Source organism: Peromyscus leucopus, chromosome 6, assembly GCF_004664715.2.
Source record: "Peromyscus leucopus breed LL Stock chromosome 6, UCI_PerLeu_2.1, whole genome shotgun sequence".
In the NCBI taxonomy this organism is placed as follows: domain Eukaryota; kingdom Metazoa; phylum Chordata; class Mammalia; order Rodentia; family Cricetidae; genus Peromyscus; species Peromyscus leucopus.
This window is the reverse complement of record NC_051068.1, coordinates 93655686-93799864: the sequence shown is the minus strand read 5'-3', so window position 1 is coordinate 93799864 and position 144179 is coordinate 93655686.

Here is a 144179-nt window from a genome sequence, read left to right as displayed (position 1 = left end):
AGTAAATACTTAAAAAAAAAAAAAACTTCAAAGAGGGAAAAAATCCATCCTACAGAGAGTTCACTTTCCAACATGGAGTACAATTCTGTACATAGAGTACATTTTCCACCATGGAGTACAAATCCCTGCATGAAGTACAGTTCTACCTTGTACTCATTGTTTGCCATTCTTTATATCTTGGCTGTATTCACTGAGCTATATCACTCTTGGATTTCTAAACCAAGGCCCCCACATGCACAGAATACCTGCTAAACTATAGGCATTCTTCTTCAGATAGTTTCATGTCTTTGGTTCCCACTTACTTTGTTACTCTTGAAGATAAATCTTGGTGTTTAATTCCATCTTTGTTCTTACTTCACACCTTCATTTCCCAGTGTGACCTCCTTAGGCCCGTCTCCAGTCAGTAATATTTATGCTGGCCACATCTCTAAAAATAACCTGGAATCAACAGTCTTCCAGCTTATCCCAAGCTACATCGGATAATTGACTGTAAGAGCAAAAACTATGCCACTCCTGTCATTCCTCATGGCCTTAAGAAGAAAAACTCAGTGATGCCCATGGGGGAAGATGTGCTAGAAAATGACACAAATCTCCAAATTGGATTCTGTATGGAAAGGCTGATGAAAAGTATCTCTATCTCTTTGATGTATGGTATAGAACAATAACCAATATAAGAAATCCCAGTAGGTAGGTGGATATTCTGAGAGAAGTGTCTGTATAATGAGATTTCAGAACCTTAAAAGAACAGACAGATGGAAACATCTACTGTCTAGAACAGCAAACTCTATGGGTTCTGTTCAGAGCCATTGTGCAAACTGCCTGAGGGCAGTTAGGGAGTCTGAAGTGGGAAAGCCAGAAGCAACCTGACCAATTGTGAAGCAGGATGGATAGAGTTGTTTGAGGGAGGAACAACTGACCAATTGTGAAGCAGGATGGATAGAGTTGTTTGAGGGAGGAACAACTGACCAATTGTGAAGCAGCAGGGAGAACAACTGACCAATTGTGGGAGTTGTTTTGGTTGGACAACTGACGTGATGGATAGAGTTGTTTGAGGGAGGAACAGCCCTTGTTCAGATTTGTCTGTCACCACCCACCCAGTGTGACTTACGTATGGACCCTGAATATGATGGCTTAAACTTTACACTGATACTTTCATGGGGAAGAATTACAGATTCTTTTTTGTAGAAAATGTAGTGGAATTGGAAGACACTAGATGGGGACACAAGTGAGTTACAATATTTCTAAATTTATAAACCAGCTCATAAAGCCCCCATAGAAAATATGGCTCAGTGAGAGAAGATTTATCAAGGGCATTTAAGAATGTAATATATCCTGTTGGGACAGATCAGAGCATCTTTGGAGTCCTAGAGCTAGGAAATTAAAATATACTTAGTCATTTATTGAAGCTCGTCTGGCATAGGGGACACGAACTGCCCAAGGACAAATGATGTGCCTGTGTTTGGTGTCCAAGAAAAGCTATGAAATTATTACTATTAAGATAGTCTTTCCCCCACCACACAGAAAAAGTATAAAACATTTTGAATGTGGCATGGTCAAGATGTTAATAGAATGGAAAATTTCTTGATACATATCACTTACCAAAGTTAAATCAAGATCAGACAAACAATTGAAATAGACCAATAACTCCTAAGGAAATAGAAGCAATCATCAAAAATCTCCCAACCAAAAAAAAAAAAAAAAAAAAAAAAAAAGCCCAAGGCCAGATGGTTGTAATGCAGAATTACAGACTTTCAAAGAAGAGCTAATACCAACATTCTTCAAATTATTCCACAAAATAGAAACAGAAGGAACATTGCCAAACTCTTTCTATGAGGACACAGTCACCCTGATACCCAAACCACACAAATAGTAAAAAAGAAAAAATTACCAATTTCACTCATGAACATGGATCCAAAAATACTCAATAAAATACTGGCAAATGGAATCCAAGAACATATCAAAAAGATCATCCACCATGAACAAGTAAACTTTGTCTCAGAGATGCAGGGATGGTTCAACATATGAAAATCTGTCAATGTTGTCCACCATATAACCAAACTGAAAGAAAAAACTACAGGACCATTTCATTAGATGCTGAAAAAGCCTTTGACAAGATACAACACCCCCTTCATGATAAAAATCATAGAAAGATTGGAGAGAACTGGCCATCTCTTGTGACCAGGTTGGTGCCTGGTTTAGTTGTCGTCAGAGAGGCTTCATCCAGGAACTGATGAAAACAGATGCAGACCCACAGCCAAACAATGGGTGGGGAATCCTGCAGAAAAGGAAGAAAAAGGATTACAGGAGCCAGAGGGGTCAAGGACACAACAAGGAAACTCACAGAATCAACTAACTTGGGCTCACTAGGGCTCACAGAGATTGAACTGACAACCAGGGAGCTTGCATGGAACTGACCTAGGCACTCTGCATTTATGTTACAGTTGTGTAGTTTGGTCTTCTTGTGGGACTCCTAACAGCAGGAGGAGGGGCTGACTCCCAACTCTTTTACTGGCTTTTGGGTCCCTACTCTTCATACTGGGTCACCTTGCCGAGCCTTGACACATGGGGAGGTGCTTAGTTTTACTGCAACTTGATATGCCTTGTTTTGTTGATATCATGGGAGATCTTCCCTTTCCTAAACAGAAACGGAGGAGGAAGAGTGGATTAGGGGATAGGAACAGACAGGGTATAGGGGGAGGGACTGGGAGGAGAAGAGGGAGGGGATACTATGGCCAGATGTAAAATAAATAAATTTATTAGAGAGAGAGAGAGAGAGAGAGAAGGAGAGAGAGAGAGAGAGAGAGAGAGAGAGAGAATGTCAATAGCTGGCCATGTTCTATGTGGTAGGTAGTTTTAGTTTAAATGACTAAATCCATTGCCTAATCTGATACTTTGTGGATGATGTTTGCAGGTTGTGCACACAATTTTGATAACATCAGGTGAATATTTTCAACACTGTAGTAAATAAAACAAATTTTAAATGATTGTTTTCAATTGTATTGTGTGTTGTTATATAACTATCCTAAAACTAGTTAAAATAATAATTTTGGTCTTCCTTTGTAGGTACAACACATGATCTATTTTTGTTCTTTGAGACAGAAGGGGACAGAGAGGAACAGAACAAAAGGGAAAGATCTAGTGATGTTTCTTGGCTGAATCCATGTGAAGGCATAGAAATAGAATGACCTCTCCCACACAGATGTGACATAGTTCTGAGTAAAACTGTAGAATTGCAGCATGCAGAATTTCTAAGTAAAATATATACACTTACAGCACAATAGAAGTCACTAAGTTTCATAGGCTTCTGTTTTCTAAAAGAAATTTTCTTAGTAAATGTGAGCAGCTGTTGCCATTAGTTAGGAGAGTTTTTGTGTAGAGCACATGTCATGGTTGGCAATATCTACCAGCACAGGAAAGACAGTTTGAACAATTTCAGGATAATCCACAGTGCCAATGCCACTGACTGCCCTTTGACGAGTAATAAACTGGTCTTGCTTCCTTTAAAATATTTTTCCTTAAATCGTGCACACACAATTTACAACAATTGGAAGCAGTGTTAGACAGTGGAGCCAGTGTTGAGTAGACAACATACAAAATATAATTTCTAATCGAGCAGATAAAAAAGGCACAAAATTTTATATTTATCTTTATACTCTCACTTTTTCTTCCAATATACTCTATAGAGAAACATCTTAACATAACATTTAACTTTGGGTGGGAGAAATAGCTAAGCCCTTGCTGCTCTGCACAAAGGACTTAGATTTGGTTCCCAACACCCATGTGGAATGGCTCATAACCGACCGTAATTTCATTCCTAGTGGACCCATCACCGTCCTCCAGCACTGGGACAGCTGCGGCAGGCACACCAACATGCTCATCAGTAAAATCCATATATTCCCACACATAAGAAAAAGCAAATCGTCAAAAATACATTTGTTTTGAATTTGTCTAATATATACTTGAAAAGATAAAGTACTGATTATCTGTTATTGTGGGACTGACCTCTAGAGTCCTGATCTTCCCATTCTTTCATTGCACCACTGACATGTGCAAAAGGCACTTCCCAGAATGCCTTGCTGAATTTTCAGCACCCCTCCTGTCAGTGGAGATACCAAGGACTTAACAACTTGTGAAATATTCTTTTAAAGTTCTTAAAGAATCACTTTCCACATTGCTGAATTGCAAACATCCCCGTTCACACCACACCACTAAAGCTTCCATTCACACAATAGTGATTCACTTCATAGGTTATCTCTTGGGTTAGTACTTTATAAACAAGCTTTGCTTTTGCTATAATGTTTTAGATTATTTTCATATACTTGATCATTTACTTAGTTTATTTCATCTTCAATTTTTGGACTCTCTAAATTGAGACTGTAAGTACACACGTATTATCTTAATTAAAGTTTCTATTGTTATACTAAAACATCATGACCAAAATCACCTGGGAGAGGAAAAGACTTATTTCATCTTCAACTATCAGGTCACACTCCATCACTGACAGGGCAGGAACTCAATGCGGGATTATGAAGACAGGAACACAGAGGCCATAGCTTACTGGCTTGTTCCTCTTGGTTTACTCAGCCTGCTTTCTTATGTAACCCAGGAGTACCAGACAAGGTTTGGCACCACCTACAGTGGGTTAGACCCTCCAACACCAATCACTAATCAAGAAAATGTCCTGCAGAGTTGCCTAATGGTCAATCCTATGGAGGCATTTTCTCAAGAATCCTTCTTCCAAAATGACCATAGCTTGTGTCAACCTGTCATAAAATTAACTGATACAAACAACCTTTGCTCCTAATTAACTAGTACTTTATACTTGCATAGTAGATATCTATCTTTTACAAATAGTGAGCCAATACTGATTCACTGCTATTAAAATGCATATTCATAGTGTTCCCATATCTATAGATTTTTTTTTTTTTTTGCCTCAATGCCCTCTTTGTTTTCAGGATCCAATCTAAGATATTGCTCTACGTTCAACCGTTTCTGTGCCTAGGTCCTTCCCAGCTGTCAATGTCTCGGCCTTGCTTTGTTTGGGGTAACTTACCCCACATCACCACACTGGATTTGTTTGATGGTTTTCTCAGGATTAGACTGGAGTCAAGGAGTTTTCAGAGGCTGACCCCAGAAGTAAGATGCCATTCTCACTGAAGCTAATCATGGTTGTATGCTATCTACATTGCCTCTTACTCACTTTGACCATCAGGCTGAGGCAGTACTTGGCTTTCTCGACTTAGAGCTAATCCTTTCTGACTTTGTCTCCTCTGGAAGGAAGGATATTTAGTCACCAGGCTTTCTGAGCAACGAGTCATGTTCCATCTTCTTGAGAAGGGTATCTGTACTAATTATTTTGAATTGTCCTGAGTGAGAGATTTGCTTTTTCTATCCATTTATTTACATTTTGTTTATTCATATCAGAAAAGGCCTACAGACTTTTATTATACTGTCTATGCTATAAACCAATACTGCTGCACTGTTCTTAGCTCGCGTTATTTTGGAGGTTAGGAGTTCTTTGAGTTCGTCTTCACCTTGGCATTTCCTTTAATCATGAGTTTTGAGGGCTTCAAGGAGAGGGACTGTGTAGGCCTCTATCTGTGCCTGTGTATGTGGAGGTCAAGATTGATAATGCCTTCTTCAGTCACTTCTGTTCTGCCTCCCTCCCCTTAACATAGGGTTTCTCAATGAGCCTGGACCTCACTGATTACTGAGACTCATTGGCCAGCAAGCCTCAGGCTGTCTCTACTGCCCTGATGTTGAGATTATAGGTGTATATTGTAACATCTAACTTTTTATGTGGGTGCTAAAAATCCAAGCTCAGGTCCTCTTGCTTTCAAGGCCATCACTTCATCCACAGAGCTATCTCTCAAGTCCCTATAAAACTTCTTTGATTAATCTTTCTATACTTTCTAGCAAAATGCTACAAAGTCATCTGTATATTTTTTTGGTCTAATCTCATTAGTCTTTTCACCCAAAAGCCTCAGCCCCTTCCATTGAAAAATATTAAAAACTATCAGAGACCTAAGTGTACCTGTTGATACTAAATTATTCTAGGACAAAATCAAGGAAGTTTTGCCTGTATATTAAAACTGTAAATGTGCACATATGGATTTATAGATAGTTCTGTATGTGACCATCTGTATCTTCTTGAATGGTACATGGCTTATTTCTGTTGTCATCAGAGCAGCATCTTAACTCTTGTTTATATGTAGATGTTCATTAAAACATTGAGCAAAGTGGTTCCCATCACGTATGATCCACTTGGTGAATTGTGCACTTGTAGTACATATGTACAGTAGAATTAAGAAGTGCCAGCTCGTACCGATGTTCAGAGAGAGCCTTATGAACTGAATGCAGTGCTTGTGATTGTCTTATGCTTTCAACTTCATGGATTCTTTTCTTCCTCAGAGTTGTGTATGTCAGTCATCTATTTTCTTCCCCTCCCTTCAGTGAGATTGTTTCATATGTGTGTAATACAATTAGATTGTCTTAACACACTCTGCATTTCATCCTGGGATCCTCACATCTTATAAATATATTTCTTATGTTCTATATTATAATATTCACACTCTGTGCTGTAAAATACCATGGGTTTTGACAAATGCATGGTGTCACGTATTTATTATTAAAGAATACTACAGAATCATTTTTGCTGTCCTAGAAATTCCCACCTCCTCATGAAATCACACACAAGTGCTGGTCTTTTTTACTGCCATAGTGGTTTTGACTTGTCTGAAATGTATTGAAATCAAAGTGAAACAGCATGTCCAATAACTGACTTGCCTCACTCACAATATGAACTTGTGATTCATTCTTGCTGTTTGTGATTTGGAAAGCCTTTTTATTGATAAGTAATATAAAATTATGTATACATTATAGTAATACATAGTACATAATAATAATAAATCACAGTTTAAGCACATATTTACTCCATTAAAAATGTCTTTATTGTTTCCATTTTTGAGAAGTTGTGAAAGAAGTTACCATAAACTTCTATATAGACAAGATTATTTTAAATTAACTGAGCTGTACATTTGACTATGATTGTAAGATTATGTGGTTAGATAATACCTTGTTAACAGATATAAACTGACTTCCAAAACTGCTGTATCTTTGTTTCTATTCCTCTGAGGTCTGAATAAGTTTGTTATTGTTCATCTTCATAATTAACTTGTATTGTTAGCTGTGTGTTTCAGTTTCACTGTGGTCTGAAAACATATCTTGCCACTTACATTGTTTTAAATATATATAAGTGTTTATGATTCAGAATATTATCCACCTTCCTCAATGTGAACTAGAGAAGAACATATTCTTCCACTGTTAGAAGGACTGTTCCATACACATCAATGACACCAAACTGATCAATAGTATTTTTCAGGTCAAATCCACCATGACTGATGTTCCATCATGCTTGAACCATCAATTACATGTAGAGATTTGTTGTTTTCAACTATATTAGTATCTCTGGATATTTCTCTTCTCAATTTGATCATTTTTTGCCTCTGTGTTTTGAACCTGATGTTAGGTATGTGCAGTTAGAATCATCTTGTTTTCTCTAAAGATCGATCATTTTATCAGTATGTAATGTACCTCTCTATCCCTGAGAACTTGGAAAAAAAATCCCTCCTTTGTTTACAGTTAACATTTTGACAACAGTTCTTATTTAATTACTATTCCTATGGTTTGGCTTTTCTCACCCCTTTACAATGCTTTCATGTTACCTGTGACTTTGTGTTAAAGTAGATTTATAATAGACATTACATAGCTTTGAATGAGATACAGTTGAGGTCATTTTCATATACTCAGAAAATATACATCATTAACTGATGCATTTACACAATCCACATTTAAAATGATTATTAATACCACTGGATCAATAGATATTCATATTTGCAATTATGACTGTGTTTTTCATTACTGTTTGTCATCATCTTTAATTTATTGGCTTTAATTGAACATTTTATAGGATTTCACTTTATTTCCTATCATAAAATACCAGCTGAAACTTCTTCTTTAAAAGCTTAGAAGTTTATCTAGAGACTAAAACATGCAGTCTTACTTTTATTGGAATCTCATCGACACTAAAAATTTATTAGTGGTGTACATGGGTTATGATATGTGTATGTTCTGTGAAATAATACCACAGTGCTTGTGATCTCATAACGTTGTTCCTTTTACAGTATAGTGAGACTGTTTAAGACACTGACTCTCTGGGGAAATTTTAAATTTCATGATGTTGTAACTTTATCCGCTGTAAGGGTTTCCTTCAAAAGTTCATGTTTGGTTTCCAGCTGGTGGAAAGGTTCTAGATATTTTCAGCAGAGGCCTTCTTAAAGGAAGCAGGTCAGTGGGAGTGAGTACTTGAGGACTCTATGTCTTTGGATCTTCTTTGTTCTCTTTCTTCCTCCATTTCCCATCTACCATCATCTGCTACCATGATGGTCTGCCTAACAGTGGCCCCAGAATCAGCAGAGATTAGGTATTGAAGCTTCTGACACATGAACTAAGGACATCCTTCCTTCCCTCCTTCCATCCCTTATGTTCATGTCACTTGTCATAGCTGGTAAAATGTCCGAGCAGCACAGTTCACTATGACATTTAATAAATCTCCAGAAACTGTCAATTGGGATTTTTCTGTTTTCATCTAGCATTTTTAAGACAGTTTAATCCATTTCTTTTGACATTTGTATACAATACAAAAATAATGGTAGAAATTGATTAATCATGATATGACTATTTAGTTTCCTAACATTATTTTTGGGAGAAACAGTTCTTTGTATACTGAACATACTTGGTAATTTTGCCAAAAGTCAATTTGACCATACATAAGTGAATTTATTTCTGAAATATTTTATTTTGTTACTTTTTTGTATTTTTCTTATTTTTACTTATTTGTTTTGTGGTGTTAGGACTAGAACTCTGAGTTTTGTGCATAATTATCAACTACTCTACCACTGTGCTACATAACTGCTGTGGGATGGTCTTTCTCTATGCTGTGAATATGTGTTGCTACCATTGGTTAATAAAGAAGCTGCTATGGCCTATAGCAAGACAGGTTATAGCCAGGTGGGAAATCCAAGCAAAGATATAGGCAGAAGGAAGGCAGAGTCAGGGGAGATGTTGCAACCCACCTGCAAGGGCAAAATGTAACAGAATACAGGTAAAGCCATTAGACACATAGAGATACATATGTGATTAATAGAAATAGGTTAATTTAAGATATAGTAGCTAGCTAGCAATAAGCCGAGCCATAGATCAAACAGTTTGTAATTAATATTAAGCCTCTGAGTGATTATTATAAAAGCAGCTGCAGGACTGTGGTACCGGAGTGGGACAGAGAAAAGTGTCTGGCTATACATAACTATCATTTTTTGTTGTTGTTCTTCTCTCATACATTACATCCTGATTGCAGTTTTATCTTCTTCTCTTCTCCTGCTCCCAGTTTCCCCCACCTCTCTTCTTCCCCAGATCCATTCCTCCTCCATTTCCCTTCAGAAAAGAGTAGGCATACAAGATATATCACCAAACATGGCATATCAAGTTATAACAAGACTGGGCACAAACCCTCATATCAAGGCTGGATGAGGCAACCCAGTAAGTGCAAAGGGTTCCAGGAGTAAGCAAAAGAGTCAGAGACCCCATACTCCCCGTTAGTTCTCCTACAAGAAGAGCCAGCTACATATATGCAGAGGACCTAGTACAGACTCATACAGGCTCTGTAATGGTCACTTTAGTCTCTGTGATTATCTTTCTAGGTCTAGTTAGATGCTACTCATTTCTATCTCAGTTTTTTCAATTTCTAACACTTTCATCATTTTTCTCAGAAGTTCTCATTTTTCTTTGCTTTCTTCCCCTACCCCAATATTTATTCTGTTCTTAGAGCCTTGACTGTATTATTTGTAATTTTTTTTTGAATTTCTGTTTGATAATTCTAACAGCTATGTCATATTTAGTGTGGATATATACTTTATTTATACAGGCTCTGTTTTACTTTAAATCTTAGCAGGTTGGGTAGTTTTGACTAAAATTTTGATTTTCCATGGCCTTTCTTTCCAAGTGTAATCACCACATAGGTTTCTTGGAAATATTTTCCTCTGCAGACGACGGGAAATCCAATCACAAGTTTATTCAGTGTTGTCTGCTCATATGTTACCACCACATTAATGGTCTCTAACATGATAGCAGACTCTAGAGATGGAGCTACAAGACAGACTCTCTGAAAAGCACTGGATAAATGTAGATGTAATCAATCGTCTTATTAAAATAAGAAACACAGAGCCAATGTAAAAGAGAAAGCCGAGAGGTCAGAGCTCAGAGCTAAAATCTTACCTCCTGCAGTGCTCCTAGCTTCCCCGAGAGAGAGCTTCTTCCTGTTTGTCTGTCTTTAAGTAGTCTTTCTGTTCTGCCTTCTCATTGGTTGTAAACCCAACCACATGACTGCCTCGTCACTGCCTGTAAGTACCGCCCTCCAGGTCTTAAAGGCGTATGTCTCCAATACCGGCTGTATCCCTGAACACAAAGAAATCTACCTAGCTCTTCTAACCACCATGCTCTTGCTATGGCTCTAATAGCTCTGACCCCAGGGCAACTTTATTTATTAACATAAAATAAAAATCACATTTCAGTACAAATAAAATATCACCATAGATAAAGACTACAACCCACAGGGAAGACAAAGGCAAGGCCAACAGGATCAGCATAAAATGCCACATTAAAGACCTGTTTGTCTCAGTTCCTATCACTATGCATATTGATTCAAAATTTCAAAAATAAAACCTAGACACATAAGGATGTAACTCAGTGGTAGAGGAAGGAAGGAGGGAGGGGAGGAAGGAAGGAAGGAAAAAAAGGAAAGAAAGAGAGAGGGGGAGAGAGAGAAAAGAAAAGAAAAAGAAAGGAAAGGAAAGAAAAGGAAAGGAAAGGAAAGGAAAGGAAAGGAAAGGAAAGAAAAGGAAAGGAAAGGAAAGAAATAAGAGAAACAGTGTTCACAAGCAAACCACATATAGGACTCTAATTTCACCTGTCACTCCAGATTGCAAGGCCATGATTTTCCTGTAACCTCAGCTTTTTGGTGGGTCCAGGAACAGTAGTTAATTTTCAGTGTGGCCAACTTATTACTTGAAGGATTGGAATAATGATTTCCAAGCTCTTTTCATGCCAAGGCTAGCTCCACAAGTCTGCACAGGGTAATATTTTGAAAGGCATTACTCAAAAAGAAACAATATAATGAATCCTTGAATATCCTATTCACCATTGACAGTATTATCATTGACTATACGTGGTCTATTATTAACAGAAAATACATATCAGGAAACTCTCTTTCCAGTGCTCTGCACTGCCTTCTTTTCCAGAAGTCATGGTTATTCCTACCTAAATGAAAATAATTACACAAAAAGATTTGATTCAACAGAATTTGTTCAGCAGGATTAAACCATGTTAATTACAAAAACAAGCTTTGACATGCAAGCACTCTGTGTTAAGGAAAGGCCTTGGGGCACCTGTCAAGCCCTTTTTCCTCTTGCTTAGTTTTTAAATAAATTACATTTACCCTCACAGCACTGGCCAAAGATTAGGATTTTTTTTTTTTTTAATGAAATGGAAGTTTATATTTTTTTAAAGGGTCAATTCTGGCCAAATGGAACCATACACTTCTCTGGAATAGATTTCAAATAAAGAGACATTTGATAGGACAAAGAAGTCCTTACTACCATATGAGTACTGGGCCAAAAGCCTGTTGTGACATATGGCAGTGTGTTTTCTTCAGAAATACAATTCTCCTGAGACCCAGCTCTTTGATACTAACCGCAGCAATAATTAGAGATGATGCAGTTGCGGTTCTTGAGTGCTCGCTGTATTCAGCGCGAATAAGCAACCAAGGTGTCTTCCTTCTCCCACCCAGGTTTTGTGACCTGACAAGTTCGTGTCTTCAACAAACTTTACAAATACTAATCGCAACACTTGCCAAACGCATTTCCAGGCATGAAAGAGGGAAACCACATGTTTTTAATTTTTCTCCAAGAGAAAACCTTTCTTTTTTTAAAATTTTACTTAAATAAGATTTTTTTTTATTTATTTTACATACAGACCGAAGTTTCCCCTCCCTCCTCCCCTCCCCTCCACCTTCCCATCTACCATCCTCCTGATCCACTCTTCCTCCGTGAAAACCTTTCTTTAATTACAGCTATTTAGCCTGGCATGTAAGGAAACAAAAGTTAAAAACAAACAAACAAACACCTTGAGTCTGTCAAATTAAGTCTTCAAGTCGACCTCTAAATAGACCGGCCAGCAAGAGACTAGCAGGATTCTTTGAAGTCATGCTTCCGTGGATTCCACCACAGGCGTAAGCAGAAGGCTGATACTAGATCACTGTGTCACTTTCTTCCATACCAGAAATGTTAACAGTTTGGTTGGGTTCTGTTAAAGGAAATCGATTTAAACAAATACATTTTAAATTAGCAAAAATATTGCAGTTTGGTTTCTGTTGTGATGGTAAAACATTGACCAAAACTAATATGGGATAAAAAGGGTTCATTTCCGCTTACAGGTCACGTTCATCATTGAGGAAAGCCAAGGTAGGAAGTCAGCACAGGTGCTGGAAGCAGAAACCATGGATGAATGTGACTTCCTGGGTGGCTTCTGACCCCACATGCAGCAACAGTTCTTTGTTGTTAATTAAATCTATTTATTTTACATCCTCACTGCAGTTTCCCCTCCCTCCTGTCCTCCCATTCCCTCCCCCCACTTTCCCTCTGCCCATGTCCTCCCAGCCTCCATCCACTCCTTCTGTTTCTGTTCAGAAAAGGGCAGGCCTCCCATGGGTATCAACAAAGCATGACATGTCAAGTTTGGCAACATTTCTTATACAGCCCTGGCACACTTGCCTAAGTATAGCACTGCCCATAATGGGATGGGATGGGTTTTCCTACATTAACTAGAAATTAAGAAAATGCCCCAACAGAGATACCCACAGGTCAATCTTATGGAGGTTATTCCTCAGTTAAGATTCCCTCTTTTAAAGAATATAAAGCCAACCAAGATACACACACACACACACACACACTCAGGCTGATGTGTGCATGTGTGTAGATATACACATATGCCTCAATGATGGGATTAAACCTGTACAAAGATTGACTTTATAATACTCCATACTACTGATTCTAACAGTTTTGACTCAACTTGCCTGAAAGCAATCATTACAGTGACCTTTTCAAACAAAATAATGTTTGGCTTTTGTGCAATCTGACTGACAAAATCACTGGGATGTCCCCTGCTATCATTTCGGTGAAATCTCCTAGTCCAACTGAAACAGATAACCTGAGCAAATCTCATAGGAACAAGACTAGGAATGGAGAAAAAGAGGGTTCTTCTAGGTTGCCCTGGTGGGAAAGCTGAACACGGGGGTGGGGGGGGGGGAGAGCCACAACATGTTTAATCAGGTTAAAAAATTAATCTGGGTAAACATTAGAAGCAGGACTCATCCAGAGGCCAACAAAGAGTGGCAAGCAACTTTAAAAGTTTTCAAGGTGTGTCTTTCCACGGTGACTCCATTGTCCATGTTGGAAGCTTGCATTTTTGCCTGTGTTCAGCTGTCACCAGCCATTTAGATCCACTGTCAAATGAAGTTTGCAGAAGGTGAAGTGAACCATCGGATCGGTGCTGAGCTGGGCGTATACTCCAGTAGATTATTGATCATGTGCAATCACAGAGAAGGGAAGCCGGTATCAGTTTGATTCAGGGGATGATTTCATAATGGATGGTTTTTCCCTAAATATGCACTTTCATAATTTGGGGGAGTTTCTCTCTTTCCAAGCCCACTAGATGTCCCCATGGTTTATAGGATAAAGTCCATTCTGCTTATTGTGCACCTTGTGGTCTGTGAACCATAAGTTTTTCCATAGTTCTCTGTTCTCCAAACAGTTAAACTATCTGAAATTCCTTTAACCCCCATATTCCCTACATCTATTTTGCTACTTGACAAGATTTCTTTCTCTCCATAAATAGCCAGTAAATGGAAGATAGCAAGTGTTCCTCTGTATTCTTTCAGACATCTGTCCCTATCTCTGTCCCAGAATCCACAGCACTGTAGAATAATTGTCTATGCACGTGTCAAGTTTTCATCAGAGATATGTTTCTTGAGGCTAGGAACAAGCGGGGTCTCCCAGGGATGTCCATGGGACTGTGTTACCCAAAGAGAAAGTCAGCAGGGAAACTGCAAGAAGTCGTGACCATAGGGTTTATCTCTTTTCAAAGAAAGCCTACTGTATTCTCCTAACATGACTTCCTAATGAACACGTGACTGGTGCAGTCACTCCCAAGGTCAGAGACCAGAGAGGGCACTTATGAGGTCCTCATATACAGAGCTCAGTTTCCCAACATACCTGTGAATGACTTCTAAAGAAGGAACACTTGAGTGTCAAAGAAGGAAGACCATTCCACTCCTGAGTATTTTTCACAATACTGCTTCTGTCTGTTCATTGTTTAAGAGGAACTCACAATTGTCCTCTTAATCTGACTTTTTACCATTTTGGAGTTAGGACTCATGGAATAGACATTTTAAAAAGCAAAGTTAATATAATCTCAGATAATGAATCATTAAATACTTGTAATCTAACAGAAGTTATTTAAAATGTTTGTTTCTTTTTTCTTGCATTCTTTTATAAATCTTTAAATAGAATCAAATTATGAAGCAAATGGAAGGGAGGTTTCCAAACCGTTCCAAGTCCTGTAGCAGGCAGAGCTCCTGTTCCCTCCAAGGTCATGCCAAAAGACTGGCACCAGAACTCCTGAAAGCTGGAGGTTCAAGCCTGGGGCTTGATGGTTTCCCTATAAAGCTATGGTCAAGTGTTGGAGATGCTGAGATATGAAGAGCTCTGCTTACTTCCCAGCATGCACTTGCAGAAGATGGACTAAAGTGACTCTAGGTTCCAAGTGATGCTGCTGTCTGATGAATTTTACTGACCTATTTTCTGCTTCCATATTTGAGGGGCATCTAATGACAGGTGACCTAATGAACCTGCTGCCTCGTGTCATCAGCCCTCACAGCCCTCTTGATCCCAGCTTTCGTTTATTTTTCTCACCTCTGGTCCTTTCCGTCAGAATCAGTATGAACCCAGAAAAAACTGCTGGTGTAATTCAGGAAGTCAAAACACAGCTACAGCAGTGCTGAATACCACCTGAGATTACAAACATGGAAAGCTATTCTACCTTAGGTCTCACACTGTAGCCCAGGATAGCCTTGAACTAGTAGAAAGCCTCCTACATCACCATACCAAGTGCTTACAGCTGTATTATTTGAATATTCCTATTAGAACCCTTCTTCTTATTCAGTTAAAGAATTCCTATTTCTTCTTGTTGTCTATGTGCATGTTTGTGTGTGGTATGTTTGTACGGACAGGAGCGAACATATCTGTGGAGGGCTTCAGCTGATGTCAGCTGATGATATTCTTCTTCGGTCATTCTCCATCTCCATACCCCGCATTGGTCGGGATAGCGTGATTCCATTCAGTCCAGAACTCACTGGTACAGTCAGTCTATCTAACCTCCCTGCTTTGGTGATCCCTGTCTCCATGCTCTAAGCACTGGAATTACCACAGGCTGCCACACTCACCCAGTATTAATGTGTGCTCTAGGGATCCGAACTCTAGACCTTGCTTGGGCAGCAGCTGCCTTGGCCACTGAGGTATCTCCTTAGCTCCCAATCCTTACTGCTTCTGAACATTGATCATGGGAAATGTCCTTATCGTCTTGTTACCCTTCTCTTTATGTCCAGCAGTGTGTAAAGGCTCTCTGCTAGTGCAGTGTCCAGAGTGTGTACTATACTACATGAGAGAGAAGAGGCTTGGACTCCAACGGGTTGAGTTCATGGGAGGCCGTTCTCCCATCAGAAAAACACATTAGTTTTTTTTTTGTTTGTTTTTTTTTTTTTGGGTTTTTTCGAGACAGGGTTTCTCTGTGTAGCTTTGCGCCTTTCCTTGGACTCACTTGGTAGCCCAGGCTGGCCTCGAACTCACAGAGATCCGCCTGGCTCTGCCTCCCGAGTGCTGGGATTAAAGGCGTGCGCCACCACCGCCCGGCCACATTAGCTTTTAAAATCATGTTTTAATTATTCTGGGAGCACAATGGAATCTTTTATTATTTAGAAAATTGATTATAATTTGATAGGATTCTAGACGACATAATTTTGTAGTCTTTTTGGCCGTATCCAGAACGGCACCTTAGTGGTAACAAATCCTCAATAAAGTTTAGAAAGCCAATACCCTCCCATATTATTTCATGCTTTCAATGAACCCATGCTGAGTGTGTAATATATGTCCAGGCTGTACAGGTAGATGATGAAGTAAATGGAAGAAGATATCCCTTTCCTTACTATGTTCCAACAGATTAAGGAAGACAGGCAATAAAAATGCAGTTTGTACTAAAATGTGATTTGTATGTTAATAAATAAAGTTGTCTGGGGGTCAGAGCTATTAGCAAGCCATAGGAAAGCTGGGCGGTGGTGGTGCACACCTTTAATCCCAGCACTTGGTAGGCAGAGCTAGGTAGATCTCTGTGTGTTCAGAGATACAGCCAGCATTGGATACACACACCTTTAATCTCAACACCAACCATAGAAAACTTGGAGGTCTGTACAGACAGGCAGTGACGAGGTGGTCATGTGGTTGGGTTTACAACCAATGAGAAGGCAGAACAGAAAGTCTTTATAAAGACAGACACACGGGAAGTAGGTCTCTTTCAGAGAGGTAGCACGAGAGGAAGGGTAAGGTTTATAGCTATTGCTCTGACCTCTTGGCTTTCTTCTTTGCATTGGTTCTGTGTTTCTTATTGAATAAGACAGTTACTTCTACATGGGGCCGATAGTCAGTGGTGTCATTTTGAAGATTCTAATTGAATCTCTTACCTCTTTTCTTTTCTCTTTTTTTTCTTTCCTCATTAGGGCATTAGGGGAAATCTGTGGCAGGAAAACAAGTTGAAACATGGCATTCAGTTTCTTTCTGGCTTTTGTTTGCAAATGTCAAAAATAATGGAGCATTTTAGGGAAGGTGTGAAGAAAGGCATGCCCTGTGGAAAGTCGGGGCAGTAGTTTTCCTGGAGAGTGAGAGCCATTCCAGTTCCAGGAAGGTCGAGCACAGCCTCTGGCAGAGGGTGCCCCTGGCAGCACCCTAAAAATGGAAGGCAAGTTCTCAGGGAGGAGACGCAGCCTGATTTCCAGTCCTGCAGGATGCAGAAACAGCAGCCATGTTCCAGGGTCACCAGCCAGCTTTAGATCTAGATCGTTCCACAGACCTAAAGCAGCAGCCCCTAGGTTTACTGAGTTTAAATCTCTATCCTACAAGGACATCAGATTGAAATTAAAGGGGGTATTTTTTAGACATACTTCAGTTGTAAGAGTAGCATTTAGAAATTGTAAAATCTGAGTAAAACCAGTAAGGTACTATGGTAGATGAGCTGCAGCAGTATTTCTGAACATAGTTTTGCAGCTCTGACTTAAATATAGGAATAACTCAGATGAGCCCAAAGAAAGAGCTAATTCTTGAATGCTAGAAGTCCCAACCTCTAGAACCCATTCATGCACTATCCCATGATGAAAGCCCAGAGATCTACAGAGGAGAGAAGACACACAGCCACCTAGTCCAGAGGGCCACCCAGAGTTGAAAAACCTGTCTATTAGGATCAAGTCTGATGTGTGGCTGGGAATAGAACTTGGTGATGCAATCCAGGTAAAAGATTTTACAAAACCTCTAGCTACACAAAAATACATGATTTGAGCCCCAGCACAAAAATCTATAGTAGTAATCTCATCTAATTTGAAAATCTTCATCACGTAAATATTTTCAAAGTTACGATACTAATTGAAAGCAACCAGGAAGTTAATGATGAAAACTGATTTCTGGACTCAAAAACTGATTCTGTGGGAGCCTGATAAAAGACCCACAGCCAAACATACTTTAACTAAACCTAGTTTTAAAAAGATAGGGAGAAAATATACCAATTCATTGATGTAAAATCATGGTTGAAAAGAAAATTTTCATAGACCAAAGTTGCAAAGAAAATATGATAAATGTGTTTGTGACATTGAAAATGAAAATATGTCCCATATAACATACATACAAACACATCACATGAAACACAACATAATTACAGTGAAAAATATTTTTAGTGTGGTTTCATAATAATCAAAATAATGTAAATAAAGATTCATATCAAGAAAATATAAACAATGTTTATAAGTCTATGCAACGAATAAGAAAGAGGCAGAAAATCATAGATTAAAAATTTTGAGCATATATTTCACAGAAAACCAAAAAAATGTCAAAAACAAGAAAGTTCCACATTATTATTCTTAGAAAATGCAAATAAAACCCACAATGCACTGTTATTATACATTTCGTCACATAAAACTTTTAAAGTCAAATAACACTACATTGTTGAAGAAGTAATGGAGCAATTTAGAGTCTCACATGCTAGCTGTAAAAATGTAAAGTAGCACAACCCCTTGGGAAAACTGTAATTATCTCCTAAAGTGAACATAAGCTTACCTGATCGTCTAGAAATTCCATTCTGGGGGAGGCACTCCAAAGGACTGATCTGCATGCTCAACACATGTTACTGGCAGCAAAATTTCCATTTACCTGCAACTGGAAGTAGCTGAATTGTTAACCAAGAGCAAATAGGACACCAGAACCATGAGCCCGGGATTCATGAGGGTGGTTACTCCAGGGGACATGAGGCACAGTGAGGGAGATTGTTAGAGATCAATGTGAGGTGTAGTTACTTTTTTGATTCTTAAATCTGGAGATTTGTTTCATTGATGTCAAGGAGGAGGGGATGACGATGATAAAAGAGACTCATATTTGGGAGGATGGGTCTCAGAAAACGAATATGCACGCCATATCAAAGGGAATCTGTACATCACTTGGAAAGCCCTGGAGTTGCAGAGTTTGTGTATAACGGTCATATCAGTGAGATTATGACTTGCCTTTAATACCTCATTTTAAACCTCAAATTCAATCAGCTTCGACGTGCCAAGGACTCCCAAATCTATTATCTCTAGCCCCCAGAAGCACTCCAGTAGCTTTAAACTTTCCAAATCGGTACATGGAAGGAAATATGACATGGAAGTGTATGGTTTAATTGAAATGAACTTCAGATCCTGCTATAACCAGTTTCATAGTTTAACCCCTTGAAGAACAACTTATTTTTCTATTAAAATATTTTTAATTTAAAATGTTTTAAAGAATTTCATATAGAAATACTATAACATTGTCTTTCTACTCCCTGAACTCTTCCAGTGTTTCACCACTTCCTGGCAAATTTATGACCTCTTCTTTAATCTATATTTATATATAATAAATATATTTGTATATATACAACCTACTAGGCAACTTACTGTTTCTTGTAGGTACAGGTGTTTGAACTCTTCCTATACCAATTTATCTATTTAGAAGGTTTATGTCCCTCTAGTACTAGACTCAGAAGCACTTTCTCAATAACACTTTATATCATATCGTAAATATGTGATTATTTCCTGTTCTGAAAATGTATACTATTCAGTCACTGCATCCCTTCTGTCCAAATAGCTTACATCAAAATTGCTCAAAAGAATTCAATAAATTTTGTTCTTTTGTTTTGCAACAGATACAGGAAATTAATATTCATAGCAGATATGAACAATTACAATAAAATATTTTTAAAACTCCACAAAATTTTAAAATTTTGCAATTTAAATCTAAACACTTTTTGTCATCATTGACAGGATAATTTTTATTTAAGTAATATATATAATTTTTCTCTAGCTTCACATTCCATAAAATTTATATAATAAAAATCTTGTTTGAAAGATTACGTAAGAAGCAGCAATTCAGCTGTATATAGAGTGTATGAAAATGTAACAGTTAGCAAGTCACAGTTTTGGTTGAGAGAATTAGGTTTTATCAGTGTTTCCATTTTGAAAAACAAGGTATTTAAGTTTTGTGTTAGAATGTAAAGCACATGCCAAAGGTATTTCAATGGAGATGTGAGGCACTTTGATAACCATGATAACACTAAAATCTGAGTAAAACACAGTCCCTCTATAGGACTTGCAAAGAAGAAAAGAGGCAAGAAAAATTTGATGAATCAAATTTCAAAAATGTGAGTCATTTGTGCAGTCCCCAAGCTTGGGAACAGACAACCACACTCTGTATGAATAAATGAAGGAAAGTCTGCTGTTAATTAATGGGCCAAACATCAATAAGAGAAGAAAAAAGAGTTAAATTTTAGACAAATATAGACGTTTTTAATTTTGACCACTATAATCTTGTAGCAGCTAAACACAAAGGCAATATTTTTAGACAAAAAAAAAAAAAAATGTCTCCCATCAAGTCTCCCATCGTCACTCCTCCTCAAATATTAGCAATAAAAGCATTGATGAAAAAGTATAACGGAAGTTGTCCTGCCTGTATAGGAGAGGATTAGACTTCAGGATTCAGGAGGAGTTGAGTGGAAAGAAAAAACAAAGATATTGAAAATAGTAGCCCAGCCCTTCCCCAGCTAAAAGGCGGAGAGATTGCCCCCCAGAACAGGTTATATTAGTGGGAGTTATCAGTGTGATCACTAAGTGCACCCACAGCTGGAGCAGCGCTCAGTCACTCTAAGAAAGCTGTGAGTGGCCACACACACCGGTCACAGACTCTGGCAGGGCTTACTTACAGAGATGACAACTAAACACAATGTAAGAAGAGGCAACACTTTTCTTTGGGAGAAACAGTCAAAAATAATGAAGATGAGTGGATAATTGGGCCTGTAATCAAGATAAAGGACAGTCATGCCCCAGACAGGAGACACTAGGCAAGAACTTCAAAGATGTGCTAAATTCGGTAAAGTGTTTGCAAGAAGAGTTTGGTATAACTGACAAGAAAAGTTTGATAACCAGGATCTAATCATTAGAAGAGATCACACAATTCTAAGTTCAACAGCAACACACATACAAACTCAAACGCACACTCACATATACTCACACATAAGCACACACACACACGTACACACGTTTTAAAAATATAAGGTCATAAGAGACAAGGAAAAGCTACTATTCCAGCTTAAAGGAAACTAAAGAAAAATTTAAAAAAAATGAATACAATGGATCAGAAAGAAATATTCTTTTTTTAAATTGGACTAGTTTTCAGTTTCATCTTTTTTATTTGTAACTTTTCTTTTTTTTTTTCTTTTTATTTTATTTGCATTGCTGTTTTGCCTGCATGTATGTCTGTGTGAGAATGTCAGATCTTGGAGTTACAGGCAATTGTTAGCTGCCATGTGGGTTCTGGAAATTGAACTCTGGTCCTCTGGTAGAGCAGTCAATGCTCTTAACCACTGAGCCATTATTCCAGCCCCAAGAAATATTCTTTATCTAAAGTTTCTGTAGGCTATTTTAAAGTATCTGAATAATAGCTTTGTAGATTAATGACAATATTATGCCAAGGTTCATTTCCTGATTTTGATAATTATACTAAATAAGACAACATATTTGTATTTAGGAAATGCACAGTGAATTGTAGTAAAGAGATCTTTAATAAGGTAAAGATGTGTGCAGTCTCTTCTCAGTGTTACACACACACAACATAGGAGGCAAAAGGTAGAAGCTCTTCACTCAGACCTCCTCATCTGCCCACATTCAGGGTAAGTCTTCCCACTTCACTTAACCTGATCAAGAAAGTTCTTGCAGGCATGTCCAGAGGCTAACCTAATCTAGATAACTTCTCACCCTCAGCAGTGTGTGTACAAGTTTGCCTCACGTCAGAGTCTAGATTTTGTCAAGAAGACAATATAAACCATCACAGATACATGATGGCAAAACTGCAGAACATCCACCAAAGAAAACAAAATATCTTAAAGCTAGCAATGGAGGCAAAGAAAATAATCTAAAAAGTAACAATTCTACTAGATGCCAGCACTGTAATCACACATGCTATTATATTAGACAGAAAAACACAGTTCAAATTGTCATAAAATTCTGTACTTAGAGCAGGTTCCAGTCTAAAATGAATGAAGACATTTTGAAACAAAACTTTACCAAATACCTACTAAAAGAAATTTCAGTGTGGTAGTTAAGGAAAATGAAAGTGAGCTGTAGGTAATAGTTTGGAATGGAAGACAGACATGTGAGTGAAGCAAACTCACTATACATGTCTGTTTGGGAGGTAAGGAGAGGTGGAACAAGTGTTCAAGACCTGCCTCATCTACATAGCAGATTCCAGACCGGTGTGGGCTATGTGATACCCTGTCTCAAAACAAAAACAAAATAAGCCAAAGCCAGACAAATATATTATTCCATACAAACTCTGACTGTATAAACAGTGATTTCAATCTTGATTTTGTAGACCAAAATGGTATTGGTTGAGAATTATAGACCAGCTGAAATGGGCATGACTGGAGATAAAGATTGTATAAATATAGACTTTAGATCTTAACTGAGACCTTAAATAAAAGAAACATAGAATCACAAGAGAAAGATAGGTATAAAAAGGCAGCAAACATAATTCTAAATATGTAAACATGAAGTGAATAAATTTATCAATGAAAAATTTACCAAACTCTATAGGAAAAACTACATCCAGCTAAGGTTATATGAGACAGCTAAACAAAAAATACAGAAATCAAGAAGGTAAATACATAGAAAAAGATGAAAAAGTTAAACGCTAACTAAAGGAAAGGAAGGGAAATGGGAATGGGAAAATGTAAGTATACTCTGCAACTGAAAAGGAATCATTAGGAATAAAGCAAATGACTGTGTAAGAGTTAAGTCTGATGGGCAATCACAGAGATAAATGTTTTGTGTGTTTTTGACTATTGGCAATCATCTGTGAATTTTCTGCTTCGGCATAACTTCTGTTTTTATTTTAATTAATTTATATTGTGTTGAAATCTATGTATCTCTACTTTGGATCAAGTCTGTGATTTATTTATGTTTAGTATCTTCAGACTTTTGGTAATGACAGAAAAACCATGAAACAATTCCTTATATCTAATATTTTTCACATAATTTACCCAAACGGTAATAATTTACCACATTTAATTCCCTCTTCTCTCTTGCATATACATACACATTAGCACATACATGCATTGCTTTTTGTTTGCTTGCTGGTTGCACACCCACCCTGCTGATGGCACTACTGTTGCTGCCAACATCTTTAATTACATCACAACCCAACACAACTTCTATCTTCCAATGTGGGCTGAACACCAGTGGGTGTCTCTCCAGGAATCCTACAGGCCTTTGGAGTCAGAGGAGGACTGCTAAGCCATCTAGTTCACAGACCGAGCAGCCACCCAGCCCCTGAATTCTTTGTTGTGAAGACAAGCATTGTTGAACTACCCAGACAGTATCATGCAAACCAATCCAATAAATCCAGGTTTCACATGTGTCCATTCTATTGGCTCTGTTCCTCTAGGAAACCCTGACTAATACAGTATCTAAATATAGATTTTACTATTTTTCTTTTGCTTGGATTTATTTATGCTTCTTCAATTTGGTAATTCTTATAGTTCAGCAATATAAAATTCTGCCCTTTATCTTTGGGTATTTTCCATTCTTTCTTCCTATTATTTCTTCTTGGAAATACATGTTTTTGAATTATTATTTTGTTTTCATGCCTCTTAATGGATCTTTATTTTTCATCTCCTTTCTTCTGTACTCCATTTGACAATTTCAATTTTTTTGATCAATCTTCCATTTAACAAGTTTGATTTTAGCTATTTCTAACCTTTGATGGGAAGCATTGAATCTGCATTCAATTTCAATTATCACATAAAGTTTTCCTTCTAGGAGTTCTATTGAACACTTTCGCCATTGATATTATCTAATCATTTGTATACTTTCTTAATGATTTTGAACCTATGTTTTGAATTATTGATAATCTTAATGTAAATTTTTTCAAATGCTTAAAAGTCTCTATATGCTAATGTATAGATTTGGGGCTTTCAGGGGCTCTTAATTCCAATATTACCTCAGGACAAGGCATGGCCTTCTTTTTCATAAAACAACACCAACCAATCAAAAAAAAATCAAACCTGTCTGCTGTTAAAAATTCTAAAGCTAAAATCAGTTATAAGTAACATTGGTATTCATTGCCTTTTAGAACTTTAGCCAATTTTCTTTTCCAGGAAATTCAGCTAATATACTTAATTTTAGTCTTTTTTATTTTGAACCTACACTTTAATGGCTGAGCCATAGCTCCAGTCTTGTATATTGGATTTTAAGTCAATTATATTTAAGTGTTCAAGAGTAACATTTTCTCAAAATATATGAAAAACATATTGTCAAAATTCCAACCCACTATAGCCTTAATTTAAGAATTATAGTTACACCAGTCAAAGATAACTTATTTTCTTTAGCTAGTCTATAACCCTCTTTGGTGTACCCTATCTGTTCTTTCTTTTACTTGTTAGTTTATGTCCTTATTCTTACTTTGCACTTCATTGTTTATTATCTAAACGATCATGCTCCCTGAAGTCTATTATTCAGTCTTTAGATGATCTTATGAAATATACAATTATATTTGCATGCAGTTATAAGTGATACCAATATTAGTATATTCTAGGCTTACTTTTGATTTTTCTGTCCATCAACCCAGGCTATGCCCTCATGGCCCATCCCTTTGGCATATGCACATGTGTTCCTCTGCTTTTAGCTTTTTTGTGGCACTTTACACTGCACATTCTGTATTATGGCTGCCAACTTTCTGTTGCCACAAACAATATTGTGGTAAATATTCTAGCATAAGCTCTCCAGTAAACACATGTAAGAATTTCCCAGACACATATACCTAGGAGAGGCATTCCTTGGTCATGTTGTATTACATTTCCAATTTGGCTAACTGCTGATAGTGTTTTTCCAGCTCACCAGTCTGTACTGACACAGTATCTCTGCTTCTCCAGTAGATTTGAGAAAACAATCGGTCTTGTTCATCTTCCTAGAACTCGTGAATTGTTTGTGCAGCACCTGGCATACAGACATAGCCCCAAATATTTAAAAATATCAGGCAGAAAACTTATTCCAAGGACGACTGAAAAAGTCAATTTCTAAATATTTGAATGATCTAACAGCAAGGTAATACTTTATCTGAAACGAGAAGGTACAATAAGCATCAAGGTAGTTCCTTTTCATCTCACTGTTAATCGCTTTGCTTAAGTTCCTATTCTCATAGGGGACATCACCATCACTACTGCTACTTTCCCACTATTGGATTTCTCAAGAGTGAATTATTGACATAACAGAAATCTATTTCATATTATATCCTGTTAAAAACTAGTCTGCAGCCAATAATTCAGCTTATTTTCAAATCACTCTTGTGTCCTACTTGCTTTTATGTTTTATTATGATGCTGTGGCTCTTCAAAAAACTTGGTCCTCTTTATCAAAATCAGATACACTGCTGATGAGATTTCGTGGTGTTATAAGAAGATTATTTAACTTCAATCCATTAAAATATAAGTTCCAGTCTTGACCGCATCTTTTGAAATACTGTATTTTAGAAAACTAATTTCTGTTGCCAAAGCTATTATTTATTATTATTATTATTATTATTATTATTATTATTATTATTATTATTTTGCTATATTGGTACTACATGTCTTGGCTTTAGGACAATAAGCAAAAACATTCCTTACATAAGGACAGCGTTGTTAAGAATTTACGTTTAGTCTGGATATCAACGTGTAGAAGGCTGCAAGTAGATCCATATCTGTCACCATGCACAAAACTTAAGTCCAAGTGGATCAAGGACTGCAACATAAATCCAGCTCCTCTGAACCTGCTAGAAGAGAAAGTAGGAAGTAGTCTTGAACACATTGGCATAAGAGATCACTTCCTAAATATAACACCAGTAGCACAGACACTGAGAGAAACAATCAATCAATGGGACCTCCTGAAACTAAGAAGCTTTTGTAGAGCAAAGGATATGGTCAACAAGGCAAAGTGACAGCCTACAGAATGGGAAAAGATCTTCACCAACCCCACATCTGACAGAGGACTGATATCCAGAATATATAAGGAACTCAAGAAATTAGACATCAAAATGACCAACAGTCCAGTTAAGAAACAGGCTATAGAACTAAACAGAGAATTCTCAACAGAGGAAATTCAAATGGTTGAAAGACATTTAAGGAATTGCTCATCATCCCTAATCATCAGGGAAATGCAAATCAAAACAACTCTGAGATACCACCTTATGCCTGTCAGAATGGCTAAGATCAAAAACACTGAAGACACTTTATGCTGGAGAGGATGTGTAACCAGGGGAACTCTCCTCCACTGCTGGTGGGAATGAAAGCTTGTACAACCACTTTGGAAATCAATATGGCGCTTTCTTAGAAAAATGGGAATCAATCTCCCCCAAGATCCAGCTATACCACTCTTGGGCATATACCCAAGGAATTCTCAATCATACCACAAGGGTGCTTGTTCAGCTATGTTCATATCAGCATTGTTTGTAATAACCAAAACCTGGAAACAACCTAGATGCCCTTCAACTGAAGAATGGATAAATAAGTTGTGGCACATATACACAATGGAATACTACTCAGCAGAGAAAAACAATGGCATCATGAGGTTTGCTGGCAAATGGATGGATCTAGAAAAAATCATCCTGAGTGAGGTAACCCAGACTCAGAAAGACAAATATGTTATGTACTCACTCATACGAGGATACTAGATGTGGAACAAGGATGACTGGACTGCTACTCACATCACCAGTGAGGCTACCTGGAAAACAGGACCCCAATAAAGACACGGGGATCACCCAATGACGGAGAAATGGCTGAGATCTACATGAACAACCTGGACATGAGTGGGAGCAATGAAGGGTGAGGGTCGAGGGAAAGCAAGCCTGTGGGAGCAGGAGATCCCAGCTGGATCAAGAACAGAGAGGGAGAACTAGGAATAGGAGACTATGGTAAATGAAGACCACATGAGAAAAGGAAGAAACAAAGTGCTAGAGAGGCCCACAGATATCCACAAAGATATCCCCACAATAGACTGCTGGCAATGGTGGAGAGACAGCCGGAACTGACCTACTCTGGTGATGGGATGGCCAAACACCCTAATAGTTGTGCTAGAAACCCCATCCAAGGACTGAGGGATCTGGATGCAGAGATCCACTGCTTGGCCCTGGGTGGAGCTCCGGGAGTTTAATTAGCAAGAAAGAGGAGGGTTTATATGAGCGAGAATTGTTGAAACCAAGGTTGGATAAAGCACAGGGACAAATATCCAAACGAATAGAAACACATGAACTATGAACCAAAGGCTGAGGGGCCCCCAACTGGATCAAGCCCTCTGAATAGGTGAGACAGTTAATTGGCTTGATCTGTTTGGCAGGCATCTAGACAGTGGTACCAGGTCCTGTGCTCATTACATGAGTTGGCTGTTTGAAACCTGGGACTTATGCAGGGACGCTTGGCTCAGTCTGGGAGGAGGGGACTGGACCTGCCTGGACTGAGTCTACCAGGTTGATCTCAGTCCTCGGGGGAGGCTTTGTCCTGGAGGAGGTGGGAATGGGGGGTATGCTGGGGGGAAGGGGAGGGGGCAGAAGAGGGGAGAACAAGGGGATCCGTGGCTGATAGGTAGAACTGAATGGTATTGTAAAATAAAATAAAAGGAAAAACAAACAAAAAAACAAAAAGAATTTACGTTTAGTAAGATGTTCTAGATTCAGAAACCTCATCTTGTAAAGCTGGAGACCAAATTCTTTTTGACAAAGGCTGTGATTTGAAGGTCCAGAGAGCTAACGTGTAGAAAGAGCCTGTGCTGTTCCCTTCTGTTTTCATAAGTTACGTCATTCATTGTTTCTAAATGATATTTTCTCCTCACAATTGCTATAGACATCTTCAGTTTTACATCTTTCAGTCCTTGTCACAACGGAAATATGTCAGGGTATCTGCTTTGTGCCCATGATATTTTCCAGGGCTTTGCACAAACACAAATCAACCTATTACTTTTGTGACTCAGCATAACAATATTTGAATTCAACCCTTTGTATTGATAAAGGAATATTTTTCTGTCAGTATTCTAGCCTAGGTTCATGATTATGGAACATTACTTCAATACAACCAATAGATTAAATTAAAATATAGTCAATAAGTAGAAGATAAAGCCTCAGTGTTTTGAATCCACACAGATGTTTTCCATACTGAGAGCAAACTTCTACCTCCATTTACTCTTGCTTTGGGAATCTGAATTGTATGTGACTGGAAAATGACTGGTCACATTTGTGTGTGTGTGTGTGTGTGTGTGTGTGTGTGTGTGTGTGTGTGTGTGTGTGTGTGTGAGGGACATCTTGTGACACCTCTAAATATACCAAGAGATGAATGATGTTACTTCTTTGTCCCAATATTGATGGCATTTAGTGGTCATCACTTAATTAAGACTAAGTGTTTGAGGTTTTTTTCAGTGTAAAGTTACAGTTTCCTGATTTGTTGTGATGATGATGCTTAGTGTTATGATTTGTGTTAAGGGGTCATTGTGCATGCCACGGCACACGTGTATAGGCCGGAGAACAAGTTTATGCCGTTGCTGCTCTCTTCCATCTTCACATGAGGGCTGAGGATTGAACTCAGGGGCGTATGGCAACACCTGCACCCCGAGAGCAGTCTTTCCATTGCAGGACGATGTTTAAAAAATATTAAAAATTGTTCATTTTAATGAAGTCTAACATTATAGCAGCATAGCATCTATTATGTAAATTGGTGAGTATGAAGTGCTGGCATTGTTTTGTGATACTTAGTCCATATTTGTAGCAAAGATGGCCCAACAATTTCTTATTATTTTAATTACTTTAGGACACACATATACATCTATTAATCATTTGCATAAAGTTCTTTATCATCACTTGGGGAAAAAATACGAGTGTTCCTTTTTAAATACTTCATATGTTTTCTTGATTCTTTATCTTTTTTCATAATATTCTGAAGTTTTACTGTTGAAAATGTTTCCCTGTGTTCATGAATTCATTTATGTAGCAATTCTTTCAGGTTTTGATTTATGAGCTTTATAATTTGGTGTGCATACATTTAAAATTGCTGTGTAACCCAGGTGCATTGGCTTTTGCATCATATTGAAATGCAACTTTTACCACCATTGCTCCGACCCTTAAAGTATATCACCTGACGTCCACAGAGCTAACGTTGGCTTCACTTGCTGTTTGATTGCTGCTATGTTCTTTGTTAGTTTGGCTTTAGTTTTCCACACTGTTACATTTGCATCTTAATAATTATTCCACTTTTTGAAGTTATAATGTGATCATATCATTTTCTCATTGTTTTTCCTCCCTTCACACCCTTCCATGTATTCTCTTCTCTCTTTCAAATTTATTGTTGTCACACAAATATGTATATATGTGCATGTGTATATACATATACATCTCTAAATATATGAACACAGCCTGCTCAATTTATATAATGTTGCTTGTATGCTTGCATTTCTGTCAGCTTTACATGCTGTAGAACTATTATAAGTTGCCCACTCTAACAATTTTTGGCTACCTATGGAATCATTTATTCATGTATTATAAATTTAATCAGTTATTGATGCTTTGGGGTATAAACCTACCATCTTAATATTTTATTCTCTTTCTCCAAACTTTTCTCGACATGTCTTTTCACTCATTTCCTATCTTCTTTTGGTTTCATCAAGTACTTTTTTGTTTTCAATACTCTTCTTCTCTATTAACTTTTTCCCTCTTTTTTAAACAGTTTTTAGTCCTGCTCATCTCTTTCTTGGTGCCATGGAGCCCTCTCTAAATCGAGTATAAGCTAGAATTCCTTGATGATACAAGTACGCTAGAACATCACTCCTATTCCACTGTGTGCTGTGCTTGTCACGTGTTTGACCAAACGGCACCACGTGTTAATATCGGCACGTGAACAGTTGTTCTTCATCACTATTTACTTCACCTCATTCGAGCTTCTGCCATTTGCACTGTTACTCTTCTTTTTGTCTGTACTCCCTTCCCTCCCTTGGAGAGAAGGATTTAACACAGGAGTTTCTGCTAAATGTAAAACTTTCCTGGGAGGAAATCTCTTTTGCTCTACTTTTAAAAGTATACTCTCGCTGTCTTAGATAGGGCTTCTATGGCTGCAACAAAACACCAAAGCAAGTTAAGGAGGGATGGGTTTATTTGGCTTATAGTTCCATATTGCTGGTCATCACCAAAAAGAAGTCAAGACAGGAGCTCAAGCAGGGCAGGAACCTGGAGTCAGGAGCTGATGATGAGGTCATGGAGGGCTGCTGTCTATTGGCTTGCTTCCCATGGTTTGCTCAATCTGCTTTCTTATGGAACCCAGGACCATCAGCTCAAGGATGGCACCACCCACAATAAGCTGGACCTTCCCCCATCGATCACTAATTAAGAAAGTGCTTACAGCCTGATCTTATTGAGGCATTTTCTCAATTGAGGCTCCTTCCTCTCTGATGACTAGCTTAGGTCAAGTTGATATAAAATCAGCCAACAGTACATTCACTAAGAATTCTAACACAGCAACAATGCTCCCCAGCATTTTCAAGTTGCTGTGCTGTCTCTTCTAGTCTGCATTATTTTAGCTAGGAAATGAGTAAATGATCGTGATACTGGTCATTTGAAAGGTCTTTGTACTCCCACCCCTCTATTATATTTCTGCTTCAATGTTTTTTTTTTTTTTTATTAATTTATCATCCTGTGCCTGTGTTTTCTGTGTTCTCATTCTGTTTGAGCCCCACGTTGTTTCAGACACATGAACCTGTGGCTCTATCTGTGTCTTTCTTTCATGAGCTTTGGTGTTTTGTGCCTTTACTCTTGCTGGTCTACATTTCTGTGCCACACATGTGTAGCTTCTCTCCAGCCCCTGCCAAGCCCCAGCAGTCCCACGGCCCACTTATAAAATAAACACACAGACTCTTACGTTATTTAAACTGTTTGGCCTAATGGCTCAGACTTCTAGCTATCTAATTTTTACATCTTAAATTAACCCATTTCTATAAATCTATACCTTGCCACATGGCTCATGGCTTACCGGTATCTTACATGTTGGTACTCATGGTGGTAGCTGGCAGCATCTCCTGACTCAGCCTTCCTATTCCCAGAATTCTCTTCTCTGCTTGTCCCACCTATACTTCCTGCCTGGCCACTGATCAATCAGTATTTTATTTATACAGAGCAATATCCACAGCACACATGCCATTCATACTGTGTACCTTTTGTTCTCCAATATTTCAATCCTTTCTAAACGTTAGTAAAAGATTAACTTTTCCAGAATCCCCAATTCCTTCTTCTGAACCTCCTTGTTGTCCACTTAATGTAGAAGTCAAAGCATCAGAGATTTAACTATTTATTACTACATTTAGGCCTGGCTTTCTAATGTCTGTTATTCATGGTGTATACTCTTTCAGGACTCCAAACCAATTGCCTAGAAAGTTCATTGTGGTGTTTCTTGTTATCTCTACCTCCAAACAGCACTGCAATTCTGCGTCTCTCAGAAACTGTCTTCTCTGGTTTCTCACATATACTGTATGTGCACTAACTAATGATTCAGGGGGAAAGGAACCCAAAATAGCACAGTTAACAGGCCTTCTTTCCCTCTGGATCCCTTGGTACCTACATTTGCTTGCTGTGATGGCTTTCTGGTATTTTCAAACAATCTTAAATTTTTAAATTCAGTCCAGCTTTTATTTTTGCTTGCAGTGGGAAAGTGGTCATCTGCAATCTAACTCTTGTTAACTAGAAGTATGATACTCTGGATATTTTTATAAACTTATGCCAATGATAACCTCTCCATGAAGCTTTTTTGTTATGAGCCCAACACTCAGAACCAGATTCTCTCAACTAAATTCCTACAAGTGTTGATCAGTAACAAAGACGTTGGAGCACTTAGGATAAACCTCCATCATGGCTTTGGACCACTTATCTAATTTGCTTTTGCCTCAGCTTTCTCATTTATGAAATGTAGATGTTTTGTGGCTTTGATTATTGTTTTAAATATTAAATAGTATCTGTGGAAAGTGCAACAATCATTAAAGATGTTAGTCACCATTAGTGATATGATGACATCTTTCATTAAATAACTCTTGAAGTGAATTATTTGGAGTAGATAGCTGTTATTTGGAGTGTATATGCCCATAACTAAATCATGTGTTCATATCAATTTTGTCTTCTCCATTCTTGTTTATCTCCCACATAAAGTATCTGTTCATAGTATTATGAAATGAATGAGTGAGTGTGATAATAATTACACACACCCTGGTTGGTAAATTCAGTGAAGTGAAGTAGTAATTGGTTTAAAATTTCATGACAGGAAATACTGTTTCAATTAAAACCTTTTTGAGAATTTTATAAAAGAGTACTATATTTACATAATTGGCATCTTGACCATTCCATCCCCACTCCAACTCCTCCCATATCATCCCTACTCACTTTCAAATTCATGACCTTTTCTTTATTGAAACTTAGCATTGTTCTTATTGAGCTGTATTTAGGGTTGGCCACTTAGGATTGGTACCCTATCAGGAGATTTTTCCTTGGAGAAAACAGATACTCATTCTCTCTCTCTCTCTCTCTCTCTCTCTCTCTCTCTCTCTCTCTCTCTCTCTCTCTCTCTCTCTCACTGTGTGTGTGTGTGCTCTCTGTCACTGTGTGTGTGTGTGTGTGTGTGTGTGTGTGTGTGTGTGTGTGCAGACAATGAATGCCAGTAGCTCTTCATCTGAGGATGGGACCTTGTGAAACTTCCCCCATCCACACTGGAATATGACAGAAAAAACTTTGCAATAGAGAACTACATCTGAGATTTTCCTTCCTTTGTGAAGATATTTTTAACACGTTGAAAGGATAATATTTTTTTTATTTTGAAGCTGAAATAAAAGGAAACTAACAATATGAAAACACATGCAAGTGTAAAGGTAAGTCACCAGCCATATTTGGAGCAAGCTTATATTGTAATGGCAAACAATAACTTTTGTCTCAAACATGAAAACATCAAAAGACAGAATAATTAACTCACCGCAGCTATAGTTATTTGTTAATGGATACACAATGCAAGTATGAGAAGAACAGATATCAACAACATGAAGCACAGAGAGAAGAGACTTTTAAAGTATGAAGTTAAGCTGGAAATAAGTTGCTATTAGGCTAAAATAGACTATCTACCTGCAATTATTTTAGGTTGTGCTAATCTTTACATCAACCACTATAAGAAAGCCATTAGTAGATTTCTAAATGAAAAGGGAGACAAATCAAAGAACACTACAAAAAATCAAGAGGGAAGCAGGTAGGTAGTCTTCAGGCCTTCACTCTTCCTTCTCTCTTCCAAATGCTATCCCCCTGTCTCTGCATCCTCGCCTCCTCTCTGCTTCCATCTCAAGCAGATCACACATATCTTCTCCCACAGACTTCCTCAATACCTCATTCCTTTGTCTCAGCCTCCAAATCCCACAGTCATTTTCTGGGAACCCACCACACTAGTCAGAGTAGCTGATAGGCTCAGATGTGAGGAAGTGGCTAGGCAATCTTCAGATCTTCACTCAGATCCTCTCCTCAAAATCCAATGCCACGGTCTCATCCCTAGCTCTGTACCAGCTGTAGATTCTATTCCCTCTTTGCCGTCATTCTCTGGGAACTAAGCAGATTCTGCTGATACATGCTGATTTCCTCCATCCTGTGGACTCTTAGCCCCAACTTCTAATCCATCCCCATGTCTAAATATCATCTTCTAATACCAAGAAACAAGTTCTACCTGGGACCCTAAGAGGCCACACCTGGCAGGATCACAGTAGCAACCATTACCAGGCAACAAATGGTCACAATACTCTTCTAAGAACCAGAAAGAGCAAGAGACACCAAGGAATGGAACACCCACCTAACAAAGACAGTACCAGGGAAAGATAGATAGATAGATATGGATAGATAGATAGATGGATAGATAGATAGATAGATAGATAGATAGATAGATAGATACATACATACATACATACATACGTACATACATACATAAATGATACCAATTTTCCCCTAAAGTTGCTGAACAAATTCAGTTAATGTTTCAGAAAACAAAGTCCCTATGGAAAAGTCATTAGAATTTCTCTTCAGTGACAATAATCTATCAAAAAATATCGATAAAATAATCCACTTAAAATAACATCATCTATATCCCCAAATCCTTAGGAATAAATTTAACTATGTCAGTAAGATGCCTATTAACTGAAAACTCTACAATATTAATGAAGGATATTTAATAAGACAGATAAAATTTAAAATATCCTGATACATAGGCTAGAAAAGTCAATATTCTTTAAATATGCATTGTACCCAAAGCAACCTATAGATTCAATGAAATTTCTAAAGTTCCTGTGGCATTTTGCACATAATGGAAAATGTGATTTCAAATTTACATAAAATCATAAAAAATATTTGCCATCCATAGCAACTTGATCAGAATGAACAAAGCTGAAGGTTCATAGTACTTGTTTTCAAATCACAAATAGATAAACAATAGGTCGGTAGATAATTAGGTAGGACTATAGATAGATAGCTAGACAGACAGACAGACAGAAAGCTATAATGTTCAAAGCCACATTGACTGGCTTACACAGAAACAGTGCAGGATCAAAATCCTAAAACTATATTTATGGTCAATTGAACTTTGACAAAGGCCTCAATCATTCAATACTATTGGATAAGTTGTCCATTCACAGGCAGGATAATAATATTAGGCCTTTATCTAATATTATATACAATCTGAAGTTCAACTCAAAACAAGTTAAAGACTTAGACAGAAAACTGGAAAATGTAGAACTCCTGAGTGAAATCAGGAGGGAATCTGTAAGACATTGGAGTGGGCAATGATTTTTGTACATAATTCCCAACCCACTGACAACCAAAGCAAAAATAGATAAGACTACAGAAAATGAGAGTATTCACAGCAAGAGAAACACTTAACAAAGAAGACCTGTAGACCTGAAGACTATTTGTAAGCCGTATTACTGTTAGAGGGTTAATATCCAAAATATATAAAGAACTTGACTCAAAAACAGTAGAATATGGGTTTTAAAAAGTAGGTGAAGTACCTCAATAGTCAACAGGTATGCAAAAAAAAGAGTGCTAAGTGTAAGAATCCAGATAATACAAATACAAGCCAAAGTGAGTTGGTCCCACACTGGCTAGAATAAATAATAAAAAGACAAGCGATGACAAGTTGAGTGAAACTATGTAAAAAAGGAAACCCTGTACAATATTAGTAAGAAGGCATATTCTACAGACATGTGGCAGAGTAGGGCAGACAGTTCCTCAGAAGGTTAAAAATAGAACTACAGGATGACACAAAATTCCTACTCCTAGAACTATATACAAAGCAAATGAAATTTATTATGGAAAAGAGGTATCTGCATTCTCCTAGCTGCTATAGCACTATGCATTTTAGACAAAATAAAGAATCCAACTAATAATCCAAAAAACATACATAGATATATAAGTGTAGAGTCCTTTATCTATCATGTTTATTAAATATAGTGCCTAAAAATGAAGGAATTTCTATCATTTGTAACAACATGAATTAATGTGGAGAACATGCTGTTAAGTGAAATAAGCCAGGCACAGAAAAGTCAAATACCTCATGATCTCGCATGTGGTATCAGGAAAAACTGGACTCACAGAGCAGAGAACAGAATGGTAGCTACCAGAGGCTGCCTCTATGGAGAAAGGGCAGATGCTGATCAAAAGCACCAGGCTTCGTTTTGATGGGAAGAATATGTTCAGATCCAGGGCATAGTATGGGAACTGTAGTTAATGATTAAAATGTATTATATTATCTAAAATGTTATAAAACATTTAATTTTAAATGTTTTCAGCAAGCACACAAAAGATAACTATGTGAATTGATGGGCACATTAATTAGCTTGATTGTGGTAATCATACATAGTATGAATGCATCAAAATATGTTGTCTACCAAAAAATATTTACAATTTTATCAGGGAATACAATATAGGAAAGGAATCTCCAAAATAAAGCTATTTGGGGATGTTCTGTAAGGCTTTAAGAGCCTTTATTAGAAGATCTCAAATGAAGAGTGCCAAATGCCTGGTGCCATTAGGACTGGGTGGGTGGAGGACACTGGGTGCCATTATGATGAGCAAATACATAGTGAGGCTTGGGAGAGAAAGGGAGGCAGAACTGTTCATGTCCTGTGGAGACAGGCAGATCAGAAGAGTCAAAAGTGGTGAGGAGAGGGCTGAGGTGGTTGGCCCGCTTGCCACTTGGGGCCAAATGATGTCTAGGTCCATGGCCTTGCTGCAGCCATGGTCTGTGTGGATATCCATGGCTCCTGTTACCACCAAAGGCTGTGAGGAGACCAGATGTCTAGGCCTACTCTTGAGGCCATGTTGTTGTTCTACGGTCATGCTGCTACCAGGGCCATACACATTGAGGTATCCTGTGCTTCTACCCAGGGCAATGATCACATCTGGACCTCAGCTTAAGCCTACAGCCATGTCTGAGTCCATGGCCCTACCACAGCCAGGGTCTGTGTTGATGTTTGTGGCTCCTGTGATCAAAGGCTATGTATCTGCTCAGGGTCTGGGCCACCACCTGCAGCCATGTTGGTGTCTGAGGGCCATGCTGCCACTGGGCCCATGCCCATCTGAGAGGTCTGCACTGCTACCCAGGGCCATAGTCACATCCAGACCTAAGTTGCTGCTGATAACGGTTTCTGGATATGTAGTCCTGCCGTAGCTGAGGTCTGCGTTGATGTCCATTGCCAGTATTAACACAGGGAACCATGAGAACCATGTGTTGTGCTGTGTGTTGAAGTGAGGGCCATGCTGAGCTGGCTGGCCCCTCCCCTCACTGGCCCTGGGAGAGCCACACACACACACACACCAGAGAGCTGACCATACCTCTCCTTGGCCCTGAAATAGTGATTCCATGACCCTAGCACAGAGAGCTGTTTTTGCCCCTCATTGGAGGGCTGGCCCTGCACTTGAGAAAGCTGGTCCCGTCCCTCACCATAGGTGTGGGAGAGCTGGCTTCGCCCCTTGTCTGAAGTGGGTGGTCCCAACCACCTAGACTGACTAACTCAGCTACCACCTAGGCACACATCTAGGGCTTTGAGTTGGCACACCCCAACATCTACTCTATTTATGATCTGCTGGAGCTCCTGAAGTGGTCAGTCCTGAGGAACCATAGCCACAGGATCTCCAGGACTCAGGGCAATAGCAGGATATCAGAGAGGAGATTCGGTGAGGGTCCAGTATTGATGGTGTACCAGAAGCCAGAAGCCTTGAATCAGACCAGCAACACACTACACAGTGAACATTTGCAAGTAAAACTTATGGACAAAAACTTATGGACAAAAAAAAAAAAACTGATGGACAAAACTTATGACACACAGCAGCTCCCAAAGCCACTAGAGGAATGAAGAGGTGATGGAAAGTCAGGAAAGACAAAGGAGTGAAGTATTCTGGGATTATTTATTTATTTTTGTTGTGTTTTTGTTTACTTGTTTATTTTTAATTAAATTTTTACTTGTAATTTTAATTTTTCTTTCTTTAGTTTTCCTTTGGAGGGAGGCTACAAGGGTGAAGGGCAGATGTGGAGGAGGGACTGGGAAATGAGTGGGATTGGGGCGCATGATGTGAAACTCCCAAAGAATCAATTTTTAAAAAGTTTAAAAAAAAGAAAAACATTTCATAAAATAAAATTTGTTCATAGACAGAAAAAGATCTCAAATGAGAAATAAATTCACTAATAATATATCTTCACATCTCATATCAATTTGTGTGTACATATATGTATGTATATGTATGTGTGCGTGCCTACATGTGTATGTGGTATGTGTAGTGTGTGTGTGTGTGTGTGTGTGTGTGTGTGTGTGTGTGTGTGTGTGTGTATGGGTTCTTGCTGACAATGTGTATGTGTGTATATTATCTATGTATGTGTGTGTGTTATCTGTATACGTGTATATTTGTATTATCTATATATGTGTGTATGTGTGTATCTTTATTATTGTTCTTAATATTGTTCTTAATTGTTATTTAAGAGAAGAACCTAAGTGAATCTTTCTGAAAGGTCCTTTGGGCTTAATGGTTTTAGCAATTTTGAATTGTACACAGGGTCAAACTGATTCAATTATTTTCATTTGGATAAAAGGAACAAATACTTTTGAAAGTCTACAATGTTTATTTTTAAACTAAGTTAACCGTCAGATGCACCAGAAAGTTTCTTAATGCGGATTTCTAGAGCATTTGGAGTCATCTTCCCCACCTGGGCTCTGACTCTCTTAAGAGCTTGTGGCCTTATGTGTGCAAGTTCAGGGCCCTGACAGGTAGCTTGGGAAGCAGTTAGGTCTGGCTCTGGAACCAGACTTGATTCAAATCCTGTTTGAGCAAGTTGCATAGCTTTATTATGCCTCCACTTCTTCAGCTAGGAGATGAGGGCAGCGTGGATGCTCATTCCATGCCGTTGTGCCTTCTGTGTCGTTTGCACTCATCATTGCACATAACTACACAATGGCTGACTTTAAGTGTTTAGGAAAGCCTATTGGAATGACTGTTATTTGCTATATATATTGGTTAGTATAAGAAGAAACTGAGATTTGGAGGTGGAAGCAGATGTTCCAATGCTACCTAATTTCCACTACCCCAAGACTTGTTGAATTACCAAATAAAAATTGAGTCATTTACAGTCAAAAGCAACTAGAGGTGTCTCGGTCTTGACTGCCATGCACTGCCCTCTAATCGCCCATCTCTGCCTCATTACAGTGACAAGCCACTGAAATACTCAACCTGGGTTCTGTGGTGGCTGGTTATAATGTCAATTTGCCACAAAATAGAATTACCAGAGTAGGGAGCCTCAGCTGAGTTGGTCCTGATTACCTTACCTGGTGTGTGAAGGTGCATCCCACGTGTGGGCAGCACCTCCCAGTAGAAGCCCACATTACAAAATGAAATGGCAGAAGGAACACTATATACCTCTTGCTTGCATGGCCTTCCATTTTGCCTCTGGCCACCCTGTTGGTTTTCCCTATTGCTGCTGCTGCTGATTCCTTCTGCTTGCAGCTGATCCAGAGTCTCCAGGCTTCCATTGCTGACTAAGGACCAGCAGCTGTCCAGGAACCCTCCAGGTTTGCAGTGTCAGGTGGGGTTACTGAGATATCCAGTCCCAAGGACTGAGCAACTACTGGTGTTACATGACAGATGCAAGATAACTGTTATTACCATTTCATATATGCTGATTTAATATTCTTGTGTATGTGTCCTATAGTGTAGAGGCCCACAAAGTTTTCCGAGTGAGATCTGAGCTTGGTTTACCCAGCAGAGCTGAATTAGAGGATTGCTTAACCAGGTGCATGGTTACCAGGTGATTGGAAAGGGTCTGCACAAAGCTATGCGGAGGAGGGGGGGGAGGCCTTTTCCTCCACCCCTTGGCATTCCTATAAATAGGCCCTTTAGAAGAGGCAGAGAGGCCAGTGGATTAGTATCCAGGCCCTGCTGAGGCTATCCTGTGTTTCTGTTTCTCTCCCCTCCATCCTACTATGTGAATCTCTTATCCATCACTCCTCAAGAGTGCCCTGGGCCCTGGGTAAAATGTGGGAGCCGGCCACCCAGCTGGGCTCCCACACTATTGGTTCTGAACTCTGACTAATACAGGGTCTGTGGCACCTATATTAAAACTGAATTCTTGTGTAAGGTTTCTACATGGAGGAAAGAAGTCTGACAGCACAGCTCTTGACAGTGCAAACGTTTGGTAAATAAGTGGTGGGGGCTGACGTGAAAAGATGAAGCAGCCAGGGGAAGTAGCAAACTCTGAGAAAGTGTATCAGAAAGTTAGAATTTCAGAAGGGGTTTTGCTTAGAAAGATCCAATAATCCTGGGAACTAATGTCACGGGGTGTCCAAGGGCTTGGGAGAGGAAACGGTTATGGGTACCTTGGGCACAGCAGAGCTCACTGGAGTCAACATGTGTGTGTGTGTGTGTGTGTTCTGACTCAAGAGTGAAACAAAGATGCAAATATATTGAAGGCTCTGAGAAATGGGCTTAAAATTTCAACTTTGCTGAGTGAGAAAATGAGGTGATAAGTAAATATCAAAGTGGAGGATTTTGTTCCTTTAAAATAGTTAGGGAGGAGAAGATATGAAGTGAAAGTTTATGTGTTAACTTTATATTTAATTATATTTTGATGAAAATGGAATTTTAAACTAAGAATCTAACAAGTTTTTATTAAAATTTGCTATCTTCTTACACTGTAATCTGCCTCATTTAGTCTATGTGTTGTTACTGGATGTTTTTATAAAATGTCAAGTATTCAAAAAGATGACAATTTAATTATTTTTAAAAGGAGATTTAAGGACAATGAGATGGATCTGTAAATGAAGGTGTTTGTCACCAAGCCTGACAACCTAAGTTGAATCCTGGGATGTGTGTATGGTAGAAAGAAAGGACTGAATCCCATAAACTGTCCTCTGACCTCCACATGCACACTTTAGAATGGATGCACCCCTATAACCCCTACACACACAGAGAGAGAGAGAGAGAAAGAGAGAGAGAGAGTAAATAAACAAACAATAAATAAATAATAAATAAATGTGATAACAGTTTTGAAGAATGTCATAGGATGTAAATTTGTAGGTTAAATCAAGAGGAATTGCTGTCTGAAGTCTATAAAGAACATTTTACAGTTAGCACACTGTACCTCATAGGCACAAGAATTCAGAAATCCTTACCTGTAACGTTGGTGTAAACGTATAACATATTTAGTTTTCTCTTTTAAAAATATAAGGACAACACGATGTGATGTTTTATCTCTGCAACATTAGAAGCATTCTATTTCACTTTTGTGAACATTGCTTTCTTCCAAAGGCTCCGAGAGTTCTGCTGTTGAGAATCTGTAAATGTTTGTGAAAGGACTCCTGTAATTGTGAACCGATCCAGTCACTTCATAAATGGTCACCTTACTTTATCATTACAGCCTAAAGGATGCCTTGATGAAATTCTAAAAGTACTCAGAGTCTATTTGCATAAGAGCAAATGTCAATGACAAATTGACATTTAGGCAAATACATATTGCCTAAAATCGAAGCAAAATAGGTAGGTTGTTGCTGTGTGGCTATCTTGCTAGGAACAGGTAGGGAAGCCTCTGGAAGAACTTCAAGACAGAAGCTGACCATCTCTCCACGTGAATTGACTCTAAAGAAGCTGAAAATGATAAAAGGAAACTGTCCACCTACACAGGTAACTGCACATATGTTCATAGTATAAAACTAATACTGTAGGTCAAAGTCTTTGAATGATATGAACAAATATTATTTAATGAACTCTCTTTGTGTACAAAAGTTGTAACTATGTTGGACATAACAGAGCGACTGCACTCATTAACTCCCAGATGCTGTGGCTGCCTGCTCAAGACCTGTGTAAGATTAAGTCATGTGATGTTCTATTAGGGATAGGAGAGGAGACACAAGGTCTCACCACTAGCTGAGAACTGTTTGCATGTGATGGCGGATGGGGAAGAAAGTGCCAGTTATCTTCAGAGGTGTGGCCTGCTGTGTAGCCCATGCTCCCCTGAATGGCCTTATACTCGTGCACAATACTGGCAGCTCTAATTAACTATGGATTATAAAGGGGAAAAAGGTATGGAGTTGGGAGTGGTCTGAAAGAAATTGGAGAAGTAAATAGTGCAGATATGATCAAAATTATATATACATAATATATAAAAGTTGATATATACATATGTACAAAATTTAATATATATCATTATATATAATTCCATTGTGCAAATGAAATCTTAGAGAACAGTTAAGTAAAATAATTTCTCTTAAGTTGAGATATTTGTAGGGAAAGAGTTAGATGTGATGATTCATGCTTGAAGTCTCAGCATTCAGAAGACTGGGACATTCAGGCTAGCCTAGGTTACATAGTGAGTTGTAGGCCAGCCTGGGCTATACAGTGAATTTCAAGTCAGTGTAAGGCACTGTCTTTTTTTAAAAAAAGTATAATTGAAAGAAATGCAGAGCTGACCTTCTGATTCTGGTACTTGGGGGTTGGTTGTGTGTCTGGTTGACAAGTCTCCTGAGGTCAGAAATGGAATCACTCTCAGTTTCCAGTCTTGCCTTGATCTTGAGTTTACTGTGTGGTGGCTTCCCAGTGAAAAGAGATACATCCTCATGCACCCAGGTGTCTCATTTCCAAGACCCTCTCCTCCAAGTATTTCACTACCATCCCTCATTACCTTACATTCCTCTCTGATCTTTAGATATATATAGTTTTTAATTTTCATGACTTTTATTAATTTATCTATGAGTTGATTATTTATCTATTACTAGGGTGGGGCATGTGTACACCACAGCACACAACTGTTAGATGAGAATTTTCAGGAGTCAGTTCCCTCCTTCCATCATGTGGGTCTTTTTACTAGCTGAGTCAATTCTAATGGCCCCTCCTCTCTAATCTTGACTTACCCTTTGGCTACTGATATGGATCCCTGCTTCTGACTTTAACTTCTCAGATCTCAGACTATTTGAAGCTTAATTTCACACCATGGCTACCAACCAGAATGCTATCCAAAACTCACACTTTCCTTAAAGTAATGACCAAATGTCACCACTGCCATGGAGGACTCTGAATCGAGATACACAGAACAAGTTTCTCCAGCTGCTGTCTGGAGGGTCTTCATTCTCTTCACATCCAATTTGCACCATTTTTTTTATTCTGACATGTTACATTGAGCTAAGGAGACAGCCTCCCTCCAAAGCCTTGTGTAGATTGAAAATACAGGAAGATTTGGGATTTGATTTTGTATTGATGAAGCTATGCACCATTTGTCCTAATTACAACACTATTTGTCCCTTAGTTTCCTTATCATTAAAATGGAGATGACACTTACCTAGCATTCCCTTAAGAGTTTCAATGAATGAAGTAGGCAATGTATTTAGCAGAGTTCTAGGCCTTTTTTTGTTTGTTTTTTTGTTTTTTTCGAGACAGGGTTTCTCTGTGTAGCTTTGCGCCTTTCCTGGAACTCACTTGGTAGCCCAGGCTGGCCTCGAACTCACAGAGATACGCCTGCCTCTGCCTCCCAAGTGCGGGGATTAAAGGCATGCGCCACCACCGCCTGGCTAGGCCTTTTTAAAAATAGGCTAATGCTAAAAGGGTGTGTGTATGTGTGTGTGTGTGTGTGTGTGTGTGTGTGTGTGTGTGTACGTACATGTTTGCACATACATGCACGTGTGTGTCTTATTAGCTTGCATTTGCCTTTGGTTTTTAATTAATGTTGAATTTTTCATAATCTCTCAAAGGTAAGGCTTTTTATGTAGCTCTTACAAATTCAACTCCATCCCTTTCCTGATTAAATATCTAATATGCATATTTAAGGCTCAATATTTATATAGTAGATAAATAGATGATTCAATACATTTCTGTGAATGGAATTTCTGCTTGCACTGTTGTATATTTTAGGTGCCGCCAGTTGGTGTCTAACTACCGAAACTGAGCAACTGAACCTCAACACAGTGTGAAACCACCATTTAATATTAAGCTCTATTTGCATATGACAGTCTGTGTTCATTTCAGTAATGTATTATTTATTATTATCAACATCACATTGCAGAACAATTTTAAACAGCCAAAAATTCTAAATTTTATCAGTTACGTAAGGTATAAGCATAAATACACACATATATGTTTATACTGATACCAATACATAACAGATCAGTTTGCTCATTCATTCTGATCTAGCCTTATGCGAACACTTGCTAAAAATGCAGAAGGATCTTGCTTTATAGATGCAGTATCACATGAGATAAGGAAAAACATAAAGGGGAAACATTTTCTTCGCATGTCCCGTCAATCCCATCTGTTACACAGAAACACTAAGAGAAATGGTCTGTAGCATTCAGGTGCGAGTGTTTTGTAGGAAAAGATATTTCCTGCTTCATAAAGTAGAAATAGTAAGTTTTGAATGTGATAAACACAGCTTCACAGTTGGTGGTGTATCTTACCTCCTTACAGTTGAAACTTAGATCCATCTTCACCTTAAGACATGATGAATAGGACTTGTTCAAAGTGAGAAGGCTAGTTACTACCCCTGAACACCCATACAGGGTTAAAGCCTGCAGTCTGTGATATATATATATTTGGATTTTCTCCACAGTTCCAAGATCATAACTCATCCCTCAAGGCAGGTCAGTAAGACTCTAATCTCCCTCACTCCGCCCCTTGCCTTGAAGCTGTTGACCATAAAAAATTCTCTGACCTATCTCATCTGATAGGAAATAGCAAGACCCCACTTTAGAAAGCATTTTGTTTCCTACCCATGAGGAAAGGGTTGCTCAAGGCACTAGCCAGACCGGCCTTACTGGGATTTCTCACCCATTCTGTGAGCATTGTGCTATAGCTTGTCCAATCACATTTTGACATCATTTTCCATATTTCAATCATACCTATGGCATGAAGTCTCCACAACCCCCCCCCCAAAAAAAAAAAACAGTATTCAGAAATTCTCTAAGCAGTTAGGCATGCTGAGCCTTACAGGACAGTAAAGAAGACCTCACCAACGTGTCAGCAGGGTAGCATGCTCCAATTCAACAGGAGAGTCTGTGTCTGGGATCTTAGATCTTTTTCTGTGCATTTCTTCTGATTCTATTTCTTTATCTGGCTGGCTTATTTATGCCATTAAAATATTTTTTATGATAGACAAATAATAGTGCTTAATCTGCATTTACAAATTACCCTAACCCAAAGAGGAGTCATGGGAATCCCCCAGTTTGTATCAGTGAGTCAGAAATTCCAGAGGCCTCAACTGACGAGTAGATCTGAAATACCTTGGTGACCTTTGTGTTCTAGTTGTGTCTCTAGTTGTTGTGATAAAATACCCTGACAAAAGCAACTTAGGGGCAAAAGAGCTCATTTTAGCTAAAATTTCCAGCTACTGCCCATCATGTGGCAACATTTAAAAGGCAAGAACTTGACATGGCTTATCACTTCCAGAATCAAGAGTAGAGGGATGATGACTAGTACATGCATCATTGCTCTTCTTTACTCTGGTTCAGTCCCAGGACCAAAAGCAGGGAAGAGCCACTTTCAGGTTGAGTTTTTCCACATCCATTAATGTAATTAGACAATGCCCCACAGACATGCTCCCAGGCCAACCTGATCTAGACAATCTGCCATCGAGAGTCTCTTCTCAGGTGATTCAAGGTTGTGTTAAGTTGATAATTAATACTAATTGTCATACCTGGGGACTGAATTCTCCACCTGTGAGACCTGATGCTATTTCCAAGGAAAGCCATAGTGGAACTGAGTTAGAGAACACGCAGCAGGGGTCTGCTGTAGCTTAATTGATTGTTAACCAGTGAAAAGCCATCCAACATTGTGAAACCTTCAGTGATCACAGAAGGAATCTCTGCAGTTGCTACATTAGTCGACAAATCTGAGTCTGAGGTGGTTTTGTTGTTGTTTTGTTTGTTTGTTTGTCTGTCTGTCTGTTTCTTATTGTCTTTAAGAGATTCAAACCTTCCTCCCAGCCCTGCTCACCATGTCTTCCCTATCGAGCTTTCCCTCCTTTTAAGGCTCATCCCTTTTTTCCTTTCTCTCAGGGACTCTGGTTTAAATGCCCATGCCACATGCTTTTTCTCTTGTTATTTATCTTACAGAAGAGAAGCTCTCTCAAGTCTTTGTCCCCTGAGGATTCTTAGCAGTGCTGGTCACCTGGCAACAGTTTTGCATTTGTTGGCATATCCAAGTGTCCCAGTGGGTGGCAAGGTCTACAAAAAAAATGATGCTAATTATCATAATTTACCTAAATGTTTAGTATCCGTACTGATCACTATGCCACACACTAATGTCGATGCATATCTTAAGCATGTCACACTAATTTCATGAGACATTTGGCTCATTTTTCATACTGAGCACACATTGTGTCCATTTTTGCTTTATGGGGCCCATCCATTCAGCTCCACAGCACATGAAATTATTAAAGCGAGCAAAGATGAACAGACAAGAGCCCTGCTCTGAAATTCATCACTGGATAGCTCTAACATTAGGCAAAATAAACATCAGTATCTGCAGTCCTGGGAGGAGGAAAGAGGAAATAACATTCACCTATAAGATCCATAATGTTAATACAAGAAAAGTAAAAAGGCAGACATCAGAGCTCTCTGTAAAATATAAAATGCTATGCAAGTGGGGAAACAAGGTCACATAAGAATACTAGTCCTTAGAATTTATTTCTTCACACATTTAATTATCTAACAATCTTTGTGTTTTTAATTAGTAAGTAAAACTTGTACATATCTTATATGTAATATGGTTAATTGTTATACATAAACATTGTAGACAGAAATTCAAATTTTAAACCTATGCATTGTCTTGAATTCTTCTCATTTTGTGAGAAGACTTCCTAAAATCTACTTTGACATCCATTTTCAAATACATATTGATAATCATAGTTACCGTGGTATACAGTAAACCTCCAGCATGTGTCTAGCCTGTCCAACTAAAAGTTCGTTCCCTTTGATCACATTCTCAATGTCCCCCAATTTCAGTTTGGTAGTCGTTAGTTTCTGCTTTCTATGAATTTGAATTTTTCTATTCCAAATGTATGTGCGATCATGTAGCAGTTTTTCTTTCTTCATCTAGGTTCTTCCCTTAACTGAGTCTTCCACATACACATGGCACAAATGATGTAAACGTTTTTGAAAACTAAAAGATCATGAGTATTCCATCATGAATAAATAGCACGTTCGTTTTTATCTGTTCATCCTTGGATGACACGTCATGGCTGTGGTGACTAATGCCAGCACAGATGTGGGAGTGCAGACATCTCTGACATAACTGATGTTCTTTTCATTGGATATATACTCTTGTAGTTCCGCATTTCACGCTACCATTTTCTATAATGATTACACAAATTTACCATTCCATCAGCAGGTATGTGAGTTCCTTTTCCTAACACCTGATCTTTTTCTTTTAATGATAGTCATTCTGAGATGTATGAAGTGATGTATCTTTATGGTTTTAACTTGCTTTTCCTTTGTGATTAATTATAAAAACATTTTGATCTCTTAGTCTACACTAGATACCATGCTTATGTAACAGATTTAACAACAGCTACAAAAAAAAAAACACTGTCATATGTCATGAAATGCACAACTCATATATTTTTTCTTTTTTGAACTTAAAATTTAACTACTCTATTTCTCCTTTTCCTTTCCTCCCTCTAAACCCTCCCATGTACCTCTCCGCACTCTTCTTCAAATTGATGTCCTCTTCTTTCACTAATTTTTATTGTATGCATGTGTGTGTGTGTGTGTGTGTGTGTGTGTGTGTGTGTGTGTAGTATATATAGTCATAAATATAACCTGTTCAGTCTGGATAATGTTACTTGTATGTTTGTCTTCAGGGCTGATCATTTGGCACTAGACAGACAATTGGTGTGCTCTTCCTGGGGAAGGCCATCTTCCCAAATTCCAGCTTTCCTTAGTTGCTTAGAAGTATTTCTTTGTATAGGGTTGAGGCCTCTGGGGCTTTTCCTTATGCATTTTGGCATAACCATTGGTGTCATAATTATTCAACTCACATTTGGGCAGTCATGTTGTTGAGGCTTTATGGGTACAGTTTCTGATAAGTGCTAGGAGACACAATCTTACAGCAAAGTTCCTGATCTTCTGGCTCTTGCAATTTTTTTTCTACCACCTCTTCTACAATTTTCTCCAAGCCTTAGGTGCAGGAGTGTTTTGTAGATCTAGCCACTGAGAATGGGCTCCATAACTCTGCATTTTGATTGGTTGTGATTTTCTATAATGATCTCCATTCGTTGAAAAGAGTGTAGCTGAGTTTTCTGCTTGACAGTAGAAATCTGTCACCCCAGTCACAGCCTCAACAACAATAAAACAGAGACTTTTTTTATTATGTGGGTTTTTTTTTTTATTAATTAATATTTTAAATTATATTTGTGTGCTTATTTCATGCTTTGTATCTGCTATTTTATTCTTTGATTTCTTTTGTACTATTCTGTCCTGAATATTTTTTTTTTGACATAAGCAATTGACATCAGACATGAGAGCTGACTTGATGAAGGGTGAATACGACACTTATCAGTGGGTATAAGGATGCATATTAATAGATTATAGTTAAGGATTATGCTGGTTGACATGTCTGGAATCAACAAAGGCATATCACTGGCAGGTGTATGCAGCCAGCTCCACAAACTGAACCTAGCAGGCTCTCCTTCTTCCCAGCATGCAGATGGCCACTGATGCACTGCCCATCCCCTATTAGCTATAAGCCATTCCAGTTAATTCCCTTTTATAAAGAATTTACATTAATTTATTAATCAATTAACTTAGCCAATCAATTATTAATTAATTATTAACTAATAAAAATCACTTACTTCTTAATTTTTTAAAAAAATGTATTCTTTACATAGATTACATCCTGGTGGCAGTTTCCCCTGCCTCCATTTGTTTCAGCTCCCCCTCCCCAAAATTCACTCCTCCCCTCTTTCCCTTGAGGAAAAAGAAAAAAAAAGGAGGCTTTCCAAGGATATCAAATGAACATGGCATAACAAATTATAATAAGACTAGGCACAGACCCTCATATCAAGGCCGGGCAAGGCAACCCAGTAGAAGGAAAAGGGTCCCAAGTGCAAGCAAAAACATCAGAGATACCCTCCACTCCCACTGAGAAGTAACCTACAAGAATACTAAGTTATACAACCACAAGGTATATGCAGAAGACCTAGATTACACCCACACAAGGTCCATGATTGTTCCCTGTCTCTGTGATCCTCTATGAACCCTCCTTAATTGATTTTGTGGGTCAAGTTCTTGTGGCGCCCTTGACCCCTCTAGATCCTAGAACCCTTTCTCTCCCTCTTCTGCAGGGTTCCCCAGGCTTTGCCAGGCTGTGAGTCTTGGCATCTGCTCCCATCAGTTGCTGGATGAAGCCCCTCTGGTGACACCAAGTATAGCAAGATATCATTAGAAAACATTTCATTGACTTTTTTTTTTTTTTTTCCTGGATGGGGGACAGTCATGTTTAGTTCTATCCTAGGTCTCTGGGCTATCCAGACTCCAGTTCCTGGTCATCCAGGCAGAGTCAGGCATGGGCTCCCTCTTGTGGCATGGGCCTCAATTTGGACTAATCATTGACTGGCCAGTTACACAAATTCTGTGCCACCATTACTCCAGCACATCTTGCAGGCAGGACATATTGTAGATTGAGGGTTTTGTGGCTGGGTTGATGTCTCAGTCTCAATGCTGGTAGCCTTGTCTGGTTATAGAAGACGACCAGTTCAGGCTCTCTATCCCCCATTACTAGGAGGCTTCTCAGTGGTCACTCTCATAGATTCCAGGGAGTTTCCACTGCACTAGGTTTCTACATTGACTCGTAAGTGCCCCCCAATTCTTGTCATCTTTCCCAGTACTCTCTCCCTCTATTCTCCCTCCCACCCTTCCTGGACCCTCATGTTCTCATCCTTACCCACCCCCAGGTCACCCACAAAATCTATTCTATTTCCTCTTCCTAGGGAGATCAATAATGAATTCACTAAAGAGATCAATTGAAAGTTAAATGACCAAAGTTGACAGAAGTTCATGTCATGGCCAAGTGTCTACACAACTTCTCTGCATTTTCTGTCCATGACAGAAGCCTGACTATAATATAGGACATAAAATAGTCTACATTTTTAATAAAATAATTGCATAATGTACATGTTGGATGCAATGATTACTGGGATGTTAGCTTGTGTGAGTCTATAGGCGTAAGAAGTGAATCTCATTATTTCATTGCCTTAAAATCAGCTTATTCATCACAAAGCATTTTAGTTTAGATGTCTTGGTCTGTAGACAGCTTTCTTTAGTTCAGAGATTCCAGGCAAGATATTCAAGGTTTCTCTCCTTCCACACTTTATTGTTCTGTGACTATCTTTCTTCAAGGTTACTACTTTAAGAAAACCTCTCACTCAGCCCTAAATGGGATGTGTTTATCAATCTCTTCCCCTCAAGTCTCATGGATCTATGCAGAGAGGAGGCAGAGAGATTGTAAAAGCCAGAGATGATGATTGACTCCAAGGAAACAGCATCTTCCAAACACAACAGAACAGATACATATATGAACTCACAGAGATTGTGACAGCATGCACAAAACCTGTACAGGCTCAAACCAGACTTGTTGGGTGATATTTTGTTTGTGTCCTGACAAAGCTTGCCTGAAGATCAGAAGGCAGAGCTACCTACTAGTTAACCATAGAGACCAGGCAGTGGAGGCTCACACCCAGCACTTGGCAGGCTCACACCTTTAATCCCAGAATGTGGGAGGCTCATGCCTTTGATATCAGCACTTGGGAAGCTCAGGCCTTTAATCCCAGCACAATCAGGAGGTGGAGACAGGAATATAAGGAGGGTAGAGACAGCATCTTGGCCCCCTTTTGGTCAGAGGATCTGGAGAGGTAAGAAGTCACTTATGGTTGCTCCTTTGCTTCTCTGATCTTTCAGGTTATTATCGTGACATCTGACTCCTGGTTTTTATTAATAAGACTAATTAGGTTCACACTTCTTTTGGCACCCAATTTGGGGCACAAATGGCCACATAAAGCCTGAAAAGGCTTTAAAAAGGATTCTAAACACACAAAAGTGGAGTCAAAACTTGGCTTTTTGATAACTGTTTTTTCCTGAGTAGGCTCTATTTGCTAGCAGCAAGCAGAGGCACAGCTCCTTATAGAGATGGCTTCCTGACTCAGTGTTAGCTGCAAAATCTGCATGGCTCTTTTAAGAGGCCATGCTACCAAATACTTAAACTGGGTTTATGAACACACTATGAACAGTGTGCTTCTCAATGGCAGTGTGAACTCAGAAGCTTCTCAGAGTTGGGAAGGTAGACATAGCTCTCACCAATGTCTTCACCATGAAGCTAGGGTCTTAGGGATCAAGGCAGGGCAGAGCCAGTTGCCAGGGCAGAGGTGGAGATCTTATCCATGCTGCTTAGCAGTTTAAAGGCTCATGTGGTCAGAAAAAGATAGAGATATGCAATAAAGACATACCCAGACAAAAAACAGAAACAAAAAAAAAATCTCTAAGCACTTTATGTTTGAAAAATGTATGTAGGCTGGGGAGAGATAAGAAAAATGGTAGGAACAGTCACAGACTTAAAAATGATTTAAAAATAATAGTAAAGTCCTTAAAAAGGGAACAAAGTAATGAAAAGTAAGATAAGCTGCATAAAGATGGAAAATACGCAGAAAGTCTGAACTCTATATTTTATTGTGTTGTTCATATATATATATATATCTTGACTTCAAAATTTAAGTCAAAAGATATGTTACTTTGGGAAAGAAATTATGCTTTCATTTCCACAGGAAATAATAGTCTCTGGATTAATTCTAGGCTAAGAAAAATCAGATCTGATTAAGGAAGACCCCCTGAAAAATCTCTGATGAGAGCAGATGGCTCAATTGATCAAACGTTTTAGAGTGCCTCTGTTGAAGTTTCCTCTTAGTTCTATATCCAGAACAGCTTCAAGGCTGCTGGATGACATGATCCAGCCTCACACAATTCTCCAGTCAGTACTTGACCATAATCCTGAATTTTATCAGGGTTCCCCAAAGATTACCAGCACCCCCAATCAGTAGAAAGTAGCCTAGAAAACTATGCCCACATTCCCAAAAGTGGGTCATGGATATTCGTTATCATTTAAGGGGAGTTGGGTACAAGTAGTTATTGGTAATGGTCAAGAAAAAAGCTGAATAAAGGAGATTAGATTCAGGGATCTTGTTGTAAGAAGAATAGGGTGATATAGAAATGTAGTAATACAAATTAGAATAGAAAGTGAATTAGGTACAACACTTTGGACTCACCAAGATAGGATAGATATTGGATCATTTTCTCTGAATTTTTAAAATGCAGTTGGCTAGACATTGTTAATATAATTCTTGCCTATAGTTATTGTAATTATTGTACTTAGACAAAGGGGGAAATGTTATATGATATTTTGTTTGTGTTTTGACAAATAAAGCTTGCTTGGAGACCAGAGGGCAGAGTTAGCCACTAGTTATCCATAGACACCAGAAGATGGAGGCTCATGCCTTTGATCCCAGCACTTGGGGGGCTCACATCTTTAATCTCAGCACAATTGGGAGGTGGAGACAGGAATATAAGGTGGGTGGAGACAAGATCTTGGCCCCCTTTCTGTTGATGGATCTAGAGAGGTAAGAAATCACTGGTGGCTACTCCTCTGCATCTCTGATCTTTCAGGTTATTACCCCAACATCTGACTCCTGGTTTTTATTGATAAGACTAATTAGGTTCAGGGTTCATAGACTAAACCAAAAAGCTATTTGCTGCTTGCTGAGAAAGGAAAATCAGTTTTCTCCAAGGTAATGGTGTTAGGTATATCAACCATACTTCAGAGCAGGCTTCATGTCCTGAAGTAGTTTGACAACACAAATGGACTCTAATTTTTGTTTTGTTTTGGCATTTCTTATGTTGTTGCTTTTGTTTGGTTTGCTTTTTTTTTTAATAAAGAGAGAAAGAGCATGACGTTGGGTGGATAGGGATGTGGCAGGGTAAAGAATGTGATCAAAATATATTATATGGAAGAATATTGTTCCCTCTCAGCTTTGCAGAAGAGATCCCAGTTAACAATTGCCAATTAAGTTTATTGGCCTAGAGGTTACTGGTATCCAATTTCTTCCCTTTGATGAGAACCCATTGAGAGGTGTGATGGTTTTTATTTGTTGTCTATTTGACAGGATTTAAAATTTACCTAGGAAACCAGCCCCTGGGCATGTCTGTCAGGGATTATCTAAATTAAGTTGATATTGGAAATGGTTGTGAGGGACTATCTAGATTAGATTAAGCAAAAGTGAGAAGATCCACTTCCACTGTGGGAGGTACCATTTCATTGTTTGCTCCAGGGGCTGCATAAAGGAGAAATATGTAGAGGAGCTGGAGCATTCATCTTCCTACTTCCTCTCTGGGCTGCAATGTGAGCAGCTTCCCAAGTTCTTGCTGACATGCCTTCAGTACCATGATCGACTGTATCCTGGAATCGTGAGCGTTTGTTAAAGCTGCCTTTCCCTGAGACTAGGGTTAAGAATGAACACTGCAATTACAGAGAACTGGAGTCAATGCTAGTACCTGTGTAGGGCAGCTTACAACTGCCTGTAACTCCAATTTCAGGAGATTCACCTTCAATCCTCCGTCCTCCATGATACTACATTCATTTGCACAGACCTATACTCAGACACACACATACACACTTAAAAGTAAAGGTTAAAACTTTAAAAAGTAAGTAAAATTGCTTTTGTCAAGATAGTTTATCACAGCAGCAAGAAAATGTAGGGAAGTGAGATTTCAGCTTCACACAGTATCCCAAGTCTAGCCACGATATTTTTTGTCAGAACTTTTGATGATTACTTGACCATAAAAGAGGGGAAAGCCAACTATTTAGATAGAGAGATTCCCAATTATGCATGGAATCCCTGTTCAATTTTATATAGCACAGGAGCTAAACATACGTTTTATAGTTTTAAAGTTGATTAATAAAAGGAAAGAATATTTAGTAGCTTATTGAAAGTATACCAAATTTCAATTCTATTTTCCACAAAGTTTTATTGAGACAAAGTCCTATATTTATTCCTTTAGGGCCTATGACTATTATCACACTCCAATGACAGGTTGAATAGTTGTAACAGAGGACATAGAACTTTAAAAGCCCTTCATAGAAAAGTGCTAGCCTTTGTTGTAGAGGAACTTCTTAGAGCTAAAGAATTCCTGCACTTTGAGCAAATCTCATCAATATTTTTGAAACAGTTGAATAATATTTAATTATAGCACTTTCCACAAACACTTTTATTGGCATATCTTATTCTCTCATTCATCATACTACACCAGACTTTGTCTTGAGGTATTCATCACATCTTGCGAGTTGTATAACTATCAAGTTATCCACAGAAAATGTTCAGACATTACTGAAGACTGACCAACTACATAGAGCTTCTATGGCTCCATTGCCTGCATAGTGTTAATCTTTCTGAAATATGTCAAAACCATGAAAGAGGACTGATTTAGGTTAGTTCTTTGAGCACTTGACATGAAAGATGATGCGGGCATCATTGCATAATGCAAGGCATCCCACTAGATCATCACTGTTAGGGAAGCTATACTCGACACTAATGCCAGTTAGTGCTGAGCTGCTAAAATAATAATAACTTTTTAGCTCTGGAAGAATTTGATCAGGTGTATTAATAGCTACTACACTAACTCACTCCCAGTTTGACAATACCAAGCTGTGGTTTTTACCAATCTATGTGAATTGTCTCTATGTTTGAAAGGACATATTTCATTGACTGAAAAAGCAGACAAAATAGATCAACTGGACAATAAAGAATTTTCTTGATATGTTGATAATCTCTTAAAATTAGAAAAAAAGTCTTCTCTTGCTTTACAAAAAAAAAAAAAAAAAAAAAAAAAAAAAAAAAAAGATTCCTCTACACAATTAAGAGAAAAACAAATGAGTTTCTAAAGAAATTCATTTTTGACCCTGAAAGTCTTCCACTTAAGAAGTCCCCTGGGTCTCTGCTTTCCAATCCATACACAGAGGCATGTTAATTATATGCATCATGTCCCTAAATTCAATCAAGTAAAGCATCCAGCATCCTGCATCCTGCCTGCATTTGTTAGTTTCCCTCATAGTCCACATAGTTTTCTGGCTTACTCATGATCACTTAGATGTCTTTTAAAATTCCATAAACATGTATTCATTCATTAGTGTTCCCAAACTGAAATCATTAAACAAAGACTTGTCTAGATTAAATGGAAATAATACTGTATTACAACTCCTGTGAGAACAGAGAAGCAAACATGGATACAGAAGTTACTGGCAACTAGTTTATCTGTTATTTGAGATAAAATTATGTTATACATGTAATTTGGTCATGATTTATAGGTATCCAAGATTCATAAATGCCATGGCTATGAGAACAATTTATATTTGAGAACTTGTTTTTTTTTTTTTTTTTTTTGAAAACAACAGAATTATTTATGGAGGTTAAGTCCACAATAGTCCACACAGATCCAACATGCCATTCATGTTTGTTTTTCATCAAACACTTAAAGCACTGCATGTGCAGCGTTAAGTAGTACACACCTGAAAATGGGTTGTATAAAATAATTACAGATCTAGGGAGATGACTTGGTGGGTATTTGCTTGCTGCACAAACGTGAGGACCTAAATTTGGGCCCCCAGACCCATGTAAACGCCAGGCGGGATGACACACATCCATAACCACAGCACAATAGCAGAGACAGGCAATCTCTGAAGTCCACAGCTCAGCATTGCAGCCAATCAGTGAGTTCCAGTCTCAGAGAGAGCTCCTGCCTCAAAAATAAAATAAAATAAAAGGAGGAGTGGGGATAGAAGAGGACACCTGATTTCAACCTTTGATCTCTAAAGGCACACATGTGTAGCATGCATACATTACATGAATAATACAGGTAGAACATACACATACACAAAATTGTGAAATAAAAATATAATAAAAACTGAGTTACCTATAGGACCAAATAAATCATATCTAGTTGCACAGGGGAATAAAAGAGAGGAAGAGAATAGCAGTGTTCTAAGAGGGAAGGCAATGTATAAGTCAGTAGTTGAGGCTTTAAGAAAACAACTATAAGTTACATGTAAACCAAGAAGCAGAAGATAGATGATCTTATCCAGTTAGAAAAGCTGGGGGCTTTGATAGGCATGTTTGCTCTGTAGGTTCTTACTTCTTTTCTAGGTGTAGAAGAAGACTGGCCTATCTGGGCTGCATTTCTTTATCTTCTGCATGCATTTTACTAATGAAACTAGGGTATTATAGTATGGGAGAAGAATAAATTTAAGTGTTTATTATCCCAATTCCAGCTCCTTTTTGATTAAAGTGGTCATTTTGCCCCTCCAATAATGACAGCTTGTGCCGGCAACCCTCTATACAATTATCTTTTCTATTTCTACCCTATTAAGCCCAGAAGTATTGGAAACCTGCTACTCTAAATAGCCGTGAGGTAGTTCACTGACAACATGAGGGAAGGATCAGAAGAGAAGGAGACTTTGGGAGAAAAAGTGGTTGTATCAACTGATCACTGTAATGATGATAGTTATTACATTGATACAATCTGCTGGATGCTTGAGATGAGCCCACAGAGATTGTCCATGAAGAATTAGATGGCTGTGAATTTCGAATCCAGAACCTTAGCTGAAAATCATGAAGCCTCGGTGGCAGCTCTGAGAAACTTCTTTTCTGCTATAGTCATAGGCAGTACAGCTACAGATCAAGCCCACACCATGACCACAAAGGAAACAGAATGGCAGACCAACATAAAACAAATGCATTCATTGCCTGTGCTAAACTCAGAATACTAGTAGGAAAAGAGTGGAAGTTCTAAGTGAACTCTATTGTGCCAATAAATTAGTCTACTCATGGTGCTATAACAAATTACCTCATACTGGGTCATTTTTGAGCAACAGAAATTTATTATTCACAATTCAGTAAGTAAAAGTGTCCCAGATCAAGTCACCAATGAATGACTTGATCTCTCACCCCCTGCTTTTACCTTTGTCTTCATGGTGTAAAGGCAAAAGGGCTTAATCAACTTTTTTATAAGGGCGTTTACTAATTTTGTGTGCACTCCACCATCAAGTTCTAATTGTGTTCTGAGAGCCCTGCCTATTGGTATCAGCCAGGTTATATCTGAATATACAAATATTGGGAGGTCACACACCACAATGGATAGGAAGCCTCAACGACAATTGTGCAACTCTTTCCTCCCTCCACATCTGTCAAGAAAAGTAAACCAGAAACAAGCTTTACAATACCCAGAGTCATTATCCAGACTTGCAAAACCATTGGTATTTAAATATTCCTATAATATCTGTAACAGTTCCATTTCTTGTGAATTTGTGTCTGAATAACAAATGAAATGAGTCAGAGACAATGAGAATAGATTATTACAGATTAAATTATATGGATATATGAAGAGACTGGTCATAAGGGAATTCCTGATGTCATACCTGTAACAAAATAAGTCAACCCTACCCTAGCAATTAGAATTCAGTTATCTACCTAACTGACATGAAATGTTTTTTGCATACTTTTTAGCAAATATTATCAGAATTTTTCCTTACAGAGGTCTAATAGTCTGCTAACCCTCCATATATCCAAGGGAGATGCATTCTAAGACCTTCAGTGGGTTCTGAAACAGCAGAGAGTCCTGTCCTAGCTTCATTTCTGTCACTGTGGTAAAACGCCCTGGCCAAAGCAACTTAGCGGGGGAACAGCTTTATTTTAGTTCACAATTCCAGGATCTAGTCCATTGTGTGGAAGTCACAGCAGCAGGGGCGTGAAGCATATCATCATATCACATTCACAGTCAAGTGCAGAGAGAAATAGAAACATGCATGCTTTGTGCTCAGCTCCATTTCTCTGCTCTTCTACAGTCTAGGGACCAAAACTAGGGAATGGTACTACCCACTTTCGAGCTGGGTCTTCTCACATCAGTTAAAGTAATCAAGAAAAATACTCCACAGAAATGCCCATAAGCCAACCTGATTTAGACAATCCCTCACTGGGAGTCTTCCTATGTGATTCTAAGTTGTGCCAAGTTGGTGATTAGAATTGGCACATTGGTATTTTGTTTTTATCATATATATACATTTGTACATGCTCATAATAAAGTTTAATTTATATATTAGGTCCAATAGGAGATTAATAATAACTTGTAGCAAATATAATAACTATAAAAATGTAATGTACTAAAGTTTATATGAATTAAGTTTCTCTGTTATCATACGTGCTGTGTTCACTATTGTGATGATGTGATCTTAGGTATTGGAATTTACTGACCATGGGAAACTGAAATCACTGACTATGAAACTATAGATAAGAAAAAATCTATGTATGTCCTTATGGTCTTGTTTCAGGACTATCAATACCCTCATGGTTCCATAGCATAGCCTTGAAGCCCCTTTATCATCTTGAATATGTCCCCAGTTCACTATATTTGTGACACTTTTTGTAAATGGATCTAATAAAAAGAGTGCACTTTAGTAAGTCGTAAGTATACAAAGAATAAGACACAAGGCCTATGAGAATTCAGGAGTGTAGCACATTCTAAGGATCCAATAGATGTAGAATCACTGGAATATTCTTTCTATAGTGAAAAGCGTATTGTTATATATTGTGTTTGCTACCATGAATGCAGAGAGTTCACTTGTTGAGTTTTTTGTTTTGAAAGAAATAATTAAATATTTGATACTTATAGGCTCCATTACTTCTATGTGCAAACTTCCTTTTTATGGTTGGTACCCCTGCTGCACTCCACGGATATCAGCAGTGACCATGGAAGACAGAGATGTTATATGGAGTCTTAGGCAAAGCCAAAGTGAGTCATAGATCAGACTAACAAAATTTTGGAGGAAGGTATGCCTTAATACATCCATGAGTGTTTAGCATGTGAAAATGAGCTCTTGGCTGGCTTTTGGAGCCTGGTGTTTCCTAAGTATTTGATTTATGAGACCTCCAGTGTTATAGAGTGTATAAGATTCTTGGACACAGATCCACCAAACTTTCCCTTTGTTACTACTGCGTTACCTGGGGTCCTTTTTCTCTAACTGGATAAAAATAATGAAAGCAGGGAGAAGCTCTTGAAGAGCCAACAGTCTTAGAGCTCTGAAACCCACGGCCTAGGTGTTGGCCTTGGAGACAGAAAGGATGACAGCTCCAAGTCTTGATATTGGATATTTGGGAGCTTATATCTCCCATACAGGCACTTATGGATTAAAATACTCAGTTGGAAGGCTTAATGTCCTAGACTTTAGCCAATAGGAATCTCTGACCCTTTGGCAATTACTGTAATCCTCAGCCTCCAAGAGGCAGGAGTGGCTGTGGTAGCCAGCCACTAGCAGGCACTGTTTGTTAGCGTTACAGCTCCCAAGTGGACCTCAGACGTTGGGACGCTCAATACCAGTAGTAACTAATGGTACAGCCTATGCGCTTTACAGCGGCTTTGGGGCTGTGTTTTCTGGAATCCTGTGTACATAAGGCTGGACAGTTTCCTGAAAGCCTACTAAAAACCAAGGCTCTGTCTTGCTTCTTTAGCTCTTCACAGACTGTGTTGTCTCTGCCACCCCCATATTCCTAGTCATTCTTTGGGACTCTTTGAACATAATTTCATTGCTACTGCCAATTTTACTTCTGCTACTGCCCTGCTGTTGCCTCAAGTACCACCCTCTCTTTGTGTTACCAGCTCAACTCTCCCTACTTAGTAGAAAGACCAAAAATAGATAAGAAAAGTCCACCTGGGTCACTTCTTTAATTGAGCCTTATATTACATCAGAGAGCAGCACAGGAAGATGCATCCTGGCCAACCTGGAAAGTGAACCCAACATCATGATTATACAGCTAGACAAGGCCTGTGGCCAAGGTATCTGTACTAATCGTGGTGGTCATTCATATAAATGAGATTATATTTATACCAATCACAGCACAGTCCTTCTGTGGGGACACAGGGAAAGAACTCCAACTCTGGCCAGAGGGGAAAATGGACACAGGGTTGCCTAAAGTTCACTGAGGCATCTCATGACAAAGAGATCCACCATGGTAAGCTGTTTGAAATAGTAGTGACTGGTAAGTTATTTTCTGGAGACAGAATTGTGCTTTGGCAACAGCAGCTGCAGATACAGTGTATTGTCCTCAAACTTTGCTGGAATGTTCTAGTAGCTGGACTGGTGTAAGAACAGGCTCACTGGCTGCTTGTATGATAATCCTCTTCACAAGGTAGCCAGGGTTGCCAGGTCTGTCTGTCAATTAGGAAGTCAAATCATCCTGGATCCCAATGTTTTATTTTATTTGAGGGAAATAAAATTAACATTAAAATTGGTGCTAATAAGAAAAGTCTTTCCTACACATTAACAGTGTTTTTTACAGTATTTAGCAGTGCTTTTAAAAGTGTGTAAGTATCCTTGGGAGAATTGAGTCATTTTATCTATGTCAAGTGTAGTTTTACCATATAGCATTATATTATAGAAATGAATGATCTGAATGAAGCATATCTGAAATGCATAAGATAACTTTATTGGCTCATGGTTTGGGTTCTGAAGGCCCTTGGTCCTACAGCTTCATCAACACTTCCAAAATCCACATATAGACCCTGTGGAACTTCTTGATCACTTATCAATGGAAGAAGAAAAGCAAGACTACAGTTCTTAAGTAGACTTCTCAATTTTCCAAATCAGGTCTAAACTGAAAGCAATTTCTATTTAGTTCAGCTCTGAGATAACACTGAAAGATACTTGTATTTGGAGACATATTTACTTTAAGCAGAAATTATTTGGTTGTCTGTCTTGAAAATAAAGAAAAAATAGCTATATCTCTGTATCTATATCGATTTATAACAACAGCTGGCAAGTTGTCTAATTGGCCAGAACATGGGGAGAATAAAATTTAAGAATGGTAGTTTAGGATAGAAGTATATATAGAACTTTTTGTTTGTTTTAAAATGTAAATTTATTGTTAAAATTAATGGTATTATTGGTCAAATGTTTATGAAAAATCAGCCTTGATGGTTTTAGGTATAATGTTGTATTTTGTCTGTTTCTCTCCTCAGGTCAGTTTTGCCTCAGGCATTGCCTAGTGTTACTTTGATTTCGAATTCACTGTTAATACCTTCTTTATCCCTGGTAATATTCTCTGTACTAAAATCTTCTTTATTGTGCTAATAATAGAGCTACTTGAACTTCCAAATGATGTGTGTATTGATACAATTTGTACAGGCGTATATTTGCATGACATTTCTTTCTCTTTTCTTTTCTTTTTTCGTGTTTTATGCTTTAAGATCTTGCTATTAAATGTTCTTCTACTGAAAAATTAATGCACTGCAGAGATTGGGTCTGTGTGGCTCATTTTAGGAAGACAATTTGTTTGCCTTAGTCCACTGAACAGCCACTCGTATTAGGTGGACCAGATGCCTGGAAAGGAGCAAAGACTTGAAGAGCATGACCAGAATAGCCCTGATTTATCTTGGTTCTGTGAGCTCTTGAACTTCAACCTCATTGTTCAAACAATTCAGTCCTTTTCCTCCCCTATAGTCAAGGACATTTCTGACCTTTAAACTGAAACCAGGTTAATTGACCATGGAGAATACCAGAGGGTTTTAAACAAGTTTCCTTCATTTATGAACATTTCTTCGCAACCACCCATGCAGGAATAACATCTTCATGGACTTCTGCAACCAGGATCCACTTCTAGAAATTCTGATCTCAGGAGACAGTCACCAGTCCACCTCTGCTCCTCATAACCATTTCCCCTACCATTGATTTTGCCCTGCTGAATCAACTTATGTTTTTTTCAGTCACAGTGAGCAGCAGGATGCAGCCATGGGTTCTGAGTTCCACGATGAGACACATATGCCTTAGTTTGCATCTCTTAACACCCAGAAAACTAGATCTTTACATCTAAGCAGACAGACATCCAAGAAAGGTGTAGACTGGTTATCAGGTTAGATGTGCCTCCTTTGAATATCAAAGGCAGCAGTCAGTACCAAACAAGTGCATCTTCTCCAGCCTTAAAAATCTCACGGATTCTGAGCTCATCACAGGGTTGGGCAAGTCGTCGCCCTGGGAACATCACAGGCTGTCATTCATCTCTAGAGGGGCAGGGCTTAACTAATTAACTGGCTCTCTCTGGCAGTGTGGTACAGCAAGACAGTCATGGAAATGTTTTCACAGAAACTGAGCCTGGTGAACTGGCAGCAGAGGTTCAGTTCTGGCTCACTGAGTCCCAGAAGCCACCGTCCTGCGAGTACAGGGTCTTCCTGTGACTGTAACTTTCTTCAACAGAACTCAGGGGGACTCAGGATATAAATGGGTCAGTCTGACCCAACTCAAGCTAAGCTCTCTGGCTGACTGATTGCACAGGTGCTGAGACACACAGTTCAAGATGATTCTGAAAGCTGGCAGGGAGTTAATCAGAGGGCCTCCAAGGAGATCTTCAGGCACATGAGCACCTGGTCTGAGTAACCTTGGAGGAAACAGGCACTGTTCATATGGAGCTGCTGGAGGAAGTCCAGTATGCAGAACCAAGACATGAAAGTGGCAACAAGCTGTTCATTTTCCCCTAGGGAAATAGAGTCAGACACACGGATTTGAGAAAAAAGAAATTTGTAGAGATTTCTTAGCTGCCCCAGGGAAGGAACAAAGCTTGCTAGGGTAGACAGGTCCCAGGGATAATTCACTTCCACTGCAATGTACAGACAAATTTCAATATTTCCAGAACAAGAGGTGAACAATGCCCAAATCCCCACCTTCATACAGCGCAGATCTACCAAGCCTTTATTCTTCTTGACCTATAGACAGAAGCATATCAGAATTCATACATGTAGTGATGGAGGCAAAGATTTACTAATAGTTTCTATGGCTACTTCACTCCTTCACCCCAGATAGTTTACTGCTTCTTAGGTACTAATGGCCTGTAGTGAGCAGGCAACAGTTATTGTTCCAGACATGTGCAGGAAGTTCTGATGTACATTCTGCAAACTGATCATTTTAGTTTTTCCCTCCTGGGGTGATTGTTCTGGGTAATATCACTCTTATTCAACAATGTTTATAAGGCCTATAAAACACTGTCTTCATCTGGCCTCCCAGGATATGGTATAGGAAGAGCTGGTCTGCCATATCACCTCTCAGGTAACAATGCATCTGAGAGTTGAAGGTTCCCATAAACAGCAGATGAAAGAGTTCTGAGATCAGATCTGCTAGAGTAGAGATGTTCAAGGCCTCATTCCTCAGCATGTTCTGCCCCAATAGTTCCAGGAATTTGCTTGGAGTCCGGATGTAAATCTTTACTAATCTACAGAAAATGGGTTCTGTATTCTCTGATCCATATGACAGATCTATACCTGGTGGGCAGAGTACTCTGGATCCCAGCAGAGTTGGGCAATGACTCCAGGGTTCAGCTTCTACACAGAATTTCTTTGAAAAAGCACAACACAAGAAACATGTCTCACATAGATTCCCAAGAGAACAAATCCGTTACAGATAAAATGTTCTGTACTGTGGTATTGGTTACAATCTTCCTCTAGCATCCATCCCTGCTACTTGCTCAAGGGAGCTATATGCAGAGTTTTGTAAAGCAATACCTACAGGTTATTTATACATCAAAAAATATGAATTCCCCCCTCTTTAATGCTGATCTTGCCACATAAAGGAGACAAAGTAAAATCTCCCCCCAAATATAAATATACTATAAATTTCAAAACAAACAAACAAAACAAAACAAAAAATAGTGATAAAGAGAGAATAGATGGTAGAGACAACAAAAAATACCATTAAATGGTTTTCAAGCACTATCAATGACAGGATATCATAATCATTTTATATAAGCCAGGTATCTTGTAAATTTCTTTAGATGAGTGTCCACTTTGAATCACAAAGCTCACAGCAGAAAGTTATTTTACAACTATATTCTGCACACCAGAGTAAGCCTGGAAATTGTTGTAAAGAACATTACCATGCAAACTCAGTACATGGAATATATTCTCTATTCCCACCTCTCATTCAAATTCCTTGCAAATATTAGCAAGGGTCACTCAGAAATACCCATGCTAATAAAAATTTAAAAAAAAAAACTGTGATATTGAATGCTACAGACCGTCTCTTCTTCTGGATGACTAAATAACATTTAAAGTCACTGGCCTTCCTTATTGTCCTCAACATCGTGCAAGTGTTAAGGGAATAGTGGTCTAGCAGATGTAGAAGATATCAGTGAGAAAATATGGCCATTCATCAAGGGAGTCAATGAAAATGAACAAGTTTTGCATTTCCTTCATGGTAGAATACTTAAGGGCACCTACAGACAGGTACCGTAATGGAACTGCTTTGTCACCTGAAGTAAAAGAGGCAAGGAGACACAACAGGAATTATAGCTTCGTCTTGGTTTTGACTTTTCAGAAGCACAAATATTTATTGCTGTTTCCCTTATTTAGCCAATTTTAACCAAACTCTTAGATCTATAAAACCATTGACTGTACATAAATGGGTTTTATTTTCACTTGATGTTAGAGGACAATTTTTTATTTATGATTGTAATAAAAAAAATCACCATTTTCTTCATCAGAAGTATGACATAGAAGACATCATATTTGAACTTTAAAACTTTATAATGTGCTACACTAGGCCAAAGATAATCAAAAGAAAAATATACTGTTATGAATATTCAATAATGTTTTGCTACAAATCATTGTATTGTTACAATGTGTGACCTGTAAGTATATGTTGGGTAACCATTTACATGATCGGTTCAACTAAAAAAATTTTAAACATAGATTCATAGAAATCACATTTTTGTTAAAATTAAATGTTCCAACCCTTTGTTCCTTATTTGGTAAATATGTATTTCTGACTTAGTTTTTCTATGCTTCGTACTGAAAAATGCAATTTCTGAAGACTGAAAACTTTTTAATTTAAATTGTTCTCTAACATATTTGAGTTAAACTATGAAAAGCTATTGCTTCTTGTGAACTGAAGTAGTCTACTTAGACAGAGCTTAATGGGTGAAGTACTTGCCTTACAAGTGTGGGGACCCAGGTTTGAATCCCCTGAACCCATATAAAGCTGGCTATAGTAGTGCACTAATTGTGTGTTATCTCAGTGGTCCTCCAGTAAAACATGAGGCAGAAACAGAATGCACATAATCAGTATAGCCACAAACAACAGAGAGACTCTGCCTCCAATAAAATAGGTGAGAACCACAGGTGAGGTTGACCTCTGACCTTCACATGCCCACTCCTTCCAAGACATGCCTTTGCTCATGTTTGCCTGCACATGAGGACATGAATACGGACACACACACACTTCAGAGTACGTGTGACACACCAATTCTGTGTATCATATAATATTTTTAAGTTCAGAAATATCAGTGTTATGAAATTATTGGGCTAGTAAAATTATTACTATTATTAGACAATCTTAATATCTAGGTTCACATCACTAAGTAAACAGATGGCTGAGGTCATAATGATGGTATCCTGTCAGCCTTCCAAAGTATTTTAAGCTATAACTATCACCTTGAGATTAGGGGATTCCGTGGAAACAGGATTTCACAGTTTTTAATTTGTGTTCCTAAGCAATGGTTGACCACTCTCTGAGCAGTGGATCAGCCTTCTCCACCAGTGGGCAATCCATCCACACATTTATCTGTTTCAATCACATCGTTCTCCTCATTGTCCCTATAAAGACACAGGCAGGATTTACTGTTTGTGGATTCCTATTATTTATGGTTTATAAATCTCTATGTTAGTTAAGAAGGTTTCCTTATCCTGTATTTACTGCTGCAAAATTGTGTTAACTATTTTAACCTTCTGTACTTTCATAGATTTTTCCAATCATCTTGCCGGATTCCAAGGAGACAAGAAGAAAAGTGTGTTGACATTTTTACTGAAATTTGTTTTCATTTTGCTAGATCAGAATGGGGTGGGAGTGGCTGAATTTTCAACTATGAAATATTGTTTTCTTTTTAAAGTTTAAATTAAAGTAGAATTATAATTATATCACCTCCAACCTTCTTCTCCTCCAGTCTGTCTCACCTGCTTTCCACCCCTGGTTCCCTCTCAAATTCATGGCCACTTTTTCTATTATTATGATTATTATTGTGTGTGTGAATACATATATAGATGCAACATGCTGAGCCTGCTTAGTACCTCATGTATGAATATGTGTTTAGGGATAGCCTCCTTAATTGTTACTCAATATCAAGTAGCCAACCCTAAATTATTTTCTTTTATCATAAAGAGCTCAGGTTTTTAACTCCGGAGTCACTCTTACCTAGCTATACATGTCCAACATATTGAATGTTTTGTCTTGTGTTTTCATTCTATTGGCTTTAAATTGTCATAATATCTTCTGTGTTTAAAGTCTGATTATTCTGTTTTTGAGGTAAGGATGCCACCATTTTTGCTGCTACTACTCTTTAATGGAATCTTTCTCTTTTCTCTTATTCATTCTTGCCAGGGGACATCTGTTCTATTAGGTACTTCAAACTTGAGTTCTGTGTTTTATGTAAATCTATGTCTTCATTTTTTTCTTGTTTAATTAATGTTTCCTCTTGTTACCTTTGTCTTTTGTTGTTATTCATTTTCCAGTATTTCTGTCTAATATCTGGATTATTACTTTTTAAACTTCATAATACAAATACTGTATTGAAGATCAGCAGCTGTGGAGCCTGCATGGAACTGGACTAGGCCCTCTGCATAGTGAGATGATTGTGTAGCATGATCTGCTTAAACGCTCCCCTGGCAGTAGGATCAGAATCCATTCCTGGTGCATGAGCAGGCCTTTTGGAGCCCACTTCTATGATGGGACACCTCACACAGCCTTGAGGCAGGGGGAGGGGCTTGGACCTGCCTCTGCTAAATGTACCTCCCTATGGCAGGCCTTACCTTCTTATAGGAGGAAATGAAGGGTGGGTTGGGAGGGGGAGGCTTGAGGGCTAGGAGGAGGGAAGAGGGGGATCTTTGCTATGTAAAATGAATTTAAAAAATTGTTAATTAAAAAAAGAAAAATTAAACAAACAAATATTGTATTGATTTACATGTTGTATTATCTATGCCCCTATATATTACCTGTGCCCCTATAGTTTAGACTTTAGTGGATATATTTTAAATCAATCTTTAGTTCTAACTACCTTTGAACGTGTAGTATGATTACTTTGTAGAACCAAGAATTATTTTCAAGTATGTTTCTATTGTACTTTCCAAGTAGATTTTTTTAAAATAGCATCCATATTAATTTACATGTTCAAAAGAAAAGATAACATGTTTAACCATTTTTTTCAATGCCTGGGCATACTCTTTTGGCCTAGAATGTACTTGGTGGTTTTAAATATGCCATGTGTATTAGTGAAACATGCATGCTGCCTAATTGAGTGAGACATGTATGATACCCTTTGTATAATATTTCAATTTGTCATCTAAATCTTTCATATTCTTTTTAGTATTTAAATAAAAATTTCCTATTGTGATGTCATTTTTCTACATATATCAAAATATAATAAAACTTACACAAAGACATATGCATTCAGGTATCTATTAACTCAGATTTTTATATAATTCTATGAGAGCTGTACTTTCATCATTAAATACTGACCTTCTTTACTCTCTAAAATTGTTTTTGCCATAAATATAATTCTATCTAATAGCTGTCTAGAGAGGTATCTCTCTATGTTTACGGTTACAATTTGGTTTAGAATTCACCTAATGCTCCCCACCTTTAATGTCTCATTTTTATGTATTTAATGAATAAAGGAGTTTTGAAAATATCAAACACCTCAGTTCAGCTACTCATCTAAACTAAGAATCCTTGTGTTTTGACTTGCATATCTATTCCATTGGCATTTATTGTGATTACTATCACATGTGGGGTTAGTTGTACCACTTACTGCATTCTTTATCATAATCTTGCCTTTTCTCTGCTTCTTTATAATTTCCCTCTCCTGTCTCTTTGAATTCAATAGGCACTTTATGTTTTATTTCACTTTCACAATGTCTTCGAAATCATATATGTATTCAATCATCGTGAAACTTGCTTTTATAACAAGTTTAAGTGATGATGCAGCATAATCATTTTTTTAAACACCTGGCAACATGGTTCAAGTATGACTGGTCAGCCAGTGTATTGCATTCATGGAAAAAATCAAGATGCAGGTGGCTTTTTTTCATGTGCCTTCCTGGTCCCTGGGATCTAGGAAACCTCTGTATTCTACTTAAGTTTAAAGAAGAAGAAGGAGGAGGAGGAAGAGCAGGAGGAGGAGAAGAAGAAGAGAAGGAAGAGGAGGAAGAAGAGGAGGAAGAGGAAGAAGAGGAAGAAGAAGAAGGGAGGAGAAAAAGAAGAAGAAGAAGAAGAAGAAGAAGAAGAAGAAGAAGAAGAAGAAGAAGAAGAACAACAACAACAACAACAACAACAACAACAACAAAGTGGAATAGGTAACTATTTCTTAGAATGATGATTGATAATCTGATTAGCTTTTTAAAGGCATACAACTTGAAATTCAAGATACTTCCCATAAACTCTAACAGATATATCCAGAAATCACCCATATAGACTTACAACTAGGAATATCTTAGAAAACACAGAACTAGGAATAAACAAAAGAAAGATTACAAAATTCTCAAGGTCAAAAGGAGCTGGAAGTATAACATTGTCCCAGCTTGGGGAACAAACTGTCAGCCTAGAATTTGAGTTCTTAGAAGATATCTAGAATGTCATTCAGAAGATTGCAATTAATATTATTTTTAATAAAATAAAAATGTCAGTGCTTATTACCAATGGCTTTCTATACCTCACTGAATGCATAACCAAAGTATTTTAGAAAGTAGAACTAAATCCCAAAATGAACACATCAAGAAACTATGGCTGACAAGCTAAATAGAGTCTGCAGTCTGGTTTTGTTCTTCTGAGCAAAGAAATTTGATTTTAAACATACTTGATATTTTCTTCTACTTAATCCTTCTTCATTATATCTTCCATATTTTCTTAAGTCTTCATTTAATTTCACTAACACTTTTCCAAACTGTCTCTAATATTTAACTGATTAACCATGACACTAATTTCTGAACATTTCCCTGCCTCCAATTTCTAATCAATTGATTTATCTTGAGTTGTTTTTAAATAGTAATGTGGTTTGTTTGTTTTTAAATGTCATTATTGCAACATCTATGTTTTATGCATTATAAATTAAATCTTCATATTTCTATTCATAACCCTTGACATTCATCACGAGATGCCCTGTCTGGTAAGTGATATCTACAATTCTCTTTACTACTATGCTTTTTCTAACACCAGGATCACACTCAGTCCATGCACAAAGTAAACTTAATAGGAAAAATAGTCTGTACTTCCATAAACAGCTTTTATCCACTGAGGTATGATATCAAATTAATAAACATCCCAACTTCCTGTATTTAAGCACATTTGACATTTAGCACATTTGACACTTTCTACATGTCTTTTTTCTTTTAATGTTGCTCACATAGAATAGCCTGATAAGTAATACAAGGGACAAAGAGTTTATTTTGGTTCACACTTCAAGAGTAACATCCATCATGGCTGGTCAGCCAAAGTAGCGGAGTGTGAGGCTGCTGGTCCCATTGCATCCGCATTCAGGAAATAGATAATGCTGGATTAATATATGCTGCTACTCTCTCTTTTTCCAACTATACAGTCCAGAATTCCATCCAGGTAATGGTGCCACATATATCAGGTGTGTTTTCTCACTCTAATTAATGTTATCAAAATAGTCCCCCACAGTCATATTCAAAGACCCGACTCCCAAGTGATTCTAGATTCTGTGAAGTTGACTACTAACACTATCACACCAGGAAAGTCTCTGTTAAGATTCAGATTTTGTGTCCACAACATTTACATGTTTTTCTTATTTTCTGTATATTCTATTAATATATTCTGAGACTGTCTACCACATGAGCTGCTTGCTTTTGGATCTTTGTTTTAGAAAGTGTTTCCGCAAAATAAACTATTCACCACTTGATCATCCCATGCTGTGGGCCTCTTGAAAAATACCTCTTAATGCATCCTTTGTTGCCTTGTTATTCTGTGTTTCTCATTATTTTTAGCAGTGTGAATTCATTTTGCCTGGTGTATCTCTGAGACTCTTATAAGGCTGCAGTTGTATATTCATCCTGGGTGTCCTTAAAAAAATATGTCTTCTTTGCTTCCACCAAACTTACTGTAATGTTATGAAGCAATAGAGTTGAACTATGAACACCTTTCAACTTGAATTTTCCCTAGCAGTGTGGATAGTACTTTTTCTGTATTCAGGAATAGTTGAGGGAGTCGAGTCTCTTTGGGATACAATTGAGTGCCATCTCCAGGACCACTACCCTGTGGGAATGATTGAAATCCCTACAGATGCTAGCAGATGTAGTGGCAGCAGTGGATTATCCAACAGAGGCAGCATCAGAGGTTTCTATAAGGAAACCACCAAAGATTCAGAGATAGGAGAGGCAAAACTAATCTGATACAACATATAAGTTGTGTCCAGTATATTGCATCATACCTACACGTTGTTAAGAGATCAATTTCTTTCAGCCTTGAACTGAGTCTGATAAAGACAAGTCATCTTGAGTCCCTGCCATCCTCTTTTACTGGGGAACTATGACGCATTAAAGGACTCAGTTGAAAGCCTGCCTCTTCCAAAGGACCAAACCCTTATCTTCATTAGAGGCTGTGTATGAAAGCTCAGTCTTGCCCCTCGAATAGCAACAAAATGACCAATCCTACAAATAGGAGTTTTAGCTCTCTTTCCAGTTTTAATTTCTGGCAATATAAACTAATTTCACAGACTTTTTCTACACATTTCTCTATGCATTCAAAGGGTACTTTTAACTGGCACAGTCGGATGCAGTGCTGTTAGTCATGTTTCTATCACATTGTCAGAAAAAAACGACAACTAACTCTTCTATCCAATAAGTATTTATTTGCAGTTTAAGAAATCTGTTCAAAATGACATCATGAAATTTGGAGGCAAATGGATGGAACAAAAAAAAATCATCCTGAGTAAGGTAACCCAGACCCAGAAAGACAAACACAAAAACTTATGTACTCACTCATAAGTGGATATTAAACGTAAAGCAAAGGATAACCAGGCTACAATTCACAGTCCCAGAAAAGCTCAGTAACAAGGAGGACCCTAAGAGGGATGCATGGATCACTCTGGGAAGGGGAAATGTGAGATCTCCTGAGTGGATGGAGGATGGGAATATGAAGTTTTGGGATTGTTGATTTGGGGGAGGGATGGAGAAAGAGAACAATAAAAGAGATATCTTGATAGAGGGGGCCATTATGGGATTAGGGAAATACCTGGTACCAGGGAAACCCCCAGGAATCCACAGGATGAACCCAGCTAAGACTCCTAGCAATAGTGAAGAGGGTGCCTGAACTGACCTTCTCCTGTAATCAGAGTGGTGAATACCCTGATTGTCATCATAGAACCTTCATCCTGTAATTAATGGAAGCAGATGCAGAGATCCACAGCCAAACACTGGGCCGAGCTCCAGGAGTCTAGTTGAAGAGAGGGAGAAGGGATTATATGAGCAAGGTGGGGGTAAAGATCATGATGGGGAAACCCACAGAGTCAGCTGACCTGAGCTTGTGAGAGCTCACGGACTCTAGATCAACAGCTAGGGAGTCTGCATGGGACCTACTTAGACCCTTTGCATATGGGTGACAGCTGGGTAGCGTGGTCTGTTTGTGGGGCCCCTAGCAGTAGGACCAGGACCTGTCCCTGGCACATGAGCTGGCTTTTTGGAACCTATTCCCTATGGTAGGATGCCTTGCTCAACCTTGATGCAGTAGGGAGGAATTGGTCCTGCCTCAACTTGATATACCATGCTTTGTTGACTCCCATGGAAGGCCTGACCCTTTCTGAATGGAGAAGGAAGAGAAGTAGAGGGGGGAAAGGAGTAGAAGGGAGCTGGGAGGAGGGAACAGGAGAAGAGGAGGGAGGGGAAATTCTGGTTGGTATATAAAATAACTAAAAAAATTAATAAAAGAAATCTATTCAATTGAATTAAAATGAAATTCAATAATGTTGGCAAATGGACATTAGTTATCATTGATTATTCTACTTTTCTCTTTGTACTTCTGTGTTTTACAAATTGCCCATCCTAAATTTGTCTTAAGCTTCTAATCAAAAAATCATTTAGGAATAAAATAAGGAGCTGGAGATGACTCAGCAGTTAAGAGCTATTGCAGACGACCTGTGTTTGATTCCCAGCACCCATGTCTGCGTGTCAGTGGATTCACAAACACTCCAGCTACAGGTTATGTCTCCCTTTTCTGGCTTCTGGCTTCTGCAGGCACTACACACACACACACACACACACACACACACACACACACACACACATACACACACACACACACACACACACACACAAACACAATTTAAAAAATAAATCTTGTTAAATAATAAAATAAAATATACAAAATATAATGCCCCCTAAGAAATATCAGACAAATTTAGACCAATAATGAACACTTCTATTAAAAATATTGGTTTACACCTGTGGTTTTCAACCTTGGCTGCAAGGTTTTCAACCTTGACTGTGGGAACATTTAAGAAATAGTAATGCTAAGGATGACCCCATATTAGACTACTAGCAATAGTGGAGAGGGTGCCTGAGCTGGCTTACCCTGATAATCAGATTGGTGAATACCCTAACAGTGGTGGTATTGTGTTCCCCAAAATATTGTATACCCTAATAAACTTATCTGGGGTCAGAGACATAACAGCCACTAGACACAAAGAAAATGGTGGCACTCACATCTTTAATCCTAGCATTCCAGAGGCAGAAATCCATGTGTTCAAGGATACAGCCAAGCATGGTGACTCACACCTTTAATCCCAGAAAGCGAGCCTTTAATCCCAGGGAGTTGTGGTGGAAAGCAGAAAGGTATCTAAGGCATGAGGACAGAAACTAGAAGAATTTGGCTGGTTAAGCATTTGTCTGGTTAAGCTTTCAGGCTTTGGAGCAGCAGTTCAGCTGAGAGCCATTTGGATATGAGGACACAGAGGCTTCCAGTCTGAGGAAACAAGATCAGCTGAGAAGTTGGGCAGGTGAGGTTAGGTGTCACTTGTTCTGTCTCTCTGATCTTCCAGTGTTCACCCCAATACCTGGCTCAGGTTTGATTTTATTAATAAGAACTTTTAAGATTCCTGCTACACCTAACTGTCAGCATAGAGCTTTCATCCAGTAACTGGTGGAAACAGATGCAGAGATCCACAACCAAGCACCAGGTGGAGCTCCAGGAGTCCAATCAAAGAGAGGGAAGAGGGATTATATGAGCAAGGGGAGGTCAAGATCACAATGGGGAAATCTAGAGAAACAACTGAACCAAGCTCATAGGAACTCATCCACTTTAGACCCACAGCTGTAGAACCTGCATGGGACAGGACTAGACTCTCTGCATACAGGAGACAGTTGTGTAGCTGGGTCTGTTTGAGGGTGCCCTGGCAGTATGATCAGGATCTATCCCTGGTGCATTACCTGGCTTTCTGGAGCCCATTACCAATGGTCAGACACCTTGCTCACCCTTGATACAGCAGGGAGGGGCTTGGTCCTGCCTCAACTGAATGTTAGAGGCTTTGCTGTCCCCTCATGAGAGAACTTATCCTTTTGGAGGAGGGGAGGAGGGGGATGGTGGGTGAAGTTAGGCTGGTGGGGGGAAGTGGGAGGAGGGATGAGAGGGGGAGCTGTGGTTGGTATGTAAAATCAATTAATATTTTTTTTTAATAAAAAAAAGAAATAGTGATGCCAGGAAGTCAACCAAAAGGGTTCTTACCTTATTGGCCTGAGATAAAGCCCTGCTTTCAGCTTCATGAGCTCTGAAGGTGCTACTGATAATCATTTACAACATTGGATTGGTAAATGTAATCTCTATAGAGAGATTGCTGTAGAGAGAGGCATGCTTAGAGGTATAAAGGGAAAAATCAAGTACCAGGCAGAAGTTCTACAACTCGAGAGTCCAACTCACGTCCCAAACATCAGATCTGTCTCTACAGCTAGTAGTTCTGGTTCCTTAACTTGGACCTCGAGGCTAAACCTTGGAATAAACAAATCCAGTTCTAACTTGACATATAGTCTCTGCTCCAAGTTCTACAAATCATGCTCCCCCACTAAGCCTCCACCTAAAAGTCCCACTTCAAAGAACTAGGCTCCAGGCATTTTCTGTTCAGACCAATTTTCTGCATCATAGAGTTGATACACTAATGAATTGTGATAATGTATGCAAGCTTTTTACAACAACAATTGGCAAACAGTAAACTCACAATGCCATTGTTGATGATATTAATACTGTTGTTAGTTTTCCTCTCCTAGACTGTTTCCATTGATGCCTTACCTTTTAAGAGAAACTTTCAGGCCAGCCACAGCAGAATAGTAGTGCCTGCTCCCTCCACCAGCTCTGGCACCATGGTACCCTCCCAACCTAGAGTTCTTTTATGTTTACCCACTCAAGGTTTAGTGAGTCTCTAATGTGTTATCAGTCCTGTGGCAGAACTGGGCTACATTAAGAAAAACTGTCACAGCCTGGAAAAACACCTCCAATACCTTACCTTATGTCATACACAGAGAGGCAGAGATATGATTGTGAAAATATCTCTAAGTTAGGGTTACTATTGCTGTGATAAAACACCATGACCAAAGCAACTTGGGCAGGGCTGGGGAGGGTTTACTTGGCTTACACTTCCATATCACTATTCATCATTGAAGGAAGTCATGGCTTGCTAGGCTGAATTTCTTACAGAACCCAGAATGACAAGCCCAGGGATGGCCCCAGCCAAAGTAGGCAGGGCCCTCCCCCACCAGTCATTAATTAAGAAGAATGCTCTCTAGCCTGCTCTTATGGAAGGCTTTTCTCAATTGAGGCTCTCTCCTTTCAGATAACTCTACTTTATGTCAAGTTAAGATTAAAAACTATCCAGCACAACCCATCTAACCACTGCTGAATGATGTCTGCTCATCTATCTACCCCTCCTACAGAAGCACCATAGAGAAAATGCCCATTTTATTCTTTACTCAGCTCTCATACACTAGTCTCATATTGGTGAACAGGTCTGTCCTCATCATCCTCATGAAACACCCCCCTTATTTTTAATACAAAGATATATTTTTATTATAAAATCATGTTATGTATGATTCAAAATCAAATATATACATGCCAAGTAAAGATCTGAAATATATTTCTCAAAATTCATATAACTTCTCTTGCTTCTAAATTCACTTTTGTATGTTAGTTAACTACTAGATAACTCATATTAAAGTATCTTATTTTTAATTATGTCTGTGCATGTTTGTGCACACATAAATGCAGGTGCCTGTGAAGTCCTCAAGAGGGAATTTGATTTCCTGGAGTTGGAGTTAAATGTGCTTATGAGCTGCCTGACATGAGTACTGGAAAATGAATTTATATCTGCAACAGCAACGCATGTTCTAATATTCTTCACCAATGAGCTATTGTTCCAGCCCCTTGCTACTAGATAATTCTACAATGAAACTTTATAGTACTTTCAAAATCAACACATCTAAAGTGTTTCTCTTCAAACTTCTTCCATTTGTTATATTCCATATATCATCTAGTTCCATGACTATTCATCCAGTTATTCTAGGCCAACATTTGATGACCATGAATCTTCCATCTTCTGTGGTGGCTTGAATTAGAACAGCATCTACAGACACATATATTTTAATACTTGTTTCTCAGGGAGTAGAACTGTCAACTGTTTGGGAAGGATTAAGTTGTATGACCTTATAGGAGGAGGTATGCCACTTCAGGCTGGCTTTGAGATTTCAAAAGTCCCGGGTATTGCCAGTTAATACTCTCTGCCTTAGTATTGTGGACCAAGATGTAATCTTTCAGCTACTGCTCTAGAATCCTGCTGCCACAATCCTCTCTGTGATGGTTATGAACCCCCTGAGACCCTAAGTCCAAATCTACTCTTTCTTCTACAAGTTCATGGTGTCTCATCACAGCATAGCCCTTTATGATCTAAGATTCTAGACACATGATATGCAGAATATCAAATATATTCATATGTACCATATCATACAAGGAGCACACAACACAGTAACTTTATGTAAGTTGGAATGGGTTGTGGCTGGAGTCAAAATTGTAGGATGAGATGTCTATACTTAACATAACTCTTAAAATCTCTCACTTGCTTGGTGACTTCTGTGCTGGCTAGTTTGTATGTAAACTTGGCACGGTCATTTGGGAAGAAGGATTCTCAATTGAGAAAATTTGCCCACAATTTTGGCCTGTGGTAAGTCTGTGGGGTTTTGTTTCCTTGTTTGTTTGGTTGGTTAATTGGTTGATTTGGTTTGGGTTTTTTTTTTTTTTCATAGATTGATTGATGGTGTTGGGTCCATCTCACAGGGGGGCAGTATCACCATTGGGTGTGTAGTAGTAGGTGCTATAAGAAAACAGGATAAACATACCATGAGGAGAAGTCAATCAGTAGGCTTCCTCCATAGCCTCAGCATCAACCTCTGCCTGCTCTTCTGACTTTGCTCAGTGAAAAACTGTGACCTGAAAGTTGTAAACTGAAATAAACCCTGTCCTCCTCACACTGCTTTTGGTCATGGTGTTTTATCACAGAAGAGGATACCCTGACTAAAACACCTTCCCTGTTGCATTTCCTCTATGGTACCCTACCTCACTAGTGTCTTGGTGATATTCTGACCAGGATCTCTGGAAAGCAGGTCAAAGAGGAAACCGAAATTTCATCGAGGAATTAGGAAGATTTAAATTGTGCCATCTTTGCAGTTTTGCCCAGTGTTCTGATAATAACTAACACCAAATACCTCCATGAGAAATAACTCTACAGCATTAGCAGAAAAGTCCACATTCCTTTAGACGGTCCAGTGCAGTGGGAAGAACTTGATTTGGTGCTTGATATCGACAGAGTAGTATTTCTTTGCTCTCACTTCATCCTGAAACTGTGCTTAATGTCAATCTGAAAAGAACAGTAGGAAGGATTAAAAACTAGGGCGTCACAGGCAGCAAGGGGAGAGCCATGGACTATGTGCAATCTCTGTGGTAAAAGTTCCTGCTTGCAAGCGTGCTGATGTGAATTCAATCTTCAGGACCCACGTGATAGAAATACACACACACACACACACACACACACACACACAACACACACACACACACACACACACACACACACACACGTACGCACGCATGTGCATAACGCACAGTGGCACACCTGCATATGCATGCACTCTCAAAGGAGAAATTCTCTCTTCCAGCTTTTAGGGTCTAGACCTACAACACAAGTGTCTGCAGGTGCTCAGCCCTCAAACAAATGGAACCTCACACTCTACCTGTTTGGTGCAAGAACAATCTTTTATGGGTGCCCTTCATGCTGTAGTGACAACCCGACATCCTGGCTCTCCAGTCCCATTTCAAATCTGTACCACATCAAGGTCAGTATCTGTCTTCCACCGAAGTCATAAATGCATTCTGCAGTTTTAAACCAAATAATAGCCCTCCCATCCAGACAGGGTATGACTTCCACATTATTGCTTTTCTTCTTCTTCTTTTTCTGGGTCTATAACGATCTTCAATTACTATTCCCTCCAGCATGGGTGGCAAAGCTGTAAGGTTTTCAGGGACAAGCCTTTCCTGCCTACTGTCGCTTCCGGCTTTATTGTCAGCGGCAATTTTAATTCATTTCATTTCTGCGTCACTGTCACTGCAACTTCCCTCTTCGACACTGTGCGGTGTCCCCAAGTTCAGAGTTAATGTGGAAACCTTTGCTTTAATAGAAAAAATAGCGTTCTTTCACTCTCCCCTCTCACATTAATAGAGAGCAAGCCACGTCGGCTCAAAATTCAGCAAAATAAAATTCCTTCCAAATGCCAAGGGACTCTTCACGGTCTTTTCAGAGAGATGGCAAGACAAGGATTATCATTTACGGGAAACAAATAAAAGAAGATTTTTAGGAAATAGCTGGATTTGTCTTTTTTTTTTTTTTTTTTTTTTTTTTTTTTTTTTTTTTTTTTTTTTAAGGCCTGGCATTGGTTTTCTGTTTTGTCATGGATTGGTGAGGCAGGTGACTTTTAAGGAAGGTTTTAATCTGACTCTCCCTCTCCTGTCTCCTGTCCCTTCAGAAAAATCAAAATAGAGCTATTGGCACTTACTTTCCACTTGGTGATGCTTTAAGTTTGAGCTCAGTGTGTGTGTGTGTGTGTGTGTGTGTGTGTGTGTGTGTGTGTGTGTGTGTGAAGGGAGGACCTAGTACAAATGGTTCCTGCCGACAGTGGATGTGAACTTGTATTGAGCTGAGATGTACAAAATGGTCTCTGGGGAAGAGAAGGGTTCACCTGTGTAAGGTAAATGAATTCTTCCACAGCTTTAGGGAATGGTGAGATTGCTCTACTGTAAAGTGATGCCCCAAAGAGTTTATTATCTTTCCCCCATTTGTAGATCATTTGCCCTGACTTGATATAGAATCCAGTCAATAGTAAAGTCTTTTTGGATTTACACAGAAAAATTGGATAAAATGTGCAGTACTTTGTTTTCATTTTGGCATCAATAAATATCTTATATCAAAGGCATAGAAAAAGGATAGCCTTTTTTTTTCCCCTTTGGTTTTTTGAGACAGGGTTTTCTCTGTATAGTTTTGGTGCCTGTCCTGTATCTCGCTCTGTAGACCAGGTTGGCCTCAAACTCATAGAGATCCGCTTAGCTCTGCCACCTGAGTGCTGGGATTAAAGGTGTGTGCCACTGCTGGCCGGCAAGGATAATCATTTTTAAGTGCCAATGTTTGTCTATGCTCTGCTTCCTACCACAATCTAGGTTTGAAGAAAGAGAGTTAGCAGACTTGGCCTGTCAGGGCAAAGGAAGAGTAAAACAAGAAGCAGAAAAGAGGAAAATGCTGAGGGCAGCATTTTCTTATTTCTGTTATCTGCTTCCTGTTTCCCTTTGGAACAGAACTTGGAGATGGAAGTCTTAATACAGAAAAAGGATAAAAGAGGGAATCACACAATTGTAATTATTTCTGGGCAAATGACAGTTTGGCGTAAGGTAAAAATATGGAACGGATGAATCATATAACATGATCTTTGCATTCTGTGATATATGAGTCAGTAAAGAACTGAGTGAATATGTCCTCCCAGAAATAGGGTCTTGCCTGGCAAATCCAGCAATGTGACTCCATTCCTTCTGGCCTATATCCAAGGTTGGCAATTATGGCTCTTGTCTCCTTATTTTTTCCCCAGAAAATGCATTAAGCAAACACCTTGTGATGATAATAGTCAAGGCACTTTCCCAAGCATTGATTTAGCAAATTGTACGTTGGTGACTGGTAGAGTCACTGTCACTAAAGGTTGCCAGAGTCTCCAGGATTGAGCATTGGTTAACTGGTGTAAACTTTCCTTTGTAGATTCTGTAATTTCCAGTAAAATTGAAATTCTAAGAAAAGTATAGTGCCATTTCTTTTCTGTCATCTTATAAATATGGTTTTGTCATATTTATTTTCTCCAGAAAAATTTAACCCCCCATGTGGTCAATGCTGAAATTGTAGATTTCTCACTTCCTGTCACACTCATTTTAGAATGGCATCATTCACTGAGACATAGGAACATTACTTTATGATGCTATGATCTTCACTCTAAAACACAGTGGGAAAGAAAGAAGAATTGCAGATACTGAATATGTGGAATTTTTATGAGCAATAATGTTTGGAATAAAAGTAATCAAGTGTAAAGAGCAGTTGGCATTAATCAGTAAACATATCTTGGGCCATAAATAACATAAAACTCTGAAGGGCTGGGATGATGGCTCAGTTTGAAAAATGCTTTCTGCATAAGCATGAGGAACCAAGTTCAATCCCCAGCACTCATGTGAAAAGCTAGACACAGTCGCATGTGTTTTCCATGCCAGGACTGTGGAGGTGGAGGCATTGTTCACTCTGCATTTAGCAAAGAGACAGTAATGCTTTTTGCAAGGACCCTTGTGGGGAAATGAAGAGGAAAGTTCACCAAAATGAACAGAGAAGACTAAGTATATAGGCCGACCAGTCTGGAAAAGAGAGAGTGGGAGAAACTCCCAGGTGTGGTAAAGGCATGTGAATTTTGACTGATTTTACTCTTAGCAAAGACGGACAATCATTCTAGTTCCTTACTCTACCAGAAGGTTCACAACCTTAGAGTGGAAAGGCAGTAGGCAATATGCACACAGAGACACTGAGGTCCCAACTCAGCCTTAGAAAAGAACCCACACCAGACTTGACACAAAGTGGAATGAGGCAGATGGCATGTACTCTGATCATACACTTCTACATAGGAACTAAAGTGAGTTCCACAATGTTGGTCTCCTAATATGGGATTCATGGGCAGCACTTACCAGCGGCTGAAAGAAAGAAGGTCAAGTACTTGTCTCACCGGCCTAGTGAATGGCTGCTCAGATTGGTATTTCAATTGTATAATTTCCACTGGGTTGTGTTGAATGTAGAAATTAATTGTAAGAGAATAAGCATGTGTATGTATGTGGGAGAGTGTGTGCAAACCATGTGCACACGTGTGTGCATAAAGCAGAGGACAACGTCACATATTGTCCCTCAAGAGCATCATCCACCTTTGAATTTCTGAGATGGGATCTCAGCAGTCTGGAGTTCACCAAACAGACTAGACTGTTTGGTCAGTGAAGCACAGGCATCCTCCCATCTCTGCCTTCTAGGCACTAGGGTTACAAATATACACTTCTCTGCCCAGTCATTTTTTTATAATGGGTACTGGGGATTCAGTTCCCACCATAGATGCTCATGTTTGCAAGGCAAACACTTTGACTATCTCCTCCCCCCAGTCTACCAGAGATTCAATTTTAATTAGAAAGTTACATAACTTATAACCTAGTGTGATGAAGACTATCAGTAGCCTTGATATTTGTATCATCTGCTGTTATTTTTATAAACTGCAAGGCAAGTTTATAAAACCCACTCTATTTTATTGATCATGAAGATTGGGTTTAAAGAGTTCAAGTACCTTGACTATGATCATTCGCCATGAATGGCTGGCCTCTTCTTTGCACCTGGGACTACGTACTCCGGGACCTCCACTCTCAGTTCCCTCCCTGTGCTAGGCAGCATTGGCTGAGATGGAAACTGCTGCTCTTCTGCCAGCATGGTGGAGCACTCTTGACAGCATAGCAGGTCATCCCCATGTATAGTATGGCTGCTGCTGTGCCCTAAGTCAATAGCAACACAGCAGAGTTGCATGGGATCTTTATAAACAGGATCCCACTTGATGTTTACACTGAACTCCTGCAAGGTGTCACTACCTGAACACAGATGTTCCCACCCATCACCATTTCTTAGAAACAAAACCAAGGTATTAAAAGGGAGAAATGCTAGGATGAAAAACCAGCAGGTAAGGGGTTGGCTATCAAGCTTATGGACTTCAGCTAGATCCCTGGGTCAGGTCCCACTTAGTAAAGGGAGAGAACCACCTACCAGCCATTTCCATTGACCTCCACAAGCACACTGTGATATGTGCACATGCCCATGCTCATGAGTGTGCCAGGTATGTGTGAGCACATACTATATTTTCTAAAATTTTAAGATGGGGTAAGGAAAGGGATGAAGGCAGGGATCAAAAATAGGGAGTTATCTAATTTGATGGGAACCAACACCTTTTGACTTTTGGTTCAGTTCTTTGTTTTCAAGATAACAAAATTGTAAAAAAAAAAATAAAAAAAAAAATAAGAACCTTGATTGCACCTTCCTGGAGCTCAGACAGTGATTCAGTGTTTGTGCAGTGAGACTGAAAAGGCAAAGAGCGCCGTGTGTCTCCTCAGAATGCCAACAGACTATAATGGAAGCAGGGGAGAATGGGTAAATGTCAGCCAAGGATCAGTGGCTCTGTGAGGATCACTTACCTTTTCAATCCATATCAAAATCCTGCATCCAAACTGTTAATATGCCATGCGTACAGATCAGTCCCCAGCTCCATCAACATCTTCAATGAGGCAGTGGTAGGTCTTCATGTCCGATGAGGATGATAATCTGAGCTTTTAATATTCTATCTCCAGGCTGTTACTACAATGTGAGGAGGACTGTTCTCACTTTTCTTTCTTCCTCCTCTCAAATCTATGATCTCAACAGAAGCCACATAAGTGCCTGGGGTACTCAAAGGTAAAACTTAGTTACTCATCCTTAGAATGTTATTTTTTGTGACCCTCAGAGTCAGTGAGTCAGTCTATTCCATTTGTGAAATGCCCTGTAAACTGCGACCTTCTCATTTTTCTCCACCACCCCCATTGATGTTCCCTTAGTTCTCATTTACAGTTTTCTCTTACTCACCCTTGACATACACACACACTTATTTTCATCTGTTTACCGGCAATGTTTCCTACTTCAGTTATGTAAGACTGTTTCAACCAAAGTTGATACCAATAGAAATTTTTAATCGCAACATCTATCTCTTGCTTTTAAATACATCCAATGTTGTTAACAACCCAATTCCTCAGCAGGGCCCCCAAGGGATTCACAGAGTTGTTCTATTTTCCCATAGCAGTCCCATTCTCATGCCCTTCTGCTTCTCTACCATTGATCAATGCATCTTACGTTCTGATTGTTCAATCTGGTGTCTTTTCATAGTCCCTGTCTTTGCCTTTATTTCCCTCTTGCCTTAAGTTCTCCAGCTTACTCCTTGGAAATAAGCTGGAGCACCATGACTAACTCCTTAAGCATTGTTGGCCAATGCCACATTAGAATTACACCAATACTTTGGCATGAAAGCCAAAAGCAGGGCTTAGGCTGTGTTCATGGGAGGATCCTCTGTATCTAGATAGTATTTTGGAGCCCATGAGTGGAGAATCTGTAGAAGTTGTTTGTCATAGGAGCCAGGTTCATGGAAAGGGTAAGTCCAGACACCAAGGAGATCTCCATTTAAGGGAAGTGATATTGAACATACTACACTGTGTGCTGAGATATTTTCTCCTAGTTCAAAGCAAACTTGAGCTCTTATTGGAATGCCTGGGAATGAAGACAGTTAAAAACAAAGTTTCTTCACTGACAGCTCTAAAAACAGAATTACTAAAAACTGGTCCATGGATTGTCTGGACAAACCATGTGAAGAAAACAGCACTCATTCCAGCACTTGGAAGCCCAAGGCAGCTGAATCTGAGTTCAACATCAGCCTGCTTTGAACAGAGAATTCCAAGGTAGCTATGGATATATAGTGAGACCCTGTCTGAAAAAAACATTTTTTTACATAGAGCATTTCACAAACTATATAGATGTGCTGAAGTAGCTCCCAAGTTCTAGATGCAGCTTTAGAAATAGCAGTGTTAGAGATGTCCATGATGTCCATTATGTGTCCTTCTGTGGGAAATGGAGAAGGAGAGAAGAAAAGGGCTGCAGAAGCCTTCATTGTAGCTAAGAATGAATATAAGGTTTTAGTAGCAGATATCCCTAAAAGCCACTAAGGAAAGAAAGAAGAAAAGTGGGCATTGCCACCTGATAGTTCAAAAAGACTCTAAAGAGCCCAAATAAGGGCTTTCTTTCAACCACTTAACAGTTATTCATGAGGACTGCCATGTGCACACACCATGCTCAGTGCAGAGAACAAGACAGGTATGAGGAAGTGAAGGTGTATTATAAGCCAGTACACAAGCAAGATGGAAAGGCCACTCCAGATATCAATCAATGCAGTGGGAAAAAAAAAACAGACTAATGTGGTGGAGAGGTGGAGGTCATGAGAGGTCCCAGTAATGCCATTTGAGCTGAGTGACAGAAATCATAAAGGAATCAGCCTCAGGATGATTTGGGGAAAACTGTCTGGTAGAGAGAAAAAGCAAGTCTCCAAACCATAAATAGTAATAGATGCAGGCATTTTCAGGGTCCAGAGAATGTCAAAGTAGGAACTACAGTGGGTGGGTGAGTGAGTGAGAGCATGGCAATGGGTGACTCATGAAGATAAAAAGGCTCTGAATCATATATGAACTTAGAGACCATATTCAGGATGTTGAACCTCCTTCTGTGTATAGTAAAAAGCTGTTGGGAAGTTGTAGCAAATAATCTGTGTGATCTGAAATGTATCTGTGTGTTTAACTAGGTTGCTCTGTGGGTGAATGTTTTCCTGTGTCCTGCCTGGCCTGCAGTCAGGACAAATCTCTCTCACCTGCTGGTCCCACAGCTGTTTGGACCCAAACAAACACACATAGGCTAATATTATTTTTAAACTATGGCCATCACAGGCTTCTTGGTATCTACTTCTTATATCTTAAATTAATCCATTTCTATAAATCTATACTTTACCATGTGGCTCATGGGTTACTGGTACCTTTACATCTTGCTTCTTCTGGTGGCTCTCTGTCTTCTTCCTCTCTCTCTCTCTCTCTCTCTCTCTCTCTCTCTCTCTCTCTCTCTCTCTCTTTGGTTTTTCGAGACAGGGTTTCTCTTTAGAATGTCCTGCCTAACCTTATTCTGCCTCAATATTGGCCAAAAAGCTTTATTTATCAACCAATCAGAGCAATACATTTTCACAGGATACAGAATGACATCACCCATCATTGCTCTGCAGAAAACAGAATGTGCAGAGAATAGGAAGCCAGGTGAGATAGACAGAGACCATTATAACAACGGTGTCAGTCTTCCTGAAAAATGACAGGGGTGCTCAGACACCAGGGACAATAAAAAGGTAAAATATTTGGTTGGGGTGGGAAATAAGTTGCAGATGTGAAGGTAAAATTTGCTGACATGTGAAATGTTGGAATGTAGAGAGTGCAGAATGAGAAAATGTTCCAGTGACTCTAGCTAAAGTAACTTCTATAGACATGGCTGACTATTGGGAGGCAAGGCACAGAAAGCATGTAGAGGAACTATTAGAAATTGGAAGGGAGATATTCTTAGGTAATTGGAAAAGAAATTGAAAGACATTGAGAAGTCAGGAGGGAGATCATGGCTTAAGTTTAGACTGTAGTTAAGTGGAAACAGTCCCATCATAAAGGGGGGAGAGATTTAAGGAAGGAACAATATTTCACAACCTGATGAGAACCTGCTGGTTGCTCGGGAAACTAAGAGAGAAACATGTATAAAGAATGAAGGGAGGAGCAAGAGAGATGGCCCAGTGATTAAAAGCACTGGTTGCTCTTGCAGGGGACAAGAGTTTAGTTGCCAGCACCTATTAAAGCTGGCAACCATCTGTAACTCCATTTCCGGGGGTTCTGATACCTTCTTGAATGCTTGCAAAACACTCATATATATATAAAACAGAAAATGAATAAATCTAAAAAGAATTTTTTAGGATTGAAGGGAATTACATGAGGACTAAATTGGAACAACAGGATTCTGGAAACAGGAAAAACCTGTCAAATTGGCACATACCTTTTTTCTTTCTTCCTGACATTTCCCTAACCCATGATTTTATAACATGCACAGTCACCTGTGTGCCTTTTGTTGAAAAGGGTATTATTGTCTGGGTTCCCTTTCTGTAAATGGAAGTTTCTGCTCCACTATCAACTCCCAAATACCCAGCAACTGCTTCCCAAATAATTGCCTCGAAGGCTTAATATCACTTATAAATGCTTGGCCTGTAGCTCAGGCCTATTATTAACTAGCTCTTACACTTAAATTAACCCATAATTCTTATCTAAGTTTAGCCATGTGGCTTGGTACCTTTACTCAGTATGGTCATTCTCATCTTGCTTCCTCTGAGTCTGGCTGGTGACTCCTGACTCTACCCTTCCTCTTCCCAGAATTCTCCTAGTCTGGCTCTCACACTCTCATACTCTTCCTGCCCAGCTATGAGCCAATCAGCTTTATTGTTAACAATGAGCATAATCCACAGCATTTCTACCTTTTTGTCTAATAAAAAAAGGTTTTAACCTTAATGTAGTAAAATTATACACAACAAAACAAGTTATCAAGTAAGAATTACCATTAGTTACAATATCTTTGTATTAAGCAAAATTAAATACTCACCTATCTTATGTTTGTGAGTCTAAGGTTTTAAATCTAATTTACCTTTTATCATAACTAAGGAAAACTGTAATTATAATTATCTAGTCTTCAACTCCATCAAAGACTCCAAAAGGATATAATATTACCTGAGTAAACAGGAAGTACATTGCAAGCAACTTCTAAAACTCTAGAATTGACAGAGACATCTGACTGCCTGGTCAGTCACCCAGAGTTCTTCTGAAACATTGGGGCCATTGCAGCCCATTCATCTTGAACTTCTGTGGCAACTCCATTTGTAATTACAGGGATACTCTTTGGATGTTTTATGGTTTGAGTCTGAAGTCTGAAGTATCCCTGATAGGCTTATGTTTCGACCCTTGGTCCCTAGCTAATATGCTATTTTGAAGGCTATAGAACAATTGAGCCACACCATTAAGTGTAGCTAGAGGAGTTATTTCTCTAGAAACAAGTCTTTGAAGGTCAATAGGTTGACCCCTGTTTCCATTCTACCTACCTCTGCCTTGAGGTCTACACCATGTGAATAAGCATAATGCTGATGCTATAGCAAAAGCAGTGAGATTATGATGGGCGGTGACTCTCCAAAACCACAAGCCCAAATAAATCTCCCCCTCCTTAAATTATCAGGTATTTTGTCACAGTGATAATAAAAGTAACACTAGATAGAGCTGAAAAACTTTAGAATTTCTTTACTTAATTTACAATATCTGTGAAATTTGAAAAAGATAGAATGGACTTTGGAGCTAGATTTCAGAAACTAATTAAGTAAATGGATAAAGTAACTTTTCAATTATAAAAAGTAATCTGTTAAAAATCTCCTAATTATCCATATAAGGTATAGTGCACAGGCTTCTGGGCAGGTGTGTCAACACTACACAAATACAACTTTCTCTAAGTCCAAAACAATTTGATTTAGCATCTGCATTAATAAAATCTGCTGCATCTGTGGCTGAATGCCAGGTGAAGATGTAGGTTGCATCAAAAGAATTCCAGAATGTAGAATTGAATTTGTTAATGGGCAAAGATATATGAAGTGATTCTACATTATAGCTGTTGTTAACCTAAGTCTCTGCAGCTGTGTACACAGATCACAAAGGTGTTGCTATCATTGGTAATGGAGGGAGGCCTTATACACCAACTAGTGAAACGTTCTCAGAACAAAAATGAGATTGCTGATGTCTGTGATTCAGAGGCCAACACTTTGTATTTCTAGATATGGGAAGGGTAATGTGTTTGAATCTGTAAACCACCACATGGTAACAATGTCACATTTGCTTATGACTTTCTAAACCAAATTCTGCTTTGAAAAAATGGACACTAAAGTCAATCTTCATGATCACTAAGGCTGCTGCACAAAGATTCCAAGATCCACATGACCAGGTCATAAGCTCTAAGATGCTCTGTAGTTTCTAAATAATAAAGTTCATTTCTACATATTCATTGAATAAGTCAACGGTATCCAATATCCCTAGGAGCCCATGACTCTCCGCTACTACAGCCACCTCAGACTGATACAGTGAACAAGTCTTTTAGAATTGACAAAACTTGGTCTTAGCCTCCCTCCTCCCTACCACCATTTGGCATGATGTCTCAGCCTCTAAGGCCTTCTCTAAACTTCACCTTCATTAAACCCATTCCAGAGAAGATAAAGCACAATCTTAACTGTGTGCATCTACAAACAAAACTCATTTGTCTTCTTGTCCCACAAAGCAAAGAGTCCTTGGATAGGGAATCCCAGTGTCTAGATCTGTAGGAAGAAAATGCACTCCATGGGAGCACATGCCTGCACAAACTACTATTTTTATAAATTATCCTCATATCATGTTTACGATAGAGGAGAACAGCTTTTCTGGGTAAAGGCTGGAAAATGGTTATGATTACTAATGGCACAAACATTCAAATGCAATGCCTCACTTCTTCTTGTGTTTCCCTTTGCACTAGGTCAAAAGTCTTCTTAGACAAGCTACTGCAGCTCTGTTCTTCTTACACAGTCCTGGCAACGGAAGAGGTCAAACCTATGAAAATGGAGTTTTGGACCTGACTAATTTAACTGGGTTCACAGGTTGCATTTGGTAAGAACTATACGCATGCTGTCTAGATGAAGTCTAGGGAAAGAAACACATGTGCCAGTCACACACATAGCATCTGAGGTTAGTTTATCTGTCTACAATCCTGCCTATCCCACCAGTCTATAACTTCTTTGCAGGTTGAATGCTGACTCATTTCTTTAAAATCCCAGTCACATTTAGGACCTGGCATCCAAAGGACACTCAGTGTGTGAGACAAGCTCTCTTGACTGGGAAAAGGATTTTCCCATTTAGTTTTCTATTTATTTGCCATCCTTGCTCCAATGTAAAGTCTTCACTTACTGCTTATTCTCTATGATCCTCTTACTCTCTGGCCTAGTGGACCGATTTCTCTGTTACTCTCCCTGCAAAGTCAGTTGCCCTCAGCATCTTTGCCTGCCTGCCTCCCTGAAGGTTCACTACAGGCACTACAGGCCACTTTCCACCTTAAAGTATAGTGCTTTCTTGTAGAGTCTGGTTAAGATTGCTCTGCTGTTGCTATGGTTGTTTTGAGACTGAGTCTCACTATATAGCCTTGGCTGGCCTAGAAATCACCATGTAGACTACCCTGGGTTCGCCTGCCTCTGCCTCCCAAATACTGAGATTAAAAGTATATGCCATCACACTCAGATAAAGGTTATTATTATAATTCCATTAGCATCAACTTTTATCCTTCTGGCTTTTTTTCCCTCTTTTAATTACAAATAATGATTAGATAAAAGACAAGCACAGCAATCACTTTGGTTAACTGGGTCAAAGAGATCTCTTCCATCTTGTGTTCCTGTTCTGAAAACATAATTAAAGCCCTGACTAATTAGTATTAAAGTAACCTTAATTAACTAACCTAACTTACCACTAATCAAGGGAATGGGTCTTCTGAGAGATCGCAGATCATTTTCTAGGCAGTACACAATATAAGTTAATATACATACACACCCCTATGGATACATTCATTTTTAAAAAATTAAAACTCTTCATTGTTGGGAGAGCAAGTTGGAGGTTACTTGCTTATTTATTTATCCTCTGCTTCTTCTCACAAAGCATTGGGCTCAGAGGACATTATCTCGCATTTGTATTACAGAGCTCTTGCCATGATTATGAAAGAAGAAGGTATTTAGCCTGCTCTTAACTGGCTCTGGGTCATTAGTAATCCCATGATAATTACCCTACTAGAGTAATGCAGAGGCTTCCATCTCTGATTTGCGAATTACATATAGTGACTTAGCAGGAACCGGCTTCCTCTGTGGACTCCAGCTTTCTTGTCTCTAAGATGAAGCCAGAGCTCCCACTGTCCTCCAATCGTAGCATGCTTTGTTATTCTAGGAGGAAACATTTCTGGACTCCTAAATCCTCTCCTCTGCAAGCCTAGTAGATGCAGCATCTGCTCTATAATTTAAGGAGAATTTTTTCTGAGTGCTCACAACTATTTGGCCCTTTTGAGAGTTTGCATCAGGTAGTCTTCAAGGCTTCCTAATGAGGAGGCAGAAAAGCAAACTGCCTCTAGCAGCTCATACCAGCAGCTCTGGTGACAATCCTTATTGAGCAATGATATCTGAGTCCCACACTCCAGTTCTGCAACATAAGGGTCTGTGCCATCTGCCGTCTGCCATTTGTTACTGGTATGCATGCATTTTCAAGTCTGCTTCCTCAGTACAGATTTGGAGTTAGAAGGTATCAGAGAGAAACATTATAAAGCTGAGAAGTAAGCACATACCACTGAAGACACCAAAGTGAAGGACCAGAAGATCCAGATTCTTCAGCTCCCTAATTTTCCTCAAGTGGCCCTTGCATAAACTATCCAGGTCACTCCTGAGTTTTCCATAATAAAAAAAAAATCTGTATCTGTTGAAAGCCTGGAACTTAACAGTAGGAAGGTACAATGAAGAGCTAGTGTCTGAAGGAAGCTATTAACTCCCCCATTTGAACAAGCTTAGAGCAAGTTATTTTTCTTTCAGACTGAGACTGCTTAAAGGCAATCTGTGAAGAGCCTGGGGAGAGATGGCCGCCAGCACCCTCACAGCACAGAGTTACTCTGCTCCCCATTGCTGGAAGCATCCTTGGAGATGGATTCATGACAGTTCTAAACAATGTAAATAATACCAGAGGAACATAAGCAGCCTTTGAAGTAGAGCTCACCAATCTTCATGCTCTCCATTAGCACCTGCGTTGGTGCCAGTGCTGCCTGCAAAGTTGCTTCTTTGTCTTTTGTTGCTTATGCTTCATTCACTGTAGACAGATGAATGAACGGATGGCCAATGAATGGAGAGGTGCATTGAAATATTTTATTCCCTTTCCACCTAAATCAGTACAACTTTCACTCCTCTGTGTAGGGCCTTGTTTCTTCAAACACTGTTCACAAAGCAATTATCAAACTTCAGTGTCTGAAAGGATTACTCAGAAAACTTAATGATTATACAGATTCATGTTCCTATGCCTAAATAAAGATTCTGGTTTGACAAACTATCTACAAATACAGCAATGTAAATGGTAACATCACACAGACACAGACACAGACACAGACACACACACACACACACACACACACACACACACACACACACACACGACAGGATGGGGTGGGGCAGAGGTTCACAGTTGGTCTATACTTTCAGGAAAAATGCTATATAAAGATGTTTGCTTCTCTGGTTTGTTGCCATTTGTCTTAGTTAGGGTTTCTATTGCTGTGAAGAGACACCATGACCACAATAATTCTTATAAAGGAAAACATTTAATTGGGGCTTGCTTGCAGTTTTGGAGGTTTAGTCCTTTATCATCATGGTGGGAAGCATGGCAGCATGCAGGCAGACATGGTGCTGGAGAGGTAGCTCAGAGTTCTACATCTGGATGCACAGGCAGCAGGAAGAGAATGCACACTGGGCCTCGCGTGAGCTCTAAAACCTCAAAGGCCACCCCCAGTGACATACTTCTTCCAGCAAGGCCATACCTACTCCAATAAAGCCACATCTCCTAATAGTGCCACCCTTTGTGGGCCTATGGGGGCTATTTTTATTATTCAAATCACTCCATTGTTGATCCATCTTGGGATTAGGTAAATAGAAATAAATGCCACCCAAATAAAAGAATCTCATCTAGTTGCCAGAGCACAAAGGGTCAAGACATAGTCTAATTTCAATAGTCACTGTAAAGATGTAGTAACAAGGCAAGTACAGTTCTAGCATAATGATAGATAGGTAAGTAGGTCAGTGGAACGGGTTGCAGACTTAAGAGCTAGATCTGGACATCGATGAGTAATTGATTTCAACAAAGATGAAAAAAATTTCATTGGTAAACCAAATGATACTGACAAAGGATGATACTGCAAATAATGGACACTCCAATAGGACAATACATGTCCTCATCCACCACATTAAAAATGAGTAATTCAAAATTATCAACAAACATACATATTACATACATATTAAAGAAAGCTACAGACTACTAGAAGGAAGGGTAGATGAGAACCTTTGTGACCCTTTTTTCAGTAAAAGAATTGTTAGGCCAAGTATGGTGGTACACACCTTTAATCCTAGTACTCAGGACGCAGAGGCAGGTAGATCTCTTTGAGTTCCAGTGCAGACAGGGCTACATAGTGAGGTCTATTTTAATTTTTTAGATCTAGATTAAATTTTTAATTAAAAAATTTAAAAGATAAGAAATAATTCTTAGATACAAGAATTATTTCTGTTTAGATATCAAAACAGAAAAAGTAGATGATAGCCGGACAAATTATAGATAGATAGATAGATAGATAGATAGATAGATAGATAGATAGATAGATAGATAGATAGATAGATAGATAGATGATAATTAACTATAGAGAGACAGATAAATGATAGTTGACATATGATAGAGAGGTAGATTGCAGATGACGAGTAGATTATAGATAAATTATGATGATAGGTGACAGATAGATGATAAATAGATATAGATAGATAGATACATTCATACATGCATACATACATACATACATAGTTAGATAAACTTGTGATAGGTATAAAGCACATAATTATGTATACAGATGTATCATTATTAATTCCCATTATAAAATACAAATCAATCACATTGAGATACCACTACATTACTTTCAGAATGGTTATAATTTAACAGACTAATCACATCAAATGTTCACAATGGTCTGGAAACAAAATGCTATTTCACCAATTAAAGACATGAACTATAAATGGATAAGACACAAATAAATTTGTTGACTGAAAAAGACAGGCAACAAAGAGAGTAGAATTTAGGATTCTATTTACAAGAATTTTAGAAAATGAAGTTCAGTGTGCCCTGATAAAGAGTTTTGGAGACTGGAAGATGGCATAAAAGGAGGAGAGGTTTCTTTTAAGGGACTCAAACAGCTCTTTGTGAGTGATATGTATACTCATTCTTTTTATCATCACAATATCTTTATTCATCTATGATATATGTGACAAAACTCATCTAAGTATATACTTTATATGAAAATTATTCCATGTCAACTGTAGTTCACTAACAGGTTACACTGATAGTTAAAAAGATAGCCATTTTTAAAGATAAGGAAAATGAAATTAACAAAAATAATTTCCAAAAATCCAGGGTTAATGCAAGAAAGAAAATATTGACGCAGCACAATATCTGATTCCTGGTGACAGTTTTCATTGTTATGGAAATATAAATTCTAAACTCTGATTCAACTCAAGGGATGTGGCTTTATCTATACGGAAGACAAATGGGAGCTGCTTAAGAAGAAATAGAGGATTGGCATGGAAGAGAGCCAATTATCTTCATATGCGACAGCCAGAGGATACAATATAACAGATAAAAATTTAAAAACAGGGAAAACAGGAGGGTGTAGGTTACTTCAGAATATGGAGGCAAATCAAAGAAATGCGTAAAGCAGTTTAAAGTTTGTACTTGTTGGGAGTGGGACTGAAGACCAGGAGTAGGGAGGCATTGAGTTGCAACTTGTATGCACATGATAGTCTACATAGGAAGACTTGCATGCACACATATAACTTATGGTGCCCTCTCACTATTTAGATTCACAAACTATTGTTGGAAGGTAATGTTCCATGAATACTTCATATTTGTGTATATCTCAGACATTATGACTAAATGACAAATGTGCCCTGTAAGTCAGAGAAAGTCAATTGCTCTAAGATTTAAAAATCTATCTCACCCTGAGGTGTTGATTGATATACTATGGGCAATAAAAGCAGATACAGCTTTCATATCTTCCAGAGATATTTGCATACCATCAAGTGTACGTCTCTTCAGGCCTCTTAGAAGACTTGTTTACATCAAAGAATGAAGTTCTGATTTGGTCTCCAGAGGGAAGTGGTAGGTGAACAGATGTCCCTTACGGTACCAAGTCCTACAATTCCAGCCTCCTCTTCTATGGTGTAAAAGCCCTGTACGTGCAAACATCTAAACCCCACAGAGTTGCCTTGTGTGGAAGTGAGACACAAAAATTGCTATAGTTTAGTTCTTCATTGTCCCTCAACAGCCTATGCTTTAAAGGTTTTGGTCTCCAGCTTGGTGCTATAGGGAGGCAGTGAAACCCTAAAAAGTGGGATAGGATTGGAGGTTCTCCAGTCATTGACAGAATGCCCATGAAGGGAACAGAGGAACTCTCAGTCTGTAACATGAATTTCTAAATGGTCTTTCAATAAAAAAAAAAATAAAAATAAAAATTAAAAAAAAAAGAAACTGGAACCAGATATTGTGGTAAATGCTGAAAGATCAGAGAGACAAAGGAACAAGTCATAGATACCTCTTACATCTAGGACTCCTCAGCCTGAAAAAGCTTTCTGTAGTGGGTAGCTGTTTCAGCTTTGACTTGGAAGTACTACCCCTAGTGAGGCTTCTGGTAACTGCCATGACTACCTATGACCTGTCCCTTGTGTGGAGCCAAGACAGGAGCCCTTAAGACCCAAGATGTGGACATGCCAGGCCTCTTGGTTCCTTGTGATCCTGCATGCTGGATGGAAGGCCAAATCAGAGTTCTCCAGAGAAGCCCACTGGACTGTACCTTACCTCTCCCATATCCTGTAACCAACCCCCTTACTGACTGTAAGTTACCCCAAAATAAACCTTTTTAACTACGTGGAGTTGCCTTGTTAAATCCCCACATTATATTACATGGGGCAAGAATTTCCACCCAAAACTTTAGAAAGTTTAAAAAAGGGGTTATAAAATGGAGCCAAGTGCATCTTCCTAGTTGTGTCTCTCAGGAAAGCTATGATACAGAGACACTGTGGCATGTGGACTTGAGCTACAGTATCGAGGGTTCATGGCACGCAGGCTTGAGCACAGTGTGGTGGATTCCCGCCGAGGTGCATCTCCAAGCCACACAGCACACTGCACTGCGTGGCAGATTTAGCTTTTATTAGTACAGGAAAAAGAAAAAGGTTTCTGGACTATATGCTGCTTTAATGGAGGCATAGACCCACTGCTTCCGAGAGTTGACGGTACACACGGCCCAGAGCTGGAGGTGAATTACCTCTGCCATGTTGAAAAGCTGAAATGGGCAGAGTCAGCAGCCAAGGCCGTTTTTTCATCCTGGCCATGCAGTTTAGCAGTTTAAAGTCTCTCCTGGCCAGATAAGGATTATAGATTCAAAATAAGACAAATGCAGATGGGATAAACCCCAAACAGTTTACAATGTGTGTAAAAGTGGATGTAGGCTTGAAAGAAAGAGGAAAAGAAGGATAGACAGTAATATTATATCCTTCTGAGGTCTTTGATATAGTTGAAGACTAGATAGTTATAATTATGGTTTTCCTTGTTTATATTAAGAGATAAGGTAGCTAGGAAACCTTAGACTCACAAATAAAGGATAGATAGGATATCTTCTTTAATTTTGCCAAATACAAATAGACTAGATATTATAACTATAATTCTTGCTTGATAACTGTTTTGTTATATATAATTTTATTATGTTGAAGTTAAAACCTTCCTCTTGAATAGAAAGAAAAGGGAAAACGATGGGTGATATCGTTCTGTAGGCTGTGACTATGTGTTTCTCTGATTGGTTGATAAATAAAGTTGTTTGGCCAATGGTGAGGCAGAATAAAGTTAGGTGGGACATTCTAACTAGAGAGAGGAAGGAGAAAGACAGCTGCTAGACGCTGCTAGCCGCCGCCAGAAGAAGCAAGATGTAAAGCCACAAGCCACGTGGCAAAGTATAGATTTGTAGAAATGGGTTAAATTTAGATGTAAGAGATAGCTAGTAAGAAGCTTGTCATAGCCATAGTTTCAAAATAATATAAGCCTTCATCCTGCTTCTGTCATGCTCCCTGGAATCAGCTAATTCTTTTTAGCTTGCCAGTAGAATAACATGTAAGACCCTCTGTAGTTTTCAAACATAACAATGTGAATGCTTTGTCTTCTAAATAGTAACTAGGGAGATTTAAATTTAAATGAAATGACATATAACTTGTATCTATCATATGGACAAACTTTGAAAAAACAAAAAGGCACCCAATACTACTTTGCTGATAATGATGTAAGAGAACAAGAACCCTGCTTTCTCTCATTTTATTCAGATTGCAATAAGCATCCATTTCACCTCCTTTACTCTCTTATAAAGTGAATTTATAATATTAAAAATGTATAGATACTATGATTTTAGTCTTTGGGGGGTACTATAAAACAATTCCTGAGAAAGGATAATTTATAGATGCTAGGAATTTCTTTTTCAAAGTTCTGGGGGATCTGATGGCCCAGGATCAAGGTGAGAACCAGCCTTTTTCCTTCACAGTGGCTCTTTGGATGACATCTCACGTGACAGAAGTAGTAAAGAGGCTTGGCTGATTTTCCATGAGCCTTTTGTCAGGTCAGTAAGCCCAGTCATGAAGAACAGAGTCATGACTTCTTGGAGATGTGTCTTTAGGTGTGCTGGGTCAAAGAATGTGATGGATGTGATTCCAAGATAGATCCTGGATCACTGCCCCCATGGGTACAGCCTGTGTAGCTCCATACCCTACTGAGGATGAGACTGAGAAAGATTTTACTCCTATGGTTATGAAACACAGTAACAGATGAAACAATATTTCAGATGTGATCACAGTCTGTCATCTACAGATTTTGAGTTCACAGAAAAGGGGGATAGTTGGGTGAATCTGATTTAATCAGACAAGTTAGTACAGGGAACTAGTCTTTTCCCGAAAAATAAGACAGACAAAAAATAAAAATAAAACCCACACACACAGGCTTCTAGCTTCCTAGAGCTTCATCTTAGGACTGGAATACTGCCAATCCTCAAGGGGCATATGCCAAGGCAAGTATAGACATGACACCTTCTATAGGAGCAGTTGTTAATGTAGTGATTTCTTCATAATTGAAACATTCCTTCCTTTCTGAAGGGAACTCTCTGGCTGGCGAGCTACCTGTGAGTCCTGTGTAACTCCAGAGTTTCAGCTTGTGTTAGTCATCACCCAGGCTGGCACGGGGTTTTGGTGAGGCATCTCCCTTTGAGTCAACCCTGCACCTGTAAGTAGTGCTTCACGCGTATTTCTGTATGTAGCCTCTGTAGCCCTAACAAATTCATTGGTTCACCAAGTAAGACTTTTTTGGAACCATTACTTGAGTTTGTCATTGGTTCCCTACATGGGCCAAATGAATGTTTGTTCATATCTCCATCAGAAAAAGGCATCCAACAGTAACTAACAACCCAAATCATTGCTCCAGTCAATCTACCAAAGTTAGGTAAGAACTGTGTTGGCATGTTCTTTGTTCAATGTCTTTTGTCACTGTGACAATCAAGGAGAAGCAGGACAGAGTAGGGGTGGCTAATGGTTTTGGTTTGGTTTTTATAGGTCTAAGGAATGAAGTCAGTGCCTTGTGGCCTTGTGCATAATAGGAAAAAATTCATCTTTTGAGCAGAACCTTATGTTATTGCATGAGAGAACTCTTTCAGTGATTAGTATGTTTATTGGCTGACCTAGGTTTTCTCATAGTTTTATAAGCTAACAGAAGGAAGCATAGGTTCCTCAGAATGCAGCCTGCAGAAAGACAATTTTCTGAGCACTTCTTTAGGAAATGACAGAATTACAAGATGTGGAAATTAAAGTCTGTGAGAGCCATCTTTGGGTTGTGATGACATCTACATTCTTGTCAGTATCTAAAATATTTTCCCAGAAGAATTTCTTGATAAAATACAGATTACCAGAAAAGGGATGCTTTCTTCTCTTGTGAGGTCATGATGCTCATTAGATGGTGATTGTTGCCATCTTAGCACCCATTCTCTCCTCTTAGTGATATTTGCTACAAAATAGCAATTCAGATGTGACTTGGTACCTTTTCTGAGTTCTGCCTTCACATCTTGCTTCCTCTGTGTCTGGCTGGTAACTCCTGACTCAGCCCTCCTCTTCCCAGAATTCTCCTCATCTGCTTGCCCCACCTATACTTCCTGCCTGGCTGCTGGCCAATCAGCATTTTATTTATCAACCAATCAGAGCAACACATATTCACAGCATACAAAAGGACATCACCCATCAGCTGAGTGTGGGTGTGGTGGCACAGGTAGTTAATCCCAACTATCTGGATGCAGAAGCAAGGAGAGCTCAGAGTTCTAGGACAGTCAAGGATACGGAGAAATGTAGCTAGAATTTTCTTGCCTTGCCCCCACAGTCAGGACAAATCTTTGTTACCTGCTAGTCCCACAGCCGCTCAGACACAACCAAGTAAACACAGAGACTTATATTGCTTACAAACCACATGGCCATGGCAGGCTTCTTGCTAACTGTTCTTATAGCTTAAATTAATCCATTTCCACAAATCTATACCCTGCCATGCAGCTCATGGCTTACCAGCATCTTTTCATGCTGCTTGTCAGGGTGGTGGCTGGCAGTGATTCCTTCTGCCTTCCTGTTCTTTTATTTCTCCTCTCTGTTAGTCCCACCTATACTTCCTGCCTAGCCACAGGCCAATCAGTGTTTTATTTATTGACCAATCAGAGCAACTTGACATACAGAGCATCCCACAGCACAGCCAAGTGCAGACCATCTCAGACACCTGCACTCAGGCCCGTGGTCCTTATCATCCTCTATGTGGATCTGCTGGGTAAAGCCACTAAAAACCCAAGAACAGGCTCCCACAGGACATACAGAACTTCCCACAGCAGAGAAACAAAACAAAACAAAAAACAGACAAAAAAAGAAAAACAAAAAATTAGAGGGTAAGCATGAGAGTAAATATTTAGAAACAGACGTGCTTGTTTCTTTGATTTAAAACTGACATAAAACAATGTTCATAATAATAGTAAAATAGAAAAAAGGAAGGGAGAAGGAGAGGAGGAAGGAGGGAGGGAAGAATGGAAGGAGAGGAAGGAAGGAGTAGATGAGAGAGGGAGGTGCATATATACACAGAGAGAGAGACAGAGACAGAAAGACAGAGAGAAACAGAGAGCGAGAGAGAGAGCACAGTATCCATTACTTGGAAATAGCAAAATAGTATATGAATGGTATCTGGTTACTAGCAAATTTTACACAGTGAAAATAATTATGTAAGTTGAGAAATGCCAATATATGCTATTTCCAACAACTGTTATGTTTAATAAAATACATACATATTCACATATATAATATGTGCATATATTTCTAAGTAAAAGAATTGACCATTATATCAAAATTCTAGAACACTTTCCTTCTAAATGATTTTGTATTTTCTAAATTATATGGTTAATATGTGTGGTATGGTTAATATGGTTAATATTTAGCAATTCATAACTAACTTTATTGCTTTAAAAAAAAAAAGCACTGTAACAATTACAATTCTAGGATTTGAGAGTCCTACATTCAGGACCCTCAAATAGATTTTCCAGTTCTCTCTAAGAGCCAAGAAGAATTTCTGATACTAGGAATGTAACAAAGGGACCACAGTGGATAATGTAGCTGGAAAGCAGACGCTCTAGGGTCACAGGACTCACCAGACATCCAGTGCTTTGAAAAGAAAGACATCCTTGGACTTCAGGGAGTACATTGCATGTGAAATAAATGAGGGTTTCCAGTCAGGCAGGAGATTTAAGGGTTTGTACACAATATTGCTTCTGTTTTTGTTTTGAAAGTTCAATGCTAACTCTCACCTCTTTTGGAAAAAGATTTTCTTCTGTGTGTGCATTGCACATCATGTGTGTTCACAAGTGTGGAGTCCAGAAGTTCATATGGGGTGTCTTTCTCAATTGCTTTTCATCTTATTTTTTTTGAGACAAGGTCCCTTACTGAATCGAATGCCTGTCATTTGGGCTGGCCAGCTAGCCCCTGGGACCCACTTGTCTATATCCCAGTTTTGGCTGATAGGCATGCATCACCATGCCTGCTTCTTGTGGCTTCTGGAGATCTGAACTCAAGTTTTCCTGTTTGCATACCAAGCACTTTATCCACTGAGTCATCTTCATAGCCTCCATCACTGACCTTTTTATGCTATGTGAGATTGACTTTGGCCTGCCGTGGTCTGAGTGAGCGACCTTCAATTTCAGGCAATTCTTCCAGTTCCCTCTTGCTTATGGGAGCATTGTGCAGGACTGACAGCGACACCGGCTGCACATGTGAGCACCAGCTGCACATGCAGAAGACAGTTCTCACTGCAGCATCTGCAGACTAGGAAGGGGGCTCAAACATGGGGGGCAAAAGTCATTCCACATACAGGCCTTGCAGATGTTAAAGACTTGGACCCTACATCCTCGTGTCTGTGGTTTGCAGGCCAGAACTACAAACCGGTGCTAAATCCCATATGAGCTGTAGCATCTGCAAACTCCCGGCTTTGAATTTCTGTGCCAGGCCTAAAGAGACAGTGTCGATAAGCTCCCTGAAATTCCATTTATTTTATTCATCATCTAGGGCCAAGGGTGGTGGTGTGGAGGGAATAGTCTCTTGGATTCATGAGGCTTAACTGTAATCTCTCACTAGAGTTATTTACAGCACATGGTTATAGGCTGGTTTGGGATTTGTTAGTTACATAAACTCTGGCTGTGGCTTTAGATTTAGACTTAAGAGATCCAATCCAAATGCAAGATTCAAATAGCTTGGCGGCGTTCTCCCTCCTGGGTGGAACAATACTACTATGGTGATAGTTCCCACCAAAGCTGGCCTCAGTCTTTTAGCTTCCTTTCTGACTCCTGTCAGTGTGACTTATTGTTTCTTCGCACCCACCCAAACCCCATAGGCCTATTCCATAATTTAATGGAGCATGTTCCAGCACAGACCCGAGATTACTCCTAGTTTCCCCAAAACACCTATCACACCTGCAGCCCATGGAGTATTTTCTTCTGACCTTCCTGATCCTCTTCTCTCCTATCTGATAAGACTTTTGGGGACTACTTGGAATAGCCATTCTAGTCAAGACAGTGAGTTGCTAACGGCTGATGTTACTAACTTTCCACCTACAGCCTCCCAGTTGCTTTTGGATCCCAGCCTTTGGCAAGGTCCACAGACAGCACAGTCTGTTCTGCTGTTTCTTTCCTTTCACATCCAAGTCGTCCCTGGACTTCTTGCACAACATCTCATCCAATAACAACCAAACAGCTCCCTATTTTCTAGCTAGTTAGATCTGAAATTTTATTATTTTCTCACTCTGTTTTTTCTGGCCTCAAGTTTTCGTTTTCCCCTTCAACTGTTTCCAGCCTGATTTCTGTGATCTCACCCTCTTTTTAGGGAATTAATTTCCTCCTGTAGTTAAGTATTTTTCAGAGGTCATGGTGATAATAGAGTAGGCTATTTTGGGTGAGATTTTATCACGCATTGCAGATGGCTTAGCATCCCCAGCCCCTTTTCCACTACATCCCAGGAGCATTCTCACCTTCCACTATGGAAAAGAAAAGTCAACTGCTGTGACTGGGTCTGGGTGGGTTCAAACATGCCCAGTTAGTGTCCCTGCTAATTCTGCTATAGCAATCCTAGAGAGATCTGCAGATTTGAGGAAATGCCCCATGCTCTAGGCATTCCTCCAGAAATCAGGAATCAGGGAGGCTGAAGTGAAGGGTTATCCACAATGAAACATAAGTCTGACCTTAAATCAAAAACTTCTTAGAAGACAGAAGGAAACCTAGGCCATCTATGAAGCACAAGTCAGTGGTCCATCTGCTTCCACGGTGAGATGAAGGACCAAAGTGTATTTCAGATAGTTTTGGGCCAAGATGTAAGAGTCAGGTGCTGAAATGGGCTTCTGTGGAAGAGGTCAGAGTTAGAGTAGGAACGGATGTGGAATGCACTGTATAACAGAAGGTTTGTCCTGAGGTAACGGGAATGTTGGCGCCTGTGACACTAGCAGCCACTCCAGAAAGCAGCAGTTACTGTTCCTCGACACAACATGGGCTTCTGGAGAAAGGGAAAGAGATTCACCTGAGGAAAACACGTTTGTATCCCCCGTACCTGCAGCTGCACGGATATATTCATGTAAAAGAACCTTGGTGTCTATGATGTCACTGTATGCTGCGTTCAATTAAAAGAGACATTCTATTGAAAAGCGAAATGTTTTTGAAACGTAAGGAGCAGGCCTATTAAAGATAAATTAAGCTCAGGAAAGTTCATATATTGTCATTCTGGTGGGCTCAGTGATGGGATATGATTTAGGAAAAAGCACAAATTTAAAGAATATGAGGAGTTTTTGAGGTATTTTAGTGATTTCATTTTCCATAATGAAATGAGATCATAAATCCTTGATAGTATCTGAGTACTCCAAAGTAACTCAAAAGAATAGGAAAAGCTGAAAGTTATTGAGGGAAAAGAAAACAAACGAACAAAACATAAAGATAAAAAAAAAAAGCTGAATTGGTCCAATCTCTCCTTTACCCATTCAGTCTAAACTGATGTTATTGTTGTGTAGAAAGTTTTCACAGAGGAGAAAAAAAAAAACCTTTTGTGAAGGAAAATGGCATTTTGTATGTGTGTGTGTGTGCATTAGATACAAATGTAGAAAATTAATGGTATTCCCTTCTGTCCATCAGTAGTAAGAACATAATAGCAGCTGTCACTCATTCACTCTGCAACAACAATGCCCGTCATAAATGAAACCCATGTTACAACACCAGAGGAGACTGATTCCAGGAACATGAAAACGTAGGCCCACCCCATAGTTAATAAATTAAATCATGATGAAAGGCATAAACAGAAAAAGAAAAACTGCCTAGAAATGATCATGTTCATAATAAATCAACTGATGTAACAATAAGATATGGTCATTCATTAGCTAACCTGACTTAATGATAAAATTAGTGAGAAAAACACAAAATGAGACTTTTATAAATGTATGACTCAGAACACAAAAAAATAACGAAAATGCTTTCAGCTATTAATTATCAGTTAGAATATATAAATATATATAGAATATATAAATTTGAAGATCTTTCTCAAAAACATCTGTAAAGAACTTAAAATACTCACATCCTTTGGTACCAATTTGTTTCCAGTAATTTCAACTGAAGAAACCAATTACTGGGTCCTTATACATGGATCAATGACAGTTTCCACTGTATCATTGTATACACAAAATAAACACACACACACGTGTGTGTGTGTGTGTGTGTGTGTGTGTGTGTGTGTGCTCTTCAGCTTATGAGGTTACATTCCAATAACTCATAAAAATTGAAAATATCCTAAGTCAAAATGCATCTAATACCCATAACATGCTGAATGTAATAACTCAGCAGCAGAGTATGGTCATAGAGTGCCTCTTATTTACCACCATGCTCTTGTGAATTAGAGTGGCTGTGGCTAACAGCCACCACCAAGTATCATGCTGCATGTCACAGGCCATAAAAAGATGAACATTCCACATTCAAGCTGGTTTCTACTAAATACCTATAGCCTTTACTTGATAATAAAGTTGAGAATGTAGTAAATAAAAGTACAGCAAATTCTGTGAATTTATAATACATAATTGTGTCTCAATAGTCCTGGAATTTAAAAAAAAAAAAAGATTGTTATGGGGATCAAAGATAATAATCCATGAAAAATGTTGGAATTATTATAGAGTACAAAGTTAACAAGTGATAGCTTTTCTGTTTAGATACCTGGGTGAACATAAAGTCACTAGGGAAAATGGAAGAGTCAGCTTTTTTGTAGAGGGCAAAAGCAATTCAAATTCTTTTTTTTTTTTTTCCTCAGAAAAAGCCACCTGCCTTGCATACTGTTCGGATTCAGTGATGCTTTGCTTTTAAGAGACAGAGATTTAGTCAGAGCCAGAAGGGGTAGATGAAAACAAGTGTCCTCCAGACACAGCAGAGCTGACACACATATGACCTCACAGAGTCTGTGGCAACATGCACAGGGCCTGCACAGGCTCAAGCCAGATGGAGTCATAGCACTGAGAAGAGAAGTGGATCCAAGCCCTCATCCCCAACCCAGAAGCCATCTCCAACTGCCAAGTGCTCATAAAGGAAAACTTCGTTCTCTCCAGTGGAATCTCATAGGGCATATAAACCACTCTTAAGGACAGACCCCATGCCCAGCTGTGGATGGCCAACACAAGAGGAACTCAGTGGTGTTTGGGGGATCTTTTTGCCTCATGTTGTTTTGGAGGACAGTGTTTATCTTACTGGCCTTTTACTTCTACATTTTGGTTTCCAATTTTGTATTTTTATGTGTTTGGGGTTTTTGTTTCTTGCCACATTGTGTGTGTGTGTGTGTGTGTGTGTGTGTGTGTGTGTGTGTGTGTGTGTGTTTCTATTACTTTTTGCTTCTTTCTCTTTTTTAAATTCTGGTTTGTTTTTATTTACCTATTTCTTTTCTAAAGAGAGAGAGAAAAAACATGGAATTTGAAGGATGGAGAGGTGAGGAAGAGATGAGGGAGGGAAAGGCATGATCAGAATATATTGTATAAAAAAAATTATTTTCTATAAAAAAGAGAAAGAAATAGAGAATTATTCATAATTCAAATAATGGTAGACTCAAGTTCAGAGAACTCAGTTGCCAAGAGTGAAGTTGAACTGAGAACAGGAACTTTAAAATCAGAAGGAGACTCTTGCTCAGCCTTGTCTTCTGGGGTCTTGGGTTCTATTATAGCTTGCCCACCATGAAGTCCATCCCTCTAAGGTCAGCTGAGTGGGATACGTTGATGGCAAACCAAAGATGGTTGCTTAGACCTATGAATTCTCCGGCCTCTGCTGTGGGATGTCCTGTATGCTGTAAATATATGTTGCTATGTTTGATTGATTGGCCAGTAAGGATAGTGTAGGTGGGACAAGGAGGAGGAGACTGCTAGGAGGTGGAAGGCTAAGGCAGGAAGATGCTGCCAGCCGCCACGAGGAGAAACATGATGTAAGATACCAGCAAGCCTTGAGCCACCGTGGCAAGATATAGATTTATAGAAATGTATTAATTTAAGATATAAGAACAAATAGCACGCAGGCTGCCATGGCCATACAGTTTATAAGTAATATAAGTCTCTGTGTATTTACTTGGAGGATGCGAGTGGGAGAGATTTGTCCTGACCATGGGCCAGGTAGGACCAGGAAAACCTCAGCTACAAGCCTCTGTTGGACAGATAGAGACAACCATTTGCTCCCCAAGGCTAGAAAGAGTACAAGTCATGCCAGAGTGAAATGTGATGACAAGAAAACACAAAATAGAGGAAGATTCCCAGGGAAGGACAAGTGCTTGGACAAATGTCATAAACACATCAACTGCTACCATGGGGGAAAAAGTAGGATTTAACAAGAGAAGAGCCATTTTAAAGCTAAGTTTGCCACACATGCTAGGCCCAGACAAAGGTTCACAGAAGTTGAGTATAAGAGGTTCCTACCCTAGTCTCAGCTGCATCCCTGGCAACCTACTTCTCTGACCTTGGGTCTGTTGTCACTTGAGTTGTTGGGAACAAAGGTCTATTTCTTGAGATTAAAGCGGAGCTGGCTCTTCACAGCCTGGTAGATGCAACTCAGGTAGGTGGCTCCATCTGAGAAAAAAGGAACTGCCTAAAATGGTACTTCAACAAGAAGCCCTCACCATGATATCCACGAAAAACTGTGTTCCAACCGCATTGTAATCATCGCATGTTTCAGTACCTACTGGGAGCTGAAAGAGAAGTAAGCTGACTCTCCTGGGGCTTGGGAGTGTATGTATCTAGTCAAGGAAACAGTCTGCCATCTCTCTGCAGGTTTAGTCTGAACTTCCTGAGTTTGCATCACAGATTATATGACAATGAAACAAGACCCCAGATAGTCATCAGCTGAAGATGTTAGGCATAACTTTTGATTGTGACTTTTAACTCCGTATTTTTTTTATATTCACAGGGTCCTTTAATTCTATCACCTGAATATCTGCCACATCCAAACAGTGCTTTCTCCTCAATTGCAGCAACAATAGTCTGTGTGACTGCTGGTACTGTCCCCAGGGGGATTGGCTTCTCTGTAACTTGCTCAGATTTAATCTCTATACAAACTCTACTAGACCTGCTACAATTAAAGTCGACTGATGCCTCACTCCTACTTAAAAGCCTCAGCAACTTCACATTGGCTTCAGCCCAAGTCCTGTCCCCATGGTGCTCGGCCTCATCCCCTGTCATTTTTTCTCTGATTTCCTTCTCCCCTCAGAACATTTTCTTATTGAACCTTGCCGAAATAATGGAGCACTCTTCCCCCTTTCTCGTCTTACCTACCTTCTGCTTAGCCTTCAGCTATCACCTTTGACACTGTTTCTTCTGAGAATGTCCCTGGGTGTTACATGATTTGTCTTCATCCTTTGCTATAGTGTAAGTCATTCAACTTGGAGAAATGTTTATGGCTCACCTTTCTATTGCCAATACTTCATATTGTGCTCAGGACTGTTTTTTCAACTGGACGAATGAGTGGGTGGATAAACAGATAAATAATGACAACTTTGAACCGCATGAAGTTAGTTGAAATACAAGATGCTATGTGGAGGGGGGTGACAATAAAAATCAAGTAAGACTAAATTATCAAGCACGTGATGAGAAAAGAGTGAGTGGCAAGCCGAGAAGTAAAGCAAGAGATGAATGTTCTGGGAAGTCCATGGACCAGATAGAAGGAGACATCCAAGGAAGGAGAGGTGAGGTGATGGAAAGCTGTTCATGGTTTATTTCCATAGCATCGTTGGTCTGATTCACCCTGGCACTTGGGGCTCGCTCACTGGGTGGTAGAGGATAGACCCTGAATAATAGAGAGAGACTGAGGGTTTTAAACAACAAAGGACATGATGAGCTTTGCTGTTGGGAAAGATTGCATTGGGAGATGCTATAGAGGACGATTTAGAAAAGCAAAGCCATCAGGAATGACAAAACTAAGAGGCCACATCCAAAACTGTCACTTTGAACAAAACCCAGAAGAATGGGGGGGGGGGCAGATTCAGAGAACTCTGTGAGAGAGGGAAAAAACCCATGAAAGCCAGCACAATCAAATTATACTTGAGATTTGCTTACAGGGGGCACAGAGAACTGAGGTTTAAAAGGCCTTACAAATATAAGGAAGGATAGGGTGACTTGTGTATTCTATGGGTTTTGTTTGGATTAGGGAGCAAGGGCAGCAAACCGTCACCCTGGCCTTAGGAAAGTCCTGATACTATGAACAAGTTCAGCCAGCCTCTGACTGAACTAGGATGGTGGGCTCTGTGTATTTGTTTTGAGACTGTGTCCCCCACAGCCTTTGTTCTAAGTCCTTCCAGGACGCACTTCCTGAAGACTCTGAGCTCCTGTCTGAAGCACGGTGGCTTTGTCAGCACATGGTGACGGAGGACAGAAAGTGTGGTCACCATCTCACCGCAGGTAGCCTGCTTTTCACACGTAACTACAGCAAGCCATCGTGGTGCCTCTGGGTGAGAAGACACCTTCTCCTGTCCCTTCAAAAATGTACTTCAGCTCTCTCCAAACCGCAGGGAGCAAATTCAGCACCTTCTCGGGCAACTTTCTTTTCCAATGTTTTTAGCAAATGATTTTTGACGGAAACATTGGTTGAAGATGGAAAGTTGAAATTCTCCCCTGAAGCCTCTGACAGCTGTTTGGAAAAATTGTCTCAGAAGTTTACCTAGTGAGACTGAAGCATAGAAGGTCAAAGGACGGCTCTCACTTTGTGCCCTGTGCCTCTCACCCTCTGTCCTCCAGACCCACTCTTTAAAAAAAAGAAAATAGAAAAGTGCCTTGCAGCCAGAACCGGGGGTAATCACAATTTGTAAGCCCAGGAGAGAACGAAGCTGAGAGGAGGGGCCCACTGGGTTGCCGGAGTCCTCCAGGATGTCACAGGCCCTCTGCAAAGTGAGAAGCTGAGCCTGGGAGCTTGCATGTACTAACCTGCCTGACAGCCAAGGTCTTGTTCCTTTCAAAGTAATCTCCCCTGAGCACTCCAAGACAGGCCGGCTTAGGCGAGCTCAATCCAATTTAATGGATGATTTGACAATGGAAAATTGAGGGAAGAAGGATATGATACACGTCAGATACCAGCCCTGTGAAGCTAAAAGGGTGATGCCTGCCATTCATTCACCAAGTGGGCTGTGTCTGAAGGAGTCCGCGCATGGTGTGGGGCAAATTCCATCAGAGCCTTGGGGAAGAAGGAATGTCCATCTCTCCTCTGACCTTTTTGCTGACTTCTGACAGTCAGTCCATCTTTGTCTGGTTTGGTACACTTCTTTCAGGACCTGCTTTATCCCAGGCAGACGAGACAATGTTGGTGTGAAGGAATCTCCCATTCTTACCTATTTTATTGACAATGTCTCTGTTTGTAGCCTGCTTCTGTTTGCACTTACTAAAATTGCTCTAATTCCCCTTGATAACATCCAAGTTTCAATGGTAAGGAACCATATCTTATTTGACAACCTTGTGATATTTATTCCCATGAAGTGTTCTCATTTACTTTTCTTCTGGGCATAGTACAGCCCAGAGACTCAAGCCAATCCTGACCTTAAAGCAAGAAAATGTAAAATACAGTAAAGCAAGAATGTACATTATATACTTTCCATGCCATTGATGAATCCTCACTTTTCAAAAGCAGGATATATTATGAATAAGAGGAGAATTCAAGAGAGTGAAGCGATCAAAGGCCAGCATTGTCATTTAGCTGTGCCTTCTCAAACAAACAATACCAAACTTCAAATGCATACTCCTTAGTCACGCTAAGCAAACAGAGAAGCCTACTAGCAATTGATAGAGAAGTCTACTAGATCATATTATTGCACTTTAATTATTCATTATTTGATACTAATGACCATTTCTGAATTTTTATGTCATGTTATGAACAGTTACAGCAATCTGAGTTTTAAACACCTGTTTTACAAGATGCATTTTATTTAAGCACACTTTAGAGTCTTACTGATAAAACTCTTACATTTAATTGTACTTTTTTATCCTTAGAAAATATATGCACTTGAAAGTTAATCATTTAGCCTGAAGTTGCATGTTGATTAACTTCATAAAAAATGGTTATATTGCAGAAATAATACAGTATTTAATGTGATTCTGTGCAATTATATTTATAAGTTGATTTAGAAGAATATGACCTTATTTCTGATACAGAAAAACATGGAATAATCTCTAGAAGGCATTGGGTAGCTGAAAATTCTAGATAGTTGTTCATAATAAGCCATGATTTATTTTTAAAAGAATATATATGCACATATATACATATATAGTGATGCACAAATATTCAGATATAATAGATCATATTTTTCCAGGGAAGCTAGTGAGACTTTTGTAATCACTTTGCCAGTTGTTTCTTTATTTCTGGAAACTTCTCTAAGGTCTCTTGCTTCAATTAGCACCCATCCTTTGTTTCTTTAGCTTTAGGTGAATTTTCCAGTCTTTGCTTATCGCCTTTCATCGGGCCACATCTGCTAAGTCTTAGCTCCAGGGAGTGAAATGCTTTGGCAACTGAGAAGTGTCCCTTCCAACATCTCAGGGACCAGAGTCACACAGGCAAGCTCTGTCACATCACAGTTCAACGCATGCAGAAATACTTGGAGGCAATAGCACAGGCGTCGTAAGGCACTGAAAGATGTTTGGCTGTTTACCCTTAGAGTCCTGATCTCTCTCGACTGGCTCATTATTATGAGTCCTAGAGACAACAAGTTGAGGGTGTTGGGAGGTTGTCTTGCCTTAGGGATCTGAAGGACAACAACCTGCTATCACCTGATTTTGCTGAAAATGTAAAGGTTTGTTATCTTTTCTCAGCTAAAATCATATTTTACTCTGACGATTTTCTACTGATAGGGATAGGCCTGGGAAATGTGGTTTCTAGGCGCTTCAGAGGCTGACAGGCAAACCAGCAGGAAGAGACCATTGAAAATACTGAGTTCTTGAGGAGGACACAATTTCTAAGATAAGAGTTATTCATATCACTCACTTCCCATGCTATAGATCTTTCCCTACTAAAGCTGAGACAGCTCTGAATTTTTAACTAGAAAGAGCTTCATGGCAACCACCTACAGAATATGGGAAGAGAGATAGGCTGGTGCTGAAATGACAGGACATGGCAAGCCTGATGAGTGTACTTAACTTCATAGGTTATTATGTTCGTGGTTTTGTTGAATGACTTAGGAGATACACTGTCCCAGCAAGTACTCAACTGTTTCTAAGACTATGAAGAATACACATTTATTTGGGGCAAGGCCCCTGATAGAAATTTTTAAGTATAAAATTCCTGCCCACCATAGTGGTATATCCACTTGAGAGTGTGATTTGTACAAGCATTCAACTAGGAGCAGAACAGAACACAGCCTGCACTTCTGAAATGACTGCCAGGTCAGTGCACCTGCCAGGGGCAGGTAACTCATTCGTATAGTGGAAATTTCCTTCCCAAGTGTAGTGACCATAATGTTATTTGGTGGGATAGCTAAGCAGAAGAGTTGAACCTCAAAAAAAAGTGTGTGTGTTGGGGGGAAGAAAAAAACATAAATTTGACATGTTTTTGACGTTGCTTTGGTTGACTCAAATGTGCTGGTGGTTAGTGCTCATGCAGTGTCCAAACCTAGTAAAATTGTTTAATATGCAACTATCAGATGTAGCTGGAAGCCTCAGGAAGAGGTGTGGGAAGTGAAAATGAAGGAGGAAGACCATGAAGTAGTGTATATGCCTGAGAAGCAACTGTGCCTCAGTCCTACCAGCCAAGTGGGACATAATACAAAACATGACTTAGAGCTAATTCTGCTGAGATGAATGGAGGGTTGTTTACTTAACCCACAGTTCCCATCCATTGTGGACTTATAGTCTGTCCTGGAGGGCACAGTATATCTGCTAACATAAAAACCCAAGGAGAAAAATAGTAGAAGCTTACAATAGACCCCACTGACATGCAGTGATTCAAAATAACCAAAGAACTTTGGGAAAGCTATGGCACCTACTATTGCAAGACTATCAGGCCAATACCCAAAGTGTAGCCCAGAGTACAGATGGTTAAATAACATTCAATCATACAGCCACAGTTTTGACTTCAGTGGAATCACTGCTTCTATAAAATTCCTGTAGAAACTCTTGCTATGTTTTCCCTCATAGAGGCTGGTATGTAAAATGCATGGTCCTCAGCTTGTGGATCTAATCCTTGTGATTGGATCATGAGGGTTCTGACTTCATCATGTATTAATTCATTCATGGATTCATGACCTGATAATGCTGTTAAGAGATGATACAACTGGACTGTAGGGCCTAGTTGCGAATCACATCCCTGGAGATGGGACTTTCTTTTTAGGTTATGCCCATCACCTGTCCTTCCCTCAGCTTATCTCTGATTTCCGTCCACCAAGAAGTGAGCATCTTGGCCCCACCATACACTGCCAACCACAATATGATGTTCTATCTCACTTCAGGCCAAGGACAATAGAACCAGTTTTGGAAGGACTGAAACCTTCAAAATCATGAGCCCAAATAGGTTGTTTCTCCGGTATATTTTATCACAGCAACAAATTGAACAAACTTCTTGACACTAAAAATAGGGGAAACAGAAAATAAACTATCTATTGGTTTTGGCAATGAGTATTCAATCTCATTTCCTTTTAGGTATTCTGAATGGAGGGCAACACACTGCACCTTGGCACTTGAACAATGGAACTGCAGGATGATGAGGATAAGGCAAGATAATTACCCAAGTCAAAGCCAGAAGGATGCTTGCCTTAAAATTCAACTCTCTTTAAAATGGGAAACTAAGAGGGTCAGTTAAGAAGTAACAACACTAAAGGCAGTAGATCAGTGTGCCCTAATCAAAGACAAGCTAACTGCTGCAACAACCCTTCAGTTCTCAGTGGCTGTGTGTGAGATCTAGTCCTCCATCATGGAAAACACACTGCTCTTCTCAGGTGTGAGACATGTTCCTCCTGTCTGGAGCTCCAGTCTTTACAAGCACCCATGTCTTCTGTAGTCTGTGGTTATCTGGTAAGTGAGGAAATGGAACATGAAAGAAAGGGTGAAGAAATACTATACAGTAAGCCCCAAAATGGCATGCATTTTCTTAGCCTGCCCATTGGCAGAAACATGGTTATATGTTCCTCACCTATGTGCAAAGGGGCTGGAAAATACAGCTTATGATTGAGAAAAACTTCCCATCAACTTCTATGCTGTGAAGGAGCGTATGACTCTTTGGTAGTGTTTTCTACCTCTCCCACACAAGCCAAATCTAAACAACTCAATAAGGCAAGACACTAGTGGTCATAATAGCTCAAGTGCCAGCTCTGCAATCAGCCTGAATGCAAATCACATTCTCTGGAATAGCCATCCATCCCAGCAGGGGGCATGGCCCAGTTAATTAAAGTACCAGGGTATGAATGAACATGGGGAAACTGATCAATGAAAGATTAAAATCCTAGCATTAAACCCAGGATCTTTTTTTCCTATCTCTTTCTCTCATCTAAAGAAGGGTTTCCTAGCACAAAATTCAATCCAAATGTGAATTAATATCACCAATACAAAATTTTACTAGACTTGTTCTGTACTCAGTGATGAAAGCAGGACACAATTACTTTCGATTGGACCAATGAGAGTGTGCGGGGAAGTCTCTAAAGATTGTCTGCTGAGTGCCAGTTGTTAATGAATCCCATTTGTCTTTCTTGATTAAGTCTGCTATTACCCCCGTTTAGTCCTGTCACCAACCCTTTAGCAAGGATTTTCATATCCCTGTTTAGATGAGAAATTAGCCTATGTGAGCAGCACTCATCCATCAGGAGGCCATTTATTTAATACCATTTACAGTTTATGAGTTCAAAAACTGTAGCCTCATACATGAGAAATGGATCACCGTCCCAGACAGACAATGAAGGGCTTCAGTTCATTTGACAGGCATGGAGAAAGGACTCTGACTGTGAGATGTACACTTAGAGACAGTCTGCAATACCACCAGCCCACAGTATGGTGTCAGGAGACTTCCATCTGATTAGGAAGTCCCTTTTGGTTTAGTAAGTGCTTCAATTTAGGGACTTAACCACACCTCCTCCCAACACTGTGCTCTGAAGACACAAAATGAAATTGTAGAATAGACTCAGTCTTTGTGCTGGAAAAAATCATTTTCCTCATGCAGCACATCTTAAACCAGCTCACGTAGAATATTTATCTGATGCTTTAAATCATAAAGAGCCAAGATGTCCTTGCAAACTTTACTTTTGCAAAGAGCAGTGGAGTTTCCATTCAACAGCAGTAAGTACAGAAGTATCAGGGAAGATGACAGAGCATTCTCTGCATTCGCTGTCACACATAAAGAATATGTGTTCACTGTAAAAAAAAAAAAAATACATGAAGATTCTTAGCTATATGAGTGCAAAAACCAGATTATTCTGGATTCAAAGATGATTTAGATGACCCAAATTGGTTAAAAAAATTAGTTACTTGACCATAGCACAATTAAAGATACATAAGAATTCAACTTCATGTTACAATGTATGTGACATGCCAGAGCCAGACTTAGGAGGCTGCTTCTGTAACAATATTTCATTTATGAATATTCACTTACGAATCTGAAGTCATTTTTCTTGTGAGCCATCTTACTCTCTAGCCAATATTTTAGCTATGAAGTGTGTACTTGGTACATTGGGTAAGTTTAAAGAGCTGTTAATTAGTTAGCACACTTTTATTAGGAGCCCTCAATCCTGTCTTCATCCTATCACTAAATTTTGGCTCTTGAATCACAAATCTGAAGAGAATGCTTAGATGGGCTCATAAGCCAGAGAACACTGGCTCCTAGCAGAGCATACAAGCTTTCCTATTTCCATTATCCCTTTGTGACTAGAGCCACATAACTCTAATCTCTGTGTTCTGAAGATCTTAAAGTCCATGTGTGATACTGATTCCCATTTTAAATAGTCTAGTTTTCACCTTAGAATTATAAACTTTATATCTAGGTTGGAGTAGGTTTTTCCAAAGACTCATCCATTAAGGTTATCCATCCTCATGTTGTTGTGGCTGTTGCCTAGCAGATATGAGCTCATAGTGAAAGGGAAATGCGTGAATGAAAAAGGAAGAGGTCTTCTTATCCACCCATCATTTCCATTTGCCAGGTGTTGTTAGCACCTTTGAAGTCAATGTGTACCTTCTAAACTACCTCGATGTATGTCCAACTGCTATTTGCAATGTTTAATGGTGCTAAGCAATAAATGGAGAGTGTGCTGCATATGTTGTCCTATAATTTGCCTTAATTATGCAATGTATGTCATGAGTAATCTTTCACTTCAGCATATTCACACAAATGTTCTTTTAAGTATTTATTTTATCATGTGTATATGTGCCTGTGTCTGTGTGTGTGTGTGCACGCCTATGTGTCGCTCCACATGTGTGAATGTCAGAGAATGACTTGCAAGAGTCAATTCCAATTCTCTTCTTCCACTATGTGGATTCTGGGTGGAACTCCAGTCATTGGGCTTAACCACATCTGCCTTTGCCCACTACTAAACCATCTGACCCATCCCTAAATAATGTTCTTATTGAGTGCTAAATCGATTTATATACTTTAACAAACAGTCCTCTACTGAAAGGCACTTAGGTGTTCTCTATATCTCTTCTAAAAGATAGTTTCATCGCATAGTATTCAGCTTCTTTTCCTTGACCGTTTGAGTTCACTTCAGAGTTGTTGAATAGAAAGCTGTGCATTCTGAATATCACTGACAGATTTGTCCAAGATAAAGTAGAACTGAGCACGTTTTTATTTACTTAAACATACTAGAAAGCTCAGTTTTGCACAGGCTGACATTCTAGAGATAGATTTCTCTAACTCATAATGCATGGAGATTCAAATACATAATGAAAACATTTAAAGTGATAATACATGTGATCCCTCAACTGCAGACATTTTTCTCCTGTGCTAAGCTAAGCTCTTCCACAACTGTCTAAATGCAAGAAAAATTCAAATAGATATTTCAAGAGATTGGACAATGAAAAAGACAGAGAAGCAAATCAAAAGGCTGATTTAGTCTTGAACTTTCCTATCTGTTAGACTATGGTAGTTTGTGTTGCAACAATGAATGGATTTGTAGACCCCATTGTTTTAACACAATCATGTATATCTTACTGATACTACATTATAGTTGGAAGTTTCCTGTGTCCCACCCTGTCTGCAGTTGCTCAGACCCAAATAAATACACAGAGGCTTTTATTAATAATGAACTATATAGATATTACCTCAGGCTAATTACTGACTAGCTCTTATACTTAAACTAACCCATAATTCTTATTTATGTTTAGCCATGTGACCTGGTACCTTTTCTCAGTTCTGCCTTGTCATTTTGCTTCCTCTGTGTTTGACTGGCGACTCCTGACTCAGTCTTCCTCTTCCCAGAATTCTCCTTGTCTGCTTGCCCCACCTATACTTCCTGCCTGGCTACTGGCCAATCAGCATTTTATTTATCAACCAATCAGAGCAACACACATTCACAGCATACAGAACAACATTCTACAACACTACATGCCCTTTTCAGGTCAGTGACAGCCTCTATTCCTAGGACTTAGTCTGATGGACCTCATCTTTGCATTGCACTTCCTAAAGCACATGGCTACTTCAGTCACGGTGGCTGGAAAAGACAATCAGGGAATTGTATTGAGTGTGTTTGTTGCTGTACTGTGATGAGATGATAAGGATATATTTTCTTTAATATCAGTCTTATAATTCTGAATGCTCATACCCAGGGATTGTTGACTCCAGAACTGCTGCCTTCATGACAATGGGCAGGTTTCACCATCTCTGACCACAATGCTGAAACCTGGCAGTTGCAAAAATGAGACTCACTCAGACATCAAGCTTGGTTAGTCCCATTTATACTTCCTTTGACACCACCTCTCTTAATGTCAGCTAACTGACTAAGGTTTCTGACAATTTCTCTAGATACAAGATTATTCTCTTCTCAAAACCACACATTTTTGCTATACCTATACAAGTTACCCATAAATGCTTTATAAATAAAGCATTTTTCAGTTCTGTTCTCACAACAGCATGGATAATAGAGTGTTCCAGCCAGACTTATTTCTGAAATTCTACCAAAGGTTTGGAGATGATTTGAGTGTGACCTAAGAGCTCAGGTGTCAAGCTTGGTCCCCATGAGATGCTGATGAACCTATGGAGATTTTAGATGCAGGGCTTGCAGGGAAGCTGCTGTCTCTGGAAATAATTGATAGAGTTTTGGGGATCTTGGTTAGTTTTCATGAAAGCATTTTTGTTAAAGAGCACGCCTGGCCCCTTTCTTATCTTTCTCCAGACCCTCTCTTCTCATGGAGTCTCTTTCTCTCCCACCTGTTCCTTACTACATTCTTATCTGCCACACCATCATAGGATAGAAAGTCTTTACTAGAACTAAGCCAATGTTAGTACCATGCTTATGGATCTACAGAATTGTGAGCTAAATTAATCTATCTTCTTGATGAAGTACCCATTCTCAGCCATTCCATTACAGTAACAGATAACATACTAATGCAGACCTATAATGTTCAGTTGAAGGGCAGAAAGGATCAATGCCTGTCTTTTCTTCTCCTCCTTAAAGAGTCCTCATTACTGTGTAAGTCCCGGAAAATGAATGGATGTAAGCAAAAAGGCGATGCTTTCTTCCATGATATTCATGCCATTATTGAACCAATAGATGTGTCTTTCTAGGCCAGTCATTATTGATGCTCCCATAGACTTTGATAAGACTAATGATTTCTTTTATCCTCCAGCAGTGTGCATAGCATCTCCCATCACTATGAATGCTAGTCAGAAGAGATGAAGCATTCTGGCCAAACCAACTTAATAGCTCCATATTCTGTGACTCAACTACAGGATGTCTTCAGAAATATAATCTTATCATCAAGTTCTAGAGAGTAACTAGGGCAAAGTAGCCTGTATTTGAAGGTCTGTGGGAAGTCACTGACTAACAATTCCAGAAGAAGAAACTCATTCCTGGCACTGGATTTTTATTTCTTAGTCTCACGTGTCTAGTAGGAGCACTTTACCTGTTATAAGGTAACTCTATTGTAAATTTATATATATGATATATATATATATTTTATATATATATATATTATATGACTTTTTAAATGAGTATTTAGTGTTATTAATCCCCCCCATATTCTCTGCTTTATCCTGCCCTCCCATGACTCCAATTTAACAATTTCTGTTTGTGATTCCATTTTAACCCTTTTATACCAGTGATGTCTACCTTTCCCCCCTTAAAAGTCTCCCCCTGGGCTGGAGAGTTACTTGGCTCAGTAGTTAAGAGCACTGGTTGCTCTTCCAGAGGTCCTGAGTTCAATTCCCAGCAAAACATGGTGGCTCACAACCATCTATAATGGGATCTGATGCTCTCTTCTGGCATAAGTTTATAGAGCACTCATATACATAATAAATAAATAAATCTTTTTTAAAAAAAACTCCCTCCCCATGGCCCCTTCATAATTTCCTGGCCTCTGTGGGTACCAGTAGCATACATATCTCCTTCCAGCACCGTGAAGGCTATACTAAAGGAATAAAGCTTCCATATCCATACCAGCTTGATTTCTACATGTTTATGACTCAAAGCATGCAGTGTCTCCAACAGTAGGATCTTACCATCAAGTTGTGGAGGTTAATCAAGAGTAATAGCAATAGTTTGTACTGGCCAATAACTCAAAAAGATTTAACTCATTTCTGGTACTGAGAATTTTAATAGCTAGCATGTGATGTAAGGGTAAGCAATTCTCTAATAATGGTAAGTAATACCCTAGTAAGAGTATTATTCTCCTGTATAGGGAAACTTCATTTAAACACATATATTATACTTATATATACATATGTAAAGTTCTATTTATTCTCTCTCTCTCTCTCTCTCTCTCTCTCTCTCTCTCTCTCTCTCTCTCTCTCTCTCAGAAACCTATACAGTAGTAGATTTCCATAAGGCTTTTTCAAGAGCCTTTCAGTCTTATTCATCCTCATATTCCTTCCTCTATTTTGTGCTCCCATATCCAATCCCATGGCTGCTGGGAGAAGGAAAGTCAATTTTCTTAAAGAATGTGACCCTATGATCATGCCACCAAGCTCCAGGGGATGGTTTCACATCCATGAGTATTTGAGTGTCACAAGTTAAACTCATTGAATAAGGAGAGAGAGAGAGAGAGAGAGAGAGAGAGAGAGAGAGAGAGAGAGAGAGAGAGAGAGAAGCAAGTTGGGTTCATAGGGAGTTTGTTGGAGGTGGATCTTGGAGGATTTGAGGGAGGGAGTCAATATGACCAAAGCATACTGCATAAAATTCTCAAGTAATTAATAATTTTTTTTTAAATTTTCATATCTAACTAGTCTCAGATTACATGTTGCAATATGTTGGGGAATTATTTTTAAAAAACACTTTCTAAATTGATGTGTTTCAAAGACATAAAATGATTGACAGTTGTATAAAGAAGTATTGCTATTTAAATAAAAGATACATGAAACTCTTTAAAGAAAATATTTGAAAACTCTTAAGGTTTTTTTTTTAACTTTCTGAAGCTCTATACAATTGATTAAAAGAAGTGTAAATTTATCCCAGTGGGGATTTCTGAAAATTCCTACTGCTGGCTAGGTTCTGCTGAAAATGCTCACTTCTTTTCCCTTCCTTCCTTCCTTCCTTCCTTCCTTCCTTCCTTCCTTCCTTCCTTCCTTCCTTCCTCCCTTCCTTTTTCTTTCTTTCTTTCCTCCCTTCCTCCCTCCCTCCCTCTCTCTCTCTCTCTTTCTCTCTCTTTTCAGAAACTCTTAAAAACAGACGGAAAAAGTCTAGATGAAAAAAGAAAATGAAATTCACCCTCAAACATCACATGTATCCCTTTTCCTCCAGATTTCTGTATGTGTTCTTCTGTTTACTACTTATAGTTCTTAAGTATTTTTTCAAAAACAATTCTTAGAAGACACTAAGATACCTCTCTCAAAATAACAGCATGTGTAATTCCTATCTTCAGGAAGCCCCAACTTGTTTAGAAACTACACAAGTCAAAAAAAAAAAAAAAGTGAAGCGAATCCATCTCTCAAGAACAGGCGTTGACCTTTTTAATGCTGTTCTGTCGCAGATGTTCCTTCAAGCTGTGAATGTTGGTATTGATCATTATGAGAGCATGGCACTCAATATAGGTCAGTGGCGTGATTTGTTGTCACATCAGAAATAAATGACTTGCTGGACAGGGCTTGATGGAGGTAGAATGGGTTGTGAAAACTCTCATGCTGGGATGCCCATGAGGTTCTGAAACTAGAGAACAGATAAAACAAGGAAGTCAGGAGGCTGGACAAGGGTCAGCGACTTCAGAAGGCTTATAGCCAATGAGGCAAGAAGGCGATGCAGCATTGGTTAGCAGCATCGAGGAGATTTCAGTAGAGTTCAAAGATCCAATAATCCCTCTCTCTAACCTATTCAGAGAGTAAAACTAAGAGTTCAAATTTATCAAGAACTAAACTTAGGAGCATCACAGTGTAGACTCTTAGCCAAGGTGGCAATTTTATTTGGGGGGCAGTGACCTACGTAGCTCCAGTCATTCTCTTGTTTCCTTGTACAAACTTCCAGTTGCTTCCTCTTATCAAAGCTAACATCTGGCCATGAGCTTGTTCAGATTCAAGCAGCTCCATGTAGTGAAAACAGCAATGGATGTAAAGTCAACAACCCTGGTGCTGGCGGTGTTGGCATTTCTGTTTATAACCAACAGCTCAACAGCCCACAGTTCCTTGGCTTCATTGGACTTAACTTTCTTTTTTTTTTTTTTTTGGTTTTTCGAGACAGGGTTTCTCTGTGTAGCTTTGCGCCTTTCCTGGAGCTCACTTGTAGCCCAGGCTGCTCGAACTCACAAGATCCGCCTGGCTCTGCCTCCCGAGTGCTGGGATTAAAGGCGTGCGCCACCACCACCCGGCTGGACTTAACTTTCTTATCTGTGAAGTTAAGACAGCCAAGCCCTTCTCTGTGTTTAGGACAGCATGAGCTCCTGTTGTTTGGAGTTACCCATTTCACGTGCCTGGAAAGTGAGAGCAAATGTTATCCCTTGGCACTTGCATTTCACCATGTCCATGTCCTGAATGCTTGCTAGTGCTTGGATGAAATGAATAACAATTACAGCAGGTTTGTTTGGGGAATTTTTGGAATACCATTATGAAATCTCTAGTTCTTATCCAAGACAACCATAACAACTGATCCTACACCTTCCTGTTGGAGTTACTTACCAATGAACACATTTTTTAATAGAAAACAAGAACATTTTAATTGCCTCAGCTAGATACTTTTGTTTTGTTTTATGTGTGCACTCACAGCCAGACCCTTGTGGATAATGTTAAAAGATGGATATTTTTCCCCTTGGCTTTTTTTCCTTTTTGTGTAAATTATAACAATTGCTTTGGGAGCTGTGCATTTGGACAAGCCATAAAATAATCAAAATTGTAATGCTGTTTGGGGGCAGCATTGGGCTCTTGGAATTAGTGGCTAGATTAACCACTCACTGTTGCAGGCGTCCCACTCCTAGCTGGGCTTAATAGTTTTGGTCATTGGGGGAATGCATTATTTTGGTTGGCTTGAGGGCTTTTCAAAATAATATCTTAGATGTGAGTGGGTCCATCACTCATAACTGTCTCTTCCTTCTGCCTAATGCTGTTTCTACAATCTGCCAAGATAAAGATGGAAAAGAGAATGTTTAGCATCTTCTCCTATAAAAGAACAATTCCAATGTCAAATCCTGAAACTGCACTTGCCAAATTATGTTTGGGTGTTTACATAGGCTTCTCTCCATAGTCTTCAGTCTGTTTATGATACAACACTTACTTAACAGGTGTTTAAAACCACCAATTCACAAAAGATACCTTCATAAATACCTGTAGACACATACTACATCCATTTAACAACAAATATCTTTGAATTTTGTCTTAACCAATTTTTGGAGCTTCAAATGAAATTTTAGCTAAGATAGGTCCCAGATTTCAGCTCACTTTGATTAGTGTCTCTGTCTCTGTGTGTCTCTCTGTGTCTCTTTCTCTCTCATCTTAATTGCTTAAAAATCTATCACTTTAACATTTCAAACTCAATTGTTTTATGACTGTGAGATATTGTCACAATATATTATGCTAATGGGACTAATTAATTCCCTGGGAAACTTTCCCAGAGAAAATGATAGAGAATATGATAAAGCTATCAGCTCTCCATGGTAAGCAGAACCACACCCCTTCAAGTCTGATGTTTATGGTACTATGGGCTGGTTCATTTTTCTACTTATGAACATACTTCACTGGTGCCAGTGTGCTTTTGTTCAGCATCCAGTGTTGATCATGACCTCTGCCATGTAGGCAAGTACAAAGAACTCAGTAATGGTTAGGGCTGTGCATCTGTCCGGATTCCTGTTTGGACCAGAAATGATAACTATTGATAAGAAAACCCTGACCATTCTGAGTTTCTACCTTAAAAGACAACACAGAAAACTCTGGAACATAAAAGCAGAAGGGAGAAGCTCCTTATATTCAATTTGCATCTGTTTGTAACAGGTGCTTCTTTTCTCAGTAGTACAAATCAAACAATGATTTTCCTAATTCCAGGTCCTACTGCATTTCAATATGACTGCTACAAAAACTCAGGCCTATAAGGCTGATGAGACTTTAAATAGAGATATCAATAGGAGTTATCTGGAAGAGGCTGTAGGACTTACTGAAATCCCTCAACAGTACCACAAGCTCTAGGTCTTCCAGGGAACAAAGTGCCATGTGAAAAAGGCTGCCACAAGACCTGAGTGTGGGAATCCTGTCTCTGACATTTACTGATGATAAATACTTCATCTTTTTTGCTTTAGTTTTCAAAAGTCAGGCTAACAGTATCTCTCTCCACGCTGTTAATGAGTTAAAGAGCAAAAACTGAAGGGTGTATGGCCCAAAGCACACTTGCCCTACAAATTCCGTTTCCTCCTCAAGTCTTTTCAGCTTCCCTACCTTCTTTTTCTCTTCTGTATGCAAAGCAGAATTTCTCAACTTCCCATCATGTTTGGACAAGTAATCACAGAGTCTATAGTTTTATGATCTCTCTCAATCATAACAATATTTGATACAATTTATTGAAAACTACTTCTTGAAGTATCTTTCCTAATCCTTTCTCTTTGTACTATTTTTACCTGTGGTTTTTTTTTTTTTATTCTTGTCTTTTATTTTGATTTTATTTGTAGTTGTGCTGGGTATTAAACAGAGGGTGCTGAGAAAGCTAGGCAAGTGCTTTACCCCTGAGCTATACCTGCAACCCTGCTTTTGTTATTTTTGCTATGAAACAATACACACATTTATGGTGCAAGTTAAGTTTAAAAGTACAGGGCATACTATTTTCTAACAATTTGTTTTTATTTTTTAATTATGTACCTGTGTATGCATGTGTGGGTCTGAGCATGCTCAGACAGGAATCCTCAAAGATCAGAGCTATCAGATTCCCCTGGAGATGTAGTTTCAGACAGTTGTAAGTCACCTGGTATGGATGCTGGGAACCAACACAAGTCCTCTACAAGAGTATGACTCATTCCTAACTAGTGAGCCACCTCTCCAAATCCACACAGTACAGTCTTATACAATCATAAACTATAAACAATTGATCACCACTACTCAAAAATAGTAATGCCATCTTTGCAAGAAAATGTGTCAACAGCACAGATCCCTAAAAATGTCCTTTGGGACATGCAACAGTGCTAGCAAACCTTCTGACCTCTCTCAGTAAATTTTCACCAAGTCATGACTACAGTTTTCTTTTTTGCTGAAAATATTTCTCCATTTCTCTGCCTATGTTGATAGAAGCCCCTAAAAAGACTCTGTGTACACGAGATAGTGATAACTTCACTATTTCACTGAAATAAGCAAACAAAAAAAAAAGAGAAATCACTTTCTACCACATATTGTATAATGCTAACATGTTCAGGCATCTTGGCACTACACAGCACAGATGCTACTTCCTGAAATTCAGGATAAGCACTTAAGTTATCACCTGCAAAACTAGAAAACTAAGCCCACTATAAGCAGATTGAAACTAGAGCCAGTAGGGATGATGACCATCACATGTTTGCCTTTAGAAGAAGTCCCTGCTGCTGAGTTGGTAGAAATCACCTAGAACCCCCATAGTTTCTACCCAAATAGACTCTTCAGTGTTTATTTCTATTTTTGAGATTATAATATAATTACATCATTTCCCCCTTCCCTTTCCTCCTTCAAAACCTTTCAATATTCTTCTTGCTTTCAATTTTTGCCTCTTTTTTCATTAATTGTTGTTACATGAATATTGTTCATGTATATACATATATATTCCAAAATATGATGGGCTCAGTCTATAGAATGTTACTTGCATGTATGGTGGAAGATCAGCCCCTCTTGTTGAAGACGCCATGCACTTCAGATACAGGGGCCAAAGGCCCCTGAGCTGGAACTGAACTAAATGACTCCTCCCTGAGGACCAGCTTTCCTGATACCAGAAAGCAACATGCAAATTTCCAAAGGAAAGAAGCACCAACAGTCCTACCCAGTATGACAGCAATTAACCACAACAATGACCAGCATGGCACAATAACCTTAAGGATGAAGTAGTGGCACTCATACCTTGGCAGTAACCAATAGGACTTACTAATTGGACTTAAGACATAATCAACAAGAGGGAAATCATGTCTGGTACTGAAAAACTGGCCAACTATCCATGGCTACTGAAGTCATGGATCTTGGAGGAGAGTTTATATCCATTAATTTACGAAACCACCATAATCTCTAATGATACTCTAAATATTTGTACACATGACCATTCCTAATTAAACAAACATCTCTGCAAACTATGGAGATCATTATAGAAAAATCAAACCTAATCAAAATGCAGAGTTGTAGAGTCCACTCCAAATGGATACATCTACAAAACAAGTCCCACATCTAAGGATCAGAGAATGTTGTAGAAAAGGAGACAGAAAGATGCTAAGAGTCAGAGGATCAGAGAGTTTGTTGTGAAACTGTGTCTCCTAGTAATGTTAGAAGTTACACCCATAAGGTCTCATCAACGTCACTGTCTAAACACGAGCTGAACAAGGATGCAACAACAATAGATGTGCCCAAGCAGATGGAGGACAGATCATGAGACCTCAATCCTACAAAAAAGAACTACAGACAAATAAGGAATACTGAGAATGGGAGAAATAGTCTTCCCCAGGTAAGAGCACACTAATCAGGTATCCAATGCCAAATGGTCAGCCCATTTCAATTTTTTAATCTCTCCTTAGCAGAGTTTAGAGTTTTCTGGGAATGGCTGTTCAGCCATGGTCTGTGTGTTTCAATCTTTCTGGACTCTAAAAGTACTCATCTAATTAGTTCTATTCTAGAGAACTGATGTGGATGTGATTTGTTATGATACTGTATTAAAGTAGTTACGAAATAAGCATTGTCATCTTCTCTTTGTCCATCAGCTAGATGGATGATAAGATTTCCAAAATGCTAGGAATGGCTAAGGAAAAGGGTGACTAATTTTCACGTATCTCCATCACCAAAGAGAAGACTAAAAACCAGGATAGCACAATTAGGATGATTAGAATTAATAATTTACTGCACTTTTTCTTTACAGTTAGAGACTTCATGTAACATGATGTGTCCTAATAGCATTAACTGTCAACTTGACACTGCTGAGAATCACCTAAAAAAGTTTCAGTTGAGTAACTGCCTTTATGATGTTGGTCTGTGGACATGTCTGTGTGAAACTGCTTGAGTACTAGTTGATGCTGTAGGACTTATCCACTGTGGGCAGCACCAAACCTAGGCAGATGGTCCTGAGTTGTGTAAGAAAACTAGCTAAGCATGAACTTAGCCTGTGAATGAGCCAGAGATCCAGACAGCAAACAGTATTTCTGTATGGTCTTTACTTCATGTTCTTGCCTTGAGTCCCTATCCTGACTTCTTTTGTTGATGGACTACAACCTGAAAGTCTGGATAAGAGAAGATAAAAGGGTAGATTATTGAATCTACTTTTTAAAATGAACTGCTTATTTTAAATACTTTACATTGGATTAGATTTTTTTATATTGTATACAAATTTTGTATTGGACTTACCAAAATAGGGATAAGTAATGTAATTTTTGTCTAAATTTGTCAAATGTTAATGGACTGGACATTGTTAATGTAAGTCTTGACCGTATATATTGTATATTCTTATTGTATTTATTGTATATAGTTTGTCATATATTAGTTATAACCTTTTTTATTATTTTAGACAAAAAAAAAGGGAAATGTGGTTGATATATTGTGCACCACAATAAAACTTATCTGGGGATCAGAGAACAGAACAGCCACTAGATTAGATTTAGATGCCAGACAGTGGTGGCACACACTCCTTTAATCCTATCACTTGGGAGGCAGAGATCCATCTGGATCTCTGTGAGTTCAAGGCCACACTGGGAACAGAGCCAGATGTGGTGGTACATACATTTAATCCCAACAATTGAGATCTCATGTCTTTGCTTGGAAAGGACACATGCCTTTAATCCCAGAAAGTGATGGCAGGAAGCAGAAGAGTATATAAGGCGTGAGGACCAGGAACTAGAGGCTTTTAGCAGCAGTTCAGCAGAGACACATTTGAGTGAGGACTCAGTTTCAGACTGAGGGAACAAGATCAGCTGAGGAGCTGATAAGGTGAGGTTGGCTGTGGCTTGTTCTGTTTCTCTGATCCCCAGATAAGTTTTATTGGGGTGCACAATATATCAACCACATGGACACATTGACATATAAGCCAAATAAACCCTTTCCTCCTTCAAGTGGATAAAACACTTACGGTGTTTTTATCACAGGAACAGAATGAAATGAAAGCACAATGTTATACTAATATACATTACTCCCTCTGCTGTGTTTCACACACCATGAGTCATCTTCACCCACATTTATGACTCCTCTCAATGACTCTATCTTCATTTTTATTTCCGTACCATCTTGAAGCCATTTTCCCCACCAGTTCTTTTAAAGTTGACATTCCCCAGTGATCTAATGTACAACCTGTTGTATCTGTCTCATCAACATACCTACAGTACTGAAACCCATTGTTGACCTCATCATTTTTAATTCTTGCCTAATTTTTGCCATGTAGCCTCTGATGTCTCAAACCTCATTTATCCTAAACTGAAATCAGTAGTAATTTTCTTCTTTCCTTTCTCCGCCTCACTTCACCTCCTCTTGCATTCTCTGCTTCAGTAAAGAGCACCTGAATTTTTTCAGAAATAAAAAAGGCACTGCACAGCCTCTTCCCTCCTCATTTTCTATATTTAGGGCATTACCAGTTCCGAAAACTTTACCTCCTAAGTAGCTTATGGATCCACTCTCAGCCTCATCCTACAGAACATTACCCTAGTTCCATTTCCATTATTCTTCATCGAGGCAGTGCCAAAAACTGCCCAGTTACACTGATTTGAAATCAAAGCATTTTCCGAGTCCAAACTCAGTTAGCTAATCCTTAGCTGGGAGATCTGGTTGAAGTTAACTAGTGATTCTAAACTCATATGAAATAATAATCTTTTCTAAATGAGGCTGATATAGTGATTGGATAGAAGAAAGAGATCTCTAGACAGCCTGGCAGTCTAGAAACAGGATGCTGCTTTCAAATGTGTTACCATTTGTCCATAAGGGAATGGTCAGAATGCAAAATTCTGCCATTCTTTAAACAGGTCATGGGAATGGAAAAGAAGACACTGTGTATGAGAAATAGTCAGGGGTAAAATTGATAGGAACTAGAAACTGAGGTGATGAGTATTAAGTATGTGACTATGGATGCATGCAGCAAAAGATAAGCTGAATGAGTTTGAGGTTGTTTTTTTTTTTTCAATTTTTAAGGTATATTTTTTTAATCTCTCTCTCTCTCTCTCTCTCTCTCTCTCTCTCTCTCTCTCTCTCTCCTCTCTCTCTCTCTCCCTCTCTCTCTCTCTCCCTCTCTCCCTCTCTTTCCCCCTCTGTGTGTGTGTGTGTGTGTGTGTATGCATGTATGTATGTATGTATGTATGTATGTATGTATGTATGTGTGCACATGCAGGTTCCAAGGAGGTCAGAAAAGGATATCAGTTCTCCAGGAGCTGGAGTTACAGATGATTGTGAGTCACCTGTCATAGTTGATGAGTGCTCATAATGGCTGAGCCATTTCTCCAGTCCTAATTTATATTTTTAAATAGCATTTCTTTTAAAGTATATTTTAAACCCCATAATAGTTTCTTCTTCAGGATATTCTCCTCCGAAAGAAAAACTCTTTGTTTCCTCTTATTTTCTCTTTATTAGATCACCATATTAAAAATTCAAGTATTAAACTGGTGATATCCAAATTTAGCACAAACCATACTTACTGCATAATGGGCAACCCATTTGTTTACTTATAGGACATGCTTAGCAGCTTTAAACAGGAAATTAAAACTAACCAAATCTTCTTTGTGAGAGAACACAATGTGAGGAAAGTTCTTAGTATAGAATATTTAATTCTCATTCTCATTCCTTCTTCAAACCTCATCCCAATAACACTTTCCTCACTTTTTAAATTTCATATATATGATATACTGAACAGACAATGAGAATATTTAGGAGAAAAGGGTGGTTATCAGGAAAATTATGGAAATAGGACAAAAAAAGGAATGATATGTATCTACTACTGGTCAGATACTGTGAAAGAGGGTGTCATGTCATATGCAACCTATTGATGTAACCAACCGTCTTATTAAATAAGAAACACAGAAACAATGTAAAAGAGAAAGCCGAGAGGTCAGAGCTCAGAGCTAAAATCTCACCCTTCCTCCTGCTGTCCCAGCTTCGCGAAAGAGAGCTACTTCCTGTCGGTTCGTTTTTTTATAGTATGTTGTTCTGCCTTCTCATTGGTTGTAAACCCAAACACATGACTGCCTCGTCACTGTCTGAATGTACAGCCCCCTAGGTCTTAAAGGCATATGTCTCCAATGCTGGCTATATCCCTGAACACACAGAGATCTTATGGGATTAAAGGCGTGTGCCACCACCGCCACACTCTTGCTATGGCTCTAATAGCTCTGACCCCCGGACAACTTTATTTATTAACATACAATCAAAATAATATTTCAGTACAATTAGATTACCACCACAGCAACCCTCAAATCAACAACAACCACCATAATGATGACGATGATGACGATGATGATGATGATGATGATAAGTAAAATAAGATAAAATGCATGCTTTGGGAATTTATCACACACCATACAAGTTGTATGATTCTTATTTTAAGGAAAAAGACCTAGAGACAGTGAATTTAATCTATTTACCTGAAGTCATACAGGAAAAGAATTTTTTGCTAGAATTACATATATTTTATCTGACACAAAATTTCACCAGTTTTATATTTCTATTTTTCAGATCTCTAAACTATTAAAAGGGTTTTAAACATTTAGTGTTTGGCTGATCTGTGCCTTCCCAGTATTGTATGTGAATATATTTAAAAGAAAAGACACAGTAGAACTTCGGTTTTAGATAGCCATTGCTGATCTTATAGTATTTCTTTTATCTGCATGGAGCTGAGCCTGTGAATCTTCTCTGGGAAGAAAGCCAATCACAAACAGCATCAGAAGGGCTGATAATCAAAAATGTGGTGTCCTCTGTACTTCTTCATCATCCTCCATGACCTTCCCACTTGATGAAGAGCATCCTTTAGTTACCTACAGTCTAGCCTGCAGAGTTTTTGAAAAGCAAAATCTCTTTCTTCTACATACATGTCATAGAAAGGAGTTCTGTAAGATGACAGAAAGTGAAAGAGTCATGAATAAATTTTTAAATCAGAATCTTTCTAAGACAGAATCTTTCCCTGATCTCATTAGATCAGCAGACAAACTTCTACTAAATCTATTCACGATTAAAAAAAAAAAAAAATACCCAGCTAGTAGTATTAAACTGTGCCTTAATTAGGGCCACCAAGAATGTCTTGTATAATTAACGTGGATTTGTTTGTAATTGTTTCCATTTGGTTAGAGCTGTTTTCCATGTATAACTAGCACAATGATGGTGACAACACTAACCTTTGATTTCCATAGGAAAACAAGACAAGGGTAGACAGAAGCTAGGCAGATCTAGGAACACAAAACCAAAAGACACAAAACACTGAATCTCTTCTTCCTGTTTTGCCTGAGGAGAAACAGTATCTCTAACTTCTAGCATACCCCATAGAACTGCTGACATCTGGGCTCTTCCCCATCCTGCAGAGTAAAACTATCTCTTTGTGTTTGGGAAGTAGAATGATGTCTTTTCTAACTGGGGTTCACTCACTTCTCCTCTCTGGTATCTCAGACCCTGAATTTGTTCCTCTGGGTAGATGATCTGTTAGGACAATATCCACATCCTCCAATGTGCTATAGAATTTGGCCAAGAGAGAACTCTAGCCAGAGCACTGCATGGAGGAAGGGAGGGAGGGTGGAAGGAAGAAGGGGACTGTAGGGAAGGATGGGACAAGAAAGGTGATTTCTCAATGCTTCCCAGGGTTCTACCCTATAGAGTTATCACTAGCAGGTTGAATTCTATCACTCTGCCAAATGTCTTCACTCCTATTAACACCACTCTCCAATAGCCATCTCCACCTATGACTCTAGTGATCGCTGTTTCTTCCCTCCCCTTGTCTTTTTTCATTGGTAACAGAGCACTGCTACATGGCCTCCTAATGGTATAATAAGATCTCCTGTGTTTGGCTTATACTTTATCAAAATTTTGATAATACTTTCTATAATTTCTGTTTAAATCACAGTGGGATTGTGATATCTATTCCTCACCAGAATCCAAGTCATCAGGGTGACAGAGTCTGGATGACCACACAATGTGCACAGATTCATGCCTTCCCCTATGAATCAGAAACCTCTAGGAAATATGGGATCTTCAATTGTAAGGATTCAGAACTCTGCAGAGTGACTACCACTAGCACTCAGTGTCACAGGGGCATCTGTATAGATTTAGATGGGCTAGCTCAGAGAAACATGTGGTCAAATAGAGATGTCATGTCATTGTGCTTAACAACTTCAAGATTTGACAGGCAGGATTTTTTTTCTATAGATCTTGCTAGTTGTGGTTGTCATAACATAAAAATTCAGAACTTTGAGCAGGAAGATGTCTCAGTGGGTAAAGGCACTTGATGCCAAGCCTGATGACCTTGAGCTCAATACTTGAGGCCCACATAGTAGAAGGAAAGAACAGGTTTCCACAAGTTGTCCTCTGATTTCTTCAAACACACACACACACACACACAGAGAGAGAGAGAGAGAGAGAGAGAGAGAGAGAGAGAGAGAGAGAGACTATACTCATACAGAATAAAAATAAATTTTTTAATGTAGAGGCTCTATAAATTCTTATCACATCCCTTTTGCTTGATGTTTCTTTGAAAGAAATGTCAAAGGAAAAGAAATAGACTAGTGATAGAAATCTATTGAGGCATCTCTTTCTGATCTCTACATGATATGGGGCAATTGTTATGTACTAATAATATGTACCTAGTTCCTTCCCTTGAGTATCCTACAGCCCACTAGATAGATGGATTGCTACAGAGAGAAAATTCAGTTTTCTTTGTGTAGGAAAATAATCTTAAATGACTTTGTAGCTAGAGTAACCATGTAGACAAGTCTAGAGGAAGCTCATCTTGTTCATTAGCTAAAAAATAAGATTTTTAAAAAAGGACTAGTAATGTCAAATAAGGAAACATTTTTTAAAAAGGTCATTGAAATGTACTAGAATTGTGAGGAGTTTGCCACATTAAAAAAAAAAAAAAGAATAGATTTGTAATAATGGAAATAAATTGAGCATGAGGGTCATGAAGGAGAATGTCTACAGATGAGACCAGAAAGCTCAGAGATGACCAAAGAATAAGGGTACCGACAAGCATGACAGTCTCATAATGTTATCAACTATATTTGGACTTTACAGACAATGAAGTTTCTATGACAAGATTTTAACAGAGATAGAGTTAACTAAAATTGATTTAAGAAATATGATTTTACGGGGCTAAGGAGATGACTCAAAGTATGAGCGCACTTGATGTGCAAATATGAAGACTTTAGTTTAAATCCCTAGAATCCATGTAAAAAGCCATGTAAAATGGCCACACATATCCATGAACACAGTGTTGCAGGGTAAACACAAGCAAATCTCGGAAGCTCATTGGCCAGCCAGCCTATGCAAAAGGGTAGCTTGGGCTACATGAAACCCTGTCTCGGAAAAATAAAAACTAATAACCACAATAATATTCTTCAAATTTGAACCATTAGTTATATTAAATAAAATTAAGACTGAGCTGCAAAGAAAAGAAAGGTCAGTATGTATGGATCAAGTGTATTTCTATACCATGGACAAGATAGCTAAACACTGACTTCTGATATTGTATGTCATAAAAAATTCTTACTTATAAAAATTAGTCTAACTTATATAAGATTTCTACACAAAAAATAATAAAGCATTATTGGGAAAAATTGAAGATTCTGCACATAAAGGGTTACAGCATGCTACAGATGAATGTTTCAGAGTTCAATAGATCATGATTCTTCTCATTTTGACTCCTGTGTGATCCTAACCACATTTCTAGATAATTTTATATTTTAATATGGGAAAATCACATATCAATTTCAAAAGTTGCATGGAAATTCTGAATCCAAAAACCTGTTACAAAGGTATAATAATTAAGATACAGTGGTCTGAAAACAAAATCAACTAATTCCATGAAACAGAATATCTAGAAAGAATGAACTTATATGCAGTCCTTGGGAATTGACAAAGTGAAACCCTGTGGTATTGAACTTTCATTATTTTCCCCCTATTCTTTTCATTCCTTTCTTTCTTTCTCTTTCTTTCTTTCTTTCTTTCTTTCTTTCTTTCTTTCTTTCTTTCTTTCTTTCTTTTTCAAAGACAGGTTGGCCTCTAATTTTTTTTAAACTTTCTTTTCATTTATTCTTTGTATCTTTCACATCATGCATCTATCTCGATTCCAATCCATTTCCCATCCCTGCATATCTGCCCTTACAGGCCCCTCCCCCAATAAAATTCAAGGGAAAGAGAAAAAGTGGGGTAACCTCGTCATGTAAGCTATAGTGTGACACAGTGAGTCATGCAGTAAACCCTTTTGTCCCTATATCTTTACTTGCAAGTGTTCATTGCAAAGTCATCGGTCTGGTTTAAGGCCTCTGGTTTCTGCCCACTATCGATGCTGGGCCCTCATTGGAACTCCTCGTGGTTACTCTGCTGTTGCCTTGTGTTGTGAAAATCCTGCAGCTTTGGGACTGTAGGACCAGTCCCTTCGTGTACTCCAGCAGATCACAGATGCGGTGAACATTTAGGTGGGCCAACCCACAACCCTGGTTTAGGGCCAGGGCAGTTGCAGGGTTGGTCAGCTCTCTGTCCTCACCAACAGGTTGAGCTCTCCTGCATTGCCTTGGTGAGTTCACACTTTGCAATGATGAGCAAGGGATGGAGCCAGTTCTGCTTTCATGTCCTTAGGATCTCCCACAAGCTCATCTTCAGGGCCATCTCTACTGTGTTACCCTGGTGTGGCATGTGGTTTCCAACTGTTTTTTTTTTTTTTTTTTTTTGAAGTATTTATCCATTTATTTTATGTGTATGAGTGACCTGTCTTCATACACACCAGAAGAGGAAATTAGATCCCATAACAGATGGTTGTGAGCCACCATGTGGTTGCTGGGAACTGAACTCAGGACCTCTGGAAGAGCAGCCAGTGATCATAGTCACTGAGCCAGGCATTTTTTCATCCCTTGGCCTCCAACTCTTACTTCTTTTTCCTCAACTTCCCAAGTGCTGGTAGTACTGGCAGTGAGGAGTGGGCACCCACTCCAAAGCAAGAGTTATCTTTGAAATAAAATGTTATAGACTTAGTATTCATATGAAGAAAGTACCTATCTAAAGATTCTTTATACTAAACAAAATGCCAGTTGCTGATGATCATGGATATAAATGGAAGATTAACAGACAAATATTTCTGGAAGATAATTTAAGAGAATATTTTCATGACTTAGGGGAAGGCAAAGATTTATTAAGCAGAAAGAAAAAGACATTAATTTTCAGAATTGAATTAAAGGCTATTCAAATTAAGAATGTCCATTTATCAAATATATCAAAAAAGAGAATGAAAATTCAAGTAACAAGAGTTAGAGAAGTTATTTCTAAAACATATACCCAACTAATACTAGAATGTGTAACTGGAAAAAGTTACTATTTTATGATTATTTTAAAAAGAAATAATCAAATGGTAAAATGGACCAAACACTAAACCCCAAATAAAAGCACATAGAAAATGCTTCATTTAACAGTTACCAAAGAAACAAGCGAAATCTCTTTAACATGACCTTATAAGGGACCGTAGCAAGGTACGAAGCTCTAGCTAAAAGCTCACCTGGGGTGCACAAGGCCCTAGATTGGACCCTAGGACATGATGGCACATGCCTGTAATCACAGAATGGCATAGGCAGGAGGACCAGATGCACCACATCATCTTTGACTATATAGTGAGTTCAAGGCCCACCTGAGACCTTGTCTCAAAACAAAAACAAATAAATGAGTAATTAATTAATAGGTCTGGGGATGTATAGAAGATTCAGAAAAACTGGCCACTCTTGTGACTTGCTGATGAGTGTGATGCTCAAACAACCACTTAGATAACTGTCAACATCCACTGCAGTCAACAATTCTCATAGCTGCCGTTAGTTTGGATTTTCTACAGAGACAATCACTTCCCTGCAAACCAAGACAGCTTTATTACTTCCTTCACATACTGTATCTTTTCCTGGTTTTTCTGCTCTCACCAAATCAGTGAGAGATTCCAGGACAGTGTTAGGAAACAAAGTGGGAAGGGTCACAGCAGTGGGACAGCTGTAAGCTCCACACCTCTAAGTCTGGCAATAGCTATAGATATTTTGCGAGCATGTTCTTACAGTGAAATAAATTCCCCTGCTCTTAGTTTTCTGGGGATTTTGTTTTGAATGCATTCTGAGTTTTTTCAAATGTTTTTCTGCATGTGTTCAAGTGATCTTGGGATTTTTCTGTTATTCCTTTAACGTACAGAATTTTTGAATGTTGGAGAAGAATTGCTTTCCTGGGAAAAATTACAGTTACCTATTGTGTACGATTCTTTTGATGTGCTACTGAATTTGCTTTGTTTTTTTAAAAATTGTTATTATTACTATTATTATTATTATTACTAATTATTATTATAGCTGCCTCTGTGTTCCAAGAAACTGCCCTATGGTTGTTTTTTCTTGTAATACCTTTGTCTGATTTTGATATTGAGATAATGCCTTATACTGGCTTTCTATTATTAATTAAGCATTCTCTTTGCTTCCATCTTCAGGAAAAGATTATGAAGAATTGGTTTACTTTTCTCTAAAATGTTTAGCAAAATTTATCAGGAAACAATCAGGACTTTGGAGTCTCCAGTTTAAGCTATTAATTACTGATTTTACTTCCTCAGTATGCACAGGCCTATAGAAATTGATTTTCTCTTTACATGGATTGTAGCAGATTATGTCTTAAGAGAAGCCAGGCTATTTATTTGTATCAGTTCTGTGTCCAGAACCAGAGTATTCCTTCCATGGGATCTGTAGTGATGGCCTGCTTCACTGCTAATGTTAGTTATTTGTGTCCTATATTTTGTTTTCTTAAGCTTTCTAGAGGTTTATTGACTTTATTAATATTTTTAAATAACCGTATTTTGATGTTATTGAGTTTTCTATTCGTTTCCTATTTTCAATCAATCTCCTAATTTCTTTTTCTCATGTTTTTATTATGTCTTTTTATTTGCTCTCCTTTTTTATTTTATTAGTGCTATTTTATTATTATTCTTATCTTTCTTTTTCAAAAAGTATATATATCAAGGCTTTATTTTTCTCCCTAACTATGACTTTCATTACATTCTCAGATGTTGAGAAGATATATTTCTCTTTGCATCTTGCTTAAGCATGCCTTTCTTTTCCAGTTTTTGTTTTCTTTGCTTTTTAGTTTTCTAAGTTTTTAGTGACATGCCCTCACACATCGTCGGGCCTCTCTCGGGTCCCTGTAACCTATCAATAAACCCACTGTGACTACTTTCCGTGTTCTTTATGCACAGGTCTATCACTAAAGCTTCATTTGCGCTCCTTTTAGTTTCTTTCTGATGAAGTTGCCCATGTGCTTTTGTACATTGCTTACTGTGTCCATTGGAGTTTTTAACACATTCATTAGAGGGTTTTTTTTTTTTAATTCCTGGTTTAATTAATTGATTCCAACATCCTTGCTCAGTTCTCATGCTCTCTCTTCCATCTCTTCAAGCTGTATTTTTGTTGTGATTTGCTGATTTTTTTTTTTTTTTGGCAGTTGGCATACCTTGTATTTTCTTTCTTGGTTGTCACAACACATGAGGTACAAGAGTAAAACAAACTTATCAAAGACATTTTTTTAAAAAAATATATCTAAAACTTTAATAGATAATTCTCTGTGTTTACCCAAAAGTACATTGATTCTACCTGACAAGTCAAGACAGAGTTCAGAGACCCGCTTTCATACACAAGTAAAAGATTTAAAGCACAGTAATCTCAAGAAAAGGGCAAGGGTGACTGCACAATAGCAACAAAGTTCCACCCAGGTGAAAACCTTCCTTTGGGTCAGAAGAATGGAATCTAGGCTGGGAATAAACCACACGTTTATTCCCACCAGCTGCGCAGGTCAATCACCTAGCTAATGTCAATCACCTAGCTAAGGTCAATCACCTAGCTAAGGTCAATCACCTAGCTAAGGTCAATCACCTAGCTAAGGGATCTCTCCTTGGGATGATGGATTCACCTCAAGACATGCTAAAGATATAGGAGGAACAATTATCCTTTTAATGAAATAATGAGCTTTTCTTTCCTGGGGGGTGAGGGTTGGTGCTCATGAAGCTGGTACCGGGCTGTCATGAGATTGCTGCATCTGCTCACTTCCTGAGTCCTGACTCATAGAGCATAACTTTTTTTTCCCTTTTTTCTTTTTCATTCTTTTTAGATGCTGGCATCCTAATATGCTTTGCTTGGTACTCTAGGCTTACTTACTTACTCTTTCTCTGAAGTTCCCTCCACTTTGTAATGCAATTGCCTGTCTGCCTCGTGACTAACCTCCATGGCCAGCTCAAAAGGCGTGACTTGACCCCCTTTCTCTCCTCTTCTCCCTCCTCCAGGCAGCTGCCAACATTCACAACTTGCCTGCTTTGGGGTTTTTCTTTTAAGCTCTACTGAAATTGTCCCTGAAATCTCTTCTGAGTTAGTTCTTAATTTCGTTTAACAATGAGACTTAGAACCCCAATAGAGGACCTCAGTTTCCCGGATGACAAATAAGCCTCAAAGTTGTACTGACTCTAGTATCCAGGAGGAAGGCACAACCATGTGAGGAGATTATTAAGGAGCCCATTGACTTAGGAGCTCTAATTAGTAACTGACAATGTTTCATAAAGGAAAGAACATCTAGACTGAGGAGATGAGAGTGAGAGGATTGGCCACAAGCCTAACTCAACCCACCTTCTTTGTGGGACAGCAATGTCTCAGATGAGCTTGGAATCCTCTTCTGTGTCCAGTTTCCTGGTGACCAGGATGCTGTCCACTGCCCAAGCAACTAGTTTCATGTGATTACATGCACATCTATTCACTTAGTGTCGGACAGAAATTAAGGCGATTACACAACCTGGCTCTAGGTGAAGACGCCGAGGGGCAGCTGCGCTCATCAGATTTATCTATTGTTGGCTCATCGACTCCTTTGCATCCACTTATTTAATTTCGCTTTGCAGTATTTGCAGAAAGACTATTACAGCCATTGTTATTTTAGATGCACATCCAAATTACTTATCAGTGTTCATTTTAGATTTTGCTGATGTTCTCTGGAAAAGAAATAGTCAGGGGATGGCTTCTATATTTAAGAAAAATTGATTCACATACAAAAGAATAAATTTTCTGCATAAATATGCAACATTTGAACAAATACTGAGAAAAATTAAGTAAAATATACTCTACTGCTGCTGGGGCTTTGAGGTAAAGCTGAATCAAATGGCTTAGGTGAAAAATCAGGGTCGGTATAAGAATTTATTACTCTAATATCCACCTTACTATCCAGGGGATCAGCAATATTAACAAAAAACTTTCAAACAAAACTTAGGCTTTCATCTACAGGCACTGGCCAAGGTCCACATGTCACGGCTCAATAAAAGCAGGTGTTTTTTTCTGTTCTTTAATTGTTTTCCTCAATCTTAAAAAAGTAGCAATAAAAACAACATCTAATAGAAACGTCCATTAAGTGATTGTTTTCTATAAATGGACTGTTTCTCTAACATGACTGATGCCATGGCTGTTCTATCATTATGCAAACACAGCCTAAAGGGAGTGGATTATAAAAGCTGATTGTCAAGTTAGTAAGCATTTCATAAGAAATGTTCATGCAATATATAATTGCTTTTCAATAAATTGTTCTGATGATTGACGTCAAATCACTCACTCATTCATTTATTCAACAAAAATCATTGGCTGTCTAGATGTTCCTAGCACTGTGTTTCAATATACAATTTTGTATAGAAATTCCTTGAGAGAAGAAACTTTTAATTTTTTTTGCAGGGGAAGTGTATCTGGCCCATTATACAGAGTCTATCATTGGGGTTCCTTGTCTCAATAACAGAGGAATGAATGTCTAAATAATGAAAGTCCTTCACATGGTGATGTTTCACTGAGGAGCTATGTCATTTCACACACACACACACACACACACACACACACATCACATCACACACACACATATATACATCACATACCACACACACATCAACAATAACAACACATACACAACACACATGCAACAACAACACCAATAAAACACAACACAACACACATGATCTGGAAATACTGCCTTTCTCATTATCTCAAATAATTTCTGGTTCCTTTAATCACTGCTAAATGTTAACAGCTCTCTTTGATGCCTAGTCAATAAGCAGATTAAAACATAAATGCCACTAAATATGCTTTAAATATCATCTCCATTGAAATATTTCTAAGTTCTGTATCCTCTTAAAATAATCCCCATTCAAAATTGAGAGGAAATGTCATCCATATGAGGTTCTTCAGAACTTAAGCTCTGATTACACAAGGAATTAGGTGCTATAGCTTCAGAAATCATATAATTAAAGAACTAACTGACTTTGTTGATGACATTTTTAAGCCTAGAAAGCGTTCATCAGGGTTACAGTGAAATCTCATAGTTAAGGAATTTTGTACAAACTGAGTAGATTTTTAACACAATTAAATAGATACCTTGAGTAGGAAAGGTGAAAGTCAAAGATACAGAAAGCACCATAAAGCCAACCACAACGGCCTCAATATTGTGAAGGACTATCATCAGCTCTGGCTGTTTTCACAGGGAAAGAGTGACAAGTAGGAAGAAATACATTGAAAGGAAGTAACTTTCAAGGAAACAGTGATCTACTAAACAAATCAAGTTGCTTCCAGTATGGACCAATGAGCTTTTTTCAATTATTATTCATCGCTCATGACTCTCAAAGTGATACATAAATAGGATGCCTTTCATAGGGTCTCCTGAGAAATAATATTCTCAGGTGAATGTCAACAGAAGGGTCTAGATATGCATTCAGTCTGGTGCAGCAGGAGGGAGATTTGGTTGGATCTTTTCCACATTATCAAAGCCTCTCAGAAATTCTTTCACCAAAAAGATTGCTGTGGGATGGTCTGTATGTCAAATTGCTCTGATTGGTCAATACATAAAACACTGATTGGCCAGTGGCCAGGCAGGAAGTATAGGTGGGACTAACAGAGAGGAGAATGGAGAGAACAGGAAGGCAGAGGGAGTCACTGCCAGCCGCTGCCATGACGAAGAGCATGTGAAGATACCGGTGAGCCATGAGCCACGTGGCAAGGTATAGATTTATGGAAATGGATTAATTTAAGCTATAAGAACAGTTAGCTAGCAAGAAGCCTGCCACGGCCATACACTTTGTAAGCAATATATGTCTCTGTGTTTACTTGGTTGGGTCTGAGCGGCTATGGGACTGGCAGGTGACAGAGATTTGTCCTGACTGTGGGCAAGGCAGGAAAACTCTAGCTACAAAAGATCTATCTTTTTCTAATTTCAGATGAAGGGGAAGGGAAAGGGGCCTATTTCAAAAAAATAAATTTTACCTTTCAGAGGCTGGAGAGATTGCTTTGTGGTTAAGAGCATTTGGTACTACTTCAGAACACCCAGCTTAGCTCCCAGCATCCATATTAGGTAACTCCTCTAGGGGATACAATGCCCTTTGCCCTCTAAGAGCATCTGTATGCACATGGTGTACATAAACTCATACATGCACACATAGTACACATAAATAAAAATGAATAAATAAGTATTTTTTAATCTATCATTCTAAGGCCTATTCTGGGGCCCTGAAAAATAATGTGCTGAAAGATTAATAAGAGCAAGACAAGCATGTATATTATTAGCATGAACATTGAGTATATATGCAGGAAAATGCAGTCATTAAGTGTTATATCAAAGGCTGCTGAGAATGTGAACTGATGTGGCATCTTAATAGTAACAAGAAATATTCAGGGAAGTGACAAAATAAAGGTAATTATACTCAGAGTAATAAGGAATGCAAACTCTGGAAGGTAAATATGGAAAAAACTAATTGTATCAGTCACTCTTCTGCTACTATAATAAAATATGCAAAATAATCAACTTATTGGGAGGAAATGTTTTGGCTCATTACTTTGGAGACTTCAGTTCATGACTGATGGACTCAGTGGCTCTGGGCTTATGATGGGAACATACACAAGGCCATCAACTCCCAACAGCATCAAGCTAAGGACAAAGCCTTCAACCCTTGGGCCTTTGGCGCACATTCAGATCTAGTCAGTAGCACTGTAATGAAAGGTAATGAAGAACTGTCTTAGTCAGTGGATGTTAAGGTCCAGCTGGCTGCCAAGTTTCCATTTCCCACATGGCTATGAATCTTCTGTGGGAGTGGGGTTTTTAATCTGTCCTTCATGCTCAGAAGTGTCTGCTTTTAGTCAGGTTAAAGGCATCCCTAGGAAACTTCTCTCCATGTCCGTTCGTTTAATTTTCCTCCAGTTTTAAATAATCCTAATGTCAAAGTGACATGTTTTAGGTGGTATTATGGGTTTCTCCACATACTGATGAAAAACTTATTTCCAATAACCAGCGACTGTAAGTTCCTAAAGTATGTAATTTGCTAAAATCCTGTTATGGCTTGGACCTTAAATGTTCCCAGTTAATGGTGCTATTGGGAAAGTATGGTGGTTTGAATGAGAAATGTCTCCCATAAGCATAGAGATCAGAATACTTGGCCCCAGTTCATGATGCTGTCTGATGAGGTGAAGCAGATTTGATCCAGAACATACATAACCAGCAAAGACTTTAAGAGTCCATAAACTCACCCTCCTTCTAGTTTGCTCTCTGTCTCTCTGTCTCTGTCTCTGTCTCTGTCTCTCTCTCTCTCTCTCTCTCTCTCTCTCTCTCTCTCTCTCTCTCTCACTCTCCTTGGTGTCTATGGTTGAAGAATGTTATCTCAGCTTCCTGCTTTTTCTGTCATGGCTATCTTTGATGCTGTGGCTTCCCTGTCTTTATGGACTGTAGCCCTCTGCAACAGTAAGCCAAAATAAATTTCTTCCCCAAGTTGTGTTGGTCGTGAGGTTTTATTGCAGCACCAAAGGCAACTGCTAGAGATGGGGTAGATCTTGAGAGGGGCCTAACCTAGTTGGAAGAAGCGAGCCGTCAGGTTGTGCCTTTGAATACAGTCTCTGTCTTCACTGACATGATGTTCTGCCATGTCATTAGCCAAGAACAGGGAAACTTCTAAAACTGCAAGTCGAAATGAACTGTTACCCTTCAAATTGATCCTTGAGTACTCTGTCACAAAGAAGGAAATCTGACTAACATGGTCCTACAAAGGTTGACTTCAACTCACTGATCCATCTATTAATACTTGCCAATGTTGGCATCTTGCAGACATACATTAACCTACATAATTACAGACAGCTTTCCAGTGTCCATAGAGCATGTGGTCTACAGATGAGCTCCAGAAAACAGAATTCAAACTCTAATATTTTTCATTTGCCAGATCTATTGCCTTTTCATATTTTCATATTATTCTTTCTCCCCAACCAAATGCAGAAACACATTCAGCATTTCTCCCTTTGAGCAGGGAATTTATTTTTGTTTGGTCACAGATGGTGGTGTGCAGAGATGGATGTCATGGGAGGTGATCTCTTTCATTTTTCAAATGAAGGAATCCACTACAGAATGGTTAAAATAGCCTGGTTATGTCATTCTATTAGGTCAGGCTCCTTACTACACAACCTCAAGTTACCATACTCTAACATAGGAGCTCAGAAAACACTGTTTCAAAGCATGGTACCTGTGAGTGCTGAGCACTTTTGAAAGAAAAAAAAATTAGAAGGTAGTAGAAGCCTCCTCAAAAGGGGAAACTTTCTAACCTTCTATTGTTTCTCTCCTGTATCCCAAACACAGGGACAGGCTGTGTCTGGAATTTCTTTACTTGTCTGAGGATTGCTCTTCTGAAAGAAGAAAAGTCATCTCACACTGTCCCCATAGGACTCTCAGGGAGAGACCAGGAATGATGAGTCACAAAGAGAAGAGGTTGAAGGCTCGTGGCTTGCACAGTCACAGTTCTCGTCTATTGTGGGAGTCTATCTGGGAGATAGTTTGTCTGCACAACCTAATGCCAGTTTGTTTGCAGGGAAGTTCTATCCCCAGCTTCCCCACACTGTGTCTCCACCACCTCAGCAGCTAAAAAGAATTTTGTCCTGAGCTATTGTCCGGCTTTTTGGAATCCTTTCTGTCTTCTAAAAATTATTTTCCTCTACCTTTCAGAAATTCGCTGTATTTCTTTATCTTCTTCTTCCCTGTGAAAAGGGACATACAGTTTTCTACATCAAATTATTCACTTTCCTGTCATGGCTTTGTCACTTAAATTAACATGTCTTTTCCTCTTAAGAATCTGTCCATTGTCAGTTTGTAACAAGGGACCTAAAGGTACAGGAGGGAAAAATTCCCTCTTCAGAGGCATTCCTCAAACAGAAAGACTCAGCATTATTGGAATTATAGCTCAAGAAAGGCCACCTTAATGGATAAGATGCAGCACAAGTCCAGCCTATCACCCACTGCCATGGTCTTCTGTTAATTCCATGGGTCAAGAAGAAGACCACTACCACAATCTTATGCCTCATTTGAGGCAAGCTTGAATTAAATACTGTCCAGAGTGGTGGACTCTGGTCAGGTCCATCTCTGAGTTCTCAGGAAATGGCTACAAGTCATGTTTTGCATGGGTTCAAAAGGCATGCCCCACAATTCATTGCATTTCCCATCAGGTCCAACCAGGGACAAACATCCATTCTAATGTAGTTTCTGTCCATAGACCTTCCACCCACATGTGGTCAGGTGTATTGGTGCAGATAGACCAAACAAACACAACACAAACAGAAACTTATTCTTAACTGTCTTAACTGCAAACAGAACCCTTAACCTGCAGAGTGTATTTTCCTGTTTGGGTCTCACACTTCCTAGCAGGGTTGCTATGCTTGTCTACGAAGACACCTTTGGGTAAGCTTCATGAAGGTACGAGGTAGGCTGGCAAGGCCCAGATCATCATTAAGGTCCCTTTTGGAGCAACTTGATTTGAAAGGATAAGAGGGGGCTTTAGGAGTCTCTGGAGAGCACAGACATCTGGGATTCTTGAGACTGAATTACTTGAACCTGATAGTAACTCAAGAGGAAAGGTCACACAGGTTCAGGTGAAAAATTCATGATTTCCAAATGTCAGCAAAGATTTGGATAAGCATCTGGCTTTTGGGTATATATTTGAAAATGAATAAGCATTGAAATCTGCAGGATTCAGACTCACTAGACCTAACCCACCCAGGATTTATCAGCCAAAAAGGAACACTGGTTATGGCACAGATTCCATATGAGTTCTAGTCATTTACATACAAACACAGAGCAGTGCAGATGCATATGTCTGTATACATACGTTAACAGATCTATGAACAATCCACATACACAAACACGTGTGTGTTTCTATGTATTTCATGTAAATGCATGTAGGCTCGTGTGTGTGCGCGTGTACGTGTGTGTGTGTGTGTGTGTGTGTGTGTGTGTGTGTGTTTAAATATTCCAAAATACTGGGCCAGTTGGCCATGCATCCACTTTCTCTTGGAAAAGATATGCTTCATATCTAATAGAAATATACAATCTGGTTAAATGTTGCTGGTAAAATGTCTAACACATGGGTGGATTGAAATTGTGAACAAGTGAAGAATACTAAAGCAGTCTGATAGAGAGAGGTCCTTTGAAGGGAGGCCAGAAAACAACATTCCATTCCAAAGAGAAAGGATACGCATCTATTGTTTCTCCAGCTGGCTAAGCAAGGCAGGGTTGTTTCCTACTAAACAGTCTCATTAACATAAGCATAACTACAGGGTAAGTTTTCTAGCTCATTCCAAGTGAATTCAAAGGGGTGGGGGAAGAAAGATGCCGTTAATATGCACAACTCATGCAGACAATGATATGAAGCTAATTCATTTCATCATATTATCACCATAGCATATTAACTTAAAAGAAATAATAAGACAACATGGAAATGTTTGCATATTAGAGAGAATTCTCGTTGTACCCTATTAGCACCGTATCGTATTAGTATTGCATTAGGCTACCATGCCGCAATGCTAAAATGATGAAATCCCACTGTGAAAACTGATATTGAATTCTTGTAATGTTTCAGAATCATTTTTAGCACTGCATATAAATAATTCATGTGAGCAGATCTAATGAATTGATGGAAGAAAAAAAAACATCCCTTGGCATTGTGAGCATATTTATGAATGTAAAGTCACGAGCGAGGCGCTTTCTCATGGAAGGTGGGCAGGGGCTGAAGTGTGACAGCTATCCCAGAATCAGTTATTAATATAATGAGGAATTCTAGGTCAAGTCCAGTGGAAATATTTCTGAATGCACATTTCCTTCTAGGAAAGTAGTACAATGTTGGTTAGCATTCTCCTGTTCTTTTCTGAACCTCTTTCACAGATCAACTGCTGTAGGTGCCCTCATTTACAGATAACCATCTATGCAGAATCAAATTGATATTTAAAAAAAAAAAAATCAGAGAGTGAATGCTTTGTGCTCCCAAAGTCTTTGTTCAAACTGTCGTGATAATCTGATTTCCCATCTACCTCCACCATTGGACTGTGCATCCTTTAAAGTCAGGAATCATAATTTATTCATATTTGTTATCTTAACACCCAACACAATGCATGGCCCACGATAGGGTCTTGATAAATATTGAATGAATGGATGAATGAATGAATGAATATGTTGATCCAGTTCCAAAGATTCTAATTAAAAAGTTGGAATCAAGGTGAGAGTGGGTCATTTACATTTAAATCTGGTTGTTTTTCGAAATTAAATCTTTATTTGCAATGTTGAATTCCGTCAAGGGCGGTTCAGAGAGGCATTCTAATTCCAGAGTCAGCCACAATTGTTTAAGTTCCTGCTTTAGATTAATGACTTTGGGGTTTCTTATACGACATATTGCATATTGGTGTCAGCTGCTTGCAGAGAAGTAATCCTAACACAATTTTAACTCCCCAGGATGGCGATTTCCTGCAAGAAGAGCTGTGGAGCAGAGCGTGTTCCTCTATGTAGAAATATCGCTGGCAGTTACTGGGAATCGCAGGGCAGAAGCCAGTGACCTGTTTTCAGTTTTCTGTGTGGCTGGCTCCTGGGCACTGTCATTCTTTGCTTCTTCGCTCTGGAGTTTGCCATGCTTACATTTCCAGATTCCTCTTGGCCTATTTCTTGCTCTCTGCTCAGTAGACAGATCACACCCAGCTCTGGTTCCCTACCTTCCTTCTACAAATATTACCTATTTTAAAGCTAAGGAAACTTGAAAAGAATAACTACATGTTTTCCTGGAAGGAAGGAAAGGGGGGAGGGGCTGCTTTTTCTCTTCTTGGAAGAAGAAATGTTCAAAGATGGGACGAAGGGAAAAAACTTCATTTTTTTAACACAGACATTCTGTGAGTGCACACCACACGCGCGCGCGCGCGCACACACACACACACACACACACACACACACACACACACACTTCAGCTACAGTTTTGAGTGTTCAACATACCTCTGAGTCATAACCCAAAACGTGCCTTTATCATCAACTAATGCCATGATAGGCCTCCCACCATAGTTTTTATGAACAATGGTTACATGGCTAAAAGAAACATCGTCTGTCCTATGATGCAGATG